Here is a 143,123-nt window from a genome sequence, read left to right as displayed (position 1 = left end):
ACTATCAGGTCCACAAAAGAGCTGTTCCAGTAACCACTAATCGTTCCAGTCTACTCTTTTTTGCCACTTTGTATAGGGACAGGAAGGAAGCAGTGTTGTCAGGCAGTGAGGGTCAGTTTAAAGACTTGCTGTTACTATTAGTTCCACAAAGGTTCTTTTCAGGACTGGTATCAGTGGTACGGTAATAGGCTTGTACACGTATAATATTCTTTCTTCCAAATATAGAAAGAATATTATACTTGACTGCTGCCCTTCTGCTGCAGTCTGCTAATCATTCACAACTCACTTGTTCCACAAAGCTCTTTATCAGGACTGGTAACTTGGTCTGTGTAGGGTGCTACAGTACATAGGGTGCAGTACAGTCTGCTGTTCTGTAAGGACCGCTATCGGTCCACAATAGATAGGGTTGAGGTGCACCACTGCTGACCGCTGCCCTATACTGCAGCAGTCCTTCATTGGTATAGGGACTGAAGTACAGTCTGCTAATCACTAACACACAACCTGCTTGGTCCACAAAAGTTCTTATAAGGACTGGTAACTTGGTCTAGGGTGCTACAGTACATTGGGTTGAGTGCGGTACAGGCTGCTGTTCTGTAAGGACCGCTATCGGTCCACAATAGATAGGGTTGAGGTGCACCACTGCTGACCGCTGCCCTATACTGCAGCAGTCCTTCCGCAGTATAGGGACTGACGTACAGTCTGCTAATCACTAACACACAACCTGCTTGGTCCACAAAAGTTCCTATAAGGACTGGTAACTTGGTCTAGGGTGCTACAGTACATAGGGTTGAGTGCGGTACAGTCTGCTGTTCTGTAAGGACCGCTATCGGTCCACAATAGATAGGGTTGAGGTGCACCACTGCTGACCGCTGCCCTATACTGCAGCAGTCCTTCATTGGTATAGGGACTGACGTACAGTCTGCTAATCACTAACACACAACCTGCTTGGTCCACAAAAGTTCCTATAAGGACTGGTAACTTGGTCTAGGGTGCTACAGTACATAGGGTTGAGTGCGGTACAGTCTGCTGTTCTGTAAGGACCGCTATCGGTCCACAATAGATAGGGTTGAGGTGCACTACTGCTGACTGCTGCCCTATACTGCAGCAGTCCTTCATTGGTATAGGGACTAAGAGTTTTGTCACAGGGTGATTTAAAAAATGACAGGCAGAGGAAGAGGCAGGCCCTTCCGCAGGGGTGGTAGGGGTAGGGCAGGAGCAACAGCCTTGAGCCAAAGTGGGAAGTTGCAGAAGGTGCGTTCAATTACTTTAAAGGACGCACCAGACTTGGTTGAGTGGCTCACTCAGCCTTACTCTTCTGCACCGTCCTCATCCTCTCCATCTGCACCCTCTTCTTCACTCTCTGCTATGTGCACCCCCAAAGACACTACCACGAACAACACCACCACCACCACATACCTTCCGCTTGAGTCACAGGAATTATTTTCCGATCCATATCAAGAGGACATTTCTGATGCGCAGCCACTCTTGGTATTGGATCAGGAAGAGGAGGTAGCAACAACCGCTACTCAGCAGTCTGACGACAGTACCCAGATCAGCCCAAGGAGGAGGTTGGTCCCCGGTGTTGCTGCCTACTCCGAGATCTCTACTTATAGGGGTGGGGAAGGTGACGTTGATGATGACATGTCTAGTGATGTCACGTGGGTGCCCACAAGAGAGGAAGAGGAGGGGAGTTCAGAGGGAGATATGGACCAGCAGATAGGGAGGAGAAGCAGGAATAACTTACATTGCACAGGAGGGACAAAGCAGACTGCAAATGTATCAGGAGCGAGTCATCGACCATGTACGGTCACATCTGGCGCTCCCAGGACACCGGCACATGGCTCCGCAGTGTGGGCTTTTTTTAACGTGTCCGCTGCTGACAATAGCGTTGCCATCTGCAATCTTTGCAGTCAACGCATTAGTCGCGGTAAGCCCAACACTCACCTAGGGACGACTGCCTTAAGAAGGCACATGAGCAGCCATCACCGAGCCCAGTGGGAGCAACGGAACACACAAATACACACTGCAGGCTCTCACTGTCCAGCCTCGTCTCCTACTTCTCCTTCTCCTCTCTCCTCACAATTGTCCTCCACTCCACCTTCCATCACGCCAAGCTCACGTTTTTCTGCAAAAAGGCAGGCTTCCGTGGGCCTAATGTTCGAGCGTAAAAAAATGATGACGCCGGATAACCCTCTTGCCCAACGGTTGACGGCTGGCTTGTCAGAACTGATAGCCCGCCAACTACTGCCATATAAACTGGTGGACTCGGAGGCCTTTCGCAAATTTGTGGCCATTGGAACACCACAATGGAAGGTCCCAGGAAGGAAGTATTTCTCAGAGAAGGGTATCCCAGAGCTATATGGCCATGTTCAGCGGCAAGTGAATGTATCTCTGGCACACAGTGTCGGTGCCAAGATACATCTGACCACAGACACGTGGTCTAGCAAACACGGGCAGGGAAGGTATATCACTTTTACTGCCCACTGGGTGAACCTTCTGACGGCCGTCAAGCATGTAACCCGTGGCACCCGTGTAGATTTGGTTTTACCGCCACGGATTGCATGCAGGCCTTACTCTTCTTCTCCTCCTCCTCCTACTCCATCCTCCTCCCTCTCTTCCCCAGCTGCCTCCTCCTTTTCCGCTGCTAGCGTCTCTTCCGCTGCACCGCCCAAGCTCCCCAGAACCTATTCCACATGCCAGGTGAGACGTTGCCATGCCGTGCTGCGTCTGTTGTGCCTGGAAGCCAAGAGCCACACTGGCCCGGCACTCCTTTCAGCTTTGCGTTCACAGGCAGATCAGTGGCTAACACCGCTCAATTTGACAGTTGGTAAAGTGGTGTGTGACAACGGTGCCAATCTGCTTAGCGCATTGAAACAGGGCAAAATCACGCACGTGCCATGCATGGCACACGTCTTAAACTTGGTTGTGCAGCGATTCCTTGTCAAATACCCTGGGGTCCAGGACATCTTGCGGCAGGCAAGGAAAATCTCGGCCCATTTCAGAAGATCTTACACGGCCATGGCTCGCCTTGCTGACATTCAGCGGCGACACCATCTGCCGGTCAGACGTCTTATTTGTGATTGCCCGACGCGATGGAACTCAACCTTCTATATGCTTGATAGGCTGCTCCAGCAGAAACGTGCAGTTAACGTCTACCTGTATGAACTCTGCGGCAGAAACGGTTCTGGGGAGCTGGGTTTTTTTTCACCGCGCCAGTGGCTGCTCATGCGCGACGCATGCAGACTTCTGCGGCCATTTTAGGAGATCACCAAACTGGTCAGTCGCAGCCATGGCACCATCAGTGACATGGTACCTTATGCCTTCTTTATGGAGCGTGCATTGCGTTGTGTCATTGATCAGGCTGTGGAGGAGCAGGAGCGGGAAGATGAGGAAGTCGCAATGCTGGATGAATTCCCAGGGGGGGCTACTCTATCTGAGACAAGTCAACAACAGGAGTCTGAAGAGGAGTCAGAGGAGGATGGTGCCGGGGCGGATGAGGAGGAGCAAGAAGAGCGTGCTTTAAACCTTTCTGGGATCCCTGTTGTGCGTGGATGGGGAGAGGAGAATGAAGAGGACGACATTATCCTGGATGATGAGCAGGAGCCAGGCCACCACACCGCTTCCACTTTAGTGCAAATGGGGGCCTTCATGCTCCAGTGTTTTAATAGGGACCCCCGTATAAAAAGAATAAGGGTCAAGGACCAGTACTGGGTGGCAACGTACTTAGACCCCCGGTACAAACACAAAATGGCGGAAATGTTACCGCCGTCGCAGAGGGCTGTCAGAATGCAGCACTTCCAGGCCTTGCTTCGAGAAATGCTGCATTCTGCTTTTGCGTGCGCTGACAGAGGAGCAATTCCCACTCCCAGAGAAGGATTTGCGGGTACCAATCCAACAGCGCCTGCAAGAAGAGGCCGGTTTGAAGATGTGTTGGTGACTTCCGATATGAGGTCATTCTTTCAGCTGACCCATCGACAGGTGTCATCCGGATCCAGCATCAGGGAACGCCTAGACCGTCAGGTGTCCGACTACATTGGGTTAACGGCCGATGTGGACGCTCTGAGGAGTGATGAACCCCTGGACTACTGGGTGGGCAGGCTTGACCTCTGGCCAGAGCTTGCCCAATTTGCAATCGAACTGTTGGCTTGCCCCTCATCAGGTGTCCTGTCCGAAAGGACGTTCAGAGCAGCAGGGGGGATCGTGACCGATAAGCGTACTCGCCTAGCTCACGACAGTGTTAACTACCTCACATTTATAAAAATGAATGAGGCATGGATCTCGGAGGAATTCAACACATGTGACCAGTAGACCATGTATATGTCTATAAACAATTTTTTTAATCAAGCACACAGACCTTCTTTCTTCATTTGGCTCACTTCCTTGTCCCAAAAAAGCACACCGTACTATATGCCCCTACCCTCCTCTTTGAAGAGGTTTAGCGGTGTCATATTTCTACTGGGGCTGCTCATGATATCCCTGTGCTGTGCTGACTTCCTCCTGGGGGTTCTTATTATGAGGGGATCACACCATCCCTGTGCTGTGCTGAGTTTCTCCTGGGCCTGCTTACTCTGAGGGGATCACACCATCCCTGTGCTGTGCTGACTTCCTCCTGGGGGTTCTTATTATGAGGGGATCACACCATCCCTGTGCTGTGCTGAGTTTCTCCTGGGCCTGCTTACTATGAGGGGATCACACCATCCCTGTGCTGACTTCCTCCTGGGGGTTCTTCTTATGAGGGGATCACACCATCCCTGTGCTGTGCTGAGTTTCTCCTGGGCCTGCTTACTATGAGGGGATCACACCATCCCTGTGCTGTGCTGACTTCCTCCTGGGGGTTCTTATTATGAGGGGATCACACCATCCCTGTGCTGTGCTGAGTTTCTCCTGGGCCTGCTTACTATGAGGGGATCACACCATCCCTGTGCTGTGCTGACTTCCTCCTGGGGGTTCTTATTATGAGGGGATCACACCGTCCCTGTGCTGTGCTGAGTTTCTCCTGGGCCTGCTTACTATGAGGGGATCACACCATCCCTGTGCTGTGCTGACTTCCTCCTGGGGGTTCTTCTTATGAGGGGATCACACCATCCCTGTGCTGTGCTGAGTTTCTCCTGGGCCTGCTTACTATGAGGGGATCACACCATCCCTGTGCTGTGCTGACTTCCTCCTGGGGGTTCTTATTATGAGGGGATCACACCATCCCTGTGCTGTGCTGAGTTTCTCCTGGGCCTGCTTACTATGAGGGGATCACACCATCCCTGTGCTGTGCTGACTTCCTCCTGGGGGTTCTTCTTATGAGGGGATCACACCATCCCTGTGCTGTGCTGAGTTTCTCCTGGGCCTGCTTACTATGAGGGGATCACACCATCCCTGTGCTGTGCTGACTTCCTCCTGGGGGTTCTTATTATGAGGGGATCACACCATCCCTGTGCTGTGCTGAGTTTCTCCTGGGCCTGCTTACTATGAGGGGATCACACCATCCCTGTGCTGTGCTGACTTCCTCCTGGGGGTTCTTATTATGAGGGGATCACACCATCCCTGTGCTGTACTGAGTTTCTCCTGGGCCTGCTTACTATGAGGGGATCACACCATCCCTGTGCTGTGCTGACTTCCTCCTGGGGGTTCTTCTTATGAGGGGATCACACCATCCCTGTGCTGTGCTGAGTTTCTCCTGGGCCTGCTTACTATGAGGGGATCACACCATCCCTGTGCTGTGCTGACTTCCTCCTGGGGGTTCTTCTTATGAGGGGATCACACCATCCCTGTGCTGTGCTGAGTTTCTCCTGGGCCTGCTTACTATGAGGGGATCACACCATCCCTGTGCTGTGCTGACTTCCTCCTGGGGGTTCTTATTATGAGGGGATCACACCATCCCTGTGCTGTGCTGAGTTTCTCCTGGGCCTGCTTACTATGAGGGGATCACACCATCCCTGTGCTGTGCTGACTTCCTCCTGGGGGTTCTTATTATGAGGGGATCACACCATCCCTGTGCTGTGCTGAGTTTCTCCTGGGCCTGTTTACTATGAGGGGATCACACCATCCCTGTGCTGTGCTGACTTCCTCCTGGGGGTTCTTATTATGAGGGGATCACACCATCCCTGTGCTGTGCTGAGTTTCTCCTGGGCCTGCTTACTATGAGGGGATCACACCATCCCTGTGCTGTGCTGACTTCCTCCTGGGGGTTCTTCTTATGAGGGGATCACACCATCTCTGTGCTGTGCTGAGTTTCTCCTGGGCCTGCTTACTATGAGGGGATCACACCATCCCTGTGCTGTGCTGACTTCCTCCTGGGGGTTCTTCTTATGAGGGGATCACACCATCCCTGTGCTGTGCTGAGTTTCTCCTGGGCCTGCTTACTATGAGGGGATCACACCATCCCTGTGCTGTGCTGACTTCCTCCTGGGGGTTCTTCTTATGAGGGGATCACACCATCCCTGTGCTGTGCTGAGTTTCTCCTGGGCCTGCTTACTATGAGGGGATCACACCATCCCTGTGCTGTGCTGACTTCCTCCTGGGGGTTCTTATTATGAGGGGATCACACCATCCCTGTGCTGTGCTGAGTTTCTCCTGGGCCTGCTTACTATGAGGGGATCACACCATCCCTGTGCTGTGCTGACTTCCTCCTGGGGGTTCTTATTATGAGGGGATCACACCATCCCTGTGCTGTGCTGAGTTTCTCCTGGGCCTGCTTACTATGAGGGGATCACACCATCCCTGTGCTGTGCTGACTTCCTCCTGGGGGTTCTTATTATGAGGGGATCACACCATCCCTGTGCTGTGCTGACTTACTCCTGGGGCTGCTTACGGTGCTGGTGTGAGTGCTTAATGTCACGGTGCTGCTGTTAGTGCTGTATATCACGGTGCTGCTGTCAGTGCTGTATATCACGGTGCTGATGTCAGTGCTTAATGTCACGCTTCTGATGTCAGTACTCTCTATCACGGTGCTGCTGTCAGTGCTGTATATCACTGTGCTGATGTCAGTGCTTAATGTCACGCTTCTGATGTCAGTACTCTCTATCACGGTGCTGCTGTCAGTGCTGTATATCACTGTGCTGATGTCAGTGCTGTATGTCACGCTTCTGATGTCAGTGCCCTCTATCACGGTGCTGCTCTCAGTGCTGTATATCACGGTGCTGATGTCAGTGCTTAATGTCACGCTTCTGATGTCAGTACTCTCTACCACGGTGCTGCTGTCAGTGCTGTATATCAATGTGCTGGTGTTAATGCTTTATGTCACGCTTCTGATGTCAGTACTCTCTATCACGGTGCTGCTGTCAGTGCTGTATATCACTGTGCTGATGTCAGTGCTGTATGTCACGCTTCTGATGTCAGTGCCCTCTATCACGGTGCTGCTGTCAGTGCTGTATATCACGGGGCTGATGTCAGTGCTTAATGTCACGCTTCTGATGTCAGTACTCTCTACCACGGTGCTGCTGTCAGTGCTGTATATCACTGTGCTGGTGTTAATGCTTTATGTCACGCTTCTGATGTCAGTACTCTCTATCACGGTGCTGCTGTCAGTGCTGTATATCACTGTGCTGATGTCAGTGCTGTATGTCACGCTTCTGATGTCAGTGCCCTCTATCATGGTGCTGCTGTCAGTGCTGTATATCACGGTGCTGATGTCAGTGCTTAATGTCACGCTTCTGATGTCAGTACTCTCTACCACGGTGCTGCTGTCAGTGCTGTATATCACTGTGCTGGTGTTAATGCTTTATGTCACGCTTCTGATGTCAGTACTCTCTATCACGGTGCTGCTGTCAGTGCTGTATATCACGCTGCTGATGTCAGTGCTCTCTATCACGGTGCTGCTGTCAGTGCTGTATATCACGGTGCTGATGTCAGTGCTTAATGTCACGCTTCTGATGTCAGTACTCTCTATCACGGTGTTGCTGTCAGTGCTGTATGTCACGCTGCTGATGTCAGTGCTCTCTATCACGGTGCTGCTGTCAGTGCTGTATATCACTGTGCTGATGTCAGTGCTGTATGTCACGCTTCTGATGTCAGTGCCCTCTATCACGGTGCTGCTGTCAGTGCTGTATATCACGGGGCTGATGTCAGTGCTTAATGTCACGCTTCTGATGTCAGTACTCTCTACCACGGTGCTGCTGTCAGTGCTGTATATCACTGTGCTGGTGTTAATGCTTTATGTCACGCTTCTGATGTCAGTACTCTCTATCACGGTGCTGCTGTCAGTGCTGTATATCACTGTGCTGATCTCAGTGCTGTATGTCACGCTTCTGATGTCAGTGCCCTCTATCACGGTGCTGCTGTCAGTGCTGTATATCACGGTGCTGATGTCAGTGCTTAATGTCACGCTTCTGATGTCAGTACTCTCTACCACGGTGCTGCTGTCAGTGCTGTATATCACTGTGCTGGTGTTAATGCTTTATGTCACGCTTCTGATGTCAGTACTCTCTATCACGGTGCTGCTGTCAGTGCTGTATATCACGCTGCTGATGTCAGTGCTCTCTATCACGGTGCTGCTGTCAGTGCTGTATATCACGGTGCTGATGTCAGTGCTTAATGTCACGCTTCTGATGTCAGTACTCTCTATCACGGTGTTGCTGTCAGTGCTGTATGTCACGCTGCTGATGTCAGTGCTCTCTATCACGGTGCTGCTGTCAGTGCTGTATATCACGGTGCTGATGTCAGTGCTTAATGTCATGCTTCTGATGCCAGTACTCTCTATCACGGTGCTGCTGTCAGTGCTGTATATCACTGTGCTGATGTCAGTGCTGTATGTCACGCTTCTGATGTCAGTGCCCTCTATCACGGTGCTGCTGTCAGTGCTGTATATCACGGGGCTGATGTCAGTGCTTAATGTCACGCTTCTGATGTCAGTACTCTCTACCACGGTGCTGCTGTCAGTGCTGTATATCACTGTGCTGGTGTTAATGCTTTATGTCACGCTTCTGATGTCAGTACTCTCTATCACGGTGCTGCTGTCAGTGCTGTATATCACTGTGCTGATGTCAGTGCTGTATGTCACGCTTCTGATGTCAGTGCCCTCTATCACGGTGCTGCTGTCAGTGCTGTATATCACGGTGCTGATGTCAGTGCTTAATGTCACGCTTCTGATGTCAGTACTCTCTACCACGGTGCTGCTGTCAGTGCTGTATATCACTGTGCTGGTGTTAATGCTTTATGTCACGCTTCTGATGTCAGTACTCTCTATCACGGTGCTGCTGTCAGTGCTGTATATCACGCTGCTGATGTCAGTGCTCTCTATCACGGTGCTGCTGTCAGTGCTGTATATCACGGTGCTGATGTCAGTGCTTAATGTCACGCTTCTGATGTCAGTACTCTCTATCACGGTGTTGCTGTCAGTGCTGTATGTCACGCTGCTGATGTCAGTGCTCTCTATCACGGTGCTGCTGTCAGTGCTGTATATCACGGTGCTGATGTCAGTGCTTAATGTCATGCTTCTGATGTCAGTACTCTCTATCACGGTGCTGCTGTCAGTGCTGTATATCACTGTGCTGATGTCAGTGCTGTATGTCACGCTTCTGATGTCAGTGCCCTCTATCACGGTGCTGCTGTCAGTGCTGTATATCACGGGGCTGATGTCAGTGCTTAATGTCACGCTTCTGATGTCAGTACTCTCTACCACGGTGCTGCTGTCAGTGCTGTATATCACTGTGCTGGTGTTAATGCTTTATGTCACGCTTCTGATGTCAGTACTCTCTATCACGGTGCTGCTGTCAGTGCTGTATATCACTGTGCTGATGTCAGTGTTGTATGTCACGCTTCTGATGTCAGTGCCCTCTATCACGGTGCTGCTGTCAGTGCTGTATATCACGGTGCTGATGTCAGTGCTGTATATCACGGTGCTGATGTCAGTACTCTCTACCACGGTGCTGCTGTCAGTGCTGTATATCACTGTGCTGGTGTTAATGCTTTATGTCACGCTTCTGATGTCAGTACTCTCTATCACGGTGCTGCTGTCAGTGCTGTATATCACGCTGCTGATGTCAGTGCTCTCTATCACGGTGCTGCTGTCAGTGCTGTATATCACGGTGCTGATGTCAGTGCTTAATGTCACGCTTCTGATGTCAGTACTCTCTATCACGGTGTTGCTGTCAGTGCTGTATGTCACGCTGCTGATGTCAGTGCTCTCTATCACGGTGCTGCTGTCAGTGCTGTATATCACAGTGCTGATGTCAGTGCTTAATGTCATGCTTCTGATGTCAGTACTCTCTATCACGGTGTTGCTGTCAATGCTGTATGTCACGGTGCTGGTGTTAATGCTTTATGTCATGCTGCTGATGTCAGTGCCCTCTATCACGGTGCTGCTGTCAGATGACTCTATCACGGTGCAGGTGTCATTGCTGTATGTGACGCTGCTGGTGATCATCTCCTGCACCCTCTTCTTTGCCTACCCTGGTCCCTGACCTTCCCTCTCCTCCATTGCCTTCATGCGCTCCACAGTCCTGAATTGTCAGAACAATTTCCCAAATAAAAAAAGAATGCTTGTAGTTATCGATCCCAAATTCACCTCATACATGTGTTATGTCATTGGCCAGGTGGTGGGACTATGTTTTCCCTGCTAATAATTACCTTGTGGCTGCAAATTCGACCTAAAGGTTTGAAACGTTGAAGTCAATGGGGCCCGCGGGCCATCACTAATTACAACAGGTTATTTGATCAGGTTTTAAAGGTACAGTTACCCCTGATCCCCTGTAGTGACTACCTCCCATTGCTCCCACCAGTGGATGTGGGTTGGCAATTACCAACACACATTCACTTCATTATTCTCCCTAGGCTAACACCTGGAGACGTGCTTACTACCTCTCATTACATGTGACACTCACCTAGAGGGTTACTAAAACCTTCTCTTTCCTTTTTTCCCACCTTTCCTTTTTCCTTCTCTCTCTATTTCTATTTATTTATTTTTTTTCTCCTAATTTTATATACTTTAATTAGATACCAGAATATCCACGGTTGTTTCAGAAGTAAATAAACCATAACCTCTATATACCAAAATGTCATATACAATAATTAATAACCAATCTTTTGTAATATCTCACAATGTCAGGTGCTTGAAAACTCCAGAAAAAAAGAGAAAAAAAAAAAAAAAAAAAGAGTATCGCTACTCCGAGAACTATGCAGATACAAGCAAAATATCAGAAACAATTAAATATTATTTTAAAGAAAATGACTCAGAAGACATACAACCTATGAGCATATGGGAATCTCACAAATGCGTTGTCCGAGGAGAGTTTATCAGGCTGGGGCCTGCAAAATAGAGAAGCAGAAAAAGAACTTGTGGCTTTAACATAGGCCATAAGTGACATGGAAGACAAACATAAACAATCTTTAGCAATTGAAACAGCCACAGCCCTACTTGAATTACGGAAAAAAAAACTACAGTCTATTCTAAACCTCAAAACCCAAAAGATCCTCTTTTTTAGAAAAGGGTTCTTCTATGAACACGGAGATAAATCAGGTAAATTCTTAGCAAAACATACTGGCCATTAAAACGAGACAAAATCAAATAACTGATACCCAAAAGATTGCCCAACGGTTTCAAGAATATTATACAGTCTGTACAACCTACCATTTACACATAAACCCAAAGATCTTACAAGATCAAGAGCAGAAATAATTCACAAATTCCTTACAGATAGCGGCCTCTCCACATTAGACACACAAGCACTAGAGAAACCGATAACAGAACGAGAAATGACTGAAGCCATTAAATCCCTTAAATCAGGGAAAAACCCAGGACCAGAAGGCCTCAGAACCCACTATTACAAGACATTCTCCGATATTTTGATACCACACCTTCTCAAGACATTGAACTCTTTAAAGAGCTCACATGCTATTCCTGAAGACTATCTGAGGGCACATGTAACAGTATTGCCAAAACCAAATAAGGACCCAAAAGACTGCCAATTATAGGCCGATATCCCTACTTAACCTTGACCTAAAAATACATGCAAAAATACTAGAAAATCGACCAAGACCATTACTGAATCAACTAATAGGATCAGAACAGGTGGGATTCATACCTGGCAGAGAGGCCAAAGACAATGTGATAAAAGCCATGAATCTCATACATAAGACACACATAGATAAACACGAAGGCATGCTATTACCAACCGATGCGGAGAAGGCCTTCGACCGAGTGTCGTGGGACTTCATATTTGCCACATGCTCCCATATCGGACTAAAAACACACATGCTAACTTGGATAAAGGCCTTGTATTACAACCCGACAGCCCAAATGAAAATAGATGGAACATTATCTGACAAAGTAAGGATTTAAAATGGGACAAGACAGGGATGCCCATTATCACCATTACTATTCATTGTCACTCTGGAACCACTAATTCGCATTATAAATAAACTACCTGACATTCATGGTTTCAACGTCAAAAACAAAATATACAAATGCGCAGCATACGCTGATGATTTACCATTTTTCATTTCCCAACCACACATCACCATGCCCAATCTATGTAACGTATTTTATCAATATAGCTAGATATCAAACTTCAAAATCATTTACAAAAAATCCGAAGCACTGAATCTGACACTTCGAGAAACCACATTAAACAATACAAAAAACAACTGTAAATTCAAATGGGAAACAACATCCCTCACATACTTGGGAGTACAATTAACACCAAAGTTAGAGTCAATGTATAAAGCCAACTTTCAACCACTTTTACAAAATATTACCAAAGACCTAGAGAAGTGGACACTGAAGTATTTCTCATGGTTTGGCAGGGCAGCTATAATTAAAATGTCAATTTTGCCCGGAATATTATACTTCTTCCAAAACAGTACCCATACTACTACCTTCAAGCTTCTTTAGATCCCTACACACCATGTTAAGAAAATTTCTTTGGGCCTCCAAAAAAACTTAGAATCAGGCTAAACATACTTACCATGAATAAACAAAACGGTCAAAACAGGCATGGGTTTTCCTAATTTTAAAAACTATTATCTAGCTACACCAGGGGTCTCAAACTGGCGGCCCTCGAGCTGTTGCCAAACTACAAATCTCATGAGGTATTGTAAGGCTGACAGTTACAAGTATGACTCCCACATGCAGAGGCATGATAGGACTTGTAGTTTCACAACAGCTGGAGGCCCGCCAGTTTGAGACCTCTGAGCTACACACCTAACTAGAATCATAGACTGGACTTGCCACAAAGAGAACAAATATTGGGTGGGATTGGAAAATGACTTAGGAGGACCTATCCTGATTTCTCATACTCCATGGATACCTTGGAATCTGTGTTCAACACAATTGAAACAACATCCCCCTCATAGGGGCAACACTAAAAAAAACTACAAACAATTACTCAGAGACACTCACTCACCTCCTCACTGGAGCCACTAACCCCACTGACAACAAACCCTGATTCCCCCCCCCCCAGGAATAGATGGCTCTATCCAATCCCTTAGCAACAGAAACATACCGCTTCTAGTCGCACCCTTCTTAAAGAACAAAATCAAGTCTCAATCAGATTTGCAAAAAGAATTAGCACAAATGTCCCTACACCCCAGGGAATATCAACAAATACATGATGTTATCATGAACACTCAGAGATAAAAACCATTTCATTAGACCTTTAACACCCTTCGAAACTATATGCTTCTTAGCTACTACGACCACTAAGAACATCTCCTTCAAATATACCTGGCTGCAGTCCTATGATTTACAGTAACCTAATAGACACAAAACTTTCTGGGAAACAACCCTAACCAGATCCTTTACCAGAGACCAATGGATACAAGCAAGAACAGCTCGGAGACGGACCATGAGGGGGTAGGCGGAGGGCTGCCATGGATAAGAGTGAACTGGGAGACAGGGATAGGTCCAGAGGGCAAGGGGGCGGAGTTAGCACAAGGAGGAGAGCGCACACCCCGCCCCAGCGTCAGTCAGTGCGAAGAAGATTCTCACCCTCCCTCCCTTATAGCTGTAAAAGAGAAGGGGAAAGGTAGGCTTACGGGATGTTACAACAGCAATACTTTAGCGATAGGTAGGTGCTAACATGTTTTGATTTCAGAGGTTGGTGTTGGATGTCGTAGCGGTTGGTGGATGTTGGTCGGTGCAGGTAAAGGAAGATAACCCCTCCCCACAGAGAAGTTGATGCGGGACCCATTGGAGATATGGGCTCATTGCTGATGCCATATAACAATGGTTTATATGGAAGATGGTGAATGGGTGCACTGCAGTCAAAGAGTTGGTTGTCTCTGAGCTAGCATATCAGCTTGAGGCCTGGTACAGTTAATACGACCGCAGTGCAGGTTGCTCGTTATGTTAATGGGGTGGGGAGGGGGAAGGCCCTGCAGAAGACCAACGCATTTCAGTTTGTTCAGTTAACTAATAAGTTCATTGATGTTTGATTTTATATGTTTATTATGTGTTTTGATTAATAAAGGGGCTGCTACGGCCACGAATTACTCCAAAAACAGGTATGGTCTCTTTTAATGGTAAGGTTGAAGGTATGGAGTTGGGTGGTCGGGTAGCAACAAGGGCAACATCAGTTATACTATATTCATGTGTATCCGCACATACAGTAAATGTGCAATCAGTGTGAGATTGCAAGAAACATCATTCAAAATTCTAACAAACTGGCACATCACACCAAATAAATTACATAAATGGTTTTTCAACAGTTCCCGGACATTGTTGGTGCTGCAATCAGGAGGAAGGCACTCTATACCACATCTGGTGGGAATGAGACCTGATTAAACCCTTTTGGAACCAAGTAATCAAGACCATAAAGCACATTACAAAAACGAAAATTCATTTAGACTCTGCTTGCTGTCTTATAAACATCACCAATTGTACCTTGAAAAAAAAAATACAAAAATTCCCTGACCAGATTCTTACAGCAGCAAAATATATACTATACTTATCTCTAAGGGCACTCCTCGGAGGCCTACAAATAAATTTCATTCTTCTTCTCAAATTAAATAATAGATTTTTATATAGATTTCAGAGTATTTCTAAATAAATTATCGCTGTAACGATTGGCTGATGACGAAGCCATTTTGTTGGTTTTACTAGTACTACCACTGAATTCAATTATACATTGTTTTATATTTTTATTTGATATTTCTGTACAAATGTGAGTATGATTGTACAAATGTTCTCTAGGCATCAATAAAAGCTTATTGTTTAAAAAAAAAGAAATGACACTTGTCTACAAAGTAAAGTAGTGAGTGTACAGCTTGTATAACAGTGTAAATTTGCTGTCCCCTCAAAATAACTCAACACACAGCCATTAATGTCTAAACCGCTGACAACAAAAGTGAGGACATCCCTAAGTGAAAATGTCCAAATTGGGCCCAAAGTGTCAATATTTTGTGTGGCCACCATTATATTCCAGCACTGCCTTAACCTTCTTGAGCATGGAAGTCACCAGAGCTTCATAGGTTGCCACTGGAGTCCTCTTCCCCTCCTCCATGATGACATCACAGAGCTGATGGATGTTGGAGACCTTGCGCTCCTCCACCTTCCATTTGAGGATGCCCCACAGATGCTCAATAGGGTTTAGGTCTGGAGACATGCTTGGCCAGTCCATCACCTTTACCCTCAGCTTCTTTAGCAAGGCAGTGGTGGTGTTGGAGGTGTGTTTGGGGTCGTTATCATGTTGGAATTCTGCCCTGCGGCCCAGTCTCTGAAGGGAGGGGATCATGCTCTGCTTGAGTATGTCACAGTACATGTTGGCATTCATTGTTCCCTCAATGATCTGTAGCTCCCCAGTGCCGGCAGCACTCATGCAGCCCCAGACCATGACACTCCCATCACCATGCTTGACTGTAGGCAAGACACACTTGTCTTTGTCCTCCTCACCTGGTTGCCGCCAGACACGCTTCACACCATCTGATCCAAATAAGTTTATGTTGGTCTCATCAGACCACAGGACATGGTTCCAGTAATCCATGTCCTTAGCCTGCTTGTCTTCAGCAAACTGTCTTGTGAATCATCTTTAGAAGAGGCTTCCTTCTGGGATGACAGCCATGCAGACCAATTTGATGCAGTGTGCGGCATATGGTCTGATCACTGACAGGCTGACTCCCCACCCCTTCAACCTCTGCAGCAATGCTGGCAGCACTCATACGTCTATTTCCCGAAGACAACCTCTGGATATGATGCTGAGCACGTGACCTCAACTTCTTTGGTCGACCATGGTGAGGCCTGTTCTGATTGAAACTTGTCCTGTTAAACCGCTGTATGGTCTTGGCCACCGTGCTGCAGCTCAGTTTCAGGGTCTTGGCAATCTTCTTATAGCCTAGGCCATCTTTATGTGGAGCAACAATTCTTTTTTTCAGATCCTTAGATTTACACTGTTATACAAGCTTCACATTCACTACTTTACATTGTAGCAAAGTATAATTTCTTCAGTGTTGTCACATGAAAAGATATAATAAAATATTTACAAAAATGGGAGGGGTGTACTCACTTTTTTGTGATTTTATATATATTGACTCTATTTATACATTTTGTAATCCCTTTTATTCTTTATTTTACCTTTTCAATAAACATTTTGTTGCAGGGGAAAGAAAAGAAAAGCAAAGGAAAGGAAAAGAAAGGAAAGGAAAGGAAAAGGAGGGGAAAGGGGAAGGGAAAAGGAAGGAATTGAAAAGGAAAATAAAAAGGAAAGGAAGAGAAAGGAGGGGAAAGGGGGGAGGGAAAAGAAAAGAAAAGAAAAGAAAAGGGAAGCAAAAGAAAAGGAAGGAAACAAAAAGAAAATAAAAGGAAAGGAAAGGAAAAGAAAGGAGAGGAAAGGAATGGAAAAGGAGCAGAAAATGGAAAGGAAAGGAAAGGAAGGGAAAGGAAAGGAAAGGAAAGGAAAGGAAAGGAGAAAGCGGGAGGGAAAAGGAAAGAAAAGAAAGGGAGGCAAAAAGAAAAGAAAAGAAAGGAAAGGAAAGGAAAGGAAAGGGGAGAGGAGAGGAAAGGAAAGGAAAGGAAAGGAAAGGAAAGGAGAAAGCGGGAGGGAAAAGGAAAGAAAAGAAAGGGAGGCAAAAAGAAAAGAAAAGAAAGGAAAGGAAAGGAAAGGGGAGAGGAGAGGAAAGGAAAGGAAAGGAAAGGAAAGGAAAGGAAAGGAAAGGAAAGGAAAGGAAAGGAAAGGAGAAAGCGGGAGGGAAAAGGAAAGAAAAGAAAGGGAGGCAAAAAGAAAAGAAAAGAAAGGAAAGGAAAGGAAAGGGGAGAGGAGAGGAAAGGAAAGGAAAGGAAAGGAAAGGAAAGGAAAGGAAAGGAAAGGAAAGGAAAGGAAAAGGAGGGGAAAAGGGAAAAGGAAGGAATGGAAAAGCAAAAGGAAAAGAAAAAGGAAAAGGAAAATGAAAAAGAAAAGGAAAATAAAATAAAGGAGGGGAAAGTGGGGAGGGAAAAGTAAAGAAAAGAAAGGGAAGCAAAAAGAAAAGAAAAGAAAGGAAAGTAAAGGGGAGAGGAGAGGAAAGGAAAAGGAAGAGGATAAGAAAGGAAAGGGGAAAGGAAAGGAGAGGAAAGGAAAGGAAAGGTAAGGAAAGGGAAGGGAAGGGAAGGAAAAGAAAAGAAAGGCAAGAAAAGGAAAGGAAAGGGAAAGGAAACAAAAGGGAAAGGAAAAAAAAGTTGCAGAACTCAAGCAATGATTTCTCCTACAGAGAATAATGTGTGTGTCATAAGTCCATTTTCTTTTTACAAGAATTTATAAACAGAGCAAAAAAAAAAGGAGGAGAGAAAAGAAAAGGAAAAAAGATGTTGCAGAACTCAAGCGATGATATCCATTGAAGTTTGAGAAGTAATATCAGTGCGTGTCACAGGCCGATTTTGATTTTACAAGAATGTATAACTTGTAATTAAAAAAAGAGAACAAAAAAAAGGAGAGGAGAGCAGAGGAGAAGAAAGGAAAGGAAGTTGCAGAACTCAAGCAATGCTGTCTCCGGAAGTTATATAGAAGTAATATAAGCGCGTGTCACAAACCGGTTTTCTTTTTACAAGAAATAACTTGTTATTAAAAAAAAGAGAACAAAAAAAGTTGCTAGCAAAGGGGAAGTACGTACTTTATAACTTAACATACACATGATTATCACTGGGTTAAACCTGAACTCAAGAAAAGTCATAAAAGAAACAAGTGAATGTAGCATTGTAACTGATAGGTGGTTTTCAACGGCATTCCAACTTAAAAGCTGAACTGCAGACATTAAAACTGGAGTTTTAGATATAATTCTTAAAAGATACTTTGTAGCACCAAATGTTTTTGCAAACCCAGTTTTTACATTGTGAAAGTAGCAGTGATGTCATCACTGTGTTGTACATGCCCTGTGCAGAAACAGAGCTGTGGGAGGGGTCCCAGCAGGCTCCACCCACTACAGGCTGGCTGCAGAAAACTACAGGAGGGGGGTGGAGACAAGACCAGTCCCCCTGCACAAGGAGAGAGAGCAGCAGTGAGCGGTCTTTATTACAAGAAGGAAAAGTCCCACACTGAATCACTGCACAGATCTGGAAGAAATACACAAAGCACACAAAGTAGGGATACACATGGCAAATGTATTCAGACAATATTTACTAATACCTGGGTTTATCTTTAAAGTGATACTAAACAATATGATGACCATGTAGTGTATTTTTCATGACATTATTATTATTATTACTACAGGTACTTCTATAGCGCTGTCAACTTACACAATGCTTTACATATACTATACATCCACATCAGTCCCTGTCCTCAAAGAGCTTATAACCTAATATAAATATTTTCTTATCATGTTTTTTCTGCCTCTGCAATCTCTTGAACCTTTCCTTTCCCCCCTTACTTCCATTTGTTTGGAGCAGACAGTATACGTTTGTGGTCGCAGGTACTCATCTCTGCACACTACACATTCCATAGTCGATAGTCCAACTTAAAACGAGCAAGAGAGAGTAGCTATGCTCCGACTATAGAGAACAAACGTAGCCGGTGCCACCTACAGACACAAATTCTTCCACATTAACCACTTGCCGACCGCTATATATCGCACGCCGATATATGTCAGCAAAATGGCAGCAGTGGGCAAATGGGCGTACCTGTATGTCCCCTTTAAGAGCCGGGGATAGTAGGCACGTGTGTGCGCAGACCCGCCGCATACAGCATGTCCGTGCCCGCGGGACCGGCAGACTTAATGTCCGCCAGTCTCCTGGCGATCGTGTCACGGAACCGCAGAACAGGGAAGTGGAAGTGAAATGTAAACAAGGCATTTCCCCCGTTCTGCCTTGTGTCATAACAGAGATCACTGCTTCCTGTCATCAGGAGCGGTGATCGCTGTCATGTGACTTGAAGCCCACCCCACCCCACAGTTAGAATCACTCCCTAGGAAACACTTAACCCCTCCATCGCCCCCTAGTGGTGAACCCCTTCCCTGCCAGTGTAATTTACACAGTAATCAATGCATTTATATAGCACTGATCGCTGTATAAATGACAATGGTCCCAAAATAATGTCAAAATTGTCTGACGTGTCCGCCATAATGTCGCAGTCCCAATAAAAATCGCAGATCGCTGCCATTACTAATAAAAAAATTTTTTTTTTAAATAAAAATGCTATAAAACTATCCCCTAATTTTGTACATGCTATAACTTTTGCGCAAACCAATCAATATACGCTTATTGCGATTTTTATTTTTTTTACCAAAAATGTGGTGTAGAAGAATACATATGGGCCTAAACTGAGGAAAAAATTGTTTATATATATATATATATATATATATTTGTGGGATATTTATTATAACAAAAAGTAAAAAAAAATATTTTTTTCAAAATTGTCGCTCTTTTTTGTTTATAGTGCAAAAAATAAAAAATGCAGAGGTGATCAAATACCACCAAAAGAAAGCTCTATTTATGGGGGAAAAATAGGATGTCAATTTTGTTTGGGTGCCATGTCGCACGACCGCGCAATTGTCTGTCAAAGCGACGCAGTGCCGAATCGCAAAAAATTCTGGTCGGGAAGGGGGTAAAATCTTCCGGGGCTGAAGCGGTTAATCAATACCATTTTCAAAATACCATGACTTCCAATGTTCTGAAGTGTTTAAATAATATAAATAGTTATTTGGGGATAGTGATACATATAGTAACTTTGTTTTAACATAGATTACATTTGTAACCAAACGAACAGAACTAATTGTTATAAGGTTGTGATACGGAATAGATCTGTATGTATCGGTATGACATGAAAATACCGACTGCATTGCAAATATTTTAACAAACTTTGTTGCAGATTCCTGCCTTTTTTTATTCTGAAGAAATAGCCGTTTGTTTCTTTGCATCCATGTGTAAAGGGAATATAATGGAAGATGATTTTGTAATCATCAACCAGCTGCTGCACCTGCAGGGCTCTAATGAGAAAACTGGGAGGGTCTGCATCCCTTTAGACGTGATTTCCTTTTGGAAACATCTCACCAAAAAAAAAAAAAAAAAATGACACTTCGTCCAAAATCGAAATCTTGTATATTGGTGAAGACTTCTGGGAAAATCAGTAAGCCAATCACACAAGCAGGCAGCAACATTTCAACAAAGAAAACAACGCAGCACCTCCAAATATAGAGAATATTACAAAACGTAAAGCACGTGCTATCAACACAGCATTCATAATGTGCAAAAAAATATTCACGATATTAAAAAATGATAATAAAAATAAATCAGTGTGAATAAAAGTCCAATGCAAAAGAATTAAAAAATATGTGATAAAAATCACTGCAAAGAAAGTGTCTTCCACATACATATGAAAATCCTCTCTACCATGAGTGAGCAACAGAAACTAAAATGTATTCGCCGACATTAAAGGTGCCAGAGGAAAGCAACAGTTTGTGTCAACGAGATTCTTCACTTCACTCTATTCTCGCAATGGGGACACCTTGCAGTACCGCTTCTCACCACTGGGGACAGTCAGAAGGTTTGCTTGATACTGTCTGGGTAATAAGCGCTAGCCACACGCAAGCGACCACATATAGTGCAGTATATTTATTAAAAATGATACATTCCTCATAAAAAAAAGTAAAACGCTTCATCCAAATGCCAATAAAACAATTGTCACGGCAAATAAAACAGTGCACTTACAAAGAGAATAATAATATTATTATTTAAGGTACTTATATAGAGCCATCAATTTGCGCAGTGCTTTACATATACATTGTACATTCACATCAGTCCCTATCCTCAAGGAGCGTACGATCTAAAGTCCCTAACTCACATTCATATACTAGGGCCAATTTAGTCAGAAGCCAATTAATCTACCAGCATGTCCAGTTCCAAGCATGAAAGTGGGGGCAAGACGTCAGCGTATAGCTACTGCCCCCAAACGCGTTTCATGCGAATGCACGTCTTCAGGTGATGCTAGTACTAGGAAATAACATTAGACAGAACACCTCCCATATGCCTTATTGCATTTTACAGAAAATCACAGAGCGGCAGATTGAATAGGAAAGGTGATTTTTAATAACACTCAATCACAATCTGTCTTTTGTTGAAATTGTATATGCTATACTGTTTGTTTTTTTTTGTTTTTTTCCCCACAAAAGTGGAGTTACCCTTTAACTACTTGCTGACCAGCCACCGCAGTTGTACGGCTGTGCGAATCACCATCAATGTACGTTGGCCGCATTAAGAAGCTATAGGCGGCGTGCGCGCACGCCCACGGAGCCGATGCGCGTAGCCCGCGGTCGCGATATCCGCTGGCCTCCCACGATCACTCTACAGAGAGCCAGAACCATTCTGTCAGGGAAGTAGAGAGAGATCTGCTATTTCTAGTGATCAGGAACCATCGATCTCTCTCTCTACTCCCTGTTAGTCCCCTCCCCCCCGGTCAGAGACACCTCCCTAGGGAACACAGTTAACCCCTTGATCGCCCCCTAGTGTTAACCCCTTCCCTGCCAGTGACATTTATACAGTAATCAGTGGCTAGTTTTAGCTCTGATAGCTGTATAAATGTCACTGGTCCCAAAAAAGTGTCAAAAGTGTCCGATCTGTCCTCCGCAATGTCGCAGTGCCACTAAAAAAATCACAGATCGCCTCCATTACTAGTAAAAAATAAATAAATAATAAAAATGCCATAAATCTTTTCAAATATTTTATTGAATATAATGCAATAAAAAGAGTCATACAATAGATTTAAAAAATGCCATAAATCTAACCTCCATTCTGTAGACGCTATAACTTTTGCATAAACCAATACGCTTATTGCTTTTTTTTTTTTTTACCAAAAATACGTAGAAGAATACATATCGGCGTAAACTGAGGAAGAACTTTTTTTTTTATAGCAAAAAGTAAAAAATATTGTTTTGTTTTGTTTTTTTGTTTTTTTATGTTTTTTAATTGTCGCTCTTTTTTTTTGTTTATAGCGTAAAAAATAAAAACCGCAGAGGTGATAAAATACCACCAAAAGAAAGCTCTGGTTGTGGGGGGAAAAAAAGGACATAAATGTGTGCATTTAATTGTCAGTTAAAGCGACGCAGTGGCGTATCGCAAAAAAAAAAAAAAAAAATGGCCTGGTCATTAAGGGGATAAATCCGTCCAGTCCTTAAGTGGTTAAAGCGAATACAGTTTTTATACCATGTGCTGTACCTGTTATCTACCACTAGGTGTACCTTACCCCCCCACTCCTGTTGATGTTTATTTACTCCTGTTGCCTCCTACTAAGTTTTATTTTAAGCTTAGAACTCTGGAGGATCTGGGAGTGCTGTGGGTAAGGTAGATTTTATTTCTCTCTTTGACATACGCTATTTTTTTATTATGATAATTATTAAGTGTTGCTATAAGATGTTAGAGATTTCTCATTTTTCTTACATACAAAATATATATATATATATATATATATATATATATATATATATATATATATATATATACCTATATATAATATATACCTATATATATATATATATATATATATATATATATATATATATACCTATATATATATATATATATATATATATATATATATATATATAGATAGATAGATAGATAGATATAGATATATATATATATATATATATACATATATACACATACACACACAGTATATAGCATAGTATTAATCTACTGCATTTGTTAAAGACATTCCCCATCTGAATTCACCTGGACAGATTTCTTTGCCCTCGCTCGGCAAACATCTGGATTTTCCATTCTTTACTGGTCTTAGGAATATCTTTGGTATTCAACACTCGTGTCCGTGGGTACGTGGAGATGACTTAGGGTCAGCTGGAGATCAGTTTATGCTTTGCTTTTATTGCTACGTACCAGATTGCATGTATATACATGATAAACGCATAGCCAAAACATAAGCTTGATAAACCCATGGCAAAGGAAGGGATAAATCCTTCTAAATCTGCTGATACCAATTACAGTTGCCTACCGCGACTGTTTTGTTTACACTTCAACTGTCAGCAATGGTACAAAGCATTAAAAAATTATTACAAGTAATATACTTATTTTTTTTTATATATTTTGAGCTTTTTTTTAATGTGAAACATATAAATAATATGTTAAAGGTGTAAAAATATTAACAAACAAATAAAAAAAAGTTATTATTATTAGTAGTTTATAAAATAGAAGTGGACAAAATAAATCAGCAGGAAAATAATAATTAAATGGAGAGTTAATTAAGGCTGATTAGAGTAAGTTAAGAGTTAATAAGGGGTTAAATAGAGGATCATTTAATTTAAAAAAAACATTTTTTTAACCTGACATGTTGCTTTCTTCTGACATCATCTGCAGATCGAAGTACATCCCTTTGATCTATAGATGAAGAAAAACAGTAAGATACAAAAAGAAACAATATTTATTTTTATCTTTCGGCTGAGCAATGTTGTTGATAAATATTGCCCGGTAGCTTTTTTTTGTGTCAGCTTCAATTGCTGGGAATCCCACTGATAGCTGACTGAGTCATCAGTTGTTAAGGATGCGGCAGCCCTGCACCTTAACAACCAATAATTGACGGCTTTTCTTTTTACATTTCAGCTGTCATTGGGGGAATCCCACTGTCAGCTGAAAGAACCGAGCCTGAAAGTATCGGTTTCAGGTATCGAAGCATAAGCACGAGTACTGATATGTGTGTAATTGCTTAAGGGTCGGTTCACACAGGGGCGACCCGTCAGGCGACTTAGCCGCCTGACAAGTCGTGTCCCGCTCTATGCAATGGAACCGTTCTAATCGGAGCGACTCAAGTCGCTCCGACTTAGAAAAAGGTTCCTGTACGACTTTTGGGGCGACTTGCGTTGACTTCTATACAGAAGTCATTTCACAAGCCGCCGCTAAAGTCGGATCCCGGTCGCCTGAGGCAGTCACGCTGCAGGTCGTGCTGCCTCAGTGTGAACGGGCTCTAAATAGGAAAGGGGTTTTTGGCCCTTTGAGTGAGGCACAAGACACGTGGTAGGAGAAATTGTAAAATTGTTTAGTTGGCATGTAAACAAAGCGTAGAACATGAGTATTTTTATCTATATACACAAGGCAATGGCATACAAAAAAGAAGAATTCATGTATGTACTTGTACACATCTGAAATCACATAGTATCCCATGGAAGTAACTGGTATAAAATGCCAATGCTTATTGAGCAATGGATACAAATGGGTTATAGGATGCAAATAAATCACAGTTGAGGTCAAGCTATGTGTTGGCAACATGATCACATTGATAGACTCGACACGTTTCGTGGCCAGTTACCACTCATTAGGAAAGAACGCATAGTGTATCTGAAAAAAAAGAAAAAAGGTACCAAATAGGAGCTAATGTTTTGCCCAAGTGAGAAAGAAGGTAAGGGCAAGGGGAAACAAGATGTGTATCTCCCTGGATTGCTTACGTATACTGTATATACTCGAGTATAGGCCGACTCGAATATAAGCCAAGGCACCTAATTTTACCACAAAAACTGGGAAAACTTATTGACTCAAGTATAAGCCTAGAGTGGGAAAATGCAGCAGCTACTGGGTAAGCAATGCCCATCCGCAGCCTCACTGTGCCCATCTGCAGCCTCACTGTGCCCATTTGCATCCTCACTGTGCCCATTTGCAGCCTCACTGTGCCCATCTCAGGCGTACCTTTGATTAATAAAACACAGTGTCTTCCACTGTGTTATGCAGTCTGCTCGGCGGCCGTCCATTGTAACAAAGCCCCTCCTCCTCCTCGTCCGTGATAGGCAGAACACTGATTCAGTTTCCCAGCATTGTATCAGTGTTCCTCTATCACGGATGAGGAGAAGATGGGGCTTTGTTACAATGGACAGCGCCGAACAGACTGCATAACACAGCGGGAGACATCCGTTGTTTTAGTAATGAAAGGTACGCCCGCAGATGTGCACAGTAAGGCTGCACCCAAACTCGAGACCCTGACTCAAGTATAAGCCGAGGGGGGGGGGGGTTTTCAGCCTAAAAAATGGGCTGAAAAACTTGGCTTATACTTGAGTATATACGGTAAATAGTTCTAAATAAGCAGCGTTGCAAGTCAAAATTTCCGATACTCGTGCAAATGCTTAATATCGGCACTGATACCAATACCGGAATCGGCGCAACACAAATTTGCATCCCTATATATGATGCTGAGCCTCCATGATTGAAATAGCTTAAATCCAATGAATGAAAGGGGTGGGCTGGGCTGGGCTGGGCGTCTTCCAGCCAGGAAATGAGGCGGGGCTCTATCTGACTTGCTGCAGCTTCTAATGCCGCATACGCACGATCAGAATTCTGGCCACAAAAAGACCGATGAGAGCTTTTCATCGGAAAATGTGACCGCATGTACGCTCCATTGGAATTTAGATGTTCGAATTTCCGCCAGCCAAAAATTGATAGCATGTTCTCAATTTTCCTGACGGAAAAACTTTCTATCAGGAATTTCCGATCGTGTGTATGCAATTCCGACACGCCAAAAATCACGCATGCTCAGATTCAACTACGAGATGGAAGCTATTAGCTACTGGCTATTGAACTTCCTTTTTCTAGTCCTGTCGTACGTGTTGTACGTCACCGCGTTCTAAACGATCGGAATTTGGTGTGACCGTGTGTAGGCAAGACAGCTTGAGCCGAATTCCGTTGGGAAAACCATCAGAGCTTTTTCTGACGAGAATTCCGATCGTGTGTACGCGGCATAACGCATATTGTGAGAAGCTCACAGTGTGCAGTGAAGTCTGAGCAAAGCATTTTCAGTACAGGAGAAGAGCCCGTATAACAGTACAAAGGAAAGTCTAGCGTTCATATACTTAAAAAAAAAGGAAAAAAAAAAACAAAAAACAGATAAAATTGATTCATTTTAACTCTTTGATTCTTTGCAGCTGAGTCTGAGAGCTGATCATTGCTGAGGGAATTACATTTTACTGTATTGGCAGATGTCACTTCTGAGAGGTGACAACATCTGTTATAAATATCAAGTGAGTACATTTATAAATAGCCAGTAAAGGACAACAGTTACAACTTACTACACTGTTGTGGCTGCTTCATATTCTTTTTTTTTTTATTAGCCAATGACCCAATATTGCTACTTTTTATGTTTTATGGACAACAAAGTATTAAAAGGCTGAAGACGGATAATTGGATTTTAACAAGCAAGTATCAAAATGTTATAGATTTTTTTTATTATTATTATTATTGGCGTAATTCAATATTTGTACTAATATCAACACTATGGTACAATCTTGTGGTTTGGTTTAAAGTTAGGGGATAAGTTGAGCTTTGAAATTCTTTACAATTTAGACTGAAAATTGAGACAAATCACTTACCACTATATATGTAAAACCTTTATCCCAAAAAGGAAGGAAAAAACTGCTGTAGCAGCTTAAAAAGCATTACCTGGAGCTTTGCTTCAAATTGTTAGCGTATCCAAATCTGCTAGTACACCTAACCCCCCCGGCCAGAATAACAATGCTGTAGTATGCTGTGCCTCCTGTGCTCCTTTATCCAGAGTGAGGCCAGCTCTTATACAGGAGGTGTGTTGCTGGACAGATCACCAGGTGAGAACAGAGGGGGGGAAAGCCTTAAAAAAAAAAAAAAAAAAAAAAACAATGAATGCAGCCACCACATCTAATGATTGGTAAACTACAACATATTATATTTTTGGATTCTGGTTTAATACAGCTTTATTTAATTTTATAGCCGAAAATGTAACTTTTAACAGTGGCTTTGTCAGAAACCATCAGGCTGAGACAGAAGTACAGTAATGCCTTGTAGACACGGTCGGAAATTCAGACGGAAAAGGCCCGATCAGATGATATTGTCGGAAAATCCGATTGTGTGTGGGCTCTATCGGACTTTTTCCGTTGGAAATTTCTGAAGGAAAAAATTTGAGAGCAGGATCTCAAATTTTCCGACAAAAAAATCCAATCGGACTTTTTCTGATCGTTTGTAGAGATTTCCAATAGGACAAAGTACCACGCATGCTCAGATCAAATTACGAGACCAAAGCTATTGGCTACTAGCCTCAACGTAGTCCCGTCATAACGAACGTCATCACGTTCCGAACGATTGGATTTTCCGACGACTTTGCCCGACCGTGTGTATGCAACACCAGTTTAGGACAAAATCCGTCCTAAAAAAAATGCAACGGATTTTGTGGTCAGAATGTCCGACTGTGTGTACAAGGCATTAAATCACACTTGTTTAATACTAAAAGTAAAAAAGAACAAACGTAGTCAAAACATAGCCAAAGTTCATTAACTGTAACAGATAGTCAGACAAGCCAGAAGTCAGGGATCAATATAGTGGAGCAGCAAGCAGGATCTGGAGCCAGAAGGGATGTCAGCAAAGCAAGTCTTTAAACAGGATCACAGGAGATAATTTCTTGGGATGTTGACCAAGGCAAAGGCAGAGAACCTCTGGACTGGACAGCTTAAGTAGGCAGGACTGACGAGCAGGATATCATCAACAGCTGAGTCACTGTGAAGAGATGGGAGCTGGCAACCAGCTGACAGCCAGCTCAGAGAAGGAAGGGCTGAGCCCAGCCCTGACAGGATGCAAGTTAAAGTTTTCAGGTTTGGTTGAGCTGAACGGTTAAAGAGAAGTATGGGTTTTTTGTTTTTTTTTAAGAATCATACTTAGCTAGTGTGACGATCCAGGGTGATTAGGTTCAAGTGGTGCATGCAGTTTTCCAGAAACGTGCCACTCCAGACTGCGTTTTTAGGGCATGGCAGCCCACTTTTATTTAAAGGTAACGAAAAAGTTCAAACAAACAGTATTCTTCCCTCGCAGGGGGTTCCACCATCACTGTATAATGAAACGATAGCCCCCTGGCTTACTCACTGTCAGCTTCATGCTGCACTGGCCACAGGCTACACCTGCCTGCTTCAGATGTACACACAGACTGTCACCTGCAGTCTTAGACTCCGAGACCTCCTGCCTCTTTCTCCTGGAGCCGTCTCCTACTGGAACCCTCCCAACCTCCTATGCCAACCTTCCTGTCTGCCAGGCGGAGCTGTCTCCAAGTCTGAGCACTGACTTCTCTTCCTGGGACATTTATGAACCCAGCCCACAGGTGTGCAATTAGTATTCCTGCCAAAATCAGGCATACAATGCACATATGCACCTGTGACATGGGGTCGCATCTAGACACTAGGTGGATGCAGCATCGGTCCCCCACCAGCTCTAACAGTGAGAACTGAGCAAACAAACACAGCTGATCGCTCGGTGGTTCTCAAGGCTCCGTGTGCAGAGAGCTGGTGACAGTCAGTCCAGGCATGTGGGCATTTTCCGACTTCATTGTTGTGATCTTGCCCCAGCCTGGACCGGCCCTGTGATGTCAGCCGACAACAGGCTTCAGCTTCTGTCTGCTGAAAATAGGCCACAGGAGCGCAAAATGAACTTCACTCCTGTGGTCCACTCGAGAAGTACAGTCAAGCAAGGTTTGGTTGTACTTCTCCTTTAAGTTAAGGTTGTGACTATACAAACCCAATGAAACCCACGCTGTAAAAATAAAATAATTCTGTATTCTTCTCTAGAAGCCCATATGTTCAAACTCCTCTCCAATTAAAACTTTTAGGAAGTGCTTCTCCCACTGCATCCTATGGTTCCTCCCTTCAAGCTGTTGAGAGGAACCACAGTGTGCGGCGGTAGTAAAAAGGTATCAAAACACACTTGCAGAACAATGGTGTCCCTTCGACCAGGGGAGACACTGGTTAGTAATTTCTGAATAAGCTGGTAAAGTCTACGAAGGTTCTTCAAAAGGTTTCTGCCCTTTTTTTAATGAGTTTCACAGCCATCTTTACTACAGCGTAAACAACTCTAAGCCCTTGTACACAGGGTCGGAGATTCCGACGGAATGTGTCCGATCGGACCGTTTTGTCGGATATTCCGACTGTGTGTGGTCTCCATCGGACTGTTTCCGTCTGAGTATCCGATGGATCAAGTTTTCCAACTTGTTGGTAAAATTTTCCGACAAAATGCTCCGATCGGACATACTCCGATCATGTGTAGAGAATTCCGATCGGACAAAGTGCCACGCATGCTCAGATCAAAGTCCTACACCAAAGCTATTGGCTTCTAGCGTGAACGTAGTCCCGTCGTAATGAAATAACGTCCTCACGTCGGATTTTCTGACAACTTTGTCCGACCGTGTGTATACAACAGTTTCGGACAAAATCCCTCGGACAATATTCAACGGACAAAATCCGACGGATTTGGTTGTCGGAATCTCCGACCGTGTGTACAGGGGCTTATACTAACCTGCAAGTTCAGACAGCTTGCCAGACAGACTAGTCACATGCCACTCTCAAACACAATCAATCACTACTCCTCCCGTCCTCACCATTTCCAACATAAAAATTAAAAGTGCATTAACTTTTTGATGACCCCACGTATAATTAGGGGGTACGGTGGGAGGGATCCTTTCCTCCCATGTTGAATCTGACTTGGTGCACCTGGCTTGTCCCAAGTTGTAGGTCGACTCTCCACAAGTACTAATATCTTTCTGGTAGGTATGGAGCTACATTTTGGGTCTAGTCAGGGCCAGGGCTGGCAGGTGCAAGGAGCTCCTGGTGATGTGTCTTCTGGGGTTGGCTGCCCTGGGGTGTCAGAAAAACACATGGGACTCTATGGAGTTTCACTGGCACTAGGTCACATCACCTATGCTTTCCTTGCATTCAACTCTTCGGCAGACCTTTTGGTTAGCCTGAAACAATATTTATAACAGCCTTTCTAGTGCTAGCGTATCACACTTTCCACTTTTTAGTTGTTGCATGTATTTATCATGGGCCCCTAAACTGCATATGTGATTTGTTTTTTTCCCTCACTGGGATTAAGGGTGCAGGTTTTTTGAGGGCCTGTCATGATTTCGGGTAGAGCCTTCAGGTCTTTTTCCTTACCCCAACTGTGGGGTCTTTCTTGGGAAGAGTGCTCACCGAGTACTTGGTGGACCAGGCTTCGGCCTAGGTAGACCAAGAGTTCCTTGCCTCCGTCAGATTTATTGCACCCCAGGGGGGGTCAGGGATGTAGGCCTTTCTTTTTCTGAGGTCTGAGGTTCCGTACCCTCGTGCACAGCTCTGTAAAAAAAAAAAAAAAATCAGCATGTGGTGGAGTTTGGCAGGTATTTAGCATTTTCATTGACAGCATGGGCATATAGTTGGACCGTGTAGTCTGTAGACAGGGTCAGTTTAAAGGGGTCAGCTAAAAATCTAGAATTAGTGATGGGTTAAAGATAACTTCCAAATTTAGCATTCATGTTTGATGTTTGAATATTCCAAACTACTTTTTTCTTCGAGTAAATGATTGCATCCCAAAAAATGGCGCCGGTTGATTTTCATAAAGCAGCTCCCATTTCACCCAAAAATATCAATTTGCTCCAAATTAGAATTTTTGTAAAGGAGAAACATTTATAAATCTATTGCAAAGACAAAACATGGAAAACATTATATATATATATATATATATATATATATATATATATATATATATATATATATATATATATATATATAGATATATATATATATATATATATATATAGATAGATATATATATATACACACATATTATATATATATATATATATATATATATATATATATATATATATATATAATATATATACAGTGGTGTGAAAAAGTGTTTGCCCCCTTCCTCATTTCCTGTTCCTTTGCATGTTTGTCACACTTAAGTGTTTCGGAACATCAAACCAATTTAAACAATAGTCAAGGACAACACAAGTAAACACAAAATGCAATTTGTAAATGAGGGTGTTTATTATTAAAGGTGAAAAAAAATCCAAACCATCATGGCCCTGTGTGAAAAAGTGATTGCCCCCCTTGTTAAAACATACTATAACGGTTGTCCACACCTGAGTTCAATTTCTCTAGCCACACCCAGGCCTGATTATTGCCACACCTGTTCACAATCAAGGCATCACTTAAATAGGAGCTGCTTGACACAGTAAGGTCCACCAGAAGATCCTTAAAAGCTACACATCATGCCGAGACCCAAAGAAATTCAGGAACAATTGAGAAAGAAAGTAATTGAGATCTATCAGTCTGGAAAGGGTTATAAAGCCATTTCCAAAGCTTTGGGAATCCAGCGAACCACAGTGAGAGCCATTATCCACAAATGGCGAAGACATGGAACAGTGGTGAACCTTCCCAGGAGTGGCCGGCTGCCCAAAATTACCCCAAGAGCGCAGCGACGACTCATCCAAGAGGTCACAAAAGACCCCACAACAACGTCCAAGGAACTGCAGGCCTCACTTGCCTCAGTTAAGGTCAGCGTTCATGCCTCCACCATCAGGAAAAGACTGGGCAAAAATGGCCTGCATGGCAGAGTTCCAAGGAGAAAACCACTGCTGAGCAAAAAGAACATCAAAGCTCGTCTCAATTTCTCCACAACACATCTTGATGATCCCCAAGACTTTTGGGACAACATTCTGTGGACCGATGAGACAAAAGTGGAACTCTTTGGAAGGTGTGTGTCCAAGTATATCTGGCGTAGAAGGAACACTGCATTTCATAAAAAGAACATTATACCAACAGTAAAATATGGTGGTGGTAGTGTGATGGTCTGGGGCTGTTTTGCTGCTTCAGGACCTGGAAGACTTGCCGTGATAAAAGGAACTATGAATTCTGCTGTCTACCAAGAGATCCTGAAGGAGAATGTCCAACCATCTGTTCGTGTACTCAAGCTGAAACGAACTTGGGTTCTGCAGCAGGACAATGATCCTAAACACACCAGCAAGTCCACCACCGAATGGCTGAAGAAAAACAAAATGAAGACTTTGGAGTGGCCTAGCCAAAGTCCTGACCTGAATCCTATTGAGATGTTGTGGTATGACCTTAAAAAGGCCGTTCATGCTCGAAAACCCTCTAATGTAACTGAATCAGGACAATTCTGCAAAGATGAGTGGGCCAAAATTCCTCCAGGACGCTGTAAAAGCCTCATTGCACGTTATCGCAAACGCTTGGTTGCAGTTGTTGCTGCTAAGGGTGGCCCAACCAGTTATTAGGTTTAGTGGGCAATCACTTTTTCACACAGGGCCATGATGGTTTGGATTTTTTTTCACCTTTAATAATAAACACCTTCATTTACAAATTGCATTTTGTGTTTACTTGTGTTGTCCTTGACTATTGTTTAAATTGGTTTGATGTTCCGGAACACTTAAGTGTGAGGCCGCGTACACACGGGCGGACTGTTCGCCCAACTTTGTCCGCTGAACAGTGTTTCAGCGGACAGTCCGCTCGTGTGTAGGCTTGTTCGTCAAACTAAGTTCCGCGCATACTCAGAAAGGATTTACACGCCGAAGGTTGCATTGCAGTGTATAGGACGTCGTTTTCTAGTCCCGTCGTACGTGCCATTCACGTCATCGTGCACGGTTTCAGCGGACTGTTCGTTCATCGTGTGTGGTCAAGTCCGTTCATGCTAATTTTGAGCGGACTGTTTGTCAAACTGTTTGACGAACAAGGTTGGGCGAACAGTCCGCGCGTGTGTACGCGGCCTGACATACATGCAAAGGAACAGGAAATGAGGAAGGGGGCAAACACTTTTTCACACCACTGTATATATATATATATATATATATATATATATATATATATATATTATTTTATTAAAAGCATGCTTTAAAAAAAATAAAATAAATAAAGTTCTGCAAATGAGTTCCCATTAGACAAATAAGGTGTTTTTTGTTATTTTGCAGTGTATATAATAATAAATTTAGATTTTGTTCCAAAATTTAAAAAATTTGCCACATTTGTTTTTTTTCCTTTTCTTACATTTATTTTCTTTTATACCAAATGGAACGGCGTCCGCATGGCATATAACCATTTTTGTAGACACAAACACCAGATCTCCAGTTAGAGCCTCAATACGTCAATGGCTTAATCCATGTTCAAAGTTACATCACAATAAATAGCATAGATACATTAATAACGTGTTCTGTTAATCCACAGATCTTTTGTACTCGGTGTCAAGATGGAATTTGGCTCCGGGATCTGGATATACTTCGTGCTCACTGTGCTGTTTCAGGTTTGGATGGGTAAGCATGTCTTTGTGTTCAAAATTAACTCCAGCCTTACTTTGATTCCCAATAAAGTTTTGTATGGGAAGAGCTGCCCATTAACTCATAGCATCCACTATTAGCATTTTATAATTTGCTTCCTGATTGGCTACTTAAGCGTACTGCATAAAATAGCTCTTTGCGCATAGTTTATACATTGTTGCAAGCCAACATTGTATGGTATGGTATCACTTTTAGGACTTCATTCTTCATCCGACATCCAAGCCCATCTGATGGTCAAGGATATTTTGTGTGGGATGGTATTTAGGTTCTATTTGTCTTGGGGAACTGATGGGCTGCCCAAGATTTAACAGTTTTCACTGGAACACAAGGTGAGGGGAAATCTACAACTCCTAACTGTCCCTCGTTTTGGAACACTACATACACTGCACATATGCCCCCTAGTGGTTAACCCCTTCACTGCCAGTGTCATTTACAGAGGAATTTGTGCATTTGTATAGCACTGATTGCTGTATAAATGACAATGGTCCCAAAAATGTGTCAAAAATGTCTGATGTGTCTGCCATAATGTAGCAATCACGATAAAAATTGCTGATCGCCGCTATTACTAGTATAAAAATAATTATTAATAAAAATGCCATAAAACTATCCCCTATTTTGTCTATAATCTATAACTTATTGCGATTTTTTTACCAAAAATATGTAGAAGAATACGTATTGGCCTAAACTGAGGAAGAAAATCATTTTTTATATATTTTTGGGGATATTTATTGTAGCAAAATGTAAAAAATAATGTGTTTTTTTTTTTCAAAATTGTCGCTCTTTTTTTGCTTATAACGCAAAAAATAAAAACCGCAGTGGTGATCAAATACCACCAAAAGAAATCTCTATTTGTGGGAAAAAAAGGACGTCAATTTTGTTTGGGTGCCACGTCGCAAGACCGCGCAATTGTCAGTTAAAGCGACGCAGTGCCGAATGGCAAAAAGTGCTCTGGTCTTTGGCCTGCAAAATGGTTCGGGGCTTAAGTGGTTAAACAGCCGGCGTATATTGACAGTGGGCGGTCGGAAATTAATAATGCTCTAAAAAATTGGGTATATTTAAAGCCTTTGAGTTTTTGCTGTGCGCAATGTATATTATATATACAGTATATGCATCTTTGAAACACATTTGTCTAGTTTTATTTGTCTTCTCGTTTTGAAATTTTAATCATATATCTATATATGAATGTAATTATATACCGTATTTATCGGCGTATAACACGCGCCGGCGTATAACACGCACCCCAAGTTTAGGAGGGAATTTTGTGGAAAAAACTTTTAGGAGGGAAATTTAAGGAAAAAAAAACTTACATTTAAATGCCCATCAATGCAGCCTTATCAGTGTCCATCTGAAGCCTCATCAGCATCATTTGCAGCCTTGTCATGCAGCCTGTCCTCATTGCAGCCTTGTCATGCAGCCTGTCCTCATTGCAGCCTTGTCATGCAGCCTGTCCTCATTGCAGCCTTGTCATGCAGTCTGTCCTCATTGCAGCCTTGTCATGCAGTCTGTCCTCATTGCAGCCTTGTCATGCAGTCTGTCCTCATTGCAGCCTTGTCATGCAGTCTGTCCTCATTGCAGCCTGGTCATGCAGCTTGTCCGTCTTAGTGCATTGTCCGCTTATGTTTTTAAAAATGGCGCCGCCGAGATGTCTCGTGTATCTCGGAGGCACCCGGAAGTTCTTGGCGGCTTTCGGCCGCTCTCGGACCTTCTCGGCGGCTTTCGGCCGCTCTCGGACCTTCTCGGCGGCTTTGGGCCGCTCTCTGAACTTCTCGGCGGCTCTCGGCTGCTCTCGGAACTTCTCGGCGGCTTTTGGCCGCTCTCGGACCTCGGCAGCTTTTGGCCGCTCTCGGAAGGTCCGAGAGCGGCCGAAAGCCGCCGAGAAGGTCCGAGAGCGGCCGAAAGCCGCCAAGAAGTTCCGAGAGCGGCCGAAAGCCGTGAGAAGGGCTCTGGGCGGCTGAAAGCCGCTCAGAGCCCAAAAAATTGTGCTGAAATCGCGGAGTATCGGCGTATAACACGCACCCGCGATTTTCCCCTGATTTTAAGGGGAAAAAAGTGCGCGTTATACGCTGATAAATACGGTACTTATGTTCCTACTGTGCTCTGAGAGATACGTTTTTAGTATTATTCTCATTTAAGGGCCAAAGGAAGTTTATTGCATGCCTTTGGGGAGGAGCATACATGGGCAAAGCACAGGTTCACTTGAAAACAGTTTTGATCTCTGTCAGTTTGTTGCCTTTTTGTCCAACTTTGAGGAAAATAGACCAGCATTTATCTTTCTCTACTTTCATTACTGTTGAAACCTAGTAGCATTTCCATCAATGCAAATTTTCACATACTACAGAAATACTAAATGAGTTTTGGTAGAGATCCTACGTTTTTTTTGTCACTCATGTGGTTTATCTTTCTCTAGGCAGCCAAGGTGAGACCATTCAAGAAGGGTATTCCTTCCAAGTGGACTCCAATGTCATTGTTGTACAAGAGGGTCTATGTGTGTCCATTCCATGCCAATTTACTGCTAACAACAGGAGGAAGTTCACGAATAGCACTGGCTACTGGAAGATTGATTTGGGAACTGCTGTGGCCTCTAACGATAAGTCCATAGCGGTAACAAAACAAAACTTTCACCTGGAAGGAGACCCAAATGTCGGGGACTGCACGCTGCACATAGCCGATGCCACAAAACAAGATTCCGGGATCTACTTCTTCCGATTCGAAGAGAGCAAAGACAGTCTCAATAAGTTTAATTATATGGCTAACAAAATAACTGTCCAAGTGACAGGTAAGCGTGTTTGTATCCAAAAATGATTTATCACTAATTGTGTCTCAAAACATGCCCATACATAATAAATTATATTATATTATTATTCTACATGCCTCGACCCCAACCCTGTCATAAAAAAAAAACACCTAAAAGCTGTGCCTGTGCAAGAAGATAGTAATTAAAGAGGAAGTAAACCCTGATGAGTTTACTTCCTCTTTTTTTCCCTGCAAAGGTAAAGCATAATGGACTACTATGCATCGCATAGTAGCCCATTATGTGTCACTTACCTGACACAGGAGCCAGCGAAGTTGCCGCTGTCCCCTGTAGTCCGCCGCATCCATCTTGCTGGTGGCATCTCGCAGCTCCGCCGCTGTCATTCGGCGAAGCCGCGATGACGTCACTCCCGCGCATGTGCACGGGAGTCAACAAATGCGGCAGCTCCATTCTTGGAACTGCCGCGCTCAGTGCGCCTACGCGCCGCTGTCTACGGCGCATGCGCCGTAGACAGCGGTGCCCGTTTTCGGGCAAATATCTCCTAAACCATATAGGTTTAGGAGATATTGCTTGGACCTACAGGTAAGCCTTAATCTAGGCTTACCTGTAGCTCAAAGTGGTTTGTAAGGGTTTACAACCACTTTAATTACCTCTCCACCAAACAGCTTTCCATTGAAGATATGTAGCGCAACTGCTAGTGTAGTTCATTACAGTACTGCTGGTTTAACCCCCGTTTCTTCCACCCCACTTAAGTAACAACAGACATGGTTCAACAGTTGAACAAGGAGCATTTATTTAGTTTGCTGCAGCATGTTGTATATTGATGATGCAAGGAAGTATGAGCTGCCTCTTCTTCTTGTCCCATATGAGTAGATAGAAACCTTTCCCTTGGCAAACTGGCCAATGCCCCTCTGAAAGGCATTTTGGTACTAATAAAATGCTGGAAGTCCCAGGCCTCACCTGCCTCTCTCGTCTCCTGCCATTCCTTCCCAGGTCAGTTCAGGAAAGTCCAGGGGCCCCCGGGCTACTCCGTCTGCTTGGCAGCTACTTCCCGGTTCCTGTGCAATGATCCATCCCAGCCGGGATGCTTGGTTTATTTCCCAGTGGTTTCTGGTGTAGGTTGGAAAGTTGAACCATCCAGCGCTGAGGTCTCAACCCTGAGGCCTTCCGGTTAGGTTTCTGCTCTCCAGCCTTTGAGCCTGCTCCTGAGGGTCACATTGTGCAGCCTCTCTGGACTTAGTCTCCTCCCATCTCTCCCAGGAAGCATGTGACCTCAGTATATACGTCTGTTCCGCCCCTGCCCATACAAATTAATGATTGGGCCAGATCCATATACTGTACACTGCCTGCTCTTCAGTCCCTGCCCCGTCTTCTTTCCAGAACATTACCCTGGAGAAGTAAGAGGGGTCTTCCAGGTTGAAGAACAATTTATGATTTATTTGCAACCTCCGCCAAGCTTGGAGGCCAAGACTCCACCACAATTTTTTTTTCATTGCTGTCTTTTTCCATTTTAAGGCTTTTCTTCCACTTCCTTTCTGCTGAAATCATTGTCACAACTCTACCTAAAACTAAAAACACTTTAATCCATTAAGACCCATTATTTGTTGTTTTGTATATGGCCTGTACAGTGTGTTTTTTTTCCAAGGCAGATCTCACACAGAAACCCGAAATCATTGTCTTTGGGGAGATGGTCGCCAAAGAGGAAGTGAGATTGACTTGTTTACTTCCTGGAATCTGCTCACCGCCAATAATAAAATGGTGGAGGGACAACGCAGATGAAGTTTTGGAAAGCACATCTATGTCAATAACCCCGAATTTATGGGACCATGGAATTTCTGTTACCTGTGAGGTGTCCTTACCAAAGGTGGACTCTTCTACTAGACAGACCCTTAACTTGGATGTACAGTGTAAGTAGACCACAGTGTATTTCTTTTTTGGATATGTAACATAAATAGTTATGGACTGTGATACAATTTTATTTTAAGAGCTAGGATTCAACTGATAAAGTATTTTTTTAACAATTTATTTTTTTAAATGATTAATAAAAGTGAAACAGCAAAACCCACACACAGGAGAAATACACAAAAGACACATATTGGAAACAGGGATGGAGGTGAATATAATACAACAGTTTTGTAGAACTATTAAGCAATGAAATGACCACACAGTGTGAGCCAGGGGTTGGCACTGAGTGCTTGAGTCCTAGGCCTCTGGAGCAGGAGGGTGGGGCAGGAGGTGCTTATTAGCCAGACCAGATATATTTAAAAAAAAAGGGGGGGGGGGTAGGGAAAGAGTGGGAAGAGAGGGAAAGGGAAGAGCAAGGTGAGTATAGTTCCCACAGGCTAGAGAACAGGTGAGGTAAGCTGGGTTTACCCAAACTGGTCAAGTGCAGAGTAGAAAGAGCATTAGCCCTTGTACACACGGTTGGACATTCTGACAACCAAATCCGTTGGATTTTGTCCGACGGATTTTGTCCGACGGATTTTGTCTGAAACTGTTGCATACACGCGGTCAGACAAAGCTGTCGGAAAAATCCGATTGTACATAACTTGATGATGTTATTTCGTTAGAGCGGGACTACGTTCAGGCTAGTAGCCAATAGCTTTGGTCTAGGAATTTGATCTGAGCATGTGTGGCACTTTGCCCGTCGGAGTAGGCTACACATGATTGGAGTATGTCCGATCGGAGCATTTTGTCAGAAAATTTTACCGGCAAGTTGGAAAAGTTGGTCCGTCGGATATTCCGACGGAAACAGTCCAATGGAGACCACACACAGTCGGAATATCCAACAAAAAGGTCCAATAGGACACATTCCGTCGGAATCTCCGACCGTGTGTACAAGGGCTAAGACCACCACGGAGCCCATACCTTGAAAAACCAAGAGTGGGAATCATGGAGGATGCTGGTCATCTTTTCATTGACCATTAGTGTGGTCAAGATGTTCTTCACCTCTACAAATGGAACAGTGTTTTTTTTTGTTTCAGGCCTCAGCTATTGCACATTTAGCATGTATGAATAGGAAAGTTGATATCTTCTGTTGATAAGAAAATAGACCAGGGATTTGGCAGTGTAGATGAGCAAGCCTACCAGAGAATGTACTTTTTCAACCACATTTCTGTACTGTGAGGCTCAGACCTCAGAAGAGACCTTGCATACTTTCCCATTCTAATGCTGATTATCTGTGGGGATCATGCAATAAAGCTATTAGGAATTTTGACAATTGACATCAATGTAGACTCAAGGACGTACACTTCTAGGGAACTATCCTTATAGTAGAAAGGCACTGGAGGGTACATTTGGTCTTCAAAAGACATTGTCACAGCCAAAAACTAGAGATGAGTGAAGTTTTAAAAGGTTTGACCAGTTGTGGTTTGACTGAAGTATTGGAAAATTTGCGAACCTCCAAAATTAGGAATTAAAAAAAAAACTGGAAAACCCAATACATCCAAGTACCAAAAACATGTGTATTAGCCCCTGTACACATGGTCAGACATTCCGACAATATAATCCGATCGGACCTTTTCCGTCGGAATTTCCGACCGTGTGTACAGGACATGACAGACCAATAAAACTGTGCAGGATGGTTTAGGTAGCTCCTGGCATCCTTGCCTGAAAAGGCCAATGGCAACTTGAGCCACTTGGTTTAAAAAGCGTACCAGTGATACTAAGATAGAAGGGTGGGACCTGGTGGCACTAAAGGGCAAGATAAGGATGATTAGACAACCATATATAAGATATAAGCAGATACAAGACAGAAATAACCTCTGAAGTAGTCTCTGGTCACTCTCTCCCATTGACCTTTTGACATTCTGTGCTGCAAAAAAATAAAATAAAACACAGATTTTTGAATCTGTAAAATTTGGTGTGAATTTAACTTAATATGAAATTGTAATCTTAGTTGATCCCCACTGCACTGACACCAGATCCCCTTTCTGATGAATATGGAAACTCACAGTACAGCACACACAGCAGTGGCCTAATGGTAATGGTCACCAGCACAAAACAACAAAAAAAAATATAATACATTTACTACAAATAGTAAAATAATATAAATAATATAACCTAATATAAATAATACCACTATAAATAATATAATAAAATAATAATATACATAATAATTTTACTTGTTGAAACCATCCAAAAACCACAGCTATTACATTTGGAATATGACACTACTAATATCTTGAAATATAAAACTTTTTTTTTTTTTTTTTACTGAGCATACAGCGGTACCAGATGTATCAAAACCTGCACATATCTGGGGTCCCGTACTCAGAATAAATAGGAAAAAATGTATTTAGTGAGTGAAAATAAAGTTGAATTTTTTTTTATTATATTATGCAAAAAAAAAGAAAAATAACAATAATATAGTGATAATTGAAAAAAAAATATTAATTATACACAAAGAGTTATGGATTAACCCTTTAAAGCCCACATTTTTCAATGAGTTAGCGTGACTCAAAATGTGTTCTACCAAATGGTGGAGCAGAACGTCAAAGGGTTAAAGAGACCAAAGCTTACTTTTTTTTAGCATTGCTGTCTGTTTCTTTGCTATGTTATACAAAAAAAAAAAAAAAAAAAAAAATATATATATATATATATATATATATATATATATATATATATATATATATATATATATATATATATATATATATAAAATTTTATTTTTAATTTTTTCCGCACAGCACCACCAAAACTTTATAACTGGGTCTGCTCACAAATGTTTTCATGGCCCCAAAACTTAAAAGGGTTAGCCAGGTTCTGTAGATAAAACCTTTGTTTTGCGTAAATATAGAATATGACAGCTTTTGTTTGATTTCTCAGCATTCAGTCCAGCATTAGATCCATTTGCCAGCATGTTCAGAACTCTATACCAGATTCTAATCTTAGTATACACTCATCTGCGTGTTGTTGCCAAACAGCCGTGTCTTAGGCACTGAGCCAATGCCCGGCACATCTGTTATTGTCAATTACGAAGCACATTCTACGTGGTTCTATTATTGCCTTGTGCTATATGCGTGTGCTTTATCACTGTAGATTATATTGTGCACAATAAAAATAATAACATAAAAACTGGTGCGGAGAAAGTACATGTCAGAACTGCCTGTAGAAAACAACAACTTCGAAATGTTTACTCCTACAGATTTGAGAATAAAGTCAAATTCGGATTGGTTGTATATTATCTGGAAGAAAAGTTACACAAAATTTTAAATTTCAGGAACGGGATCAGCTTTATTAAAGCTTTATTAAACAGATGGAAAGGAAACCTTAACAAGCCCTACACATGCCTATTGATATCATGAATTTACCTCCTGCCAAGGAGTAAGTATACCTCCTGATTTTGATTTACGAGGACTATACCAAAAGTGATGCAAAAGTAGGGAAAACTTTTTAGTACCTTACAAGTATATAGGTCATTCAAATTTTACATGTTGGTAGAGTAACTCTTCCTCTATATAAACTCTACATATCACAAGTGATGCATTTGAGCTCTCATTGAACCCAACTCTTGAATACCCTTTTGAAAAAAATGCAAGTGTGTACTGTTGTAACCTTTTCTTCACAGCCACTTTCACCTCATCTATGTCATCAAATTGTTGTCCAAAAGACAGTCCTTCATTAGACCAAACAAGCAGAAGTCAGAGGATGAGGATACATCTGTGCTGTACTGTGGATGGGGGATCAACCACCAGCCAACTTTGCCAATCGCCTGATTTGTTGCCAAAATGTGTATGGACGAGCATTGCCATGGTGAATGTGGATCGTTTTCAGATTCATGTTTGGTCTCTTCCTCCTATTGGCTTTTCTAAGCTTCTTAAGTGTCTCAATGTATCGATTGCTGGTGGTATGGCCATGTTCAATAAAAACAAGGAGAAGGATGCCTTTGTCATCCCAAAAAAACAGTTGCATGACTTTCTGTGCTGCTGGCTCTTGAACTTCTTAGGTGTTTGGGAGGAGGCGTGATACCAGATTGGTGATGTCTCACTGCGTATCCTGTCTTGAATTAATTTTGTTTCCTCTTCTTTAAATGTCTTCATTAGAGATGAGCTTGGTGTTCGAGTCGAACGCATGTTCGATTCGAACACCGGCTGTTCGCCCATTCGGCGAAGCCAGAACTCTGTGGGCTGTTCGTGCCAAATTTGTGTGGCGCTCACGACCCACAATGCACGCAGTGCATTGCTGGCTCATGATTGGCCAAGCATGCACTGTGACCCCGCATGCTTGGCCAATCACATCGCTGGCAGAGAGGAGAGAAATGATTGGCCACAGGCAGGATGCCTGTGGCCAATTATAGCTCAGGCTGTGTAGTACACGCCCCACACTATATAAGGCCGCCAGCGCGGCGGCCTTGTGTAGTGTTCCGGCGCCTGCAGGAGTTAGTGGATGTTGTCTGTGTGCCTTCTACGCAGAATACATCTGTATCTACCCTTCATTGCTGTTCTCTAATTGAGCCATCTGCCATCTGCAGGAGTTAGTGGGTGACTGGGTGTTGTCTGTGTGCCTTCACCGCAGAATACACCTGTAGCTACCCTTCATTGCTGTTCTCTAATTGAGCCATATGCCATCTCCAGGAGTTAGTGGGTGACTGGGTGTTGTCTGTGTGCCTTCACCGCAGAATACACCTATATCTACCCTTTATTACTGTTCTCTAATTGAGCCATCTGCAATCTGCAGGAGTTAGTTGGTGTTGTGTGCCTCCAGCGCAGTATACACCTGTAGCTACCTATATTGCTCTTCTCTAATTGATTCATCTGCAGGAGTTAGTTGGTGTTGTGTGCCTCCAGCACAGCACAGTATACACCTATATCTACCCTTTATTGCTGGTGTTCTATAATAAAGGCATCTGCAGGAGTTAGTGGGTGTTGTGTGCCTCCAGCACAGCACAGTATACACCTGTATCTACCCTCTATTGCTGGTGTTCTATAATAAAGGCATCTGCAGGAGTTAGTGGGTGTTGTGTGCCTCCAGCAGAGCACAATATACACCTGTATCTACCCTTTATTGCTGGTGTTCTATAATAAAGGCATCTGCAGGAGTTAGTGGGTGTTTTGTGCCTCCAGCACAATATACACTACCCAATTGCTGGTTTTCCCATCTCCCTGCAGGCCATTACCATCTCTGGAAGGCCAACAAGGAGAGGCAGACAGGCACGAGCCAATAAAAGAGGGCAAGCAGGCTCTGTGTCTAGAGACAACAGTGCTGGTCGTGGACACAGTGCATCATCATCAGCACGTAGCCATGGGACACGCTTGTCCTTATTTTCGGCAGCTGGACGTGTTGAGCCGCATCATGCCGAAGACTTGGTAGAGTGGATGACCAAGCCCTCTTCATCCTCCTCATCCTCTCTCACCCAGGCTCAGGGTACTAGCAAAGCAGCTGCCAAGGAATCCTCTTCCCTCGTCTCAATGTCATCATCAGTGACTCCTTCCCTAGACCCACCACATCCTCCTGAGGAGTCCCCCGAACTGTTTGAGCACATGCTCCAGGAGGATGCCCAGTGTTTTGTAGGCTCTGATGATGATACTCAGCTAGAGGAAGGCAGTAGCGTGAGCGCAGAGAGAGGGGATGCTCAAGAAGGACAGCAATCTAGCAGTCATGTTCCACAAGCTGCAGCATACTGCCAGGTTTGCTCCAGTGATGAAGAGGTAGGGGATGATGAGGGCACTGACTCCACGTGTGTGCCTGGTAGGAGAGAGGAGGAGGAGGCACATCTCCAATGAGGCAGGATGCCCTCCGGGGGCCAGCTTAGGGGCAGCACACCGACTGAATCACACCGTAGAGCTCCGCCTGTGAAGGGCGCTGCCTCTGCATGTTATTCTAAAAGTTCTTTGGTGTGGGCCTTTTTTGAGACGAGTGCATCAGATCGCACCGCTGCTATTTGCAACATATGTCTCAAGCGTATCTCGCGTGGCCAAAACATCAGCCGCTTGGGCACCACATGCTTGACCAGACATATGTTGACCTGCCATGCAGCTCGTTGGCAAGCTTACCTCAAAGACCCCCACCAAAGAACAAAGCGGACCTCTCCTTGCTCCTCATCAGCTGGGATCTCCAACCCCACTAGACCTTTAGTCCTCTCTGAAACCTGCGCTGAGAGGAATGAAGGTGTAGAATTAGGTGTGTCACAGCCAAGTGCTTGCGGGCACTCTGCTAGCAGTACACCCACGTCCGATTGTAGCAGGCAAATTTCCCTGCCCCAGCTGCTGGACCGTCAAAAGAAGTTCACTCCCAGCCATCCACATGCCCAGAGGTTGAATGCTAGCTTGGCTAAATTGCTAGCACTTCAACTGCTGCCTTTTCAGTTGGTAGACTTGGCCCCCTTCCGTGAGTTTGTGCAATGTGCGGTTCCTCAGTGGCAGGTCCCCAAACGCCACTTTTTTTCAAGGAAGGCAATTCCGGCTCTCTACCGGCATGTGGAAGGCAATGTCCTTGCCTCGCTTGACAGGGCAGTCAGCGGTAAGGTGCATATTACCACTGACTCATGGTCCAGCAGGCATGGACAGGGACATTACCTGTCTTTTTTACGGCCCATTGGGTCACTCTTCTGGCAGCCCGCAAGGATGCAGGACAAGGTGCAGTAGTGTTAGAGGTTGTTCCGTCACCACGTCTCCAAAATGCTACTAATGATTGTGACACACCTCTCTCCTCCACCCCCTCCTCTTCTTCTTCCTCCATGGCCACTTCCAGTGCTCTGTCCTCGAAACCAGCGGTGCTTCATAGGCGTTCAAGGGGCTACGCAAGTACGCAAGCAAAACGATGCCATGCCGTGCTTGCGCTGGTTTGTTTGGGGGAAGGGGGGCCACACTGGGGAAGATATTTTGTCAGCTCTGCAGGGGCAGGCCGAGAGGTGGTTGACGCCACGCCAGCTTAAGCCAGGATTGGTGGTTTGCGACAATGGCACCAACCTCCTCTCCGCCCTCCGTCAGGGACAAGTGACCCATGTGCCCTGTGTGGCTCACGTTCTTAACCTGGTGGTGCAGCGGTTCTTGGGCAGGTACCCGGGCTTACAGGATGTCCTGAAGCAGACCAGGAAAGTCTGTGTGCATTTCCGCCGATCATTTAATGCCAGTGCTCGGCTGGCTGAGCTCCAAAAGGAGTTGAACCTTCCCAAGAACCGCCTTATATGTGACATGCCCACCAGGTGGAACTCAACGTTGGCCATGCTGCAGCAGCTGCACATGCAGCAGAGGGCCATAAATGAGTACCTGTGTGACTACGGCACCAGGACAGGGTCAAGGGAGCTCGGTTTTTTCTCACCACGCCAGTGGGGCATGATCAGGGATGCATGCACTGTCCTGTCACCGTTTGAGGAGGCCACAAGGATGGTGAGCAGTGACAGTGCATGCATCAGTGATACTGTACCTCTTGTCCACCTCTTGGAGCATACCCTGCGTGGAATAATGGACAGGGCACTTGAGGCAGAACAGAGGCAGGAAGAGGCGTACTTCCTTGCCTCTCAAGGCCCCCTTTATCCAGACAGTGTTCCTGCTGTCTCACCCATCACACAGGAAGAGGAGGAGGAGGATTGTGTCAGCATGGAGGTGGAGCCTGGCACTCAGCAGCAGCAGTCTTGTAGGGATGATTTACAGTCCCAAGAAACCCGTGGACTTGTACGTGGCTGGGAGGAGGTAGCTGTGGATCATGTTGTCCTTAGTGACCCAAAGGACTCCGGACTGAATGCCTTAGCTAACCTACGCTGCATGGCCTCCCTGATCCTGCAAAGCCTGCGGAAGGATCCTCGTATTCTTCGGATCAAGGAGAGGGACCATTACTGGCTGGCCACTCTCCTACCACGGTACAAGGGTAAGGTTGCCGACCTTATCTTGCCATCGCATAGGGAGCAGAGGATGAGACATCTCTGGGAGGCCTTGCAGAAAGGTCTGTGCAACGCGTTCCCAGAGACTGGGAGGTTACAAACTCCTGGTCCTGGACAACGTGTTGCTGAGGCATCGGTCAGAAGGAGCGGTGGAGAAGGTGGCCGTCTGACCGATGCGTTCAGACAATTTTTTAGTCCGCAGCCCCAAGGTATGATCGGTTCCAGCAACCGTCGCCAGCGTCTGATTTACATGGTGCAGGAATACCTAGGGGCAAGGTCAGACTTGGACACTTTTCCCACCGAAAATCCTTACTGGGTCTTGAGGATGGATCACTGGCCAGAGCTTGCACAGTATGCAATTGAGCTACTGGCCTGTCCTGCATCCAGCGTTCTTTCGGAACGCACCTTCAGTGCTGCTGGTGGCTTTGTAACCAATCACAGGGTGCGCCTGTCCACAGACTCGGTTGATCGACTGACCTTCATAAAGATGATTCAGTCTTGGATCACCACTAGCTACCAAGCACTTGAAGCTGATGTAACCGAATAATTTTTTTTTAAATATCACATCCCTTCAAGACTGCCTATGCTGATGCTGAGTGACTGTCCTGTTATGTTGACTGTCTATCCTCTTCCTCCTCCGCTGATATCTTGGAAGAACATTTTTGGTTCTGGGTGATGCCACCAGCCCAATTTTTCAGCCCATGTTTAACAGGAGCGTGTTATTACAATTTTTGATGCAATGCTTTGCAGCAGGGCTCATCCCTGCACTCCAACTAGAGTATATGGTAGAGTTTGCAGCGTATAGGCCCAATTTTTCAGCCCCTGTTTAACAGGGGCGTGTAATTAAAATTTTTGATGCAATGCTTTGCAGCAGGGCTCATTCCTGCACTCCAAATAGAGTATATGGGAGAGGTTGCAGTGTCGTCGCACCGGCACCAGTGCCTAAGGCCCAATTTTTCAGCCCCTGTTTGACAGGGGCGTGTAATTACAATTTTTGATGCAATGCTCTGCAGCAGGGCTCATTCCTGCACTCCAGCTAGAGTATATGGTAGAGGTTGCAGTGTATAGGCCCAATTTTTCAGCCCCTGTTTAACAGGAGCATGTTATTAAAATTTTTGAGGCAATGCTTTGCAGTAGGGCTCATTCCTGCACTCCAACTAGAGTATCTGGGAGAGGTTGCAGTGTTGTGGCACCAGCAAGCAGTGCCTAAGGCCCAATTATTCAGCCCCTGTTTAACAGGGGCATGTAATTACAATTCTTGATATAATATTTCACAGCAGGGCCGGTTCCTGTGCCCACCGAGAGTAACTGTGAGGACTTATAGTGTTGTGGCACCAGCACCACCACCGCAACCACCAAAGGCCCAATTTTTCTACCACTGCTCAACAATGGCATGTAATTACAATTCTTGATATAATCGTTCACAGCAGGGCGCTCCAGCGCCCACCAAGAGTCACTTTGAGGGTTTACAGTGTTGTGGCAACACCAACACCTTGTTCCGCCATTTCTGCAGAGCATATAGGGCAGGCCCCTACTTTCAAACATTCAACTTACAAACGTCTCCTACTTGCAAACGGAAGGAGACAACAGGAAGTGAGATGAAAAAAGACGTACGGAAAAAAAAATTATACAGGGGTGATAAACCTTCCCTATGTTTTCCAAAAAGCTTAAAAATTTATTTTTTGACTGGAGCTACACTTTAAAAATGTACCAGTTCAAAATTACAAAACAGATTCCACTTAACACAACAAACCTACACTGTCCCTATCTTGTTTGCACCGCCTGTATACTCCTGTTCTGAGTATATAGGGCCTGGGGGCCCCACGCCTTTCTTTTTTTTAATATGGGTACGGGGGTTCCCCTTAATATCCGTACAAGACCCAAAGGGGCTGGTAATGGGCTACCTATGCCATTTTTCTCAATGATTTTCATTCATATTGCTGGAACCAGATATGACCGCAAGCAGTTTTAAATTACTTTTTTTTACGTTTAATATCAATTTGTGCAGGGACTGTTCTAAACACGGGAAACACGTGGCACTTCACAGGCATACTATAGACACCCACCAGGCACGATATTTAAAGGAATATTTCACTTCTTTTTTTTCACTTTAATCGTCATTAAAATCAGTGCTTCCGAAAAAACTGCAGTTTTTAAAAACATTTTAGGCATTGACCCATGTTCCCTGGGGCAGGAGCCAGGTCCCCAACCCCTTTTTAGGACAATATCTTGCATATTAGCCATTAAAATTAGCACTTTTTATTTTGAACATTCGAGTCCCATAGACTTCAATGGGGTTCTAAGGTTCGCACAAATTTTTGCTCCGTTCAAAAGTTCTGGTGCGAACCGAACCGGGGAATGTTCGGCTCATCCCTAGTCTTCATCCATCAGTGTACATTGCTCTTGTCAGTGGTACCATCTCTGTAAATATTCTGTAGCCTTCTGTGAATATTGGAAAGCCAGAAGCCCTCCTTCGTCCAGAACTCAAGAACGGCACATTGCCTCTTCTTGGAATCCAATATGTACCTGCAATGAAAAAAGAGTTACTATAGAGGAAGAGTTACCCTACCAACATTTGATATTTGAATGACCCACCTTTGCATTACTTTCAGTACAAATCTCTTACATCATCCATACTTGTCCAGAACTTCTGAAAACCTACCAGGTAACAGAAATTGGAATTTTAAATTTTAAAGTGGAAGTAAACCCTCCTATCGTTTTCAGCCAAGGAAGCTGCCATCTTGGCCTCTCTTTAATCTTTAACTGCCATGAAGCTGCACATGTGATCAGTTATGACACCAGCCATTGGATGGTTTGACAGTTTGGTTGAGAGCACAACCAATGTTACAGTTAACATTTCCGGCATGCCGGAAATGTAACTGTTTTTTCAAACTGTAAGATCGATGGGTTTACTTCCACTTTAACCACTTAAGGACCGCCGTATTGCCATTGTACGTCATCACAATGGCACAGGCAGGCACAAGCACGTAGATGTACGTGCCTGCATTTCAGCAGGTGGGGGGTCCGATCGGACCCCCTCCCGCTGGATACGGCGGTCCGGTTCGCTGCAGAAGCGATCCTTGATGAGGGGATGGCCGTTGGTTTCTGGCCACCCCCTCTGGATCGCTCCTGGCCAATGACGAACTTCCTCCCACTGTGTATTGTTTACACAGGAAGGAGGAAGTGATGTCATTCTCCTCGGGGCGGTCTTTTTGACCGGACTACGAGGAGAAGACTAAAAGTAAGTGTGCACCAACACTACACTGACATGTAGGTACACACAGGCACACAAACCCCCCCCCCCGATCCCCCCCCACCCCCCCCCCCCCAGTCACAGTGTCACTGATTGCATTGATCATTTCTTTACTGATCAATGCATTCAGTGTCAGTTGTAACAGTTAAAACTGTCAGGGCAGTTAGTGTTAGGTCCAGGGTAGCCCCCTATCACCCCCCAATAAAGATTTAACCCCCTGATTGCCCCTAGAGTTAACCCTTTCACCCCCTTTTGCCAGTGTCACTAAGCGATCATTTTTCTGATCGCTGCATCAGTGTCGCTACTGTCGCTAGGTAGCTAGTTATTTTTTTAGGTTCACCGCCAGGTTTTTATATCGCTAGGTACCCCGATATACTACCCAATAATGGTTTTAACCCCCTGATTGCCCCTAGTTAACCCGTTCACCCCCTTTTGCCAGTGTCACTAAGCGATCATTTTTCTGATCGCTGCATCAGTGTCGCTACTGTCGCTAGGTAGCTAGTTATTTTTTTAGGTTCACCGCCAGGTTTTTATATCGTTAGGTACCCCGATATACTACCCAATAATGGTTTTAACCCCCTGATTGCCCCTAGTTAACCCTTTCACCCCCTTTTGCCAGTGTCACTAAGCGATCATTTTTCTGATCGCTGCATCAGTGTCGCTACTGTCGCTAGGTAGCTAGTTATTTTTTTAGGTTCACCGCCAGGTTTTTATTTTGCTAGGTACCCCGATATACTACCCAATAATGGTTTTAACCCCCTGATTGCCCCTAGTTAACCCTTTCACCCCCTTTTGCCAGTGTCACTAAGCGATCATTTTTCTGATCGCTGCATCAGTGTCGCTACTGTCGCTAGGTAGCTAGTTATTTTTTTAGGTTCACCGCCAGGTTTTTATATCGCTAGGTACCCCGATATACTACCCAATAATGGTTTTAACCCCCTGATTGCCCCTAGTTAACCCTTTCACCCCCTTTTGCCACTGTCACTAAGCGATCATTTTTCTGATCGCTGCATTGGTGTCGCTAGTGTCGCTAGGTAGCTAGTTATTTTTTTAGGTTCACTGCCAGGTTTTTATAGCGCTAGGTACCCTGATATACTACCCAATAATGGTTTTAACCCCCTGATTGCCCCTAGTTAACCCTTTCACCCCCATTTGCCAGTGTCACTAAGCGATCATTTTTCTGATCGCTGCATCAGTGTCACTAGTGTCGCTAGTGTCGCTAGTTATTTTTTTAGGTTCACCGCCAGGTTTTTATATCGCTAGGTACCCCGATATACTACCCAATAATGGTTTTAACCCCCTGATTGCCCCTAGTTAACCCTTTCACCCCCTTTTGCCACTGTCACTAAGCGATCATTTTTCTGATCGCTGCATTGGTGTCGCTAGTGTCGCTAGGTAGCTAGTTATTTTTTTAGGTTCACTGCCAGGTTTTTATATCGCTAGGTACCCCGATATACTACCCAATAATGGTTTTAACCCCCTGATTGCCCCTAGTTAACCCTTTCACCCCCATTTGCCAGTGTCACTAAGCGATCATTTTTCTGATTGCTGCATTAGTGTCACTAGTGTCGTTAGGTAGCTAGTTATTTTTTTAGGTTCACCGCCAGGTTTTTATAGCGTTAGGTACCCCCATATACTACCCAATAATGGTTTTAACCCCCTGATTGCCCCTAGTTAACCCTTTCACCAGCGATCACAGTATAAGTGTCACTGGTGACGCTGGTTAGCCAGTTAGTTATTTAGGTTCCCCATCAGGTTTTTATATAGCGCCAGGGACCCCCATATACTACCTAATAAAAATTTGAACCCCCTGATTGCCCCTAGTCAACCCTTTCACCACTGATCACCGTATAAGTGTTACGGGTGACTCTGGTTAGTTTGCTTTTTATAGCATCAGGGCACCCACCATTTATTACCCAATAAAGGTTTAACCCCCTGATCACCCGGCGGGTGATATCAATTAGGTTTTAGGGTCAGGGTCTGCGTCGCCCCAGGCAGTGCTAGGTTAGTGCTAGTACCGCTAACACCCACACGCAAAGCATAAACCTCCCGTAGTGGTATAGAATCTGAACAGATCAATATCTGATCTGATCAGATCTATACTAGCGTCCCCAGCAGTTCAGGGTTCCAAAAAAACGCATTGTTAGCGGGATCAGCCCAGATACCTGCTGGCACCTGCGTTTTGCCCCTCTGCCCAGCCCACCCAAGTGCAGTATCGATTGATCACTGTCACTTACAAAACACTAAACACATAACTGCAGCGATCGCAGAGTCAGGCCTGATCCCTGCGATCGCTAACAGTTTTTTTGGTAGCATTTTATATTTAAATCCGGAAGGCAGTGCTTGGTTTTCGGGGTCCCGTACGTGGCTAGGCTCCCAAAAAGTCCCCCACATGTGGTATCCCCGTACTCGGGAGAAGCAGCAGAATTTATTTTGGGGTGTAATTTGACTTATGCCCATAGCATGTGTGAGCAATATATCATTTAGTGACAACTTTGTGCAAAAAAAAAAAGTTTGTAATATTCCCGCAACTTGTGGCAAAATATAAAATATTCCATGGACTCAACATGCCTCTCAGTAAATAGCTTGGGGTGTCTACTTTCCAAAATGGGGTCATTTTGGGGGGTTTTGTGCTATTTTGGCATTTTATGGCCTTCGAAACTGTGATAGGTAGTGAGGAGTGAAATCAAAAATTTGCACCCTTAGAAATCCTGAAGGTGGTGATTGGTTTTCGGGGTGCCGTGCGCGACTAGACTCCCAAAAAGTCCCACACATGTGTTATCCCCATACTCAGGAGAAGTAGCGGAATATATTTTGGGGTGCAATTCCACATATAACCATGGCATGTGTGAGCAACATATCATTTAGTGACAACTTTTTGTAAAAAAAAAAAAAAAAAAAATTATTTTTTGTCATTATTCAATCCCTTGGGACAAAAAAAAAAAATATTCAATGGTCTCAACATGGCCCTCAGCAAATAGCTTGGGGTGTCTACTTTCCAAAATGGCGTCATTTGGGGGGGTTTTGTGCCATCTTGGCATTTTATGGCCTTCTTAAACTGTGATAGGTAGTGATAGGTAGTGAGGAGTAAAATAAAAAATGTATGCCCTTAGAAATCCTGAAGGCGGTGCTTGGATTTCGGGGTCCCGTACGCGGCTAGGCTCCCAAAAAGTCCCACACATGTGGTATCCCTGTACTCAGGAGAAGCAGCAGAATGTATTTTGGGGTGTCATTTCACATATGCCCATAGCATGTGTGAGCAATATATCATTTAGTGACAACTTTGTGCAAAAAAAAAAAAAGTTTGTAATATTCCCACAACTTGTGGCAAAATATAAAATATTCCATGGACTCAACATGCCTCTCAGTAAATAGCTTGGGGTGTCTACTTTCCAAAATGGGGTCATTTTGGGGGGTTTTGTGCTATTTTGGCATTTTATGGCCTTCGAAACTGTGATAGGTAGTGAGGAGTAAATTCAAAAATTTGCACCCTTAGAAATCCTGAAGGTGGTGATTGGTTTTCGGGGTGCTGTGCATGACTAGACTCCCAAAAAGTCCCACACATGTGGTATCCCCATACTCAGGAGAAGTAGCGGAATATATTTTGGGGTGCAATTCCACATATAACCATGGCATGTGTGAGCAATATATCATTTAGTGACAACTTTTTGTAAAAAAAAAATTTATTTTATTTTTTGTCATTATTCAATCCCTTAGGACAAAAAAAATAAATATTCAATGGGCTCAACATACCCATCAGCAATTTCCTTGGGGTGTCTACTTTCCAAAATGGGGTCATTTGGGGGGGGTTTGTACTGCCCTGCCATTTTAGCACCTCAAGAAATGAGATAGGCAGTCATAAATTAAAAGCTGTGTAAATTCCAGAAAATGTACTCTAGTTTGTAGACGCTATAACTTTTGCGCAAACCAAAAAATATACGCTTATTGACATTTTTTTTACTAAAGACATGTGGCTGAATAAATTTTGCCCTCAATGTATGACTAAAATTTAGTTTATTCGATTTTTCTTATAACAAAAAGAAGAAAATATCTTTTTTTTTCAAAATTTTCGCTCTTTTTCCATTTATATCGCAAAAAATAAAAATCGCAGAGGCAATCAAATACCATCAAAAGAAAGCTCTATTTGTGGGAAGAAAAGGACGCAAATTTCATTGGGTGCAATATTGCATGACCGCGCAATTACCAGTTAAAGCAGCGCAGTGCGAAATTGGAAAAAGACCTCTGGTCCTTAAGGTGTTTATTGGTCCGGGGCTGTAGTGGTTAAGGAAGATTCTCCCAAATAAAATGATATATACTATAATATGAATAGCCTGTCAATTATTTAAAACATTCAACTATGTACAACTCCTGCCTACTACAAGATATCCACTGTTATCTTTTCTTACTACAAAAACCTTTTCTGTGTGCCCCTCTGATTCTGAATTTTTATTCTGATTCTTTTTTTTTACTAAGGGTTTTGGGTTTTGACTTCTAAGCTAAGCCCAACATATTGTATCTGTAAGTCCCCTTGTCCAATTAGCAAAAAATTGCCAACACACTAGGAATGAAAGACCTCAAATCTTTGCTGAGGTTTTGAAATGTAACATATCTTAAGCAGAAGAAACCATAATGCCGCGTATCCACAACTGGTTTTCCAGTTGGAATAAACTCACAAGGTTTTTTCCGACGGAGTTCCGACAGACTTCCACTGAAACTGTCGTGCGTACACACGATCACAAAGTCTGACCGTTAAGAACACGGTGACGTACAGCATATACAATGGGACCAGAAAAAGGAAGTTCAATAGCCAGTAGCCAATAGCCTCCGTCTCATACTTGCTTCAGAGCATGCGTTGTTTTTGGTCTGTCAGAACAGCATGCAGACGAGCGGTTTTCCTGATAGGAATTGGTTCCGTCGGAAAGATGTAAAACATATTCTATTTCTAGGTCCATCAGAATTTTCGTAAAAGAAAAATCAGATGAGGCATACACAAGATCAGAATATACGATAAAAAGATTCTGTCTGAATTTTACTGTCGGACATTCCGCTCGTGTGTACACAGCATAACTCACTTGGTGTGCTGATAATTTAGAAATTCTCATGCTATTGCCATTGGCAATAGACCCTTCTGAAGGTTCTAAGGGTAAAGGTGTGGAATGGATTTTTGGCCAGCGATTTTTGGCCACCTGTCCAGTGAGATTGTCCTATTGATCATTGAAGGTATGGTCTGAGAGCAACAATAGGTTCTGAATTTGCAGATTAATGCGGATGTCAACTAAATTAACCCCCAAAAAATTTTGAGTCATGGGCTAATTTATATGACATTTTTTTTAAAATAAATTTGGTAGGCACATCATTTAAAGGAGAGCTCCAGCCAAAAGGGGAAGCTCCACTTGTTTGCTTCCTCCCCCCCCCCCCTTTGCTGCCACATTTGCCGCCTTTCGGTACAGAGCAGGTACCTGTTTTTGTCACCCTTCCGGGTGACATCGCTTACAATAAATGGTGGCAGCAGCACCTGTAAGCCAATTGAAAAATCATCTGGGGTGCCAACATCGCAGGATCCCTAGACAGGCAAATATTATAATATATAAAATATCATATTAAAAGTCAGCAGCTACAGTATTTGTAGAGTTGGGGGGTGGGGGTGGAGCTCAGCTTTAAATGCCTTAACCATTGTCTTTCATTTAAATGACAAAACTACAAAAAATCTTTCTCAAAACCTCTTCTAATCTCGTCTTCCTTTATTTCAGATCCTCCAACCATTAAGGTCAATACCGTTATTGAGCCTTCAGGTAATGTGTTACCTATCCACAGTTTCCTGCTCATGCCTACTAATACGTCTTTATGCATTGGTTTAATTTTGCAGTTCAGTAAGAGTGTTTTATACTATATGGCCAAAAGCTTGATGTCACCTGACCATCATATCTACATAAATGGGTTTGTTGGACATTCCATTCCAAAACCACGAGAACTTTGTTTGTGGAGTTTCACCTTGCAGCTGTAACAGCCTCCACTCCTCTGGAAAGGTTTTTCACAAAATGTGTGTCTGTAAGAATTTGTTCCCATTCAGCCAAAAAACGTTTGTGCCGTTAAGAACTGAGGTTAGATGAGAAGACTTGGCTTGCAATTGGTGTTCCAATGTATCTCGAAGGTGCTCAAAAGGTGTTTGTGTAAGTGACTTAAGTTGGCCTTAACCTTGTCTTTATGGAGTTGGCTTTGGGCACAGGGGCACAGTCATGCTAGAAAAGAAAAGAGCCTTCAGTAAACTCTTACCACAAGGTCAGAAGCGCAATTTCTAAGTGGCCAAAATTTTTATGCTGAAGCATTAAGACTGGAAAAACCTGAATTCAATAACTTGAATGGATGTCTACATAATTTTGTTTGTGTACTAAATAAAAGCCATATGTGTCTTTAAAAATATCTAAAAATTGTTTAGGTATGAAAAATAGTTATTGTCAAGTTAACAAGTTCAATTTCATTTGGGCATCTCGACATTTTAAGTTATTTTAACCGCTTCAGCCCTGGAAGATTTTACCCCCTTCCTGACCAGAGCCCTTTTTGCGTTTCGGCACTGCGTCACTTTAACTGACAATTGCGCGGTTGTGTGACATTGCACTAGGGTTGCCACCTCATCCCTTTAAAACCGAGCACATATTAATTGCACAGGTTCTGTGGCTGATTAAGGTGATAATTAAATTCACTTGGTGCCTTATCTGCATGAAATTAGCCACAGAACCTGTGTAACTCATATGTGTTCGGTTTTAAAGGGATGAGGTGGCAACTCTACATTGCACCCAAACAAAATTGCCATCTTTTTTCCCCATAAATAGAGCTTATTTTGTTTGCTATAAACAAAAAAATTGTGCCAATTTTGAAAAAAATATTTTTTACTTTTTGCTATAATAAATATCCCCCAAAAATATATATATATAAAAAATGTTTTCCTCAGTTTAGGCCGATATGTATTCTTCTACATCTTTTTGGTGAAAAAAATCATAAGGGTATATTGAGTGATTTGCGCAAAAGTTATAGCATCTACAAAATAGGGGATAGATTTATGGCATTTTTGTTATTAATTTGTTTCTATTAGTAATGGCGGCGATCTGCGATTTTTATCGGGACTGCGACATTATGGCAGACACATCGGACAATATTTTGGGACCATTGTCATTTATACAGCGATCAGTGCTATAAAATTTAACTGAATACTGTGAAAATTACACTGGCAGGGAAGGGGTTAAACACTAGGAGGCGATCAAGGGGCTAAGTGTGTCCTAGGGAGTGATTCTAATTGTGGGGGGGGGGTGGGCTTCAACTCACAAGACAGCAATCACTGCTCCCGCTAGCCCTGCCAATTAAAGGGGATGTACAGGTACACCCATTTGCCCACTGCTGCTATTTTGCCAAAGTATATCGGCATGCAGAGGTTGGCAAGTGGTTAAAGGCAAACTTTCTTTACCTCAATGCATTCTCTGCATTCTGCATGCAGCCCCCTCCTCCAGAACTCCCATATACTTACCTGAGCCTGATCTTTATCCTGCAATATGCATGAGAGCAGCGGTTCTCTTGGCTCTCTCCCTCTTCATTGGCTCAGAGACAGCAGCAGGAGCAATTGGCCATCACTAAACCACACTCTCCTCTTCATCTGTTTCTTGTTTCTTCCCCAATTTTTTTGCAAAATTTTGCAGACAGCTGTGCAAAAAATACATCCTGCACCTTGAGCACCCTGTGGGAAAAGTGTGGTTGGTGCTTGGCCAATGGTGATGATGTGATGATTTTGTGACAAAAAGCCATGGAGGTCATATATGCAAAAAAAATCTTTGAAGTAGAGACACTTACCCTATGTTTAGAGCCAAGGAGGTCCCCTTTAGTCTGTCACATTGAGAAAGGGTTTGGAAAGAAATCTGGTAGGGTAGCACTCGAACCTTATGGTAATCCTAATGTTATAGGGAGTACAGAGTTATTCAGCGGAGATATTTGGATTCTTGGGGCTGGCAGCTTCTCCGGTCCAAAAGACCTGCATTGTCTCTATTTGGTTTGTGACTTATGGATTCTGAGATTGAAGAACCATACCAAAATTTTATTGCCCAGATATAGATTTATGTTAAGACCTTTTTCAGATGAAGCGGAATCCATCAAGCGGATGACAGGTCCTCTGCGCTATACCGAATGGACACAGACGGCTATTCTCAGTGGAGCGCTTTAATGAAAAATGGACTGCCGGTCCATTTCCATCCAACTCTCATCCTATCCGTTGGATGCATGGGGAACAAATCCCCTTCCCTCTGTTTTAAGTGGACAGAATTAGATCGGATAATAGCTGGTAACAGTGGGCACATGTCCACTGACATTCACCACTCCATAGAGAACAATGGGTGGTCCGATCCGTTTTTCAGGCGGACCCATTCAGTCTGCTGGTGTGAAAGGGGCCTTTGGTAAGATGTAGACACATTTTGGGAATTTGTCAGCAGATGGTCTGGTTCAGGCAGTCTAATCCCTTGTACACACGGTCGGAGATTCCGACAACCAAACCCGTCGGATTTTGTCCGACGGATTTTGTCCGAAAACTGTTGTATACACACGGTCGGACAAAGATGTCGGAAAATCCGACGTGATGATGTTATTTCGTTACGACGGGACTACGTTCACGCTAGTAGCCAATAGCTTTGGTGTAGGAATTTGATCTGAGCATGCGTGGCACGTTGTCTGATCGCAATTCTCTACACATGATCGGAGTATGTCCGATCTGAGCATTTTGTCGGAAAATTTTACCAACAAGTTGGAAAACTTGGTCCGTCGGATACTCCGATGTAGACCACACACAGTCGGAATATCCGACAAAACGGTCCTATCGGACACATTCCGTCGGAATCTCCAACCGTGTGTACAAGGGCTTAGGGCTTCCAACCCTAATGAGAGGATAATTCTTGACGAAATGCGTTGGAATGGTGCATATTTACCTTACCCGGGAATAAATCTATATCTGGACAATAAAATGTTGGTTTAGGGCTTCAATCTCAAATTTATTTTGTGAAAGAGAATTTCTGTGTCCCCATGTTGTTGTAGCTATGTATCTTTCTCTACTTCAGAACTCTATGTTGCATATGTGATCTCAGTAGAAATAGAGGGAAAACACTGCGCTATAGTCTAATGTACACAAAAAGCAGCAGCTAACACTAAAACAAACAAAGTTCAACAAGCAAAAGGTAAAGACAGTGTAGCGCTTCTATGGTGATAAGTGTAATCAACATGTATAAAAACAAGGGTAGTCATATAACAAAAATCATATGAATAATATAAATGGGTAAAGTAAAGTCCAATTAAAATGGGTATAAGCTTCCGTAATGTAGCTGGTACAGGAATGGTTGGACCGTTTCAAAGTAAGAGGAAGATCCTACTAAACGAATGTGTCCATGTAGATCAGCTTGTCTGTAAACATTAAGGAAGGTAGATAAATACTTCTTACCAACTCTGTTGGACTCACACAGTCGTATGACAGTTGAGTCAGTAAAGCTTGAGGTCTCAATCTGGGACCAAGGAGTGGATGGAGGAAGGTCCGTCGAACTGGTGGGGAAACTCCAAACAACTGTATGCCCAATGATGTATTTCACAGGTGGGACATCAGGATAGTTTCTAATCCAGCTCAGACGCGGCCCGCTACACACCGATACTCCAATCACCCCAAAGTGGAGGGGAAGATGTTAGGGGTTTAGACCAAAAAGGAAAAAAGAAAAAGAAAAAAAGAAGAGCTCCACATGGTGCGGGTCAGATGGTATAAAATGGTAATTTATTAAAAGTCAAAAAAATTAATAATGACTTAGTGATCACGAAGAAATGGAATAAAAATGCCCCTGTCAAAGACATATGTGTCGAAACGCGTCGGGCTAGCCGTTGGCACCCTACATTGCTTTTATTCTCATTTTTATTCCATTTCTTCGTGATCACTAAGTCATTATTAATTTTTTTGACTTTTAATAAATTACCATTTTATACCATCTGACCCGCACCATGTGGAGCTCTTCTTTTTTTCTTTTTCTTTTTTCCTTTTTGGTCTAAACCCCTAACATCTTCCCCATCCACTTTGGGGTGATTGGAGTATCGGTGTGTAACGGGCCGCGTCTGAGCTGGATTAGAAACTATCCTGATGTCCCACCTGTGAAATACATCATTGGGCATACAGTCGTTTGGAGTTTCCCCACCAGTTCGACGGACCTTCCTCCATCCACTCCTTGGTCCCAGATTGAGACCTCAAGCTTTACTGACTCAACTGTCATATGACTGTGTGAGTCCAACAGAGTTGGTAAGAAGTATTTATCTACCTTCCTTAATGTTTACAGACAAGCTGATCTACATGGACACATTCGTTTAGTAGGATCTTCCTCTTACTTTGAAACGGTCCAACCATTCCTGTACCAGCTACATTACGGAAGCTTATACCCATTTTAATTGGACTTTACTTTACCCATTTATATTATTCATATGATTTTTGTTATATGACTACCCTTGTTTTTATACATGTTGATTACACTTATCACCATAGAAGCGCTACACTGTCTTTACCTTTTGCATATGTGATCTCGAATAGAGAAATTTAATCTTTGGAGCTCTTTTTTTTGTCCTGAAGCTGTGTACACAAGCCCTGAGTTGTATAATTATCTCCTAATTTTTGTTTTCTGTAGAAGCGACTTTAGAGAACCATACAGTGTCCGTGAAGGAAGGGCAGTCCGTGATTCTGAGGTGTTTGGTGGACAGTAATCCAGCATCTGAAGTGACCTGGACCAAAGGAGAGAAGACCATAGCCAGCAGTGTGACCGGACAGAAGCTCGAACTCTACCTGGCAGATGTAAAGTCCAGCGATGCCAACACATACAGCTGTACAGCACAGAACAATCATGGCGACACAAGTGACTTTGTTGACATTGAAGTGGAATGTAAGTGCTGGAATAAAGAGTACCGGTCATTTAAAGTGAACCTGTGTTTTATTTGCTATCAGCCTCTTGCAATCCCAGTACAGGGTAGGAGTAGGAGTGTAAGAGGAAGAAGCAGCACAAGGAGCCAATCAGATCATGTGCTAACATGAGGCATGCTTATAGGAGGAGAGAGCAGTGAGACAGAGAGGTGAGCTCATCACTATGCTGCTTCTCCTTTCACTGTCCAGCTACAGGCAATGGGCAAGTCCAGGAGGACTTAGGCTGAGTGCAAGTGGGTTTAATGATGCTGGCCATTAGATTGAGGATATCTAGTGGGAAAAAAAGTACTGGGTAGGGGGGGAATCGATCTGTGTATTGAAGGTGAATGTTACAGTAAAAGCTAATTTTGTTATTTTATCCTTTAATGGGTGATTTATTTAATTTTATTATTTGTGGCTGGAGTTATGAGTTAGTTAAACATCAAGCAATTTTTGCTTTTTCCTAGGATCCACATATTTTTCCAAATGAATCCAGTTGGAAAAATGTGTGAATCTTTGGTGAAAGTTATGTGATTCTTATGCCGCGTACACACGTAGCCGACTATCCGGCAGACTTAGTCCTTTAATAAGGGGGCCCCCGGATACCGGCCCCCCACCCTATGTGAATGAGTATGGGGTACAATGTACACCTACCCATTCACCTGTGAAAAAAGTAAAAAAAAAAAAACACAACACAGGGTAAAAATAGTTTATTGCACAGCTCCGGGGGTCTTCTCGCCGCCCTCCTCCGCTATCTTCTTCTAGCTCTTTTGCTAGCGGAGGAGCCCGGCTTTCTTCCTCGCCGCGGCCTCTTCTTCCGACTTCGTGGGTCTTGTCCCCCTCTTCGGTTCTTCTGCCGGGCCACCGTGCCTTCTTATAGCTCTTTTACAGGTGGTGGCCCGGTCTTCTGTCGCCGCCACCGCCGCCTTCTGTTCTTCTCTTCAGATGTTGCCTCGCAGCGTGCGGCGACTTATATAGGGACATCACCGGATGATGTCCCCGCCCATTATGGTGTCACAGTCCCAGAGGATGCTGGGACTGTGACATCATAATAGGCGGGGACATCATCCGGCGATGTCCCTATATAAGTCGCCGCGCGTCGCGCCAGAGCCATTGTGAGCGGAGGGAGCGACGAGTCAAGATCTGAAGAGAAGAAGAGAACAGAAGAACAGAAGGCAGCGGCGGCAACAACAGCGTCGACAGCGGCGACAGAAGACCAGGCCACCGCCTGTAAAAGAGCTATAAGAAGGCGCGGTGGCCCGACAGAAGAACCGAAGAGGGGGACAAGACCCCCGAAGTCGGAAGAAGGGCGGCGGCGAGGAAGAAAGCCGGGCTCCTCTGCTAGCAAAAGAGCTAGAAGAAGATAGCGGAGGAGTCCGGCGAGAAGACCCCCGAAGACGGAAGACCCCCGGAGCTGTGCAATAAACGATTTTTACCCTGTGTTGTGTTTTTTTTTGTACTTTTTTCACAGGTGAATGGGTAGGGGTACATTGTACCCCATACTCATTCACATAGGGTGGGGGGCCGGTATCCGGGGGCCCCCTTATTAAAGGGGGCTCCCGGATTCTTATAAGCCCCTCGCCCGCAGACCCCGACAACCAACGGCCAGGGTTGTCGGGAAGAGGCCCTTGTCCTCATCAACATGGGGACAAGGTGCTTTGGGGTGGGGGGGCTGCACGGCCCCCTTCCCAAAGGCCCCCCCCCATGTTGAGGGCACACGGCCTGGTACGGCTCAGGAGGGGGGGGGGGGCGCTCGCTTGCCCCCCCTTTCCTGGCCGGCCGGGTAGCGTGCTCGGACAAGGGTCTGATGTGGACCTGGCCGTTGGGGTTCCCCTTTAAGTCCATACCAGGTGGCGGGGCCAGCGACGTCTGCTTCGCGGGCCCCGCCTACCTGGAGACCCGCTTGAAATGAGCGGACTTTTCTCCGGGCGGGAAAAGTCCGTTCATTTCAAAAGTACGGCGGACTGGCATACGCACGGCCTAATTGTCCGCTGAAATGCAAGTCCAGCGGGAAGATTGGAGTGCAAAACTACTTTCTAAGTCCGCCGTACTTTCGGGTCAAAAAAGTATGCCGGAGGCTACACACGGGGGGATTGTCCGGCGGACTTGAGTTTGCCGGACTTTTCCACCCGATTGTTTGATCGTGTGTACGCGGCATAAGGTGAAAATATTTATGGACAACTGATAGGAGGAAAGAGTAGAGTGACAGTGATATGAACTCGTCAGTCTGTTTCATCGTCAAGATCTGTAATGCCGCGTACACATGACCGGACTTTTCGAGGGACTAGGTCCGACAGTCTTTCCGACGGACTTTCCGAATGAACGGACTTGGCCACACACAATCACACCAAAGTCCGACGGATTCGAACGTGATGACGTACGACCGGACTAGAATAAGGAAGTTCATAGCCAGTAGCCAATAGCTGTCCTAGCGTTGGTTTGTGTCCGTCGGACTAGCATACACACGAACAGATTTTTGGCAAGCAAAGGTCCGATGGAGCCCACACATGATCGAATTGTCCGACTGACTTGTTCTGTCTGACCTTTGCTGTCAAAAAGTCTGGTAACTTAAATACAACAGCAAAAAAAATTAAGTTCCCTTCCCTGCCAGACAGGGTTGTGGAGTACGGCAGAGCTGTGTAAATCTCAGGACCGGATGGATCGAAAAGCAAACTCTTTGGCAGAAAAAACAGCCCCATAAATGTATTTTGTCTGTATAGTTAGTTATTTTCCTGGAGTTCGGATTTAAGGCAGTCATTTATTATGAATGGGCTGCAAATGTATCACAAGGGATCAATGACACACAATCACACAAGGCATCACATGAGAATGACGGGTCCCTGTGCAGTCCCAAAACATTGCTCCTCAGTGATCATGCATTCTTTTGGTCCCCTGTGGTGTCTTATCTCATCCCAAAAAAATTGCATGCCTTTTTTGTGCATTATAATTCAAAGCCGACTACCTAGTGTCTTGGGGGTGCCATTCACAATGAATAATACATGTTTACTGATTGGTACTGCAATGTACGAGTATGTATGGACTCAACAATTGCCTGGAGACGTTTTAAGTAAAGAATGTGTTATGCCCCATACACACGGTCGGACATTCCGACCACAAAATCCGTCAGAATTTTTAAGACGGATTTTGGCCGAAACTTGTGTTGCATACACACGGTTGCACAAAGTTGTCGGAAAATCCGATCGCTCGGAACGAGGTGACCTACAAAATGTATGCCGGGACTACGTAGAGGCCAGTAGCCAATAGCTTTCGTCTCCAAATTTTTTCTGAGCATGCGTGGCACTTTGTGCATCGGAATTCTCTACACACAAGCGGAAAAAGTCCGATTGGATTTTTAGATCCAGCTCTCAAACTTTTTCCGTCGGAAATTCCGACGGAAAAAGTCCGATAGAGCCCACACACGATCGGATTTTCCGACAACATAATCCGAACTTACTTTTTCCGTCAGAATTCCTGACTGTGTGTGGCATTACAAATCAGTAAGCCCTTGTACACACGGTCGGAGATTCTGACGGAATGTGTCCTATCGGACCGTTTTGTCAGATAATCCGACTGTGTGTGGTCTGCATCGGACTGTTTCCGTCGGAATATCCGTCGGACCCAATTTTCCAACTTGTTGGAAATATTTTCCAACAAACTGGTCCGATAGGACATACTCCGATCATGTGTAGAGAATTCCGATCGGACAAAGTGTCATGCCTGCTCAGATCAAATTCCTACATCAAAGCTATTGGCTACTAGCCTGAACGTAGTCCCATCGTAACGAAATTACGTCATCACGTTCTGAACGTTCGGATTTTCCGACAACTTTGTCCGACCGTGTGTATGCAACAGTTTTCAGACAAGATCCATCGGACAAAATCCGACGGATTTGGTTGTCGGAATCTCTGACCGTGTGTACAGGGGCTAAGAACTGTTTCAAGTTATTTTTTTATTTTTTTTTACGAGTATCATGTTATTTTTCTTAGTGCAAGTTAGATCAAATTCAATAAAGAAAACATTTGATTGGTTGTTACTTTCTCTGAATTTGTTTTATATGTCATCCTCATACCCATCATCAATACTGAATTGTAATGTCACTTTCTTGCAGCCAGCAAAGTAGAACCCAATGACAACTTCTATGCTGGTAAGAATTGATTTACCTTTTATATTATATTTGTGTATTATTTATTTTTGTTGAATTAATAGATGTTCTGAAGACAAAAGGGCCAACAGTGGCCCAAGCAAACCTCACCATGCCATACCATATCATATTATACCATTATATTCAATACCATATATACAGTACCTTACCATATTATACCATTCTATTGCATACCATACCATTCCATTTCATATTATACCATTCTATTCCATACCATACCATTCCATTTCATATTATACCATTCTATTCCATACCATACCATTCCATTTCATATTATGCCTACCATATTATATCATTCTATTCCATACCATGTTATACCATTCCACTCCATAACATACACCATTCTATTCCATACCATAATTTACAGTGCCTTGAAAAAGTATTCATATGCCTTGAAATTTTCCTCATTTTGTCATGTTACAACCAAAAATGTAAAAAAAAATTATTGGGATTTTATGTGATAGACCAACACAAAGTGGCACATAACTGTGAAGTGGAAGGAAAATGATAAAAGGTTTTCAACATTTTTTCCACATAAATATCTAAAAAGTGTAGCGTGCATTTGTATTCAGCCCCCTTTACTCTGATACCCCCTAGCTAAAATTCAGTGGAACCAATTGCCTTCAGAAGTCACCTAATTAGTAAATAGAGTCCACCTGTGTGTAATTTAATCTCAGTATAAATACAGCTGTTCTGTTAAACCCTTAGAGGTTTGTTAGAGAACTTTAGTTAACAAACAGCATTATGAAGGCCAAGGAACACACCAGACAGGTTAAGCTTAATGTTGTGGAGAAGTATAAAGCAGGGTTGGGTTATAAATAACTATCCTAAGCTATGAACATCTCACGGAGCTCTGTTCAATCCATCATCTGAAAATGGAAAGAGTATGGCACAACTGCAAACCTACCAAGACATGGCCGTCCACCTAAACTGACCGGCCGGGCAAGGAGAACATTCATCAGAAAAGTAGCCAAGAGGCCCATGGTAACTCTGGAGGAGCTGCAGAGATCCACAGCTCAGGTGGGAAAATCTGTCCACAGGACAACTATTAGTCGTGCTCTCCACAAATCTGCCCTTTATGGAAGAGTGGCAAGAAGAAAGCCATTGTTGAAAGAAAGACAAGAGAAGTCCTGTTTGCAGTTTGCGAGAAGCCATGTGGGGGACACAGCAAACTTGTGGAAGAAGGTTCTCTGGTCAGGAGACCAAATCTTAACTTTTTGGCCTAAAAGCAAAATGCTATGTGTGATGAAAAACTAACACTGCACATCACCCTGAACACACCATCCCTACCGTGATACATGGTGGTGGCAGCATCATGTTGTGAAGGTGTTTTCGTTCAGCAGGTACATGGAAGCTGGTCAAAAATGATGGGAAGATGGATGGAGCCAAACACAGGACAATCTCAGAAGAAAACCTGTTATGCCTTGTACACACCGTGGGACATTCCGACCACAAAAAATATTTTGTCCAAAACTGGTGTTGGATACACACGGTCGGACAAAGTTGCTGGAAAATCTGATCGTTCGGAACGAGGTGATGTTCGTTGCGTACGACGGGACTACGTAGAGGCTAGTAGCCAATAGCTTTGGTTTCGGAATTTGATCTGAGCATGCGTGGCACTTTGTTCCGATCGGAATTCTCTACAAATGATTGGAAAAAGTCAGATCGGATTTTTTTATCGGAAAATTTTAGATCTTGCTCTCAAATTTTTTCTGACGGAAAAAGTCCGATAGAGCCCACACACGACCGGATTTTCCGACAATATAATCCAAACGGACATTTTCTGACCGTGTGTACAGGGCATTAGAGTCTGCAAAAGACTTGAGACTGAGGTGGAGGTTCACCTTCCAACAGGACAACGACCCTAAACATACAGCCAGAGCTACAATGGAATGGCTTAGATCAAAGCATATTCATGTGTTAGAATGGCCCAGTCAAATTCCAGACCTAAATCCAATTAAGAATCTGTGGCAAGACTTGAATATTGCTGTTCGCAGACACTCTCCATCCAATCTGACAGAGCTTGAGCTATTTTGCAAAAAAGAACGGGCAAAAATGTGGTAGAGACATCCCTAAAAAGACTTGCAGCTGTAATTGCAGTGAAAGGAGGTTCTACAAAGTATTGACTCAGGAGGGGCGCCATACAAATGCCCCCCACACTCTTCACATATTTACTTGTAAAAAAAATTGGAAAACCATTTATCATTTTCCTTCCACTTCACAATTATGTGCCACTTTGTGTCTATCACATAAAATCCCAATAAAATACATTTACATTTTTGGTTATAACATGACAAAATGTGGAAAATGTCAAGGGGTATGAATACTTTTTCAAGGCACTGTACCATTCTATTCCATACCATTCTATTCCATTCCATACCATATTATACCATTCTTTTCCATACAGGACCATATTATATCATTCTATTCCATACCATATTATACCATTCATACTATACCATTGTGTACCTTACCCTACCATGCCATACCATATTATATTTAAACAAAAGGTAAGTGCTTATCATTAGTCAACAAATAAATGTGATTAGAAATAGTGATACAAACAGTCTTCAAAGCAATCCATACATACAGTATATATAATGAATGTGAATAAAAATGAGAAAAAAGGATAATGCTTCCCAAAGTCACTCCAAGAAAGATAGAAAGGGATAAACCCCACACAGATGATTGGAACAGCCTCAAACATCCATGGCTCCTCGAATCCACTCTCAGTATAAAGGGGGCATGTATGACATAACAAGCTCCTAGTTTAGTATGTAATAATAAAAAAAATATATTTATAAAAAAAAAATGTATTGCACTCACATGTCTGAAGATAAAAGCAAACCATACCATGCCACACCATAGTATAACACCCTACTGTACCATACCATACAATACCATACCCTACTGTATCATACCATACTATTCCATGCAATACCATACCCTACTGTGCCATACCATACTATTCCATACAATACCATACCCTACTGCACCCTACCATGCCATAGTATACCATACCCTACTGTACCATACCATACTATTCCATACAATGCCATACCCGACTATACCATACCATACCCTACTGCACCCTACCATGCCATAGTATACCATACCCTACTGTACCATACAATACCATACCATACTATTCCATACAATACCATACCCGACTATACCATACCATATCCTACTGTACCCTACCATGCCATAGTATACCATACCCTACTGTACCATACAATACCATACCATACTATTCCATCCAATACCATACCCTACTGCACCCTACCATGCCATGTCATATTATACCATACTCTACTGTACCATACTATACCATACCATACTATTCCATCCAATACCATACCTTACTGTACAATACCATACAATACCATACCATACCATTCTATAAAGTATCATACCATACCATTTTAATTAACCATTCACCAATTTAGCAGATCCATACCTATATGTGATGGGGCTTTGTAGCAAACCCCCAAGGGTCCCCACCAAAAAGACAAATCCTCCATAATATAATTTCCATATCAATTTTTTAAATGTCCTCAAACTATATATACATGTATGTTATTTTCTGTGCCAAATTTTATTACTACATGACACTGGGGGTTATTTACGAAAGGCAAATCCACTTTGCACTCAAAGTTCACTTGAAGTGCAGTCGCTTTAAATCTGAGGGGTAGATCTGAAATGAGGGGAAGCTCTGCTGATTTTATCATCTAATCATGTGCAAGCTAAAATGCTGTTTTTTTATTTCCCTTGCATGTCCCCCTTGGAACTACAGTGACTGCACTTCCAAGTACACTTGCAGTGCAAAGTGGATTTGCCTTTAGTAAATAACCCCCCATTGTGTAATAAGTTTTGCCCCCCCCCCCCCCATATACTTCTGGGCCCCATAGCAGTTGCATAACCTGCTATGGCTATAGTTACACTCTTGGATATAAGTATGTTGCTATGATTGTTACTATTATTCAACATTATTAGCAAAACATAGACAGCAAAGTAACGATTCTGTTAGAATGATAGTCTTGCCCATGTGAGCTGACAATCTAAAGGATGATTGTATTACAGATGCAACTCCTGATCTGGAAGAAGTCACCGCAGCTTCACCTCAGCAAGGTAAGCAAAATATTAGCAAAATAAATGTTGTCCATTTAGAGTTTAGATCTATTTTAAATGTATCGGATAGTGTGATGATGATGATGATGATGATGATGATGATGATGATGAATGAAAACCATACGTGTTCCTACCATATCAGGACATTTAAAATGGCTGTTTTGTCAGCTTCCAGGGACATTGATTACAGACTCCTTGCTGGGCTGGTAGCAGGAAATGTCCTGGTCCTGTCGCTGATCGCTATAGCGCTTTTCTGTTTTGTGAGAAGAAACATGAAGAGAAGACAGCAAGGTATGAACTAAAATGCTCTGAAAACAAAATATTGTAATATGTTCTATATAATAACTCAACCAAGCATTATACATTTTTATTTTGTTTTAGTGTATTATTATTCTTTTTATTCATAATAATATCTCTTTATTATTATTAATACTATTATGATTTGTATTTTGCATTTGTATTTTGGCCATATATGGCATTTGTGCTACACATTAACTCAACCAATCATCATACATTTTTATATTACTATAATATTATAATGTGTATTATGACAAAATATTATTATTATGTTGCACTTTTAGATTATGCATTATACTGTTGAGGTACTTTTTGCACCATTGGGAACATTAATCAAAATTTTTTGCATGCATTAAAAAAAAAAAATAGGGCAAATCTATCTGTCAGTGGGAGGAAGAGTGCCCCATCATTAGTGTCACTGGGAGGAATAGTACCCCATCATTGCTGTCAGTGGGAGGAATAGTGCTGCATTGCTGGTGTCAGTGGGAGGAAGAGTGTCTTATCATTGGTGTCAGTGGGAGGAAGAGTGTCTTATCATTGGTGTCAGTGGGAGGAAGAGTGTCTTATCATTGGTATCAGTGGGAGGGATAGTGCCCTATCATTGGTGTCAGTGGGAGGGATAGTGCCCTATCATTGGTGTCAGTGGGAGGAATAGTGCCCTATCATTGGTATCAGTGGGAGGAATAGTGCCCTATCATTGGTATCAGTGGGAGGAAGAGTGCCCTATCATTAGTGTCACTGGGAGGAATAGTACCCCATCATTGCTGTCAGTGGAAGGAAGAGTGTCTTATCATTGGTGCCAGTGGGAGGATTATTGCCCTATCATTGGTGTCAGTGGGAGGAATAGTACCCCATCATTGGTGTCAGTGGGAGGAATAGTGCCCTATCATTGGTGTCAGTGGGAGGAATAGGGCCCTATCATTGGTGTCAGTGGGAGGAATAGTGCCCCACAGGGCAGCCATCAGAAATGGCGGGGCCCTTTAAACAGCTTTAGGCCTGGGCCCCCTGAGCCTGGCCACCAACATTCCCCCACTGGCTGTCCCATCAAATCCGCCCACTGGCCATCCCACGTCCTCTTCCTTCTCCATCCCATGTTCTCTGTCCCGTGTTCTCTTTGTCCTCCTGCAATCCCATGTCTTCTATTCCATGTCCTCCACCTCCAGTCCCATCTCCTCCATCTCCACCCACCTCTCCACCCTCCCCTGCATTCTGGCACCTGGTCCGCTCTGACGGTACCTGCCTTGCGTTAAAGATAGCCTGGGTTGTGACCTGTGGTCCGGGCCCCTCGGACATGCGGGCCCCTTACATGTGTACCAGCTGTAGCCCCCTGATGGCAGCCCTGGTGCCCCATCATTGGTGTCAGTGGGAGGAAGAGTGATCCATTGCTGTTGTCAGTAGGAGGAATAGTGTCCTATCTGTGTCACTGGGAGGAATAGTGTTCTATCATTGGTGTAAGTGGGAGGAATAGTGCCCCATCATTGGTGTAAGTGGGAGGAATAGTGCCCCATCATTGGTGTAAGTGTGAGGAATAGTGCCCCATCGTGCGCCATCAACAAAGACAGAGATCATACAAATGGGATTCTGATAGTGTCCCCAGTGGGAATTATTAACAGGATCCCAACGCGGAATCCCAAGAGCACTAAGCATTCAACCATCATTCTACCCATCATTGGCTACCGGGGTACACTGCACCTAATAACGGTTACTGTTTGTTGTTCTATGTATGTAATGAATGTGGCCAATACCTGCCCATTGAGAAAATCTTCATACATGTTTTCCTTTTCTAGGTATAATCAACAATGGTCAGGAACTCAGTTCACAGGGAACGGCATCGGCCTACAAGGTATATGACCATTCCTGGTTATTGGTGGGATGAATGCATCCAATCCATATATACCTATACTTCAACTGTTAGGCCTTAATACGCATGAAAGAATTTTAAACCAATGGGTTTACGGAGAGTTTAATATGTTAAAAGATGCAAAGGAAACTAATGGATCTGGCCCTACACATGCATACAGGAGCAGTGACCCCTAGACTTTCTATTTAGCCCGGTTTAAAGTCCAACTACAAAAGTTAGAAAACAAATCTGCTTCTGATTGCCACACCTACTGACAAATTTCGTCTCACCCATTGAGGCTTAGTCATAGAGTTATTGAAGTGGGTCCCCCTTCCCACCACCGAAGTGCAGGAGTTAAATGCTTGTTGGTCTAGAGCAGTAGTCTCCAAACTACGGCCCAGGGGCCAGATGTGACCCATTGCTTGCTTTTACCCGGCCCTTGTGGCCATTATTACCCCCAATTACACCAATGAAGGGGAACAATTTCTCCCACTAATACCAATGATGAGGCACAATTTTTCCCACTGACACCAACAATGGGGCACACTGACACCCAATGATGGGGCACTATTCCTCCCAATGAGACCAACAATGGGGCCCAATGACACCCAATGCTGGGGCACTATTCCTCCCAATGAGATGAACAATGGGGCCTAATGACACCCAATGATGGGGCACAATTTCTCCCACTGATATAAAAAATTGGGCCCAATGGCACAAACAATTGGGCCTAATGACACCAATAATGGGCACAATTCCTCCCACTTATACCAATGATGGGGTGCAATTTCTCCCAATGACACCAATGGGACCCAATTACACCTAATGAAAAGGCACTATTCCAGCCAATAAGACCAACATTGGGGCCCAAACACACCCAATAATGGGGCATTATTCGTCCCAATGAGACCAACGATGGGGCCCAATGACACCCAATGATGGGGCACTATTCCTCGCAATGAGACCAACAATGGGGTCCAATGACACCATTAATGGGGCCCAATTAGGCCCAATGGCACAAACAATTGGGCCAAATTACACCAATAACGGGGCACAATTCCTCCCACTTTTACCAATGACGGTGCACAATATCTCCCAATGACACCGACAATGAGGCCCAATGGCACCCAATGAAAGGGCACTATTCTGCCCAATGATGGGGCACTATTCTGCCCAATGACACCCAATGACGGGGCACTATTCCTCCCAATGAGATCAACAATAGGGCCCAATGATACCCAGTGATAGGACACGACTCCTCCCAATGAGACCAACAATGGGACACAATGATGGGGCTTTTTCCCTCTGTTTTCACCTCCTCACACCTCCTGTTTTAGAGTGCCTCCCCTTTGGATGGAGGAGCACATGGGGCACTGCAGACATCAGCATTGGCAATATAAGGGGGGGGGGGGCAAGATGTACTAGTAGATTTAAATACACTAATAAATTGAAGCTAAACCACAGCTCGCTTTTGGGATAAAGGTTTTACCTGAATAAATAAAAGATGATCATTGTAAGCACCCCTGCCCCCGGTTAAATGGTTTGTCTCATCTCTGTAAACTGATATATCTGGAAGAGAGCTTGTTCTTTGGAAAAAAAAAACAGACTTATTAGCTGGATCACCAGATGGAAATAGAAGAAAGAGAGCCTGAAAAGGAAACCAATGCAGTCATCACATCTAAGAATTGGAAAGCTGCAATATAATAAATGTTTGCTTTTGCGTTTAATACTGCTCGAAGGAACATCTGCTTTGGTAAATCCTAGTTGGCTGGCTATCATATTGACTAAATTGTTTTAACTCTACTTGCCTGTTCATTTTATTTTAGATAATGTTTATAGAGATTGGCTTGTGTATTTTGCACTTGTATAACTTTATATATAAATTTTTCTTTTCAAGGGCTTCAATAATTAAGTTTTATGAAAAGATTTATGAACTTTGACATCATCGTCATCTCTCCAAACCGCCATGCGGGAAGGCCGGAAGGCTCACATCATTATTTATTGTTGTTGGAGGACTCTGTTCCTTTAAGTTCTGCTACTTACTAGAAATGTGCATTGGCAAAAAATGTGTTCGTTTTCGTTTCATTTGTTTTTTTTGTTTTGTTTTTTAAGTTTTTTGGATCATTTGTTATGATCGTAATTAGAAAATTCATACATGTGTAAATTCGTTCATTCGTGAATTTGTACATGTGGAAATTCATACATTCGGAAATTAGAAAATTCGGAAATTTGCAATTCTAAATTCTAAAATTCCGAAAACCCCAAAATTTGAAAATCTGAAATAGTAACTGTTAAATTATAGGTATTATAATTTCCTTTCAAATTTGACTGTTAGTGAACGTAACGAATACAAATTTATCCAAAGTTACAAATTATCCGAAATAACAAATGCTGCATCTAAACAAATGGAACAGAACAAATTATTAATAAATAATAATAAAAAGTTTATTAGTACTATTGTTATTTATTATTATTAATTTATCACGTTCCATTCGTTTAGATATGGCATTCGTTTTTTCGGATAATTCGTAACTTCAGATAAATTTGTATTTGTTATGTACACTAACAGTCAAATTTGAAAGGAAATTACAATAACCTATAATTTAATAGTTAGTAATAGTTAAGTTATTATAAGTTATTATTTCAGATTTTCAAATTTTCCGGGCTTAAAATTTCCTATTTTTTTTCTAATTTTCTTTTTCTTTTTCTTTTTTTGCATTTCTGAATTTCAGATATTTTTTCAGGAATTTCCAATATTTAGACTTTCCAATTTTTTTTTTAATTTCCGAATTTATAATTTTCTTCAAGTTGCCAAATTTACGATATGTTTTGAATTTTAAAATTTACTTTTTTTTTCAATTTTATGATTTTTAGAATTTCCAAATTTATGAATTTTTTTTCGGGCTTACGAATTTTCGAATATTCACATTTACGAATATTCTGAAAAGTTTGACAAAGGGGTTTTCGTTAATTCGGATATTTCCGAATTAACAAATTTCCTATTTTTTTCCTAATTTTCTTTTTCTTTTTTTTTTTGGCATTTCTGAATTTCAGATTTTTTTTCAGGAATTTCCAATATTTAGACTTTCCAATTTTTTTTTGAATTTCCAAATTTATAATTTTCTTCAAGTTGCCAAATTTACGATATGTTTTGAATTTTCAAATTTACTTTTTTTTTTCAAATTTATGATTTTTAGAATTTCCAAATTTTCTTTTTTTTTTTTGAATTCCCAAATTTACGAATTTTTTTTGGGCTTACGAATTTTCGAATATTCACATTTACGAATATTCTGAAAAGTTTGTCAAAGGATATTTCCGAATTAAAAAATTTGTCGAAATTCGTTTAAAAAAACGAATTCGGAAAGAAATGAATTGTACATGTCTACTAGCCACATTCTAGGGTCTCCATACTCTCCACCCGCTTTATTCTGGATGGCTTTACAACTGGATGTGACCGATATGAAGAGCTGAATCTGAAAGATACTCTGATCCTGGATAAACACATCTAGAAATTATTCTGCTTCTAGCTCCAGTATGAATCTTTATCGCCCACTTTATGGTGTTTAAAGAGTGAGTTAACCCTTACATATATTTCCAAAAAAGATCCCTATGCACCACAGTGCCCCCAATATAAAGCTGTGCTCTATTTCTCAAACCAGTGCCCACCTCTTCAGCTGACACCATTGTCCTTCCCGTTCCATCCTGCAGATGGCAGGATGCACCCAACTCCAGATGTACACCCCCCGGAAAGCCACGAGATCCCCTTCGCACATGCCCAGTCTGCTCCTTTGAATGCAAACCGGGCATGTGCGAAGGGGAGCTTGTGGATTTCCTGGGGGTGTACATCTGGAGTTGGGTGCATCCTGCCATCTGCAGGATGGAACGGGAAGGACAATGGTGTCAGCTGAAGAGCTGGGTATTTATTTGGTGAATGGAGCACAGCATTTTAATATATTAGGGACATTGTGGTGCATGGGGACCTTTATGGGAAATGTGTGAAAAGGTGAACTTACCCTTTAAGGTTCATTCTATTCTTATTCTATCTAATAATTTCCCTTTGGAATTAATAAATTATTCTGAATCTGATACAATTAATGATGCTGTCATTTTATTTATTTGAAATAAATATTGCGACCCGATTTCAACTTCAAGTGGTAGTAAACCACAGGTGGTTATTAAAAAAAAAAAAAATTCCCTGCAAGGCAATGTCACAATGTGCTAGTATGCATAACATACTAGCACATTATGAGAAATTTACCTTAGAATTAGATATGTGCACTGCCAAATAATTTGTTTTCGTTTAATTCTTTTTTGTTTTTATCAGAAATTTGGAAATTAGAAAGTTCGGAAATTAGAAAGATTGAAAATCCAAAAAAAGAAAATCTGAAAATCTGAAAATTAGAAATCCAAAGAGAAAGAAAATCTGTAACATTCAAAAGAACGAAAAACTGAAAATTCTAAATAACTATATATTATAGTTATTGTAATTTCCTTTCAAATTTGGCTGTTAGTGAAAGTAACAAATACAAATTGATCTGAAGTTAGGAATTATCAAAATAACAAATGCCCCATCTAATTAAATGTAATGGAACAAATTAATAATAATAAAACTTTTTTTATTATTATTATTATTATTGTAATTTATTATTATTAATTTGGATTATTATGATTCGTTATTTTGGATGATTTGAAACTTCTGAGAAATTTGTATTGGTTATGTTCACTGACAGCCAAATTTGAAAAGGGAATTCCAATACCTATAATTTAATAGTTAGTAATAGTTAAGTTATTATTAATTAGTTGTTATTTCAGATTTTCAAATTTTTGGGGTTTCGATTTTCAAAATTTCCTATTTTTTTTTTTAATTGCCGAATTTCCGTTTTGTTTTTCACATTTCCAAATTTCCGATTTTTTCTGAATTTGCGATTTTTTTTTTGAACTTTCAAATATTTTTTTTAGAATTTACGATTTATTTCTAACTTACGATTTATTTCGAATTTCCAGGGTTTTTTTTTATTTCCAAATTTACGATTTTTTTTCAAATTCCAGAATTTACAATTTTTTTAGAGTGTACGTGTTTTTTTTTATTATTAGTTAGTTGTTATTTCAGATTTGTTATTTCAGATTTTAAAATTTTTGGGGGTTTAGAATTTCCTATTTTTTTTTTAATTTCCGGGGGTTTTTTTTACATGCGAAATAATGAATGCCGCATCTAAACAAATGGAACAGAACAAATTATTAATAATAACAATAATAATAATAATAATAAACTATTATTACTGTTATTTATTATTATTAATTTGTTACGTTTCATTCGTTTAGATGCGGCATTCATTATTTCGGATAACTCGTAACTTCGTATAAATTCATATTTGTTACCTTCACTAACAGCTAGATTTGAAAGGAAATTCCAATACCTATAATTTAATAGTTCGTTATTTCAGGTTTTTGGGTGTTTTTGATTTTCGTTCTTTTGAATTTTCATTCTTATTTCCCAATTTCCCCTTGAAAAAAAAACGAATTCAGAACTAAACGAATTGCACATGTCTACTTAGAATGAAGCCCTCAAGCGCCACGACGTCACCGCTGAGAGGGCTGACACTTTCCCCCAGGTCTTTCTTCCGGGGTTAACGGCCTACGGCTACATGAGTGGTCAGGGGGGCATGATGACGCCGCTCCCGCGTATGTGTGTGGGAGCCGCCATTTACAGCACGGGTTCTGAAGGTCTGGCACTGCAAGCGGACCTTCAGAGCGCATGCGCCAGTGCAAGTTTGGGAGAAATTTGCAGTACCTATAGGTAAGCCTTATTATAGGCTTACCTGTAGGTACAAGTGGTGTAACAGAGCTTACTATCACTTTCATATAGTGCCGCTCCGAGTGGCAATGCCATTGCTCAAATGATCCACCACTGAATAGGGTGCTGGCGGGAGCGTGCTCACCCAGAAAGTATTGTAGCCAAAGATAAGAAAAGGCCACCCACTGACAGCTATTGGCCAAAGCCCCACGCTCTCCCGATAGCCACACCCCTTGACGTGGGTCTGCTCTCCTCTGAGCCTAGATGCCGTGTGAGTGAAAGACGACCCCCCACTCGGCTCCATAGCATTAGAGGGTGGAAGCGACGTCAAATGTAATTTCCGCCTTATGCTCTTAAAGGGGAATTTATTTATTATTTTTTTCAAATTACTTTTTTTTTTTATTGCATTTTAGTGGTAATATGAGATCTGAGGACTTTTTGACCCCCCAGATCTCATATTTAAGAGGTCCTGTCATGCTTTTTTTTTTTCCAATTCCTTGTAATAGGAATAAAAAGGGACCCAAAAAGATTTTTTTTTAAAAGGACAGTGTCAAAATAAAAAATAAAAAGTAAAATAAATAAGAAAAAAAAAAATTAGCGCGCCCCGTCCCGCCTAGCTCACACGCAGAAGCGAACGCATACGTGAGTTGCGCTCGCATATGAAAACGGTGTTTAAACCACACATGTGAGGTATCGCCGAGATCGGTAGAGCGAGAGCAATAATTCTAGCTCTAGACCTCCTCTGAAGCTCAAAACACGCAACCTGCAGAAAATGTTAACCTATGGAGATTTTTAAGGGTAAAACTTTGTCGCCACTCCACGAGCGGGTGCAATTTTGAAGCGTGACATGTTGAGTATAAGTTTTCTTGGTGTAACATTATCTTTCACTATATAAAAAACAATTGGGCTAACTTTACTGCTGTCTTATTTTTTTCATTTAAAAAAGTGTATTTTTTCCACAAAAAAAAAGTGCGCTTGTAAGACCGCTGCTCATATACAGTGTGTGACTGCGCATATACGGTGCCATTTTATTCTAGGGTGTCTGAAAAAAAAAATATATATATATATATATATATATATATATATATATATATATATATATATATATATGTATGTATGTATGTATGTATGTATGTGTGTATATATATATATATATATATATATATATATATATATATATATATATATATATATATATATATATTTATATATATAATGTTTGTGGGTTCTAAGTAATTTTCTAACAAAAAAAAAATATTTTAACTTGTAAACACCATATATATATATATATATATATATATATATATATATATATGTATGTATGTATGTATGTATGTATGTATATATATATATATATATATATATATATATATATATATATATATATATATTTATATATATAATGTTTGTGGGTTCTAAGTAATTTTCTAACAAAAAAAAAATATTTTAACTTGTAAACACCAAGTCTAAAAATAGGCCGGCCCCTTAAGTAGTTAAAGGAAAAAATAAAATAAAATAAGTAGTGGTGTTATAAATAACTGTTTTGCCTAGCATCATATTGTGTGTTTATCGATAGAATAATTCTGATTTTGGCAATTATTTATCTGTTACAGCATTGGTATAAAAAAAAGATTAATATAGAATAATATATAATATAGAATATTAACTAAAGTTAAAAAAAAAAAATAATTAACTTAAACCTGGGTAAAACTATATTTATTAAAATTTTCTGGGATGATCATTGGTATGTTTTGCCTAAACAAAATATCTAAATCCAACTACTCCAACCACTACAAAATAAAACATATATTTTAAAAGTAACTTTTAATATATATATTTTTTTTTATATCAGCAGCTTCATTAAAGTAGAATTGCAGGCTACACATAAAGAAAAATGCAGAGGGTGCAACCGTCTAAGGCCTCATCCACACAGGACGTTTAAAAAAACGCCTGCGCTTTTTTTTGGCACACACATTTTTTTGGCGTTTTTACAGTAAAAACACTCCCTGTAATGTAAAAACACCTAAAAATGCCAAACTAGCGGCTAAGCGCGGCTAAAACCTTGTTACAGTTTTAAGCCGTGTTTTTACTTTTTACTTTTTTACTGTTTTGCATTTTTACAGCCTCTGCTCCTGGATACACAGGCGGTGTTTTTTTTTTTGTTTTTTTTTCTACTGTCCTGAAATGCTTACGCCTCCAAACTCCTCTGAACACATGAACACACAGGTTAACATGGAGGAGCGTTCAGAGGCAGTAAAAAAAAAAAAAGGGCAGATGCTCCTAAAAGCAGCTTCAAAAACGTCCTTTCTGCGAGAAAAAAAAAAAAAAATGAATCAAAAGAAAATCTGTACTTGCTAAAAATGTTCTTACTATGCAAAAAAAGAAAACTACAGTAAACCCCCCTCCATCGCGGGGGTTACGTTCAGGACCCACCCGCGAAAAGTGAAAAACCGCGAAATAGAAAGACCCTATTTAAATACACCCTAGGCATTTTACCACCCCCTCTAACGTCGCCACGTTCGGTGTGGTCCACAAGCGAGGCATGCATTCCACCGCACCCTCGCTCTGATTCACTGCTACATAACCGCGAAATGTCAAAATATTACCGCGATATCAGAATAACAGGTCCTAATTAAAATAGCGCGATATACCAGGACCGCAAAAACTGAACCGCGATAGAGCGGGAGTTTACTGTATTGCAGCTTTCAGAACTAAGAACTGGTAAGCTGCAATTACTTCTAGCACCATGACCCCCAATACAGGGGGATGGGAAGGTTAACTTATCATGACCCCCCCCCCGGGGAAGGGGTTAACTTTCACTGCCATGACCACCAATGTGTGTTAATGTTAACAGTACTGATACCAGTGCTGGGGGTTATTATTACATCTACTGACACCACTGCTGGGGAATATTATTCACCAGTGCTGGGGGTTATTATTGCAGCCATTGACATTACTTATGGACTTATGGGGGATACTATTATGTCCACTCATACCAGTGCTGGGGGTCATTATTGCAGCCATTGACATTACTGCTGGGGATATTATTGTGTCCACTCACACCAATGCTGGGTGTTATTATTGCAGCCATTGACACCACTGCTGGAGGATATTATTGTGTCCACTCACACCAATGCTGGGGGGTTATTATTGCAGCCATTGAAACCACTGCTGGAGGATATTATTGTGTCCACTCACACCAGTGCTGGGGGGTTATTATTGCAGCCATTGACACCACTGCTGGGGATATTATTGTGTCCACTCACACCAATGCTGGGAGTTATTATTGCAGCCACTGACACCACTGCTGGGAGGTTTTGTCCACTCACACCAGTGCTGGGGGTCATTGACATCAATGTTCTGGTTACTTTTGCATCCATTGACACTGGTTATTGTAGTCCGGTTTCTTCAGTGTACATTGTCATACCCATGCAAAAAATGAAGTAGGGCCAACATTTTGAGGCATTGAGGTGTGAATATGCACTACTATTGTGCAGCCCTCTGGAAATGTCTAGCATCGCACACACGGCCTTTTATCATTTTCCGGTTGATCATCACTGCTTTAAAGTGGTTGTAAAGCAAGACAATTGTTACCTTAATGCATTCTCTGCATTAGTTAAAAAACTCTGTTCAGTTATCCCCCCCCCCCCCCCCTCTCAAAACACCTGAACCCAATCTTGATCCAGTGCTGTGTACTAGAGCAGCGTCTCTCTCTCTCTCTCTCTCTCTCTTGTTGCTGTCAATCACAGTAAGTGAGGATAGAGAGGGAGGCAGGGCCGAGCCACACTGTTTTTATCAATGGACACCCTGACCCCTGCTCGGGATCTAGCCCCTATAGCAAGCGCCTTGCTACGGGGGCACTTGGCAGGGGAGAGGAGTCAGATGCACCAGTGGGGGACCCTAGAAGAGGAGAATAGAAGTTGCTCTGTGCAAAAGGATTGCACAGACCAGGTAAGTATAACAGGTTTGTTATTTTAAAAAACAAAACTTTTTTTTTACCTTTAACCCCTTCACGTCACCCTTACCCAAATTTGCGTTCGTGGCTTGAAGGGGTTAAACCGGGGTGATATGCAGCTGTAGGCATCACCCCAGTACCATTTTTTAGAGTGGGCATTTGGCTCTTTGGTGATAACTGATGTGGCTAAAATCCGCTTGGCTGTTATTCTAAAGGAGCGGGAGGGGATGTCCTTCCCTCCCTAGGGTTGCCACCTGTCCGGGATTCACCTGGACAGTTCGGGTTCGGGATCATGCGTCCAGGTTTCAGACTGCCTGAAACCCGGACACATTATTCAGACCGGACTATGGCTTCCAGATGCATCTGGATGAGAGGTGCTGACTGCCAAGGGGTGAGTGAGCTCACCATCCATCCCTGTCTGTGACTGAAGTCTCCCTCCTGCCTCTGAGTAAGTACACTAAGGTAAATCAGGGTTCTCAGAGCACCCCTTACATAAGAGTTCCCCTTTACACCAGAGTTCTCAGTGTTCCCTCTTACATCAGAGTCTTCTCCGTACATCAGAGTTCTCAGTGTTTCCCCTTACATCAGAGTCTTCTCCATACATCAGAGTTCTCAGTGTTCCCCCTTACATCAGAGTCTTCTCCGTAACATCAGAGTTCTCAGTGTTTCCCCTTACATCAGAGTCTGCTCCGTACATCAGAGTTCTCAATGTTCCCCCTTACATCAGAGTCTTCTCCGTACATCAGAGTTCTCAGTGTTTCCCCTTACATCAGAGTCTGCTCCGTACATCAGAGTTCTCAGTGTTCCCCCTTACAACAGAGTCTTCTCCGTACATCAGAGTTCTCAGCGTTCCCCCTTACATCAGAGTCCTCTCTGTACATCAGAGTTCTCAGTGTTCCCCCTTACATCAGAGTCCTCTCTGTACATCAGAGTTCTCAGTGTTCCCCCTTACATCAGAGTCTGCTCCGTACATCAGAGTTCTCAGTGTTCCCCCTTACATCAGAGTCCTCTCTGTACATCAGAGTTCTCAGTGTTCCCCCTTACATCAGAGTCCTCTCCGTACAACAGAGTTCTCAGTGTTCCCCCTTACATCAGAGTCTTCTCCGTACATCAGAGTTCTCAGTGTTCCCCTTTACATCAGAGTCCTCTCCGTACAACAGAGTTCTCAGTGTTCCCCCTTACATCAGAGTCTTCTCCGTACATCAGAGTTCTCAGTGTTTCCCCTTACATCAGAGTCCTCTCTGTACATCAGAGTTCTCAGTGTTCCCCCTTACATCAGAGTCCTCTCTGTACATCAGAGTTCTCAGTGTTCCCCCTTACATCAGAGTCCTCTCTGTACATCAGAGTTCTCAGTGTTCCCCCTTACATCAGAGTCCTCGGCATACAGAGTTCTCAGTGTTCTCCTTAAATCTGTAGACTCTGATGTAAAAGGGGAACACTTGTTATTAACTTTATATGATTATAAATGTTATTTAATAGCAAAATATATGTATATAAAAAAAAAAATTCTGTGTGCCGCTAAAGTGTTTGGGTTTGACTTGCGCCGCGGAAACCCGACGGCCAGCCGGTGCATCCGCTGGCTAGGCTGAGACCCATACGAAGCCGGATTCGGCTCCAATCGGGTCTCCGATGTAAAATCCTGGAAGCGACGTCATGACGTCACTTCTAGTTTACTCGGCTGCCAATGGCGCTGATTTAAAAAAAATGACAGAATGAACAATTTTGGCCATCTGAATACTTTTAAGTGAGAAGGAGGGATTTGGGGTCTTTCTTTTAGACGCCGGTCTCTCCATAAAGAGTACCTGTCACCACCTATTACTGCCACAGGGGATATTTAAATTCTTTGTGACAGCAGTAAAAGTGATCTTTTTTTTTTTTTTTTTTTAAGGGACGATGTAAAAAAAATAAAAAATAAATAAGAATTAAAATAAAATAAGAATAAAAAATAAATAAATACATTTTTTTAAAGCACCCCAGTCCCTGCATGCTCACGCAGCAAAGAAAATGCATGCGTAAGTCGCACCCGCAAATGTAAACGGTGTTCAAATCACACATGTGAGGTATAGCCGTGATCTTCAGAGTGAGAGCAATAATTCTAGCACACCTCGCAGACCTCCTCTGTAACTCTAACCTGGTAACCGTATTTTTTATTTTTTTTATTTAAAGCGTCGACAATGGAGATTTTTAGGTACCGTAGTTTGTTGCCATTGCGCTTTCAAAGCATGACATGTTACATATCTATTTACTCAGCGCTACATCAACTTTCACATTATACAAAAAAAAATGGGCTAACTTTACTGTTTAGTTTTTTTTTTTTTTAATTCATAAATGTGTCTTTTTTTCCCCCAAAAAAATGCGTTTGAAAGACAGCTGCGCAAATACCGTGTGATATAAAATATTACAATGATCACAATTTTATTTTCTAGGGTCTCTGCTAAAAAAAAAAAAAATGGATTTTAACTTGTAAGCAACAAAATGTCAGAAATAGACGTGAAAGGGTTTAAGATTTCCACTTTTTTAATAACTGCCACTAGAGGTCAGTAAAGCACCACTGACACTACCTTAAAAAAAAAAAACGGAAACTAGTCCCAAGGTACAATACATATATTTGTCCACTAGGTGACAGCAGAGTACAACTTTTGACATAAATCCACCCAAACGCCCTTGAAGCTCTGATACATTCCAATATTGTGTGTGTGTGTGACCCCTACTGAACAGTTGAGGCACATACGAGAGAACGGCAATTTAAATGAGGTCATGCTGCTAGCATTCTTTTGAATTCCCTTCAGTTCTCCAATGCTGAATAAATGCAGGCTGACAATAAAACTTTCTTTTTACATTCAAGGTTAATCTACCTCTCGTATGTGTGATTTTTTTTTATTTTTTTTTATTTTTCCAACCAAAGAAGTAATAATATTTTATGTAAATATCTGTGTGTGCAGTACTCCAGAAATACCACAAGATGGTGCTGTAGCAAAGAGAACATAGAATGTAAAATAGAATAAAATATATGTATATATATATATTGTCCCTTTTTTTTTTTTTTTTTAAGGCTTCACGCGGACTGGACATTTTCGCTGTTAGGAGCACCTGGCAGGGTTTTTTTTCTGCCTCTAAACACCCCTGCATGTTAGGGTTGTCAGAGGCATAAAATATATAAAATGTGCTACCCCTGTGTATAAACCACCTATTACTCAACTTTATACTATAGGAAGCAGCTAACTCCACTATGCATCCAACCACCTGTACAAAATGCAATAAACATATATATATATATATATATATATATATATATATATATATATATATATATATATATATACACACATATATATTAGGGTTGCCACTTTTTCTTCAAGTCAAACCCGAACACTTTAGCGGTGCACAGCAATTTGTTTTTATATATATATTTTGCTATTAAATAACATTTCTAATCATATGAAGTTAATAACAAGGGCCCCCTTTTACATCTGAACTTGCAGAGTTCCCTTTCACTATAAGGGGGACTCTGCAGACTCTGATGTAAGGGAGAACTCTGGGGAGTAAAGGATGCTTTGGTAGCCATGATTTAAGGGGTAACACAGAGAACTCTGATGTATGGAGAGGTCTGTGATGTAAGGGGAAACACTGTGACCTCTGGTGTAAAGGGGAACTCTGATGTAAGGGGTGACCTGAGAACCCTGACACTCTCAGCTTAGACAACTGCATGCAGCAACCCTGCTGGGAAGCCATAGCCCAGTCTAAATAATGTGTCCGGGTTTCAGGCAGTCTGAAACCCGGACACATGATTCCAAACCAGAACTGTCCGGGGGAATCCTGGACAGGTGGCAACCCTAATATATATATATATATATTAGGGCTGCAACTAACGATTATTTTCATAATCGATTAGTTGGCCGATTATTGTTTCGATTAATCGATTAATCGGTTAATATCCATAAAAAAAAGTGTGGTGTATAATTTAGTTAATATGTAAAGTTTAAAAAAAAGGCAATTTATTCTTAAATATCTCTATGCAGTAGTAAATATAAATAAGCAACTATATGGTTAGGGAGCAAAATATCTAATCCACTCTGAGAATAACAGACAGAAGAGATATACTGTATATATATTAGAGGAGATATATACTGTATATACTATTACAGGAGATATACTGTATATACTATTAGAGGAGAAAGATACTGTATATACCGGTACTATTAGAAGAGATATACTGTATATACTATTAGAGGCTATATACTATTAGAGGAGAGATATACTGTATATACTATTAGAAGAGATATACTGTATATACTATTAGAGGCTATATACTGTATATACCGGGGATGGCGAACCTCGTCACCCCAGATGTTTTGGAACTACATTTCCCATGATGCTGAACTACACTGCAGAGTGCATAAGGATCATGGGAAATGTAGTTCCAAAACATCTGGGGTGCCAAGGTTCGCCATCACCGGTATATACTATTAGAGGAGAGATATAATGTATATACTATTGGAGGGGATATACTTTATTAACTATTAGAGGAGATATACTGTATAAACTATTAGAGGAGATATACTGTATATACTATTAGAGGAGAGATATACTGTATATACTATTTGAAGAATGATATATTGTATATACTTTTAGAGGAGAGATATACTATTAAAGGGTCAATCTAGTAAATATCATCAGACTTATTAACTTTAACCCCATTTTGTCACTGGCCGATTAATCGATTATGAAAATAGTAATCGATTGATTTCATAATCGATTAGTTGCCGATTAATCGATTAGTTGTTTCAGCCCTAATATATATATATATATGTATATATGAAAGTGCAGCGCTCTCCTTCAATAAAGTGCTTTCAAATAATAGTGCATAAATAAATATATATGAAAACAGTGTAAAAATCATCTATATAGAATACATTTATGTGAGTCCATCGTTTCTTTTAAATATATATATACAGTCCATCAATAAAAAGATTCAATGTCCATGAAAAAAAAGGAGCAGTCCCATTCACCAGAAATGTTTCAGTAATTGCCTCTGATCCCCACAGTGCCCCTTCACTCTAGCTATGAGTGTTTTCTCACCTTCTTTAATGGACCTCACTGTTTAATGGCTCCCCGACCAGTTGGCATCATTATACTGTGGCAGGTTGGCACGGGTGCACGAACTGCCGTAGGTGTACGTCCGCCACTTTAAGAGAGATAGGGGGGCGCGACGCTGCAGTCGATGCACATGACCGGCGGCCGTGATGTCTACTCCCAAACCCCCCCCCCCCCCCCGGCGATCACTCCACAGAGAGCCAGAACGGGAATCTGTGTATGTAAACAGACTAATCCCCCGTTCTGACAGGGAAGTAGAGATCTGTTGTTTCTAGTGATCAGGAACAGCGATCTCTCTGTACACCCTGTCAGTACCCTCCCCCCCCCCCCACAGTTAGAAACACCTCCCAGGGAACACACTTAACCCCTTGATCGTCCCCTAGTGCTAATCCCTTCCCTGCCAGTGTCATTTATACAGTAATCAGTGGCTATTTTTAGTAACGGGAGAAAACCCCACTATAATAAATGATTTGTGGCTGCTCCGGTTTTCGAGGGACTGTCCCTCATTTGGAACAGTGTCTTGGAACAGTGTCCCTCTGTCCATCATTCCTCCTCATTTGCCCCTCATTGTGGTCTGATCTTTATAGTTGTATATAAAATGCACTATTTATCCATCAACAGTGGCGGCTGGTGCTCAACATTTTTGGGGAGGACAAACAAACTGAAAATGTCTGAAAAAAAACCCCATCATTTGCAGCCTCACTGTGCCCATCAATTGCTGCCACTGTACCATCAAACACAACCACTGTGCCATCAAATGCAGAAACCGTGCCATCAAATGCAGCCACTGTGTCCAAACATAGCCACCGTGCCATCAAACTGATAATATTCTTAAAAGAATATTTTAAAACAATTTGAAAAAAATATATATTTTTACTCACCAGAAACCCCTGTTGCTAGGCAGCCTTCCTAATCTGCCTCTTCCTATTCCGCGGTGCTGTTTCTTAAATTCTTCCTCCTCGGCGAGTGGCCCAGTTGTCTTCTGGGACACGTGTGTTTCCCAGAAAACAATGGGGTCATTCACAAAGCACCGTGCAGCTCGCGCATGCGCAGTAGGAAACGTGCAGTGAAGCCGCAAGGCTCCACTGCCTGTTACCCTTGGTTAGGAAGGCAGCGCCGGCCGACATCGCAGGCTCGCTGGACAGGTAAGTGTCCTTACTAAAAGTCAGCAGCTACAGTGTTTGTACGCCCCTTTAAAGTGAAACAATAAAAATGAAATATTCCTTTAAATATTGAGCCTGGGGGGTGACTATAGTATGCCTGTAAAGTGGCACATTTTCCCCGTGTTTAGAATAGTACGACAGCAAAATAAAATTTCTAAAAAAATTGTAATCTAAAACTGATCGCGGCTGTAATGAATTGTCGGGTCTCGGCAATATAGATAAAACTCATTGAAAAAAGAGAGCATGGGACCACCCCCCCCCCCAGTCCATTACAGGCCCTTCGATTCTGATATGGAAATTAAGGAGAACCCTGTGCCAAATAAAAAAAAAATGGTGTAGGGGTCCCCCCCAAAATCCATACCAGACCCTTATCCGAGCACGCAACCTGGCAGGCCGCAGGAAAAGAGGGGGGACGAGAGAGAGCCTTGTCTTGTTTTTTTTAAACATTTTGACACTTTTTTTGTGAAATGGTAGGGGTACAATGTACCCATTACCATTGCACAGAGGGGGGAGGCCGGGATCTGGGGGTCCCCTTCTTAAAGGAGCTTCCAGATTCCGATAAGTCCCCTGCCCGCAGACCCCCACAATGACCAGGCAAGGGTTATGGGGATGAAGCCCTTGTTCTCATCAACATGGGGACAAGGTGCTTTGGGGGGCTACCCCAAAACACCCTCCCCATGTTAAGGGCATGTGACCTGGTACTGTTCAGGAGGGGGGGCACTCTCTCTCGTCCCCCCTCTTTTCCTGCGGCCTGCCAGGTTGCATGGTCAGATGAGGATCTGGTATGGATTTAGGGGGGATCCGTACGCCTTTTTTTTTTTTTTACATTTTTGGCGCAGGGTTCCACTTAAAATCTATACCAGACCTGAAGTGCCTGGTATGGATTTTAGGGGGACCCCCACGTAATTTAATTTTAAAATTTTGGTTCAGGGTTCCCCTTAATATTCATACCAGACCCAAAGGACCTGGTAATGGACTGGGGGGGGGGGGTCACATGCTCTTTTTTTCAATGAGTTTTATCTCTATTGCAGAGACCTGACAATTCATTATATCCGCGGTCAGTTTTAATTGACAATTTTTCCTTTAGAAATGTGGTACTGTTTTAAAAAGGAATATTTAATTTTTATTGTTTCACTTTAAGCATTATTAAAATCACTACTCCCGAAAAATGGCCGTTTTTAAACAAATTTTTTTTGCATTGATACATGTCCCCTGGGGCAGGACCCGGGTCCCCAAACACTTATGACAATAACTTGCATATAAGACTTTAAAATTAGCACTTTTGATTTTTCATGTTAGTGTCCCATAGACTTTAACGGTGTTCCGGCGGCTTTTGAATTTGCCCCGAACACTGCATATTGTTCGGTGTTTTCAGAACATCCAAACAACCAAAGTTCGGCCCGAGCGTAATTTCGCCCGTCCAGAATTCTTGTAAGTCTGCCATTGCTCACTTACCTAATTCCAGCAACATGCACGATCCCTCGTGGTGCCTCTCTTTCTTCCTGTCCCGGCCTTTGACATCATGTCAGAGGTGGGGACTATATATAGATCAGACCTAAATGAGGGACAAATGAGGAGAAAAGAGGGACAGGGGGACTTTGTTCTGAATCAGGGACAGTCCCTCCAAGTCAGGGACAGTTGGGAATTATGCATATGCACAGCATCAAGTTACTTTATATCAGGGTTTCTCAGCCAGGGTTCCTTCAAAGGTTGCTAGGGGTTCCTTGAGTTCCCACTGTAAGGGACTAGTTCTTCACAACGTGTTGTAGATAGAGTCATTTTTAGCAGGGGTTCCCTGAGACTGGAACGTTATTTCAAGGGTTCCTCCATGTTGAAAAGGTTGAGAAAGTCTGCTTTATACAGTTGGTTTGCCTTAAAGTGGTTGTAAACCCTTACAAACCACTTTGACCTACAGGTAAGCCTAGATTAAGACTTACCTGTAGGTCCAAGAAATATCTCCTAAACCTATATGGTTTAGGAGATATTTACAAAAAGAGAGCCACCGCTGTCTAAGGGCGCATGCGCCATAGACAGCGGCGCGCAGGCGCACTTGGCAGGCCGCAGATCGCGGCGATATGCTGCAGATCGCGGCGATATGCCGCGAGTGTCGGCTCCCGTGCGCATGCGCGGGAATGATGTCATCGCTGCTTCTCACAGCGCCGGAGCAGCGAGACCCGGAAGTCACTCCGGGATCCATGGCAGCGGCGGACATGAAGACGGAGAACCGCTTCGGGGTTATTCATAATGAGCTAGTATGCTATGCATACTAGCTCATTATGCCTTTGCCTTGCAATATGCCATTATGCCTTTGCCTTGCAGGTTGCTTTTTTTTTTCCCCCATGGGTTTACAACCACTTTAAATGTTGTATAACACGTGATCTACTGCCTATATGCAACAGGTAGGTGATTCGACTTTTCCAGATATATATTCAAGAGGACTATGCAGTGCATTGAGTACTTTATAGTACTCTAAGTGACTCTCTTTACAGATTTGACCAACACACAGTACTGTTCCATATCTAAGTGACTTTACATGCAGATGCATAGTGCATATCATTTATCTTCTTTACATTATTTCAGTCCTTGTAAAGTCTATTCAGGCACTTTCAACCCAGTTCATTTATGCTGATATTCACTTTGCACTGTGAAACCTCTATAGTACATCCATCATGGCATTGAACTGGTTTCTGTGAATGTGGCTGAACATGCTGATTTTGATCCCATTTGACATTCTTATCTGACTTCACACTGTTCTGGCTTTATGTACAAGCTCCGTGGAAGATCCGTTTGGACGTTACAGAATTGACTTTGATGGCTGGTACATTAAATACAACTGTATTCACATATCACCAATTTGTAGAGCAAATGTGATTTTCCTATAAGTGCATCTGATTGATGGTGTTTCTATATAACAATAATTTTGTACAAGAGAGCTGCTCAGACATGTTTGCGCTTTGCTGAACACTTTTCAATTTGCAATGCAGCTTTGGGAGGGTTATCAGATATGAAATAGTACTATTATGTTCGGAAGGCATATGTTGCATGGTTTTCCAACACAATCTCCAATGTTTGGGATACGATGCATTATACTGATTGACCTAGAAGGTTTTGATGGTCTTTGGTGTCAAGTAACGATGTACACATCCTTTTCAAGATGTAATACCTACCCTCCTATCAACATCTATGTTCTGTAAATCTACAGTACTTGAGCAAAAATAATCCACATGGTTGAGTTGCCAGAAAGAAGTCTTTGCTGCACCAATCCCACAAAAAAAAAAGTCTGGTTACAATATGCCCAACAACACCTTAACATGCCTCACCGGCTTTTTTGTGGCATGGGTGCAGTAAAGGCTTCTTTCTGGCAACTAGACCATGCAGCTCATTTTTGTTTTATCGCATTGTGCTCCTTAAAAACAACCACATCATCTTTACAGAGCAGCCTGTATTTCTCCTGAGGTTACCTGTGGGTTTTTCTTTGTATCCCGAACAATTCTTCTAGCAGTTGTGGCTGTAATCTCTTTTGGTCTACCGTACCTTGGTTTGGTATCAAGAGATCCCCAAATTATCCACTTCTTAATAAGCGATTGAACAGTACTTACTGGCAAATTTAAGGGCTTTGGATATCTTTTAATATCCTTTTCCATCTTTACAAAGTTCCATTACCTTATTATGCAGGTCTTTTGACAGTTCTTTTTTACTCTCCATGGCTCAGTATCCAGCCTGCTCAGTGCACTCACATGAGAGCTAACAAACTCATTGACAATTTATACACAGACGTTAATTGCAATCCAAAAAGTCACAGATGTGGGAAATGAACCTTTAAAGAGGAAGTAAACCCTGATGGGTGTTACTTCCTCTTTGTCTCCCTGCAAAGGTAAAGCATAATGGGCTACTATGCATCGCATAGTAGTCCATTATGTGTCACTTACCTGACACAGGAGCCAGCGAAGTCCCCTGTAGTCCGGCGCATCCATCTTCTCGGTGGGGTCTCGCAGCTCCGCCGCTGTCATTCCCGCGCATGCGCACGGGATCCGACACGCGCGGCAGCTCCGCCGTTGAAAATGCCTCGCTCAGTGCGCCTGCGTGCCGCTGTCTACGGCGCATGCGCCGTAGACAGCGGTGCCTGTCTTCAGGCAAATGTCTCCTAAACCGTATAGCTTTAGGAGATATATCTTGGACCTACAGGTAAGCCTTAATCTAGGCTTACCTGTAGGTCAAAGCGTGTTGTAAGGGTTTACAACCACTTTAATTGCCATTTTATCCTGTGTGTCACCATGTGCGTCTGTACCAAGGCCAAGATGGAAACTTCTGATCAGGGCCATATGGGTGATTTCTGTTATTAATATTATTTAAAAAGGTGCCAAACAACTATGTGATAATAAATGGCTTTATATGATCACTATTCTTAAATAAAAGAGTGTGTTTTGGCATGATCAGTCATATTTTCAATATCAATGCCAAAATGTCACCATTACTGTCAGGGGATGCAAACTTTTGAGCACAACTGTATGTGCTATTGATGCTCCAGAACAACTATATGTTTTTACATTTGACCAACCTTTCCCAACATTGTTAAAATGGAGGAACGCTTGAAATACATTTCAGTTCTCAGGGAAACCCTGCCAATAATTAGGATACCTACAGCTCCCATTGGTGGTCAGTGGGGAGAATGCTCCTTATATTGATGGTCATTAGGAAGAATGCTCCTTACCTTGGTGGTTAGCGAGAAGCATGCACTTTACACTGATGGTCAGTGGGAAGACTACCCCTGTCAGGACTCGGATCTGAGCCTGCAACCTCTGCTGTGCCTGGCAGTATCTCTTCTTATTGAGTCACCTGAGATACTTGATAGATTGGACCATTCCTTGAACAATCTTGCCTTGAACCTTGTGTCTGGTGACCCTAGAACTCTTTGCTCCTCCCATGAACTTCCTATTTAAGCCATATCTCTGCACTTCCGTTTGCCAAATTATTATGCTCTCTCCAGCCAATATCTCGCTCTTGTCACTCAAACTGCCATCCTTATCTTCGCTAACAACCATTGGCTTGTTCCTAGACTACACTTCTGCTTGATCCCAACCTTTGATTTGTTTACTAACTATGCTTCTGCTTGATTCCTATCTGCTATATGTGCTACTGGACCCAGACTTGCTAAAATCCTGGTGGGTTCATCCTGAGGACCTGGTACTAACATGCAGCAAAATCCATTCCCATGAACCTTTGGTGAGTCCACATTATCTGCCAGGGTGACCTGCTGTATATTTATCATGCTGGTCCCCTGACCATTACAGCCCCCTTAGAGTGGTGGTCAGGGGGAAGTATGTTCCTTACATTGGTGTTCAATGGGAAGAATGCCCCTTACATTAGTGGTCAGTGGGTAGAATGCTCTTTACATTGGCGGTCAATGGATAGAATGCCCTTTACGTTGGTGGTCAATGGGTAAATTGCTCTTTACATTGGTGATCAGTGGGTAGAATGCCCCTTACATTGGTGGTCAATGGGTAGAATGCCCCTTACGTTAATGAACTGTGTATAGAATGCTTACATTACAGATTGTTAAAAAATATCCTTGGTGTCAGTATATACTTATCTGAGAGTTAGGAACTACTTATTGTTCAAGGATTTCCTAGCAACCTCTGGAGGACCCCCTAGGGTTCCACTGAAGCCTAATTAAAAAAGGCTGCATTAGAGGGACTCAAGTTCAACAAACCTCACATAACTGAGGCACAATAAACAGTTACTACACAAATAGAAATGCACCTTTTGACAAAACATACATACTATTTTGTAAATTTTTTCCTTTGCCTTTTTTGCTTTTTTGAGTTTTTTATTTATTTATTATTATTTTTTTTTCATTTTGTATAACTACTTTTTTTTTTTTTTTTTAAATGTGTTCTACTTTTTAATATTATGGTGTTTCTTTTGAGTTTAAGTATGAAGTCATCCTTTTTTGATGTATCCCTAGTGGGGCAATCAATAACTCCTTGGCGTTTATCTTACAGAAATGTTATGGTGCCATGGATTACAATAACTTTTTATACAAATGACAGTACCATCCCTTACCTCTCAACATATTTTTTTAATCATTTATATCACCACAAATTGCTGGTTTCATCAGGATACAGTGACATATGTACAACATTCTACATATGTTCATCTCGGATGTGTGGAGGATTCTTATTAACTGCCGGTTCGCATATTTTTTTTGCCTTCATCTGAATGTACAAATACTTTTTAAGGTTGTCTGTCATATATCACTGTTTATATACAATGTGGCAGACACGAGAGTGGGTTGTCACTGATGAACACTCATCTTTGTGCAAATTATTACTTTGAGATTTCCTGGAATGGTTTTCACTATAGATATATATTTTTTTTTGATAAATTCTGAATTGAAAGCTGCACTCCTGACAGTACTTAACCTTTGGATAAATGGTGGGTGCTCAAAGTGATTACTATGGATGGTGCCGAGCCAAAATCAGACTAGAAGCACTCCAGGTAAATGCATTTCACATATTTATTGTGGAGACAGCATTACACAAGTCAACAAAATTCCCAATGTTTTGTGGCCTCACGGGGGGCCCTACCTCAAGGTGACCTAGTGACCACGATTCAAAGGCCTCACGGGGTCCCTTCCTTAAGGTGACATATTGGTCATATTTCAGGGCCTTTCAAAGTCCTTTCTTCCAGGGGCGTACCTAGAGCAATTGGCACCCGGGGCGGATCCTATATCTGGCACCCCCCCCCCCCACCATAAAATGTAAAAACACCCACCGTGTCCCCTGCATACCTCTGCATCCTTCAATATCTTTTTGTCACTACTGTGTACCCCCCCTCTCCACAACTGCACCTCTAGACCCCTTTACATTACACAGGACCTTGCACCTAAGGACCTCTTTACATTACACAGCAGCCTACACCTCTGGACCCCTTTACATTACACAGGACCTTGCACCTAAGGACCTCTTTACATTACACAGCAGCCTACACCTCTGGACCCCTTTACATTACACAGGACCTTGCACCTAAGGACCTCTTTACATTACACAGCAGCCTACACCTCTGGACCCCTTTACATTACACAGCAGCCTGCACCTCTGGACCCCTTTACATTACACAGCAGCCTGCACCTCTGGACCCCTTTACATTACACAGCTCTTGTACCTCTGGACCCCTTTACATAACATAGCACCCTGAACCTCCTGACCCCTTTATATTACACAGTGCCCTGCACCTCTGGACCCCTTTACATTACACAGCACCCTGTACCTCTGGACCCCTTTAGATTACACAGGATCTTGCACCTAAGGACCTCTTTACATTACACAGCAGCCTGCACCTCTGGACCCCTTTACATTACACAGCTCTTGTACCTCTGGACCCCTTTACATTACACAGCTCTTGTACCTCTGGACCCCTTTACATAACATAGCACCCTGAACCTCCTGACCCCTTTACATTACACAGCCCCTCACAGCTCTGGACCCTCTGCATGTTACACAGATCCCCTACAGTGCAGACCCCCCTCCCTACCATACAGACCCCCATCTACAGTGTAGACTCCCCTACAGTACAGAATCCTCCCCTACAGTGCAGACCCTCCTACAGTACAGACCCCTCCACCCTATAGCGCAGACCCCCCCCTACAGTGCAGACCCTCCTACAGTACAGACCCCTCCCCCTACAGCGCAGACCCCCCTACAGTACAGACTCCCCTACAGTACAGAATCCTCACCTACAGTACAGACCCCCTACAGTGCCGAATCTTCCCCTACAGTACAGACCCCCCCCCTACAGTGCAGGACCCCTTCTACAGTGCAGGACCCCTTCTACAGTGCAGGACCCCCCTACAGTGCAGACCCCCTACAGTGCAGGACCCCCCTACAGTGCAGGACCCCTTCTACAGTGCAGGACCCCCCTACAGTGCAGGACCCCTTTTACAGTGCAGGACCCCCCCTACAGTGCAGGACCTCCCTACAGTGCAGACCCCCTACAGTGCAGGACCCCCCTACAGTGCAGGACCCCCCTACAGTGCGGGACCCCCTACAGTGCAGGACCCCCCTACAGTGCAGGACCCCCCTACAGTGCAGACCCCCCTAAGGACCCATAGTGTACCTCGAGCCCAAGGCAGCGGCGCAATAATCCCCTTCTCTCTGTGGTCACGTGACTCATGTCGCGCCGTTCTGATCAGTCTCGGGCAGCGGCTGTCACTCGCAGCCGAGCAGAGTGAAGCCGCCTCCCCCTCCTTGTCTCCACAGTGCTGTGCATGGAGGAGGGGGAGGCGGCTTCACTCTGCTCGGCTGTGAGTGACAGCCGCTGCCCGAGAGTGATCAGAACGGCGCGACGTGAGTCACGTGACCACAGAGAGAAGGGGATTATTGCGCCGGGTCCCGGATCACTGAGCCGGCAGGTGTCACTCCACTCGGGTGCTGCTCGCACCCCCCCCCCCCCTGCAATGCCGCCCACTGCCAGTGCCTCGGGCTCTCTCTGTGTGGGCTGCGGAACCGAGGCACGGCACTGTCTGACACTTCAGTTGCGGAGGGGGGGGGGGCGCTGGCCTGACACCCCCCCCAGTGTGTGGCACCCGGGGCGGCCCGCCCCCCCCGCCCCCCCACTTAGTACGCCCCTGCTTTCTTCAGTGGTGACATATTGACTGTGTTTTAAAGCCTCACAGGGTCTCTTCCTGAAGGCGACATAGTGACAATATTTCAAAGTCTCACAGGGTTCCTAACATAGTGACCCACTGACGACAGTTTGAAGCCTCAAAGGTCCCTCAAGGTAAAATAGTAATCGCATTTCAAGGCCTCACAGGGTCTCTACCTCGAGGTAACTTACTGACCACATTTCAAGTCCTCACAGAGTTCTCCCTTCAAAGCAACATAGTAACCACATTCTGAGGCCTAGCAGGGTTCCTTCCCCAAGGTGAAATAATGACCATGTTTTCGAGGCTCCATACGGGTCCCTTCTGCAAGGTGAAATAGCTACCACATTTTTGGGCCTTGCATGGTCCCTTTCTCAGGTGATATAGTGACCACATTTCGGGGCCTTGCAGGATCCCTTCCTCAAGGTGACATAGTGACCATTTTTCAAGGCCTCACAAAGTTTATTTCTTCAAGGCAACATAGTAGCCACATTTTGGGGCCTTGCAGGGTTCCATCTCCAAGGCAAGGTAGTGACCACATTTCAACCCCTCAAAGGGTCCCTTCCTCAAGTTGACATAATGACCACATTTGGGGCCTTGCAAGGACCTTTACTCAAGGTAACATAGTAACTTTGTTGCAAGACCTTACAGGGTCCTGTTCCTCAAGGTAACATAGTGACAATGTTTCAAGTCCTCACCGAGTCTCTTCTTCAAGGCAACATGATGACCACATCTAAGGCCAAGGCGACATAATGACCATGTTTCAAGGCCTCATAATGTCCCTTCAAGGTGACATAGTGACCACATTCAGGGCCTCTCAGGGCCCTTTCCTCAAAGCAACATAGGGACTATATTTCAGGCCCCACATGGTCCCTTCCTCAAGGCAAAATAGTGATTACATTTCAGACCCCTCAAGGTCTCTTCTTTAAGACAACATAGTATTCACATTTCAGGGCCTCACAGGGTTCCTCCCATTAGGTGATGACATGGTGACTAAGCCTCAAGGACTCACGGGGTCCCTTCCTCAAGATAACATAGTGACTATGTTTCAGGCCTCAACGGGTCCCTTCTTTAAGATGACATATTGATCACATCTCAGGACCTTAAAGGGTCCCTTCCGCAAGGCGACATAGTGAACGTTCTTCAAGGACCCCAGGGTCCCTTCCCCAAGGCCATATATTGACCATGTTTGGGACTTCACAGGTTCCTTTCTCAAGGTAATATGCTGACTACATTCAGGCCTCACAGGGTCCCTTCTTTAAGACATACTGAAAACATTTCAGGGCCTTCTCCAAGGCGATGTACGTGAACTACTTATGATTTCATAACTTCTCATATTTTGTGATCATTGTGGACGCATCCTAGTTTTTAGTTGTAACCATAAAAGTTAATGCAAGTCTTAATTTATGGCATTTTTTCAGATATCAGATAGTAGAAATGAGGTGTGGGAGTTAATAATTTATATTTTTACAGTATTTAGGACTTCAATTGTCTGGGCGTCTATAGCTGGGATAACAAGAATACATTTTTGAGTTCTGCTTTGATATTTGCTCATTTTAGTACCTGAATATTATATTTTTTGAGTAAGTTACAAAGTGTTTCATTTAGGGGTTTTTTTTTTCTCTGGCACAGCAATATACCAATTTTTAATATTTAATGTTACGTTCCATCATGCAAAGTAATGGGGAATTTTAATGCTTCTAGGATGGCTTTTTAATGATAAACCGCGGGAATGTTTTGAATAATGATATTGTTGCTGTATACCGTGATAAGTCAGTTGGGAATTTATACATGCAGACTTGGAAGACTGCAAAAAGATCCTTATAATAAACAGGAGTTGTCTTTAAACTTTAGAAGGATGAACAGCAGATAGGCTAAGTCTATGGAAGGTTCACATAATAAAGCCTTTATTGCTGATTAGACAGTCATGTTTTACAAAGAGTGTAAGGTCTTTGCCGTGTACGAGGACATTGCAGGTACAAATATAGCTATTCACCGTGAAAGTATCATTTGAAAGCAATGCTGGAAATATATTTATAACAATAGGTTAGGCTCAGTGTGAGTTCAGGGGAGCGAAATATGAAAAGTTTAGTCCCAAGGCCCATACATTGCAGCCGCGCGTCCCCCCCATAGTGTCCCGGTCTCTGCTTGCATGGCTGCCCATCTATAATTCCTCACGTTGTGAATCTTTTATTACCGCTTCCTCTGTGTCTCCTCATCAATATTCAAAGCCTACGCTGTAAAATGCCACCCGATTGGACTGTGGAGCGGCAGGGGTCAGTCCGGAGCCGAGCTGTTGAAAGGACACATTTTTCTCAATAACCCGGCAAGCGTCTGTCTCCTGCCGTCTTCTTTGGATTTGCTGCCACCCCTGGGGCCTATTCCTTTTACATCTTTTTTGCTTAAGCCAATTTATAAGGGGTAGATACATCCTGACCATGCAGAACAAGCAAATGGATATTTATATTCGTCTACTCGCTGCTCCTCTCCGCTGATGTGATGGGGGGAAAATACCTGGGCTAAAATATTGTTTCAGCCTGAAAAACCGTGACTGATGGAATGGCGAACGGTTCCCCAGATCAATGTAACCATCACAAAACAGCAGTATTTAATAATCGAGCGCAAAGAGTTAAAGTGGTTTTAACAGACCGTTAAACCATTTGGCAAGGGCTGGTGTCCCTGCTCAAAGCAGGCTTCCCTTCTGTTTATGTCTATGGCGGTTAGCAAGTTATGGTAAGCGGTGACCATCACGCTGAGGCTAGCGTCAAAATAATGACCACTGTTGATCCTTCTGAATCTGCTGCATCAGAGACAGTTTAAAGAGACCCTGTCAATAACTAAAAAAATGCAGGTAAAAGCCCAGAACAATCAAGAATTTAAAATACTTCAAGCATTTCCTTTTCATGATTATTCATTGAAATGTTCCTTTGAACTTCAAAATGTGATTACTTCTGGAAGGTGTCAATTACCTAGCTCCTTACTTCCATGTCATTAGCCTACTCTTCTTCTGGGAGTATCTAATCACTGTCTGTGCTGGCCCATCTCCTCCACCCCTCCACTCTCCTCCCTACATAAGCTGTTATGGAGCAAAATGGTAATGATATAGAGCAGCTTTTCTCAACCTTTTTAGCCCTAAGGAAGCCTTGAAATAATTGTCAGGTCCTTGGGAACCCCTTCAACAAATTATAGCTCACAGCTTACAAATGTAGCACACCCCCTAAGGAGCAGCAAGTAGAATGGGATCCCCCACCCTCCACAGCCATGCACACTGAATTTCCACAGGCGTTCAGAGTAAGAGAACAATCTGTGACTTTGTTTTGTTTTTACCGAGGGATAATAACTTGGATAGGGATTAGGGATCATGGGATGCCCACTTGACTTTAAACAAAACTTCATGGACAACTTCTCCTATATACAGTCTATACACACACTCCACTGCTTCCTCCAGCACTCATTTGCTTGCAGAACTTCAGCTGTGTCACCTTGTTGCAATTTAGTAGCAAAAGCCCATTACAGGCAGGGTCTCGCAGCCCCTATACTTGAAGACAGGATGACACAGCTCACACTTTCCCAGCACTTCCTCTCTCTGTGGTCACTGATCCCAGAATCCCCTCTTCGGTCACTGCCAACCTGCCTGGATGCAGCTGTCCATTTCCCTAGCCCTCTTGGCTAACTTCTCCACAGTCCTCCCAGACTGACACTCTCTCCACAGTCCTCCCAGACTGACACTCTCTCCACAGTCCTCCCAGACTGATACTCTCTCCACCGTCCTCCCAAACTGAACACTCACCCGTCCACCCGGCTGACTTCTCAGGAGATCTCCTGAACGTGCTTATCTGCTCCTGTTGTCCTCTCGCTTGCTCCAGAAAGGGTTTCCTTTGTGCGTTGTAGTGGGTCCTTCCAGCACTCGAGCCCCAGACCTGAGGTCATCCTCTCCCCCAGACTAGGAGGGCACCTTGCAAGGGCCTCTGGCAGCCTCCCCAGCAGTCCATCTGCCAATGCTGGCATGACTCATACCTATTTATGAGGAAGCCTGTCCCCTGCAAGCCCTGTACTGGGAATTTGCTGAAGCCCTCATAATTATGCATGACAGACCCTCCTAGCTTCCACCCTCTACATCTGGAAGCTTCTCCAAGGTTCCAGCAACAGGGGGAGGCACCAGAAGAGCTGTCAGATGAGTCATCCAGCCTCCCCAAGTCACTCAATCCTGACCCAGATTCAGCCAAGGCCTGGCTCCTAGCCAAACCAATTTACCTACATTAACAGCTAAACTATGTACACTAGCACACTAGCTAGAGGGTGCTACAGAAGCATAAGCAACAAAAAGTTATATGTTCTTAGCAAAAGAATGCCTATGTCATTAGTGGACAGTGAAAAGAATGCAAAATTTTATTAAGTGGGAGAAGGTCCTCCACATATTTTTGGTTAAGAGATGATTGCTAAAAAGATTATTAGCATGTTGTTGTTGGCTTTGTTAAGTGATGTTGGCCTTAGAACTACCAGGTAGAAGAGCAACCTTCCACATCTGAAGGAAATCCAAGAACCCTCAGAAGGAACCCTAGGGTTCCACGGGTCCCTAGCTAGGAATGGCTGCCATAGATGGTCACTTGAACGATAGCTTCTAAAGAGAGACCCCTAGACAGAGGACAACAGAATCTAAGGGTCACACATCCGATCCTCGCCAAGACTTTAGGGTGGACCTGAAGACCCACACCTTAAAATCCTTGTGGGGAGTGAAAACATAAGGAAGTGAATTTGGCACACACATGGTAAAAAGTAAATACGGATCCAATGTGTAAGACAAAAGATAGGTCTAGCCCATGAGGTGAGGTGCAGAAGAAGCAAGAGGTGTTGTGGCCTAGTGCAGTTTCACACAGTGGGGTGCCTAACCCATAGTGTTACTCTGGAACCACCAGATCACCACTCCCAGGGGGCATTAGACACTGCAGGCTCCCAATTCTCAGCCAGACCAGGTTGCACTTCTGAAATCAGAAGGTACTGGTCCTAGGGTTGCCACCTCATCCCTTTAAAACCAAAAAAATATTAATTACACAGGTTCTGTGGCTGACCGAGTTGGTGATTAAACTCACTTGGTGCCTTATCTGCATTACATTAGCCTCAGAACCTGTCATATGTGTTCGGGTTTAAAGGGATGAGGTGGCATCCCTAACTGGTCCCTTCTGAACCCTCCACACCAAGGAAATAATCCCAACCTCACCTTACCCAAATCTGGTTTCCATCCACACGGAAGGTCACTCAGGATTCCCATCCTACCAGCAGAGATACTACAGATTAGACCACTCCTGTCATAAGGACAGAACGATGGCAGAGCACCCTACTGGACACCGATAAGAGCAGATACCACCTTAGCCATAAGGAAGAGAAGCATTTCATTGATACTAATCTTTACAGCAATCTCCTACGAGTATCAGTAGGGAGGGTGGAGGGGTGGCCTAACTGACAAACAATGTCATACTTTGCCCTGAAAGGGTGGAGTGACAGTGTTTATTTAAGCCTATCAGATCTCGGCACCAAAATGATCCTGTCGGTAAAAAAATTAGGACCTTGTGCAAATTGGCACCTTTATTTGTTTTATCTTGCAAAAAGGTCGAGAAGTGTAGGATAAACTTGAACGCAAACTTAAAAGTCCCACCTAATTACTTTACAGGGAAGTGGAAATTTACCTTGGTGCTCAACAAAGACTAACAGAATGAAAGATACCTTCTCTATAGAGATAAATAAACCTTCAGATGCACCCTTTCTAAGTCAGATCAGATTAATTTGCTCTCAAAGAAGAATCCCCTGTTAAAGCTGCACCCTCAGGAGGAGAGGAGCTGAAGAAGTTAAGTCAGTTGCAATAAATCACTGAAACGCCAGTATCCCGAGGGGGGAAAAAACAGCAGGTGAGCGCTGGATTCCGCAGAGCTCCTTTAATGGATCAGAGTGCTCCATACAGCAAAGTGGGGAGACAATATAGGAGCACTTAACTGCATCAGCACATGCTTTGTCAAGCCTTACCCTTGCATGGCTGACCTCTGCTGCAGCAAGCCTTGCAGAAAGTCGGACCAAAGAAACTGGTTGTCAGCAGCTAGTGGATCCGGCTCAGAAACTCGCAAGTGACAGTAAAGAAAAAGGTTCACTGTACGTGACCTTGACAAGGGCATCATTGTTTGTTAAAAAGGCCTGTAGGACAGCTGAGATTGCGTTATTGACATGCAGTTGGGCTTAAAGTGAACCTGTGCTTTGCCCATGCAGCTCAAAGCAACAGTTTCTTGTTAATTTCCCCTTCCCTAATGGTCTTTTATCTCCACTGATGCCCAATGTAGCTGCCAGGAACTAGAAGGCTTGTCAGAGTCACTCAAGTAAGAGCTTACAAAGGGCTGAGGACGGTCTCCTCACTTTTGTGACAGGGCTGGACCAATCACCAAGCATCAGCGTTGTCACATAGTGTCATGTACCTGGTGAAGCTCGAGCTGGAGAGGGGGCTTCTTTTGCACCTCTTGTCCAACACCCTGGTAGTGATGACAGGTGGTGTTCAGACACAGGGTGACATGAGGGCTGGTGTAGCGGCAGCATCAGCCATTAGTTGCAGGATGCAGATGACTGTTGATCACCAGACAGGGACCAGAGACTGGAAAATGGTGACACTTGATCAGCAAACAGGAGCATAGCCAAGACACAAGTTAAAAGGTCATCAACAGCCAGGCAGTGAAGTACAAGGACATCAGACAGAGGCAGAGTCAGGATACAAGCTGGGCTATATACACAGCCGGGCAGCAAGGTACAGGAATGTAAGGCAAAAACAGAGTTGGAGTACGAGCTGAGGTCACAACATGTAGGCAGGAATCCAGAGACAGATCAGGGGCAAGGTCTCTGGGGAGTTCAAAGTGCAGAAGTACAGCAATCAAGCATGGATGTAGGCAGGTTCAGTCTGTTTTTTCCACTGCTGGTGGCATTCTTCCATAGCGGCAATGCAGGTGGAAGAGGAAGTCCGGAAGAGGCTCACTCCTCTATGATCAAAGATGCTATCCCACGAGAGTGGAGCCCCATGTTACTTTGGCGGCCATCTTAGGTCAGGTGGAGTATTTTTAAGAACCTGGCATTTCTCATGTGGACAGAGTAGGGACAGGTTACCCGTCTGGCATGGACAGTGCTTAGCATCAGGGAGAGGTTCCTGATTAGTAGGGAAAGTGCAGACACATGCTGTCCTTCCTGAAAGCCTCCCCACTTGGATCTGGATCGTTCAGGCTGCATTCTGCTCCTCAAGAAAGACACTGTTGGCACCCTGAGGCCTGTTGCTACTCCTGATTGCTGATAACCCTGTGAGTATGCTCAGCTGGGTTGACTCCCACCATGCTTGTTGGGTATTACGAAATGTAATTTCAATACAATTCTGTCCTCTGTAATTTAGACTCTGTGTGTTTACTGCTGCACACCACGGTGCACCGCCCCACATGGAACCCCGGTCTCAAACAGAAAACTGATCCTGCAAAGATTCAGATGTTACATTAACAGCTGCGGAAAGTAACACAGGTTGGTTTTGGAGACAGAGAATTGTGACAACAGGATTCAGGATAAGAACAAGAAGCCCCCGCCGCCAACCAATCCCTCCAAAATGTCTCACCCAATAGGCCTTGGCCATAGAGGTCTCAACAACGAAGCAATATTGAAAGAAATGCATTAGGGGAGTGGTCCTGGGACAGGACCTGCCATTACCATATCTGTGGTTGTCCTTTTAATAAACCGGATGTCAGTGATCTCTAAGCCCTTGTACACACGGTCGGACATTCCGACAACAAAATCCTTTGGATTTTGTCCGAAACTTGTGTTGCATACACACGGTCGGACAAAGTTGTCGGAAAATCCGATCGTACGTAACGTGACAACGTTATTTCATTACGACGGGACTACATTCAGGCTAGTAGCCAATAGCTTTGCTCTAGGAATTTGATCTGAGCATGCGTGGCACTTTGTCCGATTGGAATTCTCTACACACAATCGGACAAAGTCCGATCGGATCATGTTGTCGGAAAGTTTTATAGCCCAGCTCTAAAACTTTGTCCGTCGGATATTCCGATGGAAACAGTCCGATGGAGCCCACACACAGTCAGATTATCCGACAACACGGTCCGATCAGACATTTTCCGTCAGAATGTCCGACCGTGTGTACAAGGGCTAAGGAGTGTGGCAGCTTCTTGTAACTACTTTGAGTTTGTAAGCATGGGCGGCTCAGCTTGCCCCCAGCACTCGGTGTTCAAGTGGCGGTGGAGAAGAGCCTTTGGAGCAGAGAGTTACTTATCACTATCACCCAAACAGAATTCAAGAAGTGCACTACTACTGCCCTCCCGCTGAAGCCATGTGTGGTTATTTTGCAGGGGATTGTACAGAACTATGGGAATTTGGGTGAACTTTCAGACTTTAGCCGAACCTCATTGCTTGCTGGGCAGTGGTAGTAACTTATAAAATGTTTTCTCTTATTGAATGAACTTGCTCTTTAAAGAAGAACCCTACTAAGTACAATTTGCATTTAAAATTGCCTCATAAATTAACCCCATGGCAATTTCAGGAAAAATTGAAGTCTTTGCTATGACAAAGCGGCTGAACATGTTCAAGACGTCAGAGTCTCTCTTAGCTGTCATTGACTCCGTGACACCATTTAATTTTTATGGCTCCCTTGAGCAGGCTTGAGAGTGTCAAGGACATAAGAGATATGCAGGTTTTGAAAGTACATGTGAAATAATATTTAAGGAACAGAAGATTCAAGTTTAGAAACGGAAAGAACTGAGTACAACAGCCACCATGTCTTTCCTCCTGTACCTTTTGCAATGTTATGTTTACTAGTAAAAGACAGGTGCATTTTAAAGTGAACTTGTGGTCAGGCTATGGCCATTCAAGTATTTACATATGTGTAGCACCCTCTAGTGCAGGGGTAGGGAACCTCGGCTCTCCAGCTGTTTTGAAATGAAAAGTCCCATGAGACATTGCAAGACCCTATCAATCACAGGCATGACTCCTAGAGGCAGAGGCATGATGGGATTTGTAGTTTCAAAATAGCTGGAGAGCCGAGGTTCCCTACCCCTGCTCTAGTGTGTGCTTCTACTAATGAGAGTAGGAAAAATAATTTTTTGGCCCAGGGAGTCACTGAATCTGGGTCAGGGTTATTAGAGGCCGGGGCTGGGTGACTCCTCCTGGCAGCTCTCTGGTGCCTGCCCCTGGTATCTGTAAAGTTTAAAAACATTCTGGAACTAGAGGGTGTTGGTGAGGAGGAGCTGCCTTGAATATTTCTGAGCTTTAAGGCAATCCCCAGGAGTGGGCCTGCCAAGGAACTGGGATAACCCATAAATAGACATGGGCAATGCCAGCAGGGTAGTTGGGTGGAAGATGAAGAAGCAGTGCTGAGGAGATGCTGTCGTTGGCCCTTGATGGATCCCTGAGGGGGAGGGGTTTTGGGATCTCAGGAAAGCTGGCCTGGAAGAATTCATGCCGGAGAGGCAGCGTGAAGGAGCAAGCAGAGTGAGCAGAACAGCACAGAGCAGGGACAAGGGAAAGACTGTCATCAGTAAAGTGCTATTTTGAAGACCACTGTGTGCCAAGCCTTCATTTAAATGTGACCTGGGAGGTCTCCATGTTTGTGTGACAGTCGGGCAGGACTAGGGCAAAGAGTCAGTCGGGAGGACTGGCAGGAAGGTTACTCAGGCATGGCTGGTGGCATCCAGGTGTGCTAGCATTCAGCAGGCAAGTGGAGCTGGGATCAATGGCTATGGGAACACAGGAGCGATGTTATGCTGTTCACTTCATCTGTTCATCTTCAGCTTTTGTGAAGGGACTGAGAAGTGGCAGATGGTGCTCAAAATTGGGGGAGGGCAAACAAACTGAAAAATTCTGAAAAAAAACCCCATAAATTGACTCACTGTACCATCAATCACAGCCACCGTTCCATCAAAAGCAGCCACTGTGCCCATCAATTGCCGCCACTGTGCCCATCAAACGCAGCCACTGTGCCCATCAAACGCAGCCACTGTGCCCATCAAACGCAGCCACTGTGCTCCATAAAATGCAGCCATTGTGCCCATCAATTGCCACCACGGTGCCCATCAAACGCAGCCACTGTGCCCATCAAACGCAGCCACTGTGCACATCAAACGCAGCCACTGTGCCCATCAATTGCCGCCACTGTGCCCATCAAACGCAGCCACTGTGCCCATCAAACGCAGCCACTGTGCACATCAAACGCAGCCACTGTGCTCCATAAAATGCAGCCATTGTGCCCATCAATTTCCCATCAAACGCAGCCGCTGTGCCATAAATCACAGCCACTGTGCCCATCAATTGCTCCCACTGTGCCATCAAACGCAGCCATGAATAACCAGAAACATGTTGGGTTGCCATAAGATCTACATGATTATCATACCTCCCAACTTTCTGTGATGGGAATGAGGGACACCTATTAGCAAAAGTACACTCCCCATGTCATGCCCCCTTTTGCACTGGTAAATACTTTTTGAATGATGAAAAGTGCATTTTATATACAATTATATAAATCAAACCAAAATGAGGGACAAATGAGAATGAAAGAGGGACAGTGGGATAGAAGGACTTTATTACAAGTAAGGGACAGTGTTCCTCCCTGCTCCTAGACCGGGCCACACAGCATATTCTTCTCTATGCTCCAGTGGTCTAGGGTCCTGATTTCATTAAGACCATGGATGTGATGAAGCCCAGTGACAGTCCACCTCCGGAGCTTTGGGGGCACCCATGGCCAGGGGAGCAGTGGATCGGGTAAGTAAACTCACTTCTCTCAACTCCAGTGCATGTGCAGGACAATCTCAGCCTTCAGTCATGCAGACTAAGGCCATTCTGTGCATGGGCCACTTACACATATTGTTTACATGTCGGCCCAGAATGAATCAGAATGGCCTTGGCCCATAGAATGTCCTTGGCCTTCAGTCGTTCTGCATGATTGAAACTCAAGGCCATTCTGCACATGGACCTAAGTGGTCGATATTATTATACATATTATTTACATGTTAGCCCAGAATTACTCATTCATTTGGCAGTGGACAATGCACAGAGAGACCTTGGCCTTCAGTCATTCTGCATGACTGAATGGTGAAGTCATTCTATGCATGCGCCACTCCAAGGAAGACTCATTCAGGGCCAACATGTAAAAAATAGTTTGTAATCAGTGACGGACATAGATGTAGAATGTACTCCTCTCATCTCATACAGACATAAGCAGGTATATGTCACTATGAGTTCAGATCCTGAACTCAAGAAGAACACGTGCATGAGGCCATAATCCACAGCTCCCAACTGTCCCTGATTTTGAGGGAGACGACCGGGTAAGTAAATCTTCCTTTCTATGCCCCCTAGACCTAAACCCTCGAAATGTGGGGGCAGCCACACTGCAAGGGATTATTTAACGTTTCTTGGAGTTGGGCTTTAAACAGGAAGTAAACCCTGATGAGTTTACTTCCTCTTTCATTCCCTGCAAAGATAAAGCATAATGGACTACTATGCATCGCATAGTAGCCCATTATGTGTCACTTACCTGACACAGGAGCCAGCGAAGTCACCGCTGTACCCTGTAGTCCGGCGCATCCATCTTCGCAGTGGATCTCGCTGTTCCGCCGTTGTCACTCCCACGCATGCGCACGGGTTGACGGGTGCCGCGCTCAGTGCGCCTGCGCTCCGCTGTCTACGGCGCATGCGCCGTAGACAGCGGTGCCTGTCTTTCGACAAATGTTTGCTAAACCGTGTAGGTTTAGGAGATATTTCTTGGACCTACAGGTAAGCCTTAGTCTAGGCTTACCTGTAGGTCAAAGTGTGTTGTAAGGGTTTACAACCACTTTAAAGACCTGATCACAGGTTCACTTTAAGCCTGTTAATTGACCACCCAAACAGATTTTGTTATTCTTAATTGATCTAAAAAGCCTAAGGCCGCGTACACACGCGGGGACTGTTCGCCCAACTTTGTCCGTCAAACAGTTTCGGCAAACAGTCCGCTCAAAATTAGCATGGACGGACATGGCCACACACGACGAACGAACAGTTTGCTGAAACCATGCGCGATGACGTGAACGGCACGTACGACGGGACGGAAAATACGACGTCCTATACACTGCATTATAACTTTCGGCGTGTTAAGCCTTTCTGAGCATGCGCGGAACTTAGTTTGTCGAACAAGCCTACACACGAGCGGACTGTTCGCTCAAACAAGGTTTCAGCGGACAGTTTTACGGAATTTCCGAAAAACCTTGTTCGTCAAACTGTCCGCTGAAACTGTCCGCTGAAAGCCCACACACGAGCGGACTGTCCGCCCAAACACTGTTCAGCGGACAAAGTTGGGCGAACAGTCCGCCCGTGTGTACGCGGCCTGAGTCACCATTTTCGAAGATAAATCCAAAGTAGCAGATATTGCCATCAACGACACACTAAGCTGACCGCCCCTATATAAGCAACTGCTATACAATTACATTAAAAACTATTTACTTTATGCTCTCCAGCTGTGGCCATACACATCCATCAAAGCATGTCAAAACAGTCCGCCGGCCATCACACAATGTAGTGACTCGTCTGCTGGTGCAACATGATATGACAGGAGATTTAAAGAGCACCGCTAAATCAATAGTTTCAAATAACATCACAAAAGGAAAGTTAAAACTTCAAGAACTCAAAACTGCATCTGATATCTGTAATTTAAACGGCAATTTCACCCAGTGCTGGTATTTAATTAACCTATTCCTGCCGCTGTAACACATATATAGATACAGTGGCAGGAAAGGTGGGCCTTGAATCCCCGGCCAGTGCGCATCCTTCTACTTGAAATGTTTTTTTCTTGCTGCTTGTGTCCCAATTGGAGGAATTTTGTCTCACTTTCTATCCCGTAGGACAGTGGTTCTCAACCTCAGTCCTCAGGTACCTCCAACAGGCCATGTTTTGGGAATTTCTCTTAGCTGGTCACAAAATACCAAGCCATTGACTCTGATTTAACCACTTGCCGACCAGCGCACGACGATGTACGTCGACAGAATGGCACGGGCAGGCAAATGGGCGTACGTGTACGTCCCTTTAAATTTGCCGCCCTGCCATCGGGAGCACGCCGGCGGCGGCGCGCTCCCGCGCCGCCGGCGGCGCGCTCCCGCGCTGGTCGGGACCCCCGTGAGTCCGGTCGCGGGACCCGCGGACTCGATCGCCGCGGGCATCCCCGCGATCGTCTCACGGAGCGGCCAAATGGAGGAAATGCTGTGTAAACAACATTTCTCCATTCTGCCTAGCAACTAGTGACGCTGATCTCTGCTCCATGTGATTGGAGCAGAGATCAGTGTTCACTAAATGAAAGCCCAACCCCCCCACAGTTAGTAACACACCCCTAGGAACACTTAACCCCTACACTGCCACCCACTGGTTAACCCCTTCACTGCCAGTGTAATTTACACAGGAATCACTGCATTTATATAGCAGTGATTACTGTATAAATGACAATGGTCCCAAAAATGTGTCAAAAATGTCCGATGGGTCCCCCACAATGTCGCAGTCACAATAAAAATCGCTGATCGCCGCCATTACTAGTAAAAAAAATAATAATAAAAAATTATTAATAAAAATGCTATAAAACTATCCCTATTTTGTAAACGCTATAACTTTTGCGCAAACCAATCAATAATCGCTTATTGCGATTTTTTTTTACCAAAAATGTGTAGAAGAATACGTATCGGCCTAAACTGAGGCAAAAAAATGTTTTTTTTATATATTTTTGGGGGATATTTATTATAACAAAAAGTTAAAAATAATGCGTTTTTTTCAAAATTGTCGCTCTATTTTTGTTTATAGCGCAAAAAATAAAAACCGCAGGGGTGATCAAATACCACCAAAAGAAAGCTCAATTTGTGGGAAAAAAAGGACGTCAATTTTGTTTGGGAGCCACGTCGCACGACCGCGCAATTGTCAGTTAAAACTAAAAATGAATTTCCAGCCGGCGCATGTGCAGTGCGATCTGGCAAAATCTGGCCTCTACTGTGCATGCGCCGAATTTCGGGCCGGCGCATGCGCCTTACGATCAGGCAAAATCCGGCCTCTACTGCGCATGCGCAAAATTTCCGGCCAGCGCATGCGCATTGCGATCGGGCAAAATCCGGCCTCTACTGCGCATGTGTCGGATTCCCTGTTCATACTATAACCCCCCCCTATATATATATATATATATATATATATATATATATATATATATATATATATATATATTCCTACTATAACCCCCCCATATATATATTCCTACTATACACACCCCGCTGCACGAAGATCCGGATGGACCCCCAGAGTGATCTCTCAGTGTCGCTGATTGAGAGTCCGACCGCTATGTACCACCCGCAGGGGAGGGGGGTGATGATTCTGGCAGCTGGCCCCCGATCACCCCCCCCCCCCTCACTGCCTGTCAGATATAAATAATAGGAATAGGTCTACAGGACGGCACCTTGATGGACTTAACTTGCGGTATGCCAGCAGAGTTTACAAAGTAGTTTAATTCCTGGAGTTGAGGAGTTTAGGGCTCTTTCACACAGGCTTGTCCGTGTACGGACTCCGCTTTGCTTAGTAGGGATCGATCCGCCGATCCCTGCTGAGCAGGAGGATGACAGGTCCGTGTCCGCTCACTGCTCAGAGACGGACCTGTCAGAGCCCCGCTCTCCTCTGTGGAGATCAGATGACAACGGACCGCCTGTCTGTGTTCATCCGAACCTATCTGATCCGATTCTCCAGATGGACGGAAAATAGGGTTTAGCGCAGGGATATGCAATTAGCGGACCTCCAACTGTTGCAAAACTACAAGGCCCATCATGCCTCTGCCTCTGAGTGTCATGCTTGTTATTGCCAGAGTCTTGCTATGCCTCATGGGACTTGTAGTTCTGCAACAGCTGGAGGTCCACTAATTGCATATCCCTTTAGTGGAGGATAGGTCCATGTCCACTCTGGTTGAGCAGAGCGGACACAGACACAACCTGCTTTCCTCTATGGGCGGTCCTAGGAGTGAATAGGATCGGTCAGCTCCATAGAGGGCAATGGATGGTCTGATTGGGTCCCCATTAAACACTCACAGGTGGACCACGCTCGTGACCTGGTCCTGAGCTCCATGACCGCCCACCGCCCCCCCCCCCCCCCCCCGGGACCCGCGGACCCGATCGCCACTGGTGTCCCGTGATCGGGTCACAGAGCTGAAGAACGGGGAGAGGTAAGTGTAAACATCCTCTCCCTGTGCTTCCTAGTGAGCCTGTCACTGATCGTCTGTTCCCCGTCATAGGAAACGGCAATCAGTGACGTCACATGCCAAGCCACGCCCCCCTCACAGTAAGAAACACACATTAGGTCGCACTTAACCCCTACACTTCACCTAGTTTTAACCCCTTCACTGCCAGTGACATTTTTACAGTAATCAATGCATTTTTAATCGCACTGATCGCTGTATTAATGCCAATGGTTCCAAAACTGTGTCAAAATTGTCCGACATGTCTGCCATAATGTCGCAGTCACAATAAAAAAAAAAAATCGCTGATCGCCGCCATTACTAGTAAAAAAAAAATATTAATAAAAATGCCATAAAACGATCACCTATTTTGTAGGCGCTATAACTTTTGCGCAAACCAAACGCTTATTGCGATTTTTTTTATACCAAAAATATGTAGAAGAATACATATCGGCCTAAACTGAGGGAAAAAAAAAATGTTTATATATTTTTTGGTGATATTTATTATAGCAAAAAGTAAAAAAGATTGCATTTTTTTCAAAAATGTCGCTTTTTGTTTATATCACAAAAAAAAAACGCAGAGGTGATTAAATACCAGCAAAAGAGAGCTCTATTTGTGGGAAAAAAAGGCAGATAGCAGATTTCATGTAAGGAGGCACTCCACTGCTGGGGATGCCTGATGTAAGGAGGGACACCGCTGGGAATGCCTGATGTAAAGAGGCACTCCGCTGGGAACGCCTGATGTAAAGAGGCCCTTCCACTGGGAATGCCTGATGTAAAGAGGCACTCTGCTGGGAACGCCTGATGTAAAGAGGCACTCCGCTGGGAACGCGTGATGTAAAGAGGCACTCCGCTGGGAACGCCTGATGTAAGGAGGGACTCTGCTGGGTACACCTGATGGCAACTGGTTGTAGGTGACGTGGCAAGTGACACACTCAGGGCTCCCTCTGATTCTACATTATGGTGAGTTGAATGATTTCATTGTATATTACAATATAATAATAATGCGCTTCAATCATCCTGACACCATAACAACCATGGTGCCAGGATGATTGAAGCGCTAACACCAGGTGCTTGGAGTATCTTTATCTGCTGATTGTTAAGCTTTCTGAAATACACATATTTCTATTGTGTTGCGTGGCACATTTTTCCCCCAGCTATGTCACACCTACAAACTAATGCCCCACCCCCTAACATAATAAGAATCCACCCACAGACAAAAAAAGTGTCCCTATAAATTTTTTTACAATGTTGCCAACTATGCCCCGATATTCCTGCCAGTGCCTCTGCTTTCCTATTAAAAACTGACCACACTACAGAGGAAAACATAGCGTGGTCAGTTCTCTAGCTAAGCTGGTGTCAGAGCTGGGCTCAGTCCTTCCTTCTCTGAGCTGGCCGCTCAACTGTTGGCTAATTGCCAGAAGTTACTCAGCTGTTGATGAGATCCTGCTCATCAGTCCTGCCTACTTAAGCCGTCCAGTCCAGAGGAGCTCTGCCTTCGCCTTGGTCAACACCACAGAGACATCTCCTGTGTTCCTGTTTAAAGACTTACTTTGCTGACATCTCTGTTGGCTTCAGATCCTGCTTGCTGTTCCACTACATTTATCCCTGACTTCTGGCTTGGCTGACTATCCATTCCAGTTACTGAACTTTGGCTATGTTTTTGACTATGTTTGTTCTTTTAACTTTTATTATTATTCAAGTGTGATTTAACTGTACTTCTGTCTCGGGCTGATTTCATGGTTTCTGAGTCCAGTTGGAAACTTGGCCTGCCCTGCTCCAATGACCCCCCCCCCTTCCCCGCACAGACTTTCACTGGGAAGATCAGTGTGCTGCTGTTTTGCCTGCCCCAGCTCGTATGCAGCTGTCCACCTTTTTTGACCTGGCGGTCCCCCTGGAGCTGTCTGTCCTGCCTCAGTGACATAGAATATACGATATTCTTGTAAGTGAGACAATTATTTTTTCGAATTTTTTTTTAGTCTTAAAGTGTGTCTCCTGTAGTAACACAAAGTGCGGCTTACCCTTCTTGGCTTCCCTCAATAGCGTGGCGCGTTTTTCAGGGATATTCAGTCCCCGTACATTATGCGATATCACGGTGGGTGCAGCACCCAGGGATGTATAGGCCATGGTGTGCGGCCAGGAGACTCGTGGTTCGGAGGGGCCTGTGCACTGGAAGAAAAAGCAAAAAGTTAAATAACAGTTTCGATGGGTGGCTATAGAAGCGTGGAAGCAATAGCAAGCAATTTAGTTAGATTACTCTAGGGGGTTGACCCAAGCCCCAAGAAAAAGAGATCTAAGGCTATAGTAAAAGGAGAACAAGTATTATCACTAGATAGTTCCCTATCCAGCTATGATGTGGTGTCCTTGAAGAGCCAAGGCACCTTGTGGGGGCGAGAGGGAGACGTCAACTCGGAACTTATATGAATCAACACAAATTCCTAAACACTGTAAATGAGTTTGATGTCACGTAAAGCCATCTCCACTTGACGCACGGCCCTAATATGTAAACTTATTAATTAAGCGCATTAATCAACCCTGAGAGAGTGGGGCCCCACGCCCCACCGAAGTGAGGCGCCCGACCCCAAACTCCCCCTGTGGTAAAAATCATACATCTAAGCCTACATATAGACATATATATATATGTATATAGAGCAATGCATACACAATAAACTGAGCAACATCTCAAACTACGGAAACCCCGCAGCAACCACCGCCTTCCAAGCGTCGTGGTGGCATTCCAACCCCGTCAACAACCTGCAAACCAAAAAATGCCTGTCCAGCCTCCCTCCGAGCAGGCCCTGTAGCTTTGAAAGGCAGAGTAGTAGTCCGCTGCAATATAGCAAACGCGAGCCGAGTCCCCATAGATATGAGCCTCAGCCCCCTGGGGAGCTCCCTTCCCGGTCTTGAGAGGAGCAGTCCAGTGTGCCCGGGCAAGGTGCCAGTCAATCTACCTCGTGCAGATGAATCGATGACAGTTCAATCCCTGTAAAGCAATGGAGCCTACTGAGCCGTGTGAAGGAGAGAGGCATTAGGTTTGGTGCCCCCCAAAGGGGGGTCGAGATGCTATACTGTCCGTCGCCGGGTGCTGCAGGGCAACCAAAACATCACAAAGGGGGTCATCAAATGGCGACAGACCATCCTCAGCCACAGATTGTTGAAAGTAACAGGTGCAAAAGTTGGTGACGATGCTGCGAGGTGAGCCGCGTCCATTATTCTCCGGCCCTGTCCCGCTCCAGGGCGCCTCTCAGGTTTGGCGTGCCAACTTTCGAGCTTCCAGCTTTGCCATATTTCGGTTTCTTGTTGCTGTGCTTCTCCGGAGTGGCAAACGGCGAGCGTACTTGGTTTTTGCATTTAGGGGGGAGGGCGAATTCTGCATACCAATCCGGGAGCTCCACAAGCTCCAGACCTAGATTTGCACAAAAGTCCGGTAGGTCCAGAGGTGATCGCAGCACATGTTGGCGACCATTAGCGGCTACAATAAGTGCAAAAGGAAAGCGCCACGTGTAGTTCAAACCTTTTTCTCTCAGCTGCTCAAGCAAGGGGCGTAAGGCTCTGCGATTCCTGAGGGTGATCTGTGATAAGTCCTGGAACAGCATGATAGTTTCACCATTAAAAACAATCCTATCATTCCTGCGGGCCTTGCGCATTATGGGCTCCTTTAGCTGGAAACTTTGGAGGCAGCAAATCACATCCCTGGGGGGAGCATTATCTAAACCCCTCGGTCTAAGGGCCCTGTGCGCCCGAACAAACTCAATCACAGTGTCCTCTTGTCTTTCCAGGAGACTATTGAACACTCTTTGGAGCGCAGGGATTATTTGGTCAGCGTCCACAGATTCGGGTATTCCCCTCACCCTTATGTTGTTCCTTCTCCCCCTATTATCGAGGTCTTCCAAATGCCTGTTCATTTCAATAAAATGCTGTGCATGTGCCGTTGCTACCTCATCCAGTCTATGTAGGGCCTTGTCCATCTGCTTGCCAGCATGCTCTGTGGCTGCCAGTTTTTCAGTGAGAACCACTAGGTTCGTTTTCAAGTCTGTGATTGCGGCTGAGAATGTAGATTTAATGTCTGCTGTGAAGCAGGACATGTCTGCATATGTCAGGGGCTGATTTGACTTCGTTTTCCCCCTACCTGGGGCCTCCGTGGCCGAGTCTGAGTCTCCGCTCTGGTCCACCTCATGGCGGGGCGTCGGCGCCATCTTGGATTCGGCCGCGCTGCTCCTGATGGCGGAGCTGTGTTTAAACAGCTCCGAGATGTTTCTTGCTGCCGCGGGTGTCTGGCCACGTCTGGGGCGAGAGGGTGCCATGCTGCAGTGCTTTTTACCCGGCATTGAGGGCTGTGCGGTGGGTTTTCAGGCCGTAGGGCCGCGCGTCCGACGGAGCTCACCTAATGTGCTGCCATCCTCGTTGCGCGCCAAGCCACGCCCCCGATTTTTTTTTATATGTACAGTGTGTCTCTTTCCAACTATGCCACAATCCAAAAAATAAAAAATAAAAAAAAAATCTCTGTACCTCTATATCCATATGATGTAGTTACTGTGTTTCTTTTCTGCATCTCCACTAGACCTACCTAGCTACAGAAGAAGCTCCAAGCCTCTTGAACCCTTGAAAAGCAGAATCAGCATTTTCTGAACTGGCTTTATTAACCCCTGATTTACTATTGTAAGGTTGTACCCTTTCAGGTTATTGTATGTGTTATCTCATAGGGGTAATTGTCATATTCTGGTTTCTTTCAGGCCTACCAGCCTAGTCTATCGAGTCCAGATGGACTCTGGACCGCCGTCTGGTCACTGAGACCCTTTTTAGTCCCTTTCACAAATTTACGTGCTTTTTAATTTATCTATGTCTTCAATATGTTTCGGAAACAAAAATTGGAAACTCTTTAAAGTATGGCTACAGTCCATTCTTTTCAACTCTTCAATGGTTCTAATTCTCTTACAGGAAGTGGCATAGTATACTTCATTATGCTGTCCACAGCTCCACCTTGTGGTGGCAGTCTTTATACATTTATTCTTATGCTGCTGAGAACAGAGCGAATGTGATCACTTACTGTACTTATAAAAAAAAAAGGTATTTATGTTTTTAATATCTATGCACAAATGTTTTGCATTTCATTTCTATTTTAAACTGTTTGCTTTGTTTTACAAGTTGAGGGTTTACAATCACTTTAAATAGGCAACTTCTGGGGGGCACATGACTCATGGTTAGGTCCTTGGAGCAATGTCTTAAAAAAATCATTGGCCAAAGAGCGTGTCAACCAGTAACCAGAGCAGGCTTTATACTTTTTTTAAAGCTTTAATTCAAAGAAAGCCAATCCTCCATGCAGATCCTTCTGTCCAAGCCCTGACAAAGAAATAGTGTAATTTCCGCAAAAATTTTAGTTTTTGAACAAACATTGCAACCAATAAACTTTTGATATTCTGTTTCACACTATTTTCTAAACAACAAAAACTTGTCAGGGTCTCTAACCCTTTCACAAACTATACAAAATGTTTTGGCTTGAGTTGGACTTTAAATTCTCATTGATGTTAGCGCTTTTATATCTGGTGTGGCAGCAGGCAGGTAAAGTCACCTGGTTGTATCCAGGATGGGAAATATGTGTGCCCTAGATTCAGGCTTTATGCAGACTTGTACAACTAGAGGGGGAGAGTTAATGAGCCCAGCTGAAGTAAATGGGCTCATTAAGACCTCTACAAAAAACCCCAGCATGCTTAGGGAGATGCTCCATCCTGGAACCAGTTTTGTGTTGTATAGACTGGGGAGTGTGATATCTGTTCTGTGCGGTGAGTTAACGCCTGTGTGGCAAACCTCTACAACAGAGACAGGGACTGGTGCAGCACAAGGCTGCACTCAGTTGTTAGACAGGGAATCTAAGTGTGTAGTTAGAGGTCAAGCTGACCAGGATTTATTTTCATGTTTTATTTTTGTTTGGCTGTTATATGTATCACTGCATGTAGCATAAATAAACCGCATCTTTTGTTTTTTTGCACCTACAACGCTGTCTGCTGTGCCTGATTTTGTGTTGTGAACCCATCCAGGGGGTCACACACACCCGCTGCCGAGCTAACCCCTCACACTGGACATCGACCAACTACCCTCCAACTCTAGAACTCTATTTATCCACCTACTCTTAGTTACAAAACAAAATATTGCTAGGTAGTGGAACTCTTATGCCGCGTACACACGATCGGAATTCCGGCCAGAAAAAGACCGATGAGAGCTTTTCATCGGAAAATGCGACCGTGTGTATGCTCCATCGGAAAATTTAGTTGTCCGAATTTCCGCCAGCCAAAAATTGATAGCATGTTCTCAATTTTCCAGACGGAAAAACTTTCTATCGGAAATTCCGATCGTGTGTATGCAATTCCGACATGCCAAAAATCACGCATGCTCAGATTCAACTACGAGACGGAAGCTATTGGCTACTGGCTATTGAACTTCCTTTTTCTAGTCCCATCGTACGTGTTGTACGTCACCGTGTTATAAACGATCAGAATTTGGTGTGACCGTGTTTAGGCGAGACAGCTCGAGCCGAATTCCGTCGGAATTCCGTCGGGAAAACCATCAGAGCTTTTTCCGACGAGAATTCTGATCATGTGTACGCAGCATTACACAACCCAACATAGCAGACAGGGTTAGGATGCTTAATGACCAATGCGAAAATGGAAAAAATATTGGCCTCCGCAGCCTTAACGTATGGGAAATATACTATACAGTGAAACCTTGGTTAACAAGTAAAGCGGTTAACAAGCATTCTGAAATACTTGCAACTCGGAACGTTCGTAAATACTCTGAACCTCTCGGAAATGTTTCCAAGCCTTTCCGAGTTCAGCTGAGCTGTCCCTGAGTATTTCCGGAACTCTCCGGCACCCACCCCCCCCCCCCCCCCCCAATCTCTGGCCACATGCAGTATTGCATGTAATAGAAGTCAATGCGGAACAAATTATCTTAGTTTCCATTGACTTCTATGGGGAAACTTGCTTTGATATGCGAGTGCTTTGGATTACAAGCATTCTCCTCCATAATCCAATGTTCCACTGTACTCTGGTCTGCCTATCACATTTGAATTGTACAGTTAAAGGTTTATGAGGTATATACACGTAGAGTTTTTTTTTTTTCTTATGCCCCATATACACATCCGGATCAATAAAGCAACAAAACAATGGAATCCAGTCTTATGCCCCATACACACGGTCGGACTTTTTTCTACCACAAAATCCGTCAAATTTTTCCAGACGGATTTTGGACGAAACTTGTCTTGCATACACACGGTCGCACAAAGTTGTCGGAAAATCCAATAGTTTGCAACGGGGTAACGTACAACGCGTACGACAGGACTACTTAGAGGCCAGTAGCCAATATCTTTCGTCTCCAAATTTTTTCTGAGAATGCGTGGCACTTTGTGCGTCAGAATTCTCTACACACGATCGGAAAAAGTCCAGATTATGTTGTCGGAAAATCCGATCGTGTGTGGGCTCTATCGGACTTTTTCCGTCTGAAAAAGTTTGAGAGCTGGATCTAAAATTTTCCGACAACGAAATCCAATCGGACTTTTTCTGATCTTGTGTAGAGAATTCCGACGCACAAAGTGCCATGCATGCTCAGAAAAAATTTGGAGATGAAAGCTGTTGGCTACTGGCCTCTACGTAGTCCCGTCATACGTGTCCTACATCACCTTGTTCCGAACTATCGGATTTTCCGACAACTTTGTGCGACCGTGTGTATGCAAGACAATTTTCGGCCAAAATCCGTTGGAAAAAATCAGACGGATTTTGTGGTCGGAAAGTCCGACCATGTGTATGGGGCATAAGACTGGATTCCATTATTTTGTTGCTTTCTTGATCCGGGTCCCTGTTCTAGTACCGTAGCTATGACTTGGTTGCCTTTCTAACTTTGTACACTACATCCTTATGCTTGCTGAAGTCTTTATTATGGGGATTTTCTCTGATTGATTTATCGTACAACTTTGTTTCCCAAACCTAATAAAGAAATTCTAATTGATGAATGGGGCAGGTTCCACATCACCACTAGTGAAAGTGTTAAGCCGTGTTCTTGTTTAATGCCACTGCCAAAAAAAAAAAAAATGCATAAAAAAAAATGATTTGTTTCCAATTTACAAGATGATCAATAAACAGTTCTAATAAATATTCTTTCTAAACTGACCACAAGTAATAGATCAGGGTAAACCTTTGGCATAGCTCTCCTTCGGAGGCTGACCCATGAGAAGTTACTAAGTCTGTGTCCAGGGCTCCTTGGCACATCAGTTTTGTTTTTAATTTAATTACGAGTATTGCGCTACTGTAATCAGTCAAGATGAATCAGTCATTAGTTGCAATCTATCTGCCGTACCTCACTGGCTCAGTGTTTATGACGACTGGACCGTTTCCAGGTAAACGAATGATTTTCAAACAGTATGGAAGAAGTGCTAGGCTGTATATAAGGCCCAGTGTGACAAGTGAAGGTCACTTTCTGAGATATAATTTGGGACTTGAGCTCTGCACTGACATTATGCCTAATTGCTTGTGGCAAATGGATTGGAGATATTAGCGAGAATTGATTAGGAAAATCAGCTAATTGCCTGGTTTGAATACAAAACTGCGTTCTCTTTCCAGGGCTTAAGCATAATTATAAAGGCCGACTCCAGTTTTTAAACAGACTTATTCGTTTTGGGGTTGACACATTTATGTCTTGCTGACTCCAGGAGCGCGGTCTGTAAGCAGCAGCTTGTTACTTACCTTTTTTGTGAAGCTTGTTTCTTCTTCCTTCTCACAGCTTGTTCGTTCTCTGTTCCCATAGATTCCTTTTCCATAGTTATTTGCGCCACCATTCCCATTGCTTGTTCCTTTGAATGTTTCATAATTTGTCCCTCCATCTAGCCCAAATCTTGTTACTTTTCACATCCTATAACTTTTTCCTATGCCCATCCCATAGATTGCTACCCTACCCTTCCCGTAGCTTGTTCCTCCACTCTTCCCATAGCTTGTTCCTCCACTCTTCCCATAGCTTGTTCCTCCACTCTTCCTATAGCTTGTTCCTCTGCCCATTCCATAGCTTAGTGCTTTGCACTAGCCATAGCTTCTTCTTAGATTTTTTTATTGAGGAGGAACCATTCCACCCATCCAATAGAGTGACCATCCACTCTTACCAAAGTTTGTTACTTTTCACGTCCTATGGCTTTTTCCTCTGCCCTGCTCACAGATTGCTATTCTATCCTTCCAAAAGTTTTCTCCTCCACTCTTCCTATAGCTTGTTCCTCTGCCCATGCCATAGCTTAGTGCTTTGCACTAACCATAGCTTCTTCCTTCATTTTTTTTCTTGAGGATGAACCATTCCACCCATCCAATAGAGTGACCATCCACTCTTACCAACGTTTATTACTTTTCACGTCCTATGGCTTTTTCCTTTGCCCTGCTCACAGATTGCTATTCTATCCTTCCAAAAGTTTTCTCCTCCACTCTTCCTATAGCTTGTTCCTCTGCCCATGCCATAGCTTAGAGCTTTGCACTAGCAATAGCTTCTTTGATTTTTTCTTGAGGAGGAACCATTAAACCCATCCAATAGATTGACCATCCACTCTTTCCAAAGTTTGTTACTTTTCACGTCCTATGGCTTTTTCCTCTGCCCTGCTCACAGATTGCTATTCTATCCTTCCAAAAGTTTTTTCCTCCACTCTTTCTATAGCTTGTTCCTCTGCCCATGCCATAGCTTAGTTCTTTGCACTAGCAATAGCTTCTTTGATTTTTTCTTGAGGAGGAACCATTCCACCCATCCAATAGAGTGACCATCCACTCTTACCAAAGTTTGTTACTTTTCACTTCCTATGGCTTTTTCCTCCTCCCTGCTCACAGATTGCTATTCTACCCTTCCAAAAGCTTTTTCCTCCACCATTCCCATAGCTTGTTCCTCTGCCCATGCCATAGCTTAGTGCTTTGCACTAGCCATAGCTTCTTCCTTCATTTTTTCCTTGAACCATTCCACCCATCCAATAGAGTGACCATCCACTCTTACCAAAGTTTATTACTTTTCACGTCCTATGGCTTTTTCCTCTGCCCTGCTCACAGATTGCTACTGTATTCTACCCTTCCAAAAGCTTTTTCCTCCACTCCTCCTATAGCTTGTTCCTCTGCCCATTCCATAGCTTGTTTCTTTGTACTAGCCATAGCTTCTCCCTTCATTCTTTCCAAATCATGAACCATTCCACCTATCTCATAGACTGGTACTTCATCCTTACCAAAGTTTGTTACTTTTCACTTCTCCTTTACACAGCCCTTTCCTCTTCCTTTCCCGCAGCTTGTCCTTGCCTATCCTGTTGTTTTTTTTTCTCTACCCTTTCTGTAGCTTTGCCCTTACCCTAGCATTAGCCTCAGAATTTTTAATAGTTTGTTACTCCCTCCACCTATCCCATATCTAGTTACTTTCACTTCCCTTAGCTTTTTCCTCTACCATTTCCATAGTTTGCTACTCTACCTCTCCATAGCTTGTTTCTCTGCTTATTCCATCAGCCTGTTGCTTTGCACAAGCCATGGCTTCTTCCTTCCCTCTTTACATAGTATGAACCAATCCACCCAGCTCATAGATTGATCCTTCACCCTTCTCAAAGCTTTTTACTTTGCACTTCCCAAAGCTTGTTCCTTTGCCCTATCCATGGCTTCATCCTCTTTCCATCTTTCCTGCAGCTTCTTCTTCTGCCATTCCTATAGTTTTTTTCTCTGCTCTTCCAGTGGCTTTTTGCATCACTCCTACCATTGCTTGTTCTTCTGACCTTTTCATAGGGTAGTCTTCCGTTTTACCCAGAGCTAGTTCCTCCACTCCTTATGTAGCTTGATCATTTACCCTTTCAAAGGTGGTCCTTCACCCCTCTCATACTGCAGATTGTTAATTACAATTTCAATTTCTTTAGCTTCTTCCTCTGCCTCTAACCTAGCCTGTTTCCTTTCTCTTCCTACAGCTTGTTCCTCTGCCGTTCCCAGAGCTTGTTACTTTATACTTCCCAAGTTCCCATAATGTCTTCCTCTTTCTGTTTCTTATCTTCTTCTTCTGCCCATCCTGTATTTTTCCCTCTGCCTTTTTTAGTAGTTTGTTGCTCTATCCTTGCTTGTTCTTCCACAATCCCATAGTTCCTATATCTTTCCCATAAAGAATTCCTTAATTCTTCTCATAATTTTGTCCTTAGTTTTGCAGCCTGTTCTGTCTTCTCCATAGAACATTCATCCGTTTTTCCCATAGCTTGTTTCCTTGCCCTTTCCTGCAGCTTTTTCCCCTGCTCTAACTACAGCTTGTTGGTCAGTGTAATTTTTGGTTACTATGCAATGTAAAGAACCAAAATGATTGCAAGCAAGGACTAAGAACAACATGGAGGGAACAGTGCCATCCTAATAGTATCATGGGCCTCTCGGAAAAGTAATGCACTGGAGCCCCTACCAGCCTGGATTAGGTATCCCCATCCCCATCACAGAACCTCCATATATCAGGTGTCCCCGTCCATTAGGTGTCCCCATCACAGCGCCCCCCTTGCATCAAGTGATCCCATCAGAGTGTCCCCATACATAAGGTGTCTCTATCACAGTGCCCATATACATAGAGTTGTGCCCCCTCTTGTACTCACAGTTCACAAATGCTGCTCTCACCTGAACTGAAGGCCTCCTTCCTCTCCTGCAATGATATTGAGGTGAGTTCTTAGTCTCCGTGCCAGCTCTTCTGCCCCTTGCAGGAGGGAGAAGAAAGCTGAATCCTCTCTCCGCAGATGCCAGTGGCTGCTTTTCTAAAAGGAGTGACATTGCAGTTGCTTCTGTCAAAGAGGAGCAGCACAAGCAGCCAAATTGCCAGTACACACCCCAAACACAGCGCCCGGCACTCCCCTCTCCCCCTGATCATGGGGACTCCAAGCACTTGGGGCCCCTGGGCAGTGTCCAAGTGTGCGCATGCATTAAGACAGCCATGGGAGGGTATACAGACTACATAGCTTTCTGAGTAAATGTCTCCAGTGCCAGGAGGTGTAATCATTGATGAAACACAACATCAGCTGCTTGTAGAAAGTCAATAAGATAGATAGATAGATAGATAGATAGATAGATAGATAGATAGATAGATAGATAGATAGATAGATAGATAGATAGATACATACATACATAGATAGATAGATAGATAGATAGATAGATAGATAGATAGATAGATAGATAGATAGATAGATAGATAGATAGATAGATAGATATTTGGAAGTATGAGTCATGAAGAAAGATAGAGAGAGCGACAATACTTACACAGTATCTAAAGCCAAGTACAAAAAACAATATTATTGCAGTTTACTGGTTCTTAGATGTGGTGGCTGCATTTTTCTTTTTTCACACTTCTTTCTGTGGTTTAACTTTTCACTTTTCTTGCAGTCTGACACCACCAAAAGGGTCATACTAATTGCAGTTTACCGGCTCCAGGTCTGTTTCCGACCACACCCACCCGATCAGCCCTGATGAAGAAGGAGGCAGTTCCCCGAAATTGGTTCACGGATGATATAAAACTACAACGCATTTCGGAGGAGCTTCATTGAATTTTTCTATCACCTGTAAACCAATTTGCTCAATAAAGCTCTTCAATATAACTACAAGTGTGGCAACCTTTTATACTGGGCGGGCCTCTACACTCAGCCAAGTTTAGCTTAACCTTGCCAATGACACTTCCTGTCCTAGATTGAAAGGGCGACAATGAGCAGCATTGTCACCCCCAGAACAAGGAGTGTGTTAGGACTAGAGAATACTGTGTTATGGCTACAAAACACAAGTTTTGAAGTCCATGTAAATAGCAGGGACACGGTCCAGAGGCAAGTCGGAGAGCACAGGAAGAGTTCCAGCTGGGTGAATGGCTTTCTTTTTCACATGTCAAACAGATTGTCATGGTCAGAGGTAAGATTTGGAGGCCAGTAGATAAAGTAGTAGAGAGGCTCCCATGGACCAGCTGGATGCGTGCAGCAGCAGGTCACCCTGGCAGATGGCACGGCTAATCTGAGGTACAGAGTCCACGCACCAGAGCTCCTGATGGTGAAGATGAGTTGTGGTCCCCAGGATTGCTCCACAAGAAAGTGAGAAAGTCAGGGTCCAGCAGTGGCCACAACAGTCAGGGATCAGGCAAAATCATAGTCAGAAAACAAGCCAAAAGTCGGCAAAACATGGTCACAGGTTGGGATTAAGCAGAAACGTAGCTGAGGAACAAGCCAAAGTTGGGCAACGAGTGGCAGCGGAGACATGGATGGCAGCAGGAGCAACAAGACACAGGCTGGTGAGATCACAACAATCCAGTAAACAGGAAAGGCATGGCTCAAATAGGAAGTTCATGGAGGAGCAAGGAGTTCAAACTTCAGCAGAAACTACGCACAAGGCAGGATCGTCCAATGGATCAGACAGGTTGCTGTCCAGCATCTCAGGTAGACCATCAATAATATTTCTGGCTGGATGTACAGCTATTTTCTTTTGCACTTGTCAAACAGATTGTCATGGTCAGGGGTAAAACTCAGAGGCTAGTAGCTGAAGTAGTAGAGAGGCTCCCACTGACTAGCTGGATACGTGCAGCAGCATGTCACCCTGGCGGATGACACGGACTAACCCGAGGTATGGAGTCCAAGCACCAAACGGTGTTCATCAGCGCTCATGATGGGGAAGATGGGTTGTGGTCCCCAGTATCGCTCCACCAGGAGGTTAGCAAGCTGGGGTCCAGCAGCGGCCACAACAGGCAGGGATCAAGCAGAAGAACAGTCAGCAAACAAGCCAAAGGTCAGCAACACTTGGTCGCAGGTTTGGGATTAAGCATAAGCGTAGCCGAGGAAAAAGCCAAAGGTCATCAACGAGTGGCAGTGGAGACACAGATGGCTGCAGGAGCGACAAGAGCGAAACATCAGCTGGAGAGAGCACAACAGGCATGTACTGGCCATTGGGACTACCGGGAGTTTCCCGGTGGGTCGATGGCTCAGTGGGCCACTCTGATGTAAGGGGGCTGGTGATGGGCCACTCTAATGTAAAGGGTTGCTGATGGGACACTCTGATGTAAGGGGGTGCTGATGGGACACTCTGATGTAAGGGGGTGCTGATGGGACACTCTGATGTAAGGGGGCTGCTGATGGGACACTCTGATGTAAGGGGGCTGGTGATGGGACACTCTGACGTAAGGGAGTGCTGATGGGACACTCAAAATGTAAGTGGGCCGGTCTGGATGAAGTCCAGGGCCAGATTTCTGTCCCAGTCCAGCCCTGGAGCACACAATCTGGCAAACAGGAAATGCAAAGGCATAGCCCAAAAAGGAAGCTCATGGAGGAGCAAGGAGTTCAAGGTTCAGCAGAAACCAGGCAGGATCATCAAATGGATCAGACAGGATGTTGTTCAGCATCTCAGGTAGCCCAGCAACAAGAGACATCAGCAGACACAGCAGAGGTTGAAGGCTCAGAACCTGTTTTTGACATGGATATAATAAGACTCTTTAGGGAGCAAATAAAAGAAATGTATTGCTAGCGTTTCCATACTTTTTCTTCTTGCGTGGCTGTTCTGCAGTGTACCCAGAACCGTCCAGCAGGGGGCACTAGCGACACGCTGGTTGCGCCGTAGACCTGCCTTATCACCTGATTAAGAATGACTTGTTTTCCTACAAACCTAACAGTTTCGTTCAAGCCTTCTTGCAGGCCCCTCTGGCTCAAAACCCCAGCAGCACATGACTGCAGCTTGAGTCTATTTATTACAAAAGTGAAATAACAAAATGAGATAACTGAGCAAAATAAACATTTTTTTCCCCGATATCTCATTTTAAGGTCTCTGCATAAAATTACTGTCTGCCTGTGTGCAGGCAAGCTTTGCAGAGAGTGCAGGGAGGTCAGCTGTAATTGCACACAACATCTAAATGTATTTCATTATTCATCACTTTTGTTTTCTTTTTAAAGATTGGAAATGTTAATAAGAAATCAGACCTTACGGGGTTTTCTGTTGGAATCAGATAAAAGCCTCTGCTATTAGGCTCAGATCCAGGGTCCATAACCTGAGTGGGCATACTTGTGGAGTACAAAGGCGTAGCTGCGGCGGTGGCAGAACATTTGACAGCTATGGGGCCCGGGCACAGTGGGGGGCCCCCCTAATGTCTTGCTGTTTAATGATTTATTCAGACGGAATTTGCAGAAATGTTAGTATAGCATTCATTTATATACAGTGCAGGAAAAAAGTCTCAGATTATTATTATTATACAGGATTTATACAGTGCCGACAGTTTACGCAGCGCTTTACAACACAATGCCCCCTACTGGTGATAAAAGTTACAAGCCTTTAGCTTAATTATGGTAAAAGGTAGGTTAGTATGGAGAATTCACTGACTGGCTTTAAAGTGTGCTGAATTATATTTAATGAAGTAATCTATTAATTAGATAAGTACTTGAAATAGTTGTAAACCATTAAATATACCCAGTGAAGTGACTGACCTCAGATGAAACAAATCCTCCTACTTAAGTTGTACCCATTTATATGCGGTGCAGTCTTCACTTCTATTTACATCTGTTGAAAGCACAGATTTTATAAAGCTTGCCTGAGTTTTCAGAAAACAGGGGACGGAGAGCACTCTGCAGAGCTGAGTGAGGTGAGCTCTGAGAGCTGAGGTTGTCAATCACAGGCTGTGTGCTGTAGCAACCTCCTTTTTTCCATTGTTGTCAGGAAAACTTGTCATAAGTGTCTCATGCTGATAGCAGAGGAAGGAGGCAGCAGACAGAAATGGCACATAGTGTTCTGGATTGAGAGAAATAAACTATAGAGGGATATGCTTTATCCATATTTCATGTCTGAGGTTTATAAGCACTTATTATAATAAATTAATATATATTGTGTATGTATATATATATATATATATATATATATATATATATATATATATATATATATATATATATATATATATATATATATATATATATATATATATATATATATATAAAATATATATGTGTGTCTGTGTGCATATATATATATATATATATATATATATATATATATATATATATATATATATACACACACAATATATATTAATTTATTATAATATATATATATTATATTATATTATCAAAAATGTTATATATATATATATATATATACTTTAAGGGGGAAAAAAGAAATCTATCTGTGTAATATATATATTTTTGATATATAGATATATATATATATATATATATATATATATATATATGTGTGTGTGTCTGTGTGTGTATATATATATATATATATATATATATATATATATATATATATATATATATATATATATATACTATATATGTGTGTCTGTGTATATATATTATACACACACACACAATATATATTAATTTATTATAATATATATATTATATTATAATATTATCAAAAATGTTTATATATATATATATATATATATATATGTATATACACACACTACATTGCCAAAAGTATTGGGACACCTGCCTTTAAATGAACTTTAATGGCATCTCAGTCTTAGCCCATAGGGTTCAATATTGAGTTGCCCCCCCCCCCCCCCCCCCCCCCCCTTGCAGCTATAACAGCTTAAATTCTTCTGGGAAGGCCGTCCACAAGGTTTAGGAGTGGACAGTCTCCTAAATGGTCAAACATGCATTCTATGCATGAAGGTAAGAAACCTTCTGTATGAAGTCCCCCAGCCCCCCCCCCCCCCCCCAATCCTCACCTGAACCCCCTCCGATCCAGCAATGTTCACGATAGCCTCAGTTGTATGGGGACTCTCCCACGGTCAGACTAAGTTGTCGAAAAATCAGATCTTTCAGAACATGATGACGTAATTTCGTTACGATGGGACTACGTTCAGGCTAGTAGCCAATAGCTTTGATGTAGGAATTTGATCTGAGCATGCGTGGCACTTGGTCCGGTCAAAATTCGCTACACATGATCGGAGTATGTCCAACCGGCCCAGTTGGTCGGGAAATATTTCCAACATGTTGGAAATTTGGGTCCGACGGATATTCGGACGGAATCAGTCCGATGCATACCACACACAGTCGGATTATCCGACGACATGGTCCGATAGCACACATTCCGACGGATTCTCCGACCGTGTGTACAAGGGCTGAGAACTTCCAAGAAAGCTTTTTGATGCTTTGTGAATGCTTGCTGAAAGTCATCTATAAAAAAAAGGCTTTAGGTGGAATTTACCAAAATTGGAGCAGCAGAATCTAGAGCAGCTGTCCGTTGCAACCAATCAGCTTCTATCTTCAGCGTCTTCAGTCAAGCTTTGGAAATGAAAGGCTGAAGCTGATTGGTTGCAATGTACAGCTTCTCCAGAATGTGTCTACTCTGGTCTTAGTAAATTCCCCACCATACAGTATGTATCGGGCCTTTAAGGCAGTGGTCATCAACCCTGTCCTCAGGGCCCACTAACAGGCCAGGTTTGCAAGATAACTGAAATACATGACAGGTGATATCATTTGCTGCTCAGTGATTGCAGTATTCTAGTCTACATCTCCCCAAGGTACTACATAAAACCTGGCCTGTTAGTGGGCCTTGAGGACAGGGTTGATGACCACTGCTTTAAGGTACCAAGCTTATGGCTTTGGACATTTGTACTTTCACAGAACGCCGCGATGAAACCTAATTTCCTTATAATTTGGAGTGCATTGTTATACCTCAGGACCACATTAGAAGTGATTGACTATAAATCTCCAATTTTAGCTCTAATTTCAGCCCTTCAGTCTGAATTTCAAAGTGAACGTTGAAACGAAGCCATGTGATATTGTAGAAGGCAGATTTGCAGGTTCATTGACCTGCGACTAATTCCATTGATCTGAATGGGAGGTGAATTCCATCAGATCAAATGTCTGCCGTGGAAAGCCAGCAGCAGGTTGGGCAGAGTTGGTGTCTGCAGGCAGCCCAATATATAGTCTGCATGGTAACTCATGAAACAAAACGACATACTATTTTCCTGTAGACATCAGGCCAGTCTGGTGTGGTCACAGGACGGCATTTCAGGAGTCATCCCTTCCCTTCCCCCAAATTTTGTTGGCTGAAAAGTCCTGCCGTATGTATGCAATACAAGTTCTCGGCCAACGCCCTTTGTACAAAAATCCACGGGAAAGTTTGTACAAAGTCCGATCGTGTGTATGAGGCTTTAGATTGCTCTTGTGGATACATTTTCTTTATTGTATTTTGACAGCCTCTACATCTGATTGGACACAGCTGCTGTAGACATCAGGCCAGTCTGGTGGGGTCACAGGAAGGTCCTCTTCTTCTTCATGTGGGATCAGAGGGCAGGTATTCTTCAAGGACTGAGCTGCACTCACTCAATGAATCTGATGTGTTAGTGCCAATCAGTCCTGGAGTACTATGAAATGGGCAGGAGTGTCAGAGGGTCATTTTTCCCTGGAGAGGACCTTCAGTGGTGGACTGAGGAGGAAGTTAAGGATGGTGCTGGACAGGGCCGTCTTTAATATTGATTGGACCCTGGGCAAAACTTTTATTGCCCCCTCCCCCATGCAGTTTTTCTCTCCACCTGCTCTGAGACATACAATAAATAGCAGCTAAACTCAAAATCAGTTTACTGAATCAGATTGGGCGGCTATTGCATTGTTTGCCAGAGGTTACAGTGTATCATGACCGCTTACTGACTGGTTGCTAGAGGTTACAGCACACATTACGGTTCACTGGTTAGTTGCTAGAGGTTACAGTGTATCATGACCGCTTACTGACTGGTTGCTAGAGGTTACAGCACACATTACGGTTCACTGGTTAGTTGCTAGAGGTTACAGTGTATCATGACCGCTTACTGACTGGTTGCTAGAGGTTACAGCACACATTACGGTTCACTGGTTAGTTGCTAGAGGTTACAGTACATGATTTTTGCTTGCTGATTGGTTGCTAGAGATTACTGGGGATATGAACTCAGGGGGACATGATATACATATGAATGCCGCTGGCCGCCGCTATTTGCATATGAATTCCGGTACTTTACATGTAAACACAGGGTCCAGGGTCTTGAGGTGAGTCATTTGTACACAACAATAGGGCAGAGCTGGGCAGCATTAGTAGCAGCACTTCACACTGAGATATTGGGACACAGCACACGACTAAAACCTCAAGGGACGAGGGAATTTAAACCAGGATAGTTGGCAAGTATGAGGCAGCTTCTTTGGGCCCCACAACAATGACAGGGCCCAGGGCAGCTGCCCCTTTTCCCTTTTGCCCTGCCTTAAAAGCGGCCCTGGTGCTGGAGCATGAACTGAATATTGGAAATATTATTTAATGCAGCGACGGGGGTGGGCTGCAGTTTGGAGGTGGTTGGGATACTAAATGGAATAATAAAAAAAAAGATTTACCTGGAGTTCTACCTAATGTCTTTGACTGATGGCATTCTGATCTGTCTGACCTCTAGAGAAACATACAGTTCCGGAATCCAGGTAATTATAATTCATGAATCAAACGATTTTCTGGACTGGACAAACCTTCGGGCATGCTGTATATTCATGAGGACCAAAACATTTGCAATTTACAGGGTTTTCAAAATGATTTTTCCCGTCACTAACTGTGAATTGATTTACTCATCACTACAGCATATGATGGATAGATGGATAGAGAAAGAGGGGAGGTGAAAGGGATAGATGGAGAGGGGGGGGGAGGGTGTGGAATGGATGATGGATGGATTCATGGATGGATGTAGAGAAAGGGAGAGGAAGGGATAGATAGGGGATGGATGGATGCAGAGAGAGGGGAGGTGCAGAGGAAGAATGAAAAGAGGTAGGAGAGGATGGATGGATGGTTGAGGAGAGACAGAGGGTGGTGGATTGATTCATTGATTGATAGAGAAAAAGAGGGGGTGGGATGTAAGATGGGTGAATGGATAGAGAGAGAGGAGGAGGAGGAGGAGGAGGAAAGGATAGATATAGAGCTGGGTATAATAGATGATGGTTGGATACAGAGAGAGGGAGGAAGGAATAGATGGAGGGATGGATGGATGGGTTGATGTAGAGAAACGGAAGGTATGGAAGAAGAATGAAGCAAGGGAGGAGAGAATGTATGGATAGAGCGAGTAAGGGGGTAAGGGACAGATTGGTTGATTTGTGCATAGATTTACTAAGGAGGGAGGGATAGATAGATTAATAGAGGGATGAACAGAGGGAGGAAGAATGAAGAAATGATGGGATGATGGGTGGTTTATTCAACTGAATAAATTAATAATGGCAAGAATGAATTCTGGAATGAATAGGTGGTTGGATGTAGAGCGATGTAAGTTGGAATGGAGGTTTGAAGTGAAGGAAGGAAGGAGAGATGAATCACAGGCAGATGGATGAATAAGGAAGAGCATAAAGAGATGGATGGAGACATGCATGGACTAAGGAGGAGGAAAAGTGAGGAAAAAGGATATATAGATGGAGGGAGACATACAGTATCTTACAAAAGTGAGTGCACCCCTCACATTTTTTAAAATATTTTATTATATCTTTTCATGTGACGACACTGAAGAAATGACACTTGTCTACAATGTAAAGTAGTGAGTGTACAGCTTGTATAACAGTGTAAATTTGCTGTCACCTCAAAATAACTCAACACACAGCATTAATGTCTAAACCGCTGGCAACAAACACCCCTAAGTTAAAATGTCCAAATTGGGCCCAATTAGCCATTTTCCCTCCACAGTGTCATGTGACTCGTTTGTGTTACAAGGTCTCAGGTGTGAATGGGGAGCAGATGTGTTCAATTTGGTGTTATCGCTCTCACTCTCTCATACTGGTCACTGGAAGTTCAACATGGCACCTCATGGCAAATAACTCTCTGAGGATCTGATAAAAATGTCCTGTGGTCTGATGAGAACAAGATAAACGTATTTGGCTCAGATGGTGTCAAGCGTGTGTGGCGGCAACCAGGTGAGGAGTACAAAGACAAGTGTTTCTTGCCCACAGTCAAGCATGGTGGTGGGAGTGACATGGTCTGGGGCTGCATGAGCTACAGTTCATTGAAGGAACCATGAATGCCAAATGTACTGTGAGATACTGAAGCAGAGCATGATCCCCTCCCTTGAGAGACTGGCAGTATTCCAACATGATTACAACCTCAAACACACCTCCAAGACGACCGCTGCCTAGCTAAAGTAGTTGAGGATAAAGGTGATGGACTGGCCAAGCATGTCTCCAGACCCAAACCCTATTGAGCATCTGTGGGGCATCCTCAAACAAACATTGAAGGAACACAAGGTCTATACCATCCACCAGCTCTGTGATGTCGTCATGGAGAAGTGGAAGAGAACTCCAGTGGCAACATGTGAAGCTCTGGTGAACTCCATGCCCAAGAGGGTTAAGGCAGTGCTGGAAAATAATGGTGACCACACAAAATATTGACACTTTGGGCCCAATTTGGACATTTTCCCTTAGGGGTGTACTCACGTTTGTCAAAAATGGTTTAGACATTAATGGGCGTGTGTTGAGTTATTTTGAGGGGACAGCACATTTACACTGTTATACAAGCTGTACAATCACTACTTTACATTGTAGCAAAGTGTCATTTCTTCAGTGTTGTGACATGAAAAGATATAACAAAATATTTACAAAAATGTGAGGGGTGTACTCACTTTTGTGAGATACTATATATGAAATTAGAGAAGGAGGGAGGGAAAGGGAAAGTTAAAGGGAGGGTAACTGATTAGATGAATAACCAGAAGAAAGGGTGAAATTGATGAATAAATGGATGTAGGAAGGATGGAGGATGGAGTGGAATGTTGAAGGGAAGAAGAAATAGTTGGTGGAAGGATAAATAGCCGAGGGGAGAATGGGATGGGATGGATAGCTGAAGTGAGCAAAAAGGATAGACTGATCCTTGATGGGTAGATGGATGGATGGAGACACACATGGATTGGAAGACGGAGACAGGGTGGATGGATAGAGGAGGGGAGAAAGGAATGGAATGAACAGTTGAAGTGAGATCAAAATGATAGATCGTTGGATGGGTAGATGGAGAAAGACTTACATGGACTTAGACAAGGAAAAAGATGGTGAGGGACAGTTGAAGGGAGGGAGGGAAGAATGTTGGGATTGGGGGTAAATAAAAAGATAGATAAGAGCAAGAAAAAAATAATTAAATCAATGAATAGATGGACATAGGAAGGAAAGGAGGATAGAGTGGAATGGTGAAGGGAAGGAGGAGTGGTTGGTGGACAGATAGAGAGTTGAGGGAAGAAAGTTATAGGCTGGATAGTTGAAGTGAGTAAAAAGCAACGCTTAATGGATGGGTAGATGAATGGAGACCTATATGTACCCAAGACATATATGGACCCAAGACATATATGGACCCAGAGAAGAAGGGACGATAGGAGGGACAGTTAAGGAGGGAGGGAGCAACGTTGGGTTGTTGGGTAAATGTTTAGATGGGTGACAACAAGAAACAGTGTGAAATTGATGAATGGATGCATAGGTAGATGAATGGAGACATATATGAATTTAGAAAAGGTGGGAAGATAGGAGGGGGAGTTGAAGGGAGGGAGGAAGGGACGTTGAGACGAAAGATAAATGTTTAAATGGGTGACAGCAAGAAGCAGTGTGAAATGGATGAACAGGTGGTTGTAAGAAGGAAGGGAGGGTGGCGTGGAAGGCTGAAGGGAAGAAGAAACAGTTGGTGGACAGATGGAGAGCCAAGGGGAGAAAGGGATAGGATGGATAGATGAAAAGTGTAAAAAGGATAGATCAAAGGATGGGTAGATGGATAAAGACGTACATGGACTTAGACAAGGAGGAAAGATGGGAGGGACAGTTGAAGGGAGGGAGGAAAGAATGTTGGGATGGTGGGTAAATAAAAAGATGGAAGAGAAAGAAAAAAAAAGAATGAAAGGGATGAATAGATATAGGAAGGAATGGAGAATACAGTGGAAGGATGAAGACAAGAAGGAATGGTTGGTTGGATAGATAGTCAAGGGAAGAAAGCAATGGGATAGATAGGTGAAGTGAATAAAATGAAATATCAAAGAATAAGAAGATGAAGGAGGGAGGATAGGAGGAACAGTTGAAGGGAGGGAGGAAGCAAAGTTGGGATGGTGGGTTAATGTTTAGATTGGTGAACGGAAAGAAGGATGGAGTGGAATGATGAAGGAAAGAAGGAATGGTTGATGGATGGATAGTCAAGGGGAGAAAGGGGTGGGATGGATAGTTGGATGGATGGAGACCTATGTGGGCCCTGAGAAGAAGGAAAGATAAGAAGGACAGTTTAAGGGTGGGAGGAAGGTAAGTTGGATTGTTGGGTAAATGTTAAGATGGGTGACAACAAGAAACAGTGTGAAATGGATAAATAGATGGATGTAGGAAGGGAAGGAGGATGGAGTAGAACAATGAAGGGAAGAAGGAATGGTTGGTGAATGGATGGATAGTCGAGGGGAGAAATTGATTGGAATAGATATTTGAAGTGAGTAAAAAGGATAGATCAATGCATGGGTAGATGAATGGGGAAACACAGTATATGGAGAAGGAGGGAAGATAGGAGGGACAGTTGAAGGGAGGGAGAGAAGTTGCTTTGTTTGGTAAATGTTTAGATGGGTGACAACAAGAAACAGTGCGAAATTGATGAATAGATGAATGTTAAACGGGAAGGAGGATGGAGTGGAATGATGAAGGAAAGAAGGAATGGTTGATGGATGGATAGTCAAGGGGAGAAAGGGGTGGGATGGATAGTTGGATGGATGGAGACCTATGTGGGCCCTGAGAAGAAGGAAAGATAAGAAGGACAGTTTAAGGGTGGGAGGAAGGTAAGTTGGATTGTTGGGTAAATGTTAAGATGGGTGACAACAAGAAACAGTGTGAAATGGATAAATAGATGGATGTAGGAAGGGAAGGAGGATGGAGTAGAACAATGAAGGGAAGAAGGAATGGTTGGTGAATGGATGGATAGTCGAGGGGAGAAATTGATTGGAATAGATATTTGAAGTGAGTAAAAAGGATAGATCAATGCATGGGTAGATGAATGGGGAAACACAGTATATGGAGAAGGAGGGAAGATAGGAGGGACAGTTGAAGGGAGGGAGAGAAGTTGCTTTGTTTGGTAAATGTTTAGATGGGTGACAACAAGAAACAGTGCGAAATTGATGAATAGATGAATGTTAAACGGGAAGGAGGATGGAGTGGAATGATGAAGGAAAGAAGGAATGGTTGATGGATGGATAGTCAAGGGGAGAAAGGGGTGGGATGGATAGTTGGATGGATGGAGACATATGTGGGCCCAGAAAAGAAGGAAAGATAAAGAGGACAGTTTAAGGGTGGGAGGAAGGCAAGTTGGATTGTTGGGTAAATGTTTAGATGGGTGACAACAAGAAACAGTGCGAAATGGATAAATAGATGGATGTAGGAAGAGAAGGAGGAAGGATTGGAAAGTTGAAGAGGAGAAGGAATGATTGATGGACAGATGGATAGTTGAGGGCAGAAAGGGATGACACAGATAGTTGAAGTGAGGAAACAGGATAGATCTATGGATGGGTAGATGGATGGAGACATATATGAATTTAGAAAAGGAGGGAAGATAGGAAGGACAGGTGAAGGCAGGAAAAAAGGATAGTTGAGGGCAGAAAGGGATGAGATAGATAACAAGAAACAGTGCACAATAGATGAATGTTGAACAGGAAGGAGGATGGAGTGGAATGATGAAGGAAAGATGGAATGGTTGATGGATGGATAGTCGAGGTGAGAAAGGGGTGGGACGGATGGTTGGAAGGATGGAGACATATGTGGGCCCAGAGAAGAAGGAAAGATAAGAAGGACAGTTTAAGGGTGGGAGGAAGGTAAGTTGGATTGTTGGGTAAATGTTTAGATGGGTGACAACAAGAAACAGTGCGAAATGGATAAATAGATGGATGCAGAAAGGGAAGGAGGATGGATTGGAAAGTTGAAGAGGAGAAGGAATGATTGATGGACAGATGGATAGTTGAGGGCAGAAAGAGATGAGATAGATAGCGAAGTGAGGAAACAGGATAGATCTATGGATGGGTAGATGGATGGAGACACATATGAATTTAGAAAAGGAGGGAAGATAGGAGGGGGGGTTGAAGGGAGGAAGGAAGGATCGTTGAGGGCAGAAAGGGATGAGATAGATAGTTGAAGTGAGGAAACAGGATAGATCTATGGATGGGTAGATAGATGGAGACATATATGAATTTAGAAAAGGAGGGAAGATAGGAGGGGGAGTTGAAGGAGGAAGGAAGGAAATATGAGATGGTTGATAAATGTTTAGATGGGTGACATCAAGAAACAGTGAGAAATGGATGAATATATGGATGTAGGAAGGGAAGGAGGATGGAGTGGAAGGTTGAAGGGAAGAAGGAATGTTTGGTGGAAGGATGGATAGCCGGAGGGGAGAAAGGAATGGGATGCATAGATGAAGAGAGGAAAAAGGATAGATCGATGGATGAGTAGATGGATGGAGACACATATGGATTGAAAGAAGGAGACAGGGTGGGATGGATTGTTAGAGGGAGGCAGGAAAGTAAGGAAGGAAGGGAGGACGAACAGATTTCAGGGTAAATGGTTAGCCTTACAGAGAAATGATGGCCTTTAATAAATGTAAAGGACAAAAAACTGTCAACCAAAACGGGAACAATTTGTATATGAGCCATGCATATTCTCCCTGCATTACAAGCAAAGCCACATTTACCTGACCTACACAAGTCCGGACTTTGTAAAATCTTTATTCGCCTTCTGTCTAAACATGGCTGCCAAAGTTCAATATTTCTGTCAGCCTCCCGCCTGTCTGTTTCCAACGGTTATTATGTTGTTGTGAGGTAAAATCGTTCGAACAGCAAACATTTTTAACATATTTTTATTGTATTAGCCTCAGGTAAATCTAGCGAGACAGCGCTTGGTGCATCAACGGTGCCATCGATCAGGAAACAGTTTTCTACGTATTTCCCCTGATGCTTGTATGGTGGAGTTTGTACATAGGCTGTGTAATTCCCATCCTTCATTGTATATGATTGGATTTTAAGCATCGTTTTTTAAACTATTTGTAAAAAAAAAAAAAAGGGAGCGGGTTTTTGAATCCACATGCACAATGGCTAAGCTAAGTGTGGCTAGCTACTGTTCTGTTTCCGCGCTTGCCCTCTAAAACGTCCTTCACCGCGCTCTGCATAAACACCCACCGGACATTGCAAATAGGGGCCGCCTTGTTACCTTTCCTGATACCTTAATGTCATAAGCCTAATTTCCCCTAAGGTTGTCATTATTGAGCTGCGTTATTGATCAAAACTTGCATTGCTGGGACCATTGCATTGTTTTGCACTCATCATTTGTGAATAGCTGACATTCCTACCAGCAACTTTTAGACCTCACATCATTACCTATTAACCCCTCACACTGAAAACACCGCTAACTGAGTGCATTGGATCATTATAAAGAATAATTCCCGGCAGGGCTATATTATATATCGTTATATTGGTCCCAATTAGAGCTGCACAATTCTGGCCAAAATGAGAATCACGTTTTTTTTTTCTTAGAAAAGATCACGATTCTCTCACTATTCTTGCGACGTAAAATCTTTCACATTAAACAAAAAAACAAAAACAAAAAAAGGACTAACTTTACTGTTTTTTTTTTGTTTTTGTTTTTTTAGTTCATTAACCACTTACAGACCGGACCAATTTGCTGGTCAAAGACCAGACCACTTTTTGCGATTCGGCACTGCGTCGCTTTAACTGACAATTGTGCGGTCGTGCGACGTGGCTCCCAAACAAAATTGACGTCCTTTTTTTCCCACAAATAGAGCTTTCTTTTGGTGGTATTTGATCACCCCTGCGGTTTTTATTTTTTGCGCTATAAACAAAAATAGAGCGTCAATTTTGAAAAAAAACGCATTATTTTTTACTTTTTGTTATAATAAATATCCCCCAAAAATATCTAAAAAAACATTTTTTTCCCTCAGTTTAGGCCGATACGTATTCTTCTACATATTTTTAGTAATAAAAAAAAATCGCAATAAGCGATTATTGATTGATTTGCGCAAAAGTTATAACGTTTACAAAATAGGGATAGTTTTATAGCATTTTTATTAATAATTTTTTATTATTTTATTTTTTTTACTAGTAATGGCGGCGATCAGCGATTTTTATTGTGACTGCGACATTGTGGGGGACCCATCGCACATTTTTGACACATTTTTGGGACCATTGTCATTTATGCAGTAATCACTGCTATATAAATGCAGTGATTCCTGTGTAAATGACACTGGCAGTGAAGGGGTTAACCAGTGGGTGGCAGTGTAGGGGTTAAGTGTTCCTAGGGGCGTGTTACTAACTGTGGGGGGGTTGGGCTTTCATTTAGTGAACACTGATCTCTGCTCCAATCACATGGAGCAGAGATCAGCGTCACTAGTTGCTAGGCAGAATGGAGAAATGCTGTTTACACGGCATTTCCTCCATTCGGCTGCTCCGTGAGACGATCATGGGGATGCCCGCGGTGATCGAGTCTGCGGGTCCCGCGACCGGACTCACGGGGGTCCCGACCAGCGTGGGAGCGCGCCGCCGGCGGCGCGCTCCTGATGGCAGGGCGGCATTGAATATTGGACGTACCTGTACGCCAATATGCCTGCCCGTGCCATTCTGTCGACGTACATCGTCGTGCGCTGTTCGGGAAGTGGTTAAAGTAATTTTTAAAAAAAATGCATTTGAAAGACCGCTGCGCAAATACAGTGTGACATGAAATATTGCAACAACCACCATTTTATTCTCTAGGGCAGGGATATGCATTTAGCGGACCTCCAGCTGTTGCAAAACTACCAGTCCCATCATGCCTCTGCCTCTGGGTGTCATGCTTGTGGCTGTCAGAGTCTTGCTATGCCTCATGGGACTTGTAGTTCTGCAACAGCTGGAGGTCCGCTAATTGCATATCCCTGCTCTAGGGTGTCTACTAAAAAAATATATAGAATGTTTGGTGGTTCTAAGTAATTTTCTAGCAAAAAAAAAAAGAAAAAAAAAATGTTTTAGCTTGAAACCAAAAAATGTCAGAAAAAAGTTTAGTGTTTTTAAGTGGTTAAACTTCTTTCACTTAGGCCATACACAGTCGAATTTCGAACGAATTTTCTTTTCAAAATCAGAAAAATTTTTTTTTTTGTGATCCGATGATGCCACCATTGATTTTCAAAATTCGGCCGACAAAGCCTTCAATTTCACCTCATGTTGCTACAGAAAAGAATTTTCTTGGCCGGGAATCTTCTTTTCTCTCTGTAAATTTTCTTTTATCTCCGTACATTTTCTTTTATTACATTTCTCGCACGATTCTCCCATCATTGATTAGAAAATCGTTTGTTTTTCTAAAAATTTCCAACATGTCCGATTCCTCAAATTTTATTTCCGCACGAAAATCGGCTGTTGCTGCAGTCCACTAATGGTGCGAAATTCATACGAAAATTCTTAGATACGATTTTCGAAAGAAAATTCTTTCGAAATTCGAACCGTGTATGGCCGGCATAAGGCTTGAGTCACACTAACGTGTTTTTTGATGCATTTTGAAATGCAGGGAACTTTTTTTTTTTAACATGGGTTCCTATGGAACACGATCACATCAATGCATTTTTGTGCCTCTGCGTTTTTGGAAGGGGTCGGGGACTTTTTTTTCCATGCAAAATGTAGTGTTTTGCATGTAATAGAAGTCAATGGACCCGCATCAAAAACGCACGTATCGTGTTTTTACCGCGATTTGCATTTTTTTTTTCACTTTTTTTAAAAAAAAATTTGCATTGTATATAGCTGGTTGCTAAGCAACCACAGTGTAAAAAAAAACCCCTGCGGCAAAATCGCGGTAAAAAAGCGTGTCCAAAAATGCGACAAGCACTGCAAAAATGCTCAAAAGCAACATGCATAGACGTGAATCGAGCCTCACACACAGACAAATTGTTACAATGTTTATACTTAAGTTCAACTGATAAAGAATGTTTTGATATTTGGCAGACTGCCCAGTTTTTCTCTTCCTTTCTTTTGAAGGGTGAAGAGCAGAGAGAAATCTTTGCATAGAAAGAATTGGGAAACACTTTAGTCGAGATCCCGATAACGATTCTTGGCGATTAATTGTGCGGCTCTAGTCCCACTTCAACCAATATGGCGATGTACACAGTATACAATAAAGGCCAAATCAAAGACCCCCAAAAGAAAGCTCTATTTGTTGGGAAAAAAAGGGACGTCAATTTTGTTTGGGTGCAGCGCAGCATGACCGCGCAGTTGTCAGTTAAAACGACGCAGTGCCGAATCGCAAAAAATGCTCTGATCTGGAAGGGGGTAAATTCTTATGGGGCTGAAACAGTAAAAAAAAAAATGGGGATATTTATTATAGCAAAAAGTACAAAATATTGTGTTTTTTTTTATTTTTTCAAAATTGTCGCTCTCTTTTTGTTTATAGTGCAAAAAACACCGCAGAGGTGATCAAATACCACTAAAAGAAAGGGGCTGAAAAAAAAATGGGAATATTTATTATAGCAAAAAGTACATATCAAAAGAAATGGGCTGAAGCAGTTAAAAAACAAAATGGGGATATTTATTATAGCAAAAAGTATAAAATATTGTGTTTTTTTTTATTTTTTCAAAATTGTCGCTCTCTTTTTGTTTATAGTGCAAAAAACACTGCAGAGGTGATCAAATACCACTAAAAGAAAGGGGCTGAAAAAAAAATGGGAATATTTATTATAGCAAAAAGTACATATCAAAAGAAATGGGCTGAAGCAGTTAAAAAACAAAATGGGGATATTTATTATAGCAAAAAGTATAAAATATTGTGTGTTTTTTTTTGTTTGTTTTTTCAAAATTGTCTCTTTTTTTGTTTATAGCGCAAAAAAAGTTAAAACCGCAGAGGAGATCAAATACCACTAAAAGAAAGGGACTGAAGCGATTAAAAAAAAAAAAAAAAATGGGGATATTTATTAAAGCAAAAAGTATAAAATATTGTGTGTGTTTTTTTTTTTTTTTTTTTTTAAATTGTGTCTTTTTTTGTTTGTAGTGCAAAAAATAAACACCGCAGAGGTGATCAAATACCACTAAAAGAAAGGGGCTGAAGTGGTTAAAAAAAAAAAAAATTAGGATATTATAGCAAAAAGTATAAAATATTGTGTTTTTTTTTTTGTTTGTTTTTTCAAAATGATCTCTTTGTTTGTTTATAGCGCAAAAAAAAAAAAAAAAAAACGCAGAGGTGATCAAATACCCCCAAAAGAAATCTCTATTTGTGGGGAAAAAAAGGGACGTCAATTTTGTTTGGGTGCAGCGCCGCACGAAGGGGGGTAAATTCTTATGGGGCTGAAGCAGTTAAAAAAAAAACGGGATATTTATTATAGCAAAAAGTACAAAATATTGTGTTTTTTTCATTTTTTCAAAATTGTCGCTCTTTTTTTTTTTCTAAATTGTTGCTCTTTTTTTTTTATAGTGCAAAAAAATAAACACCGCTGAGGTGATCAAATGCCACTAAAAGAAAGGGGCTGAAGCAGTTAAAAACAAAATGGGGATATTTATTATAGCAAAAAGTATAAAATATTGTGTGGTTTTTTTTGTTTGTTTTTTCAAAATTGTCTCTTTTTTTGTTTATAGCGCAAAAAAAATAAAAACCGCAGAGGTGATCAAAAACCACTAAAAGACCCCCAAAAGAAAGCTCTATTTGTGGGGGAAAAAAAGGGACGTCAATTTTGTTTGGGTGCCACGTTGCACGAAGGGGGGTAAATTCTTATGGGGCTGAAGCAGTTAAAAAAAAAACGGTGATATTTATTATAGGAAAAAGTACAAAATATTGTGGTTTTTTATTTTTCTAAATTGTCGCTCTTTTTTTTTCAAAATTTTCGCTCTTTTTTTCTTTATAGTGCAAAAAAATAAACACCGCTGAGGTGATCAAATGCCACTAAAAGAAAGGGGCTGAAGCAGTTAAAAACAAAATGGGGATATTTATTATAGCAAAAAGTATAAAATATTGTGTGTTTTTATTTATTTATTTATTTTTTTCAAAATTATGTTTTTTTTTGTTTATAGTGCAAAAAAAATAAAAACCGCAGAGGTGATCAAATACCACTAAAAGAAATGGGCTGAGAAAAAAAAATGGGGATATTTATTATAGCAAAAAGTACAAAATATTGTGTGTTTTTTTTTTTTTGTTTGTTTTTTCAAAATTGTCTCTTTTTGTTTATAACGCAAAGAAAGTAAAAACCGCAGAGGAGATCAAATACCACTAAAAGAAAGGGGCTAAAGCGGTTAAAAAAAAATGGGGATATTTATTATAGCAAAAAGTATAAACTATTGTGTTTTTTTTTTTTTGTTTGTTTTTTCAAAATTGTCTCTCTTTTTTTGTTTATAGCGCAAAAATAAATAAAAACCGCAGAGGAGATCAAATACCACTAAAAGAAAAGGGCTGGAGCGGTTAAAAATAAAAAAAATGGGGATATTTATTATAGCAAAAAGTATAAATTATTGTGTGGGTTTTTTTTTTTTGTTTGATTTTTCAAAATTGTCTCTTTTTTTGTTTATAGCGCAAAAAAATAAAAACCGCAGAGGTGATCAGATACCACTAAAAGAAAGGGGCTGAGAAAAAAAGTGGGGATATTATAGCAAAAAGTATAAACTATTGTGTTTTTTTTTTGTTTTGTTTTTTTCAAAATTGTCTCTCTCTTTTTTTGTTTATAGCGCAAAAAAAACAAAAAATAAATAAATAAACGCAGAGGAGATCAAATACCACTAAAAGAAAAGGGCTGGAGTGGTTAAAAAAAAAATATGGAGATATTTATTATAGCAAAAAGTATAAAATATTGTGTGTTTTTTTTTTTTTTTTTTTGTTTGTATTGTCTCTTTTTTTGTTTATAGTGGAAAAAAAAAAAAAAAAAAACGCAGAGGTGATCAGATACCAGCAAAAGAAAGCTTTAGTTGTCGAAAAAAAAGAAGGATGTCGATTTTGTTTGGGTGCAACCGCGCAGTTGAAGCGACGCAGTGGTGAATCGCAAAAAAATGGCCCGGTCATTCAGCAGCCAAATCTTCCGGGGGCTGAAGTGGTTAAAGTAACACGGTGCCGTATCGCAAAAAAAAAAAAAAAAAAAAACGACCTGGTCATTGGGGGGTAAATCTTCGGGAAGTCAAGAGGTTAAATCGCATTTTTTTTTTGGTTAGTGGTGCTCAGATTCTGAGCACCCCTTCGGGGGCTGAAGTGGTTAAAGTAACGCGGTGCCGTATCGCAAAAAAAAAAAAAAACGACCTGGTCATTGGGGGGGGGGGGGGTAAATCTTCAGGAAGTCAAGCGGTTAAATAGCATTTTTTTTTTTTTTGGTTAGTGGTGTTTAGATTCCACGTAGTTCCGCTTTAAAGAAATTGCGTGTCCCCGGCACACGAGAAGCACGCAACGCGGCTGTTGTCTTGAAAGGTATTGAATGTTTTATACCATAGATCGGCTTTACGTTATGCGGCCATTATAGATACAAGTGGCTCCTGGCGGAGATCTGGAGCTGTCTGCAGCGGGCGGAAGGAACGGCCCCCCTGTGGGAAGGAGTGTGTTAATAAATTGGGGAAAGGCTATAGATCCCCTTTAACCTCTGAGCTTTTAATGCTTCTCCTCTGTCCATAAATAAACACGGCAGCCTAAAATAATGCTTTCAGCACACGCCGCAGAGAGCCGCGATCAATGCTCGG

The 143,123-nt window shown here is 43.1% G+C and overlaps 1 protein-coding gene across 1 annotated transcript; it reads left to right on the top strand.

Annotated features, from left to right (window-relative positions):
* The first annotated feature begins 22,625 nt into the window (after window positions 1-22,625).
* LOC143933636 (sialic acid-binding Ig-like lectin 8) lies at window positions 22,626-72,930 on the top strand. The gene is made up of 11 exons (XM_077456588.1): window positions 22,626-22,658; window positions 33,322-33,407; window positions 35,839-36,207; window positions 37,833-38,090; window positions 55,007-55,048; window positions 59,936-60,187; window positions 64,313-64,348; window positions 68,450-68,497; window positions 68,666-68,788; window positions 70,582-70,637; window positions 72,532-72,930. The coding sequence occupies exons 2-11, from the start codon at window positions 33,344-33,346 to the stop codon at window positions 72,544-72,546; spliced, it is 1,263 nt and encodes a 420-aa protein (XP_077312714.1). The 5' UTR covers window positions 22,626-22,658; window positions 33,322-33,343; the 3' UTR covers window positions 72,547-72,930.
* The last annotated feature ends 70,193 nt before the right edge of the window (window positions 72,931-143,123 follow it).

This window comes from Lithobates pipiens, unplaced genomic scaffold (genome assembly GCF_037356315.1).
Source record: "Lithobates pipiens isolate NorthernLeopardFrog02 unplaced genomic scaffold, aLitPip1_a1.2 Scaffold_27, whole genome shotgun sequence".
In the NCBI taxonomy this organism is placed as follows: Eukaryota; Metazoa; Chordata; class Amphibia; order Anura; family Ranidae; genus Lithobates; species Lithobates pipiens.
Note: the sequence above shows the minus strand (reverse complement) of the source record. Positions and strands in the feature narration are given on the sequence as shown.

Excerpts from the sequence above, each read along its gene's own strand:
- LOC143933636 (XM_077456588.1), top strand. The coding sequence starts at position 33,344 with ATGGAATTTGGCTCCGGGATCTGGATATACTTCGTGCTCACTGTGCTG. Across the intron at positions 33,408-35,838 it reads GCTGTTTCAGGTTTGGATGG|GCAGCCAAGGTGAGACCATT; the intron begins GTAAGCATGTCT and ends ATCTTTCTCTAG. Across the intron at positions 68,498-68,665 it reads CGCAGCTTCACCTCAGCAAG|CTTCCAGGGACATTGATTAC; the intron begins GTAAGCAAAATA and ends CTGTTTTGTCAG.